General features: G+C 43.8%; 2 protein-coding genes across 2 annotated transcripts in view; one reads left to right on the top strand and one right to left on the bottom strand.

The window, feature by feature from the left end:
- LOC145416799 (glutaryl-CoA dehydrogenase, mitochondrial) overlaps positions 1 to 8,604 on the bottom strand; it is a 41,043-nt gene extending 32,439 nt beyond the window's left edge. The window contains exons 1-3 of the mRNA XM_080285724.1: positions 8,414 to 8,604; positions 5,154 to 5,180; positions 864 to 998 (exon numbers count right to left, since the gene is read on the bottom strand). Coding sequence (XP_080141850.1) covers positions 864 to 998; positions 5,154 to 5,180; positions 8,414 to 8,513 — 262 coding nt within the window. The 5' untranslated portion in view covers positions 8,514 to 8,604. The remainder of the gene's footprint in view (positions 1 to 863; positions 999 to 5,153; positions 5,181 to 8,413) is intronic.
- A 23,115-nt stretch (positions 8,605 to 31,719) lies between these two features.
- Positions 31,720 to 135,112, top strand: Dip-B (Dipeptidase B). Its single transcript, XM_080285536.1, has 11 exons — positions 31,720 to 31,807; positions 62,019 to 62,158; positions 77,985 to 78,126; positions 84,571 to 84,688; positions 87,056 to 87,156; positions 89,873 to 90,048; positions 104,530 to 104,753; positions 106,837 to 107,010; positions 110,314 to 110,472; positions 125,113 to 125,265; positions 132,833 to 135,112. The coding sequence occupies exons 1-11, from the start codon at positions 31,797 to 31,799 to the stop codon at positions 132,965 to 132,967; spliced, it is 1,533 nt and encodes a 510-aa protein (XP_080141662.1). The 5' UTR covers positions 31,720 to 31,796; the 3' UTR covers positions 132,968 to 135,112.
- Positions 135,113 to 144,179: the final 9,067 nt, after the last annotated feature.

The raw sequence follows: 144,179 nt of genomic DNA, 5'->3' as shown, positions 1-144,179 counted from the left end.
CCATCATCATCCAATCCTACGTTGTCCCATGAGAAGCGTAGGAGCTCAGGGCTCAGTGAGTTGGTCCTAACACTGAAGATGACAGTGACCAGCCTCACTCATCCCTGAGTGGCATTACATGAGCAATAAACCCCAACCACCCCTTGGATATAAACCTTCACCGGCTCAATCCGACTGGAGCTCTGTAAGTACCAACTAAACCACCAAGTGCCAAAATTTGGATATATGGTTACCACCCAGTGTCGTAAATGGTTTCCTGGTGTACAGGAAACCATTTGGCTTGTCACTCAGTGTAGAGTCACCCACAAGCAGAAGGAAGAGGAAAGAATGAAGAAAAGAAAGACAGAAGAGGGAGTAGCATACAATTAGGGAAATTCCTCCTAAGAAAACAACAGCAAACGTCCCCTGCAAAGGAAATGCATGAATAACCCCCTACATGCAAATCTGTTTATTCTTGTTAAATCCTGATGATTTTCCACCTCTGCAAAAATCATTAACAGTGAAGGGTCAGAAAGTCCTCATTAACCTCCCTCACAACCAGATTTCTCTCTCTCAGCTGCATACATCATCTGAAAATGCCAAAACTTTAATTAACTCATTCAATCCCATGATATGTTTTCCATCTTATTCTTGTGATCTCCACACAATTTTATTTCAACTTTAGAAAGACTATTTGAACTGGAGCTCAGATACTAGCTATATTCATTAACCCATTCATGATGAAAGAGCTTTCCTAAGCAGACTAAAATGGTTTGGAGATAGGAATAAACTGCAAAAATGCATCACTGCACTGATGACATTCAAAATAAATCACTGGAATGAAGGATGGTGCTAGAGTAAAATATACATCGAGCTGCACTTACCCTCATGCCTGTTGGCATCTCTGATGCGTGGCATAAGCTTCTCCTGGCAGTAGTCCCTGAAGGCATCACGGATCATAATCTCATCCTCAGTCAACTGGCTCTCCAGGTTCAGTGCATCACGGTAATCAAATTTCGCTGCAACAACAGGATACAAAACACATGTGTACAAGTCTGGCCAAAATTTGCACTGCAATGATTCTTAAACATCAGTATTTATACTGTTATTGTATCTAAACACTATCCTACTGCCTACAACAAAACTGCTGAACTTCATAATATAATGTAACAACTACTGTATCTGTATAATGAGGTGAATGTATCCACACAGCTTAAGTACTGGTACTGTAAATGATACAGTAATGTATCATCACTACTCAAACTCTAAGTATTTGGTACAGGAATACTGTACAATAAAATACAGGTGTTATATTAGGTTTGCTCTATCACATATTCTGACATAATTCCACTACTGTGCTCATTCTACTTTTTCTACCACTCTGAATCCCATCAGTATCACAAGTCTCCTTTAACCTAATTAAATATTCTAATGTTATTCAAAATAACATATAAAAGATGTCCTCTGGCTGAAGGGGTTCATTCTCACTGTACAGTTCAAATTATTCTCCTGACACCCAAAACTTCAAACTCTATTAGGCATTAAACCTTACTTTTACCAGCTTTAACCATCATCTTTCTCCGACACCCAATCAAATTAACTAGCCATCATCTGCACCTGCTTCTCAACGTCAATATTACATGATCAACACAACCACAGTACACTGTACTGTACATTGTTTTAGCAAATGCCAAGTGATTTTTTGCAACTGAGAGTGATTCACAGGAGACTGTGATTTTCTGCTGGATAGGGAGGTTCCTTAGCACATTTTCCTTAGTAATTAATTTGTCATTCTGCATCATTTTTTTTCTTTTTTATGTTATTTACTGAACTCTAACATTGATATGATTTGCATATATAACATACACGAGAATAGTGATGTGCCATTGTCCAAAAATAAGTTGGAAAGGAAGAGGTGTTTGGGAGCTTCCTTAGCCAACCAGAATATAGCCCTGAGTGTTAATACTGTCACCACTAACCCTTGACATTTAGCCTATGGTGAAGGTGATCTTCATCCCTTGACCCCTGAATAATATTAGTTATGTGTGCAGTAAATCCAACCACCCCTCAGATGTAAACTCTTAAGGGCCCCCATCCAGTTGGAAACCCTAACCCACACGACCACCAGGCACTTTTTTTTCTTTTCCATTTTTAAGGTTCCAACATACTTGCATGCGTTGCCTTGGTCCCCTCATGGTGGCTTTCCATGCTGCTCGATCTCCGGCAGCTTCCCTATTCAGTCCCTTATCCCTGAGGTCACAGTCAATGACCTCATCCCGGGTCTTTTTCAGTCTACCTCTCGAAACCCCTATCCCTAACATTAACACTTCTCACTTTCTGCACCCAATTATCATCCCCAATCCTCTCCACATGCCCAAACTATTTCATTATACCTCTCCTTATCACAACACCAATACACTCCAGTACCATTCTACCCCTCAATTCTTCCGTCGTACACCTAGCTCCCCCAGGACTCACACTCAGGGATGCACTGCACATCCACCTAATTATTGTCATTTCTGTACATTTGAGCCTGCAAATATCCTCTTCCTTTACTGCCCAGGTCTAACTACCATACACCATTACATTCCTAAAGCATGCTGAATACAAAGGTCCCTTAGCACAGAAGGAGAGCCCTCTCAAAGTCAGGAGAGGCAACAGCTCCCTGAACTTCTTCCAGCTCCCTGAACTTCTTCCAACCACTCCTCACTCTAGCCACAGCGCTACCTCCAACCCCATCTCCAGCATATAACATGTATTCCAAATAACAGAACTCTTCCACTCACTCAACAGACTCACCAGCGAGTTCAGTACCTTCACGTCTGCCAATCTTCACCGGCTCTCACCGACACACTGCACCCATGAAATTAGCATTGTCTCACAGTCTACTCTAATACCACTATATCTCTTATGCACCCACTTATCACAGACACTGCACAAGATGGAATTACTTCCCACACCCTTGTGGCAAATTCCAAATGGCCACTCTCCCTCTTCTTTGACAGTACCGCCACCAACCCTAGATACCATCGCTTTTGTTTTAGCTCCATTTCCTCTTAAGCTCTTGTGCCCCATACCATCTCTCCACTTCCTGAATTATTTCCTCCATCTCCCTTTCATTCTCCGCAATCAACACCAAATCATCAGCATACAACATCTCCCACGGATGTCCATTTCTGAAGTCACATAAGAGGGCTTCAAATACCATGACAAACAACTAGAGGCTTAAACCTAACCTCTGGTGCACACCAACATTCATGGAAAACTCACCACTCAAGTCTACATTCACCCTTACCTGGGTGTGGGAACCCACACACATGGCCATAACCACCCTAACCAGCTACTCCTCAATCTCATGATTTCTCATTATCCACTTCACCACCTCTCTGGGGACTCTGTCAAAGGCCTTCTCCTAATCAACAAAAACAAAGTACAGTTCCCTTTTCTTTCCTATACATTTTTCCTGAAGCTGTCGAACAATGAGCACAGCATCAGTGGTCCCTCTGCCTGGAACAAACCCAAACACCTCATCAATATTCACTCTCTCTTATCATACCTTCTAGAACTCTCTCCATTTCCTTCATTATCTGGTCTAAAAGCTTTATGCCTCTATAATTTCCTCTTCCCAGGGTATTATCCTTTCCCTTGTACACACTTACAATTACACTCTTCAGCCAATCCTCTGGGACAACAAACTCATATATAATCGAATTTATCAGGTCAGTGACTAACCTCACTCCTATATCTCCTAAGGCTTTCAACATTTCAGCAGTCAATCCAGACACACCTGCTACCTTTCCAACCTGCATCCTGCCTACTGCCCTGCTCAAAGTAGCAGCATCAATCAAAGGCCAAGGGCCAAACACTGGATCTGCAGGATCCAAACCTTCCATGTCCCAGTCAAACTCCTCATTCAACAACCAGCTGTAATGTTCTCTCCATGCGACGTTAATATCCCCACTGTTCACCACTAACCTTCCTTCATTCTTCACATGCTGCTCACCTACGAAATCCCTATTCTCCCTCTTCATCTGATTTGTCACCTTAAATATCATAATCTTCCTTTCCATAGAATTTAGGTTATCAAGTAAAAGTCTGATTCAGACTTCACCCCGTAAACCTCTTTTCTAGCCCTATGCTTGGCAGCCATGTATTCCTCTCTGTTACCACCCTTTTTCCATTCCAGGAAAAGCCTTCTTTTCTCCTTAACTGCAGCTTCTACACCCTCATCATTTGGTTATATCATAACCACCCAACAATGCAGGTGGTTTCCTAGGTTAATGCATATTGTTTGGCTTGTCACTTCACGTAGATTCACCTGACAGTAGCCTTACTGTACTGTAAGCAGATGGTGAGCACTCCCACCTACCGCCTTACTGGTACTAGCCTATACACTATAACAGGAATAAACAAATGGGACTGCAGACAACAAATTAACTTCATCAGACTGACTATAAACTCTAAACAACATCTAGTCAATGGCATGCTTTTCAGCAAGAATTTTCAACAACCTATTGTGCTTTCCTGACTTGTTTTATTTTTCAATTTTATGCAGTTTCCCATGGCAGCAAAGCATGCATTTATGTTTATTCAGTGACCAGCCATGAGGCAACATAAGCTTTGTCATGTGTGGTGGGTACTTCCCATCACCTGAGAAATACTGTACTATGCCCTGTATTGGAAGTTGGGCAAAACATGCTGTAATGGCCAAAAAAAGGCATCTTTAGCACAGGAACCCCTATGCCAGGCTTACTACCAGCTGCTGGATAGCTTGCAACTCCAGATCACACCAAATGGACCTCAAGAGTAGGGATACAGAATCAGATGGACCATCATGACTGAGGCATGAACCTCTTAACAACACCAAGTACTGTAATTGTCACTATGCATTAATGCTGGCACCTGAGTCTTCCAGTTTACTGTATTTAATTTGCAAGTTGAAAGATTAATTTACTTATGAAATGAATTTTTTAATGTATGGTATGGTTTATCATTAAAATTCTCAAAGTGGAAATGGTAATTTCTTCCTACCAGTAAATTTCCCACACCAGACACCCTCCGTGACAAGCACACCACAGGCCAGAGGTTAAAGGCTACTATAAATGAGCCCTATGCTACTGTGACAAATCACAACAGGAAGGGATCTAAAATGAAAAATGTTCCACATACTGTACCTTTAGGGGCTTTCTCCTTCTCAACATCTGATTCATTAGTGAAGGAAAATTATCAGAAAATAATAATAAATTACCACAATATGAAATAAGTTTATTAACAGCCTGCAACTTCATATATGTATCAGTGTACCTGCCATCACCATTTTTATTGCAATATTATACTTACAGGGTATAACGCAATGAAAAGTATCAACACCGAAACATGACAACCTGGAGGAACCTGATTACTCATGACCTACCGGTACCTTGTGATGAATATGAGTAAAACTACTGTATCTAAAACTCACTGTAAGTCAGCACAATATAAGCTACTGTATGCAAACTTACAACCATATCCTTAAAGCTACTGTAGGGTCTTTCCTAAGACCCCTGTATCAAAATGGCATGCTAAAAGTTTAAGCAGGATAAGATTTCCCGAAATTTTAAGGATTGTTCCAAAATTCTTAAGGGGATACATGCTAAGGCTTTTGCAAACCCTATAGAGTACTGTATTTAATTATACATAACAGAGTAGCCCTGTACCTGGTAAGAGCAAAGAATAATGTAAATCATTTATATAATAAGTACAAGTATTTTAACATGCTAAAAATACAAAGCAAGTTTACAATGCAACTGAACTGTTATCAAAACCAGCAGGCTGTACACTACAGAGTACTAGGTCAAGGGCAAGCTCAGGTCCTAATCCGTTCTGTGCCGTGTCCATATACAGATCCTCCCCCACTTACAAATGGGTTACGATCTGAGAAACTGCACGTAAGTTTATTTTTTTCTAAGTCGAAAATGCATTTAACCCGTACCATCCCAAGCATTTTTGCAATTTTTTCCCACCCAATCCTGGACAAAAAACGGAAAAAATTTTTATTGCACAAAACAATCCAGAAGGACATATAAATCAAGGAAAAGCAAAAAAAGGTACTCCTTATAGGAGAAACAAGAGCAGGATAGCTGTCCGTCATGTTTTTAGCCCAGTTTCCCAAGCTGTGAGCGGTGTTTTCCCACCCAGCTGGGCAGGATGAGAGAGAACTGGGGAGGAGAATAGGGGATTCCCCATTCTCAATATCCTTCTCCACTGGCTCATATTCCTCCCCAGAAGTCATCTAGGTCTTCCTTTTCTGAAGAATCATCAAATGAAGGGACAGAAAGGTCCATGTGACAATTTCAACGGCATCCTCCAGCCCAATGAGTAAGAAAAATGGTGTGATTTTCGCGACAATGACAATATGACAGACAGTGGCAAACTGATGTTATCCGGCCATGCAGAACCAAACTCAGTACTACAACTGTTAGGACACAGTGCAAGGACAAAATAACAAATTTGAGCAATATTAATATGAATATCAATGGTAATCCAGTTGATGTTGCTGACAGAGTTCATGATCTGGGTGTCTTACTAGATCATAACTTGTCCCTGAATGCTCAGGTAAATAATGTTGTTAGGATCTCTGGCCACCATTTAAAGAATATTGCTTTTGTTAAGAAATACATAGAAGAGAATTCTGTGAAGAAACTTGTGATAAATTGTGCACTTAAAGTGAATTATTGTAACTCAATTTACTGCAATCTGCCAAAGATACAGCTCAAAAAATTGCAGAATATCTTGAACAGGGCTGCAAGATTGATTAAAGGTGTTTCTCCTTGTGACAGAATTACTCCGGTGTTGACTGAGCTTCACTGGCTGCCTATCAAGGCTAGAATTAAATTTAAATTGTGTGTTTTGACTCATCAAGCACTCCATACTGGTTGCCCATCATATCTGAGAGACCTGTTGCATGTGGTTCAACCATCTGAAGATGGCATCAACACTCGTCAAGCTAGTGTTGGACTGACGCTGTTGGAGCCTAGAGTTTCATCCAATATTGGCTTTCGTGCCTTCAAGTTTGCTGCCCCAAGACTTTATAACAGTCTTCCACTTGATATAAGGCTGATCGAGGGCACAAAGAGTTTTAAAAACAAGTTAAAGACATTCTTGTTCTCAGAATGTTACGACCTGGAGGATTCAACAATCACAGAAGAATATGCACTGTGATTTTTGTATTGGGTTTGATCTAAATCATATGTGAAGGTCCTGCAGAGCACCTTTGGGGGAGTGGGACCAGATAAGTAACGACAACTTCAAATTCAACCCTTGTACCCATTATAAAAAAATTCATTCGGCCAGATAGCATCGTGAACAGTGACGGTTGGGCTGCCAATCGACAGTTGGCGGACGAGGGGTACACGAATCGTGTGATTAACCACAAGGAGGCATTTGTGGACCCAGACGACCCTACTATCAATACGCAGACCACTGAAAGACTGTGGCATGACGTAAAGGAGTTTGTCTATGCGTCCTGGACTACGGACTGAATATTTTGAACAGTACTTCTCTAGGTATCTGTTTCTTCATGCGAACCCTGAGCAAACGTTACACCACTTCCTTATTGCTGCAGCTGCACTGTTCCCGCCACAAGCAGATCAGCCACATGAATGACATGGTGCTGTTGCTGCTATTCCAACTGGCCTAGCCCCGGAAGACGACGACGACCCAGACGACCCTCGTCCTGGACCATCGTATCTTTAGGGTAAGCGTTCACCTAGGATAGGTTAGATATGTTGGGTTTAGTTTGGTTAGGTTTAGTGTGTTTGGTGAGGTTATGTTACATACACCCTTAGGATAGGTTAGGTTTGGTTAGTTTCATTTTCAGTGAGGTTACGTTAGGTCTGCTTCGTTTGATTTGATCAGTTCGGTTATGTTTATGGGTAGTGCAGTATATTTTTCTGGTGGTTTTTTGTGAGTTCAGTTGTTTTTTACTTCATTTTTTCCGGAAAATGCTTTTTTTCACCTACTTGTCCAAAGTTCATGATTGTAAAACACGGACAGTGAGGCATTTCCGACAAAATGAAGGTCACAAACATTCGAATCGCATAAAAAGCTGTCAGAAAATTATATTGCACTACCAGGGGTGGAGGGTATTGTGCACTTGTAAAATTTACCGAAAAAACTATGATCCTAACTGGATATCTGAGGCACATAACAAAAAGTGTCACTAAAGCAAACAACAAATCGCTAAATATATACCGTATACCATTACACCGCAGCTACTTGCACTCTAGTTATGTAACCTTTGCTGTTTAAGGTGCATTTGCCGTTATATCATCAAAATAGCATTTGTTTTATCTAGAATACTCAAACAACTCTCAAATTATTATTTCATCAAAACAAAATACAAGAGCTAAAATTAGTCGTAAATGACCATTTACGTAATGCAGTCAAAGGATACGCTGCTTGGCTGGTTGGAAGGCCGTGGACTGTGCTCGAGATATCAGGGCAGGCGATGTTCTTAATGCCACGGAGCGAAGGAGGGACACACTGAGGGCCATATTGAAAAAGAAAGACAAGGTTATAGAGCCTTGTCACACCTCCCAAAGACTGACGATGTAACGTAGCAGAGTTCGTGCGCCACTCACACTTCCCAGCAGTTTATACAACACTTAACTGCGGTTGCCAAATCCTAAGCAGCAAACCCCGCTAAATTTCTCAAACACCATTACTTCTACAAAGTTCTCCAGAAAACCGACAGGAAGGGGCCAATAATCACCGGAACATCACTAAAGCTCTGTAGAAATGTCTAGGATATAGCTAAATATCTTACCAGTAATAGTAAAATTGTCACTAAATGAATATTACTCTCTCGACCTAGCGTAAACACATTAAATTGGCAATATCATAACCAGTCTACTTATTAGCTTGTGTGTATTTTGTTCCAGTATTCATTCACGCTGTATGCTGCAACATTTAGGACAAGTGGATAGAATATCAAGGCTGAATATTATACAGTAACATCAACATATTGGAACACTGAGTCGTAGTCACTGACTGGCTAAATCCGGAGGTGTGTTTGTGACGTCATCAGCACCTCTGCCAATAGTCACGTAACGAACATAATGCATAAGGCTTTGACGCAATTACCCTTCCCTTTGCACTGGGACTGGAGGTTTTCGAGTAGTTAAGGGAAAAATATCAGGTCCGACATCTTGGCATGTGGGAATTGGGTGGTAAAATGCAGTATAGTATCACCGAGGGCAACCCAGCACCCCCAGAAGGAGCCCACAGAGGAGCATATACATCGCGACTGGACTCCGGACGACAGGGGCATAAGTCCGCCCGGGCCGCGCGCCCTTATGACTCGGAGCTCGCCCGTCGCCACCATAGAAGGAAAGCAAGATTACCTTCCGGGCGAGCCGACCACCGACACACACACACCACAAAGCCAGCCAGGAGACAGGACGTGTGTGCTGGGCAATCCCCAGGTCCTGTCATCCCCACATACTATTTTTTAACCAGCCCATACCCCACTGACCGGGGTAATGTATGGCCCAGCCTGCACTATATGTGCAGGAAATCTTTGAACGAACGAACGAACGACCACCGACAACCATGGGGTGGAGCTATTACCCTAGCTCCAGTCAGCATTCCTGAGACAGCAGGTAGCCGCTCAACCCTCCTACAGGAGACGGCCTGCAGCCACTCTGGAGGTAACAAGGAGACGGCCGGTAGCCACTCCCACCTTCATCAGGAGACGGCCAGAACCCGCTCCAAAGGTGCCCCAAACAAGACGGCCAGTAGCCACTCGACCCTTCTACAGGAGAAAGCCTGCAGCCACTCCGGAGGTAATGAGGAAACGGCCGGTAGCCACTCCTGCCTTTGTCAGGAGATGGCTGGTAGCCATTCTGAAGGTGCCCTAAACGAGACGGCCAGCAGCCGCTCGACCCTCCGACAGGAGACAGCCTGCAGCTGCTCCAGAGGTAATGAGGTGATGACCAGTAGCTGCTCTGAAGGTGCCCCTCAAGAGACAGCCGGTAGCCGCTCAATCCTCCTACAGGAGACGGCCTGTAGCCACTCCAGAGGTAACAAGGAGTCGGCCGGTAGCCACTCCTGCCTTCGTCAGGAGATGGCTGGTAGCTGCTCCGAAGGTGCCCTTGAGTTGGCCTGCAGCCACTCCCTTCCCCAGGCCACGGCCAGTAGCCGGGCCTTAGTGACAGCCGGTAGCCGCGCCTCTAGAAGGCCATGGCCAGTAGCCGGGCCTTAGTGACAGCCGGTAGCTGCGCCCCTAGAAGGCCATGGCCAGTAGCCGGGCCTTAGTGACAGCCGGTAGCTGAGCCCCTAGAAGGCCATGGCCAGTAGCCGGGCCCTACGGCAGGAGACGGCCGGTAGCCGCTCCTCCGTCAGGTGCTGACTCCTGTCCACGAAAATACGATCTGGAGGGAGACCTCAGCCTGGAGGAGTATTGGACAGGCCCTTTAACTACCACCGGGCTCTTCTCACTGCAGCCCGTTCCTGAGAGGACCCGCCTGACAGACCCTGACGGAGGCCGACGCCGCAGCTCACTCCTGACAGTGTCTCCAATAGCCAGAGACCGCAGCCCCTGGGACCTCCAGACCTCCCCCAAGATCCCTGGGCAGGACATCCCCTCACCCCGACGCCGGAGATCTTTGCCTGAGCGAGAGGTTCAGGCAGCTGTTCAGCCCCAGCCCTGAGGGCCAGACTCCTGCCCCAAGCCCTGAAAGTGTGGGACCCTTCGCCACCAGCAGCCCTGGATGAGAGAGGACGCCCTATGCAAGATCCCATGGCCCCTGAATATGGAGGCCCTTGGCGGAACTCAGCCCCGTCAGTAGTGAGGCTGAACCATCCCCGCCGCCCTTGTACTTGACTGCCAGTACGCCCAATCCCAACAGTAAGTGACGGTGAAAGCACAGTGTCCGTGACATAGTGAAGTGAGGGCAGAACAGTGAGTTATCAGAATATAGAAAGTCAGTGTGCAAAGCATCAGCAATAACATAAAAGAAGGTGGAATAAATAAGGTAAGAGTGAAACAGTGAACATGGCAAGGGAGTGAAATAAGGGTCTGTCTCAGTGAACACGCTACCATATAGTGACACAGCCTCCCATTAAGATCATACAGAGGCCCCAGTGCAAGAGCAATAACTAACGACCGGACCGACAAACCAGATAGCCTGCCAGTAGTGAAAATAGTGCCACAAACACCACCGGTATACAGAACCTTGACTTTCCCAGAATAATAGTGTTTAGCTTCCCTGTCCTAAGTGCTATTCACCTTACCCGATTGTGTCCTAAGTAGTATACTGTGTGATACTAACACCTGATATCTAAGCTTTAGAATTATAATTGTTCAGTATAATATGTTTGTGACATCTGCCCTTTCCACTGTAGAATTTAGCAATACATATGTAAGGTTGTTCCCTTGGGTTTTTGTGTCCTGCCTCTCTCTTATTTGTCTAAGCTCCGGTCTAGAAAGAGAACCCAGCTACACATTAGTCACAGTGCTGGACTCTGAGGTTGTTATTATCGTGCCCGGGCAACCTACCATTCAAAAGTACGTCTGATTTCGTGTATAATATGAGATGCATGTGATTCGTGTATAATATGTTCGTGTATAAAAAGTGTATAATATATTCGTGCATAATAATATGATTCTTGTATAATATGATACAAAATCGGATGCACTTTCGAATGGTAGGTTGCCAGGGTACGATAATGACAACTTCAGTGTCGTGTGCCTCGACTATAGGCATTAAACCCCTGTCACACATACGCAACTCAAGGCCTGACCGCGGCAGAACTCAAGGTCGTGTCTTAGTTGGCTCCCATGCCTCCCAACTGGCCCCAAATCTAATCTGCTCATGACTGACTCATGACTGGTCGTGACGTCCTCAAGAACGCGACCATATCACAAGGCGACAGCAAGGCGACCATGGGGTGACGGAGCAATGAGTCTTCAAATTTGAAATTTTAACGGATTTCTGTCAGCCATGACCGCCCAAGAATGCAACACGATTGTGTGGCGTGTTCGGGGAATGCACGACAACACCCCCGAGCCTCCCCCGACCCCCCGCTGACCCCCCCACGATGGCAAGCACAGGCCTCTCGCACTTTATATGCCGCTTGCTTGCCGGCATGCAGTTGCCATGTGTGACCGGTGTTGCCAGATTGCCGACCGCGCCCAGTTTCCCGCCAAGACTCTTGGCTCACTCTTTGCATGGTGTGGGATCAGTCCTAGCCCAGTTGTCGTGTGGTCTATTTGCAGTTGTCACGTGGTCGTGAGCCATGATTCCGAATTGCCGACTGGACTGTCAAAATGCGTTGCATGGTCGGCTCGGGGTCTGGTTGCAGTCTGATCATGGACTGGTCGTGGTCGGCGACTCGTTACACAGTCGTAACGGGTTTTTTGTCGGTGACTGCATGCTGACACGCAATGAACGCATCACGACGCATCCAATTGAGCTAAGACTGCTTCAGGACTGACCTACGACACTCCCGACTACGATGCAACTGTGACTCGACTTTTGGCAAGTCGTGGGGAGGCCATGATTTTTTAACGCGCGAGTTAAAAATTCGTGAGGCTCGAGGAGTCGTCCCAGCGGCTCACGACCCCCCTCCAGAGTCCGGGCTTTGTCAGAGAATCAAGGGATGACCGACGACAAAAGCCGTTACGACCTTGAGTTGCGCCGTGGTCGGGCCTTGAGTCACTTATGTGTGACAGGGGCTTTAGAGGGACGCGGGGCCGAACACCTAGCATTACGGGTGGCATGTTGGTTAGGTTTTTTATTTGATTTGCTATGAAATATATTTTGTTGTAAAAGTTAAAACTCTGGAAGGGTACGTTGTTAACAGCTAGTAATTATAGTGGTGTTAGAAATTAGGGGTGTAGTAACTAGTATCTGCCCATGAACCCCAGTCACGATTCGGCGTGTCATCCTGGCGCAGGGGCCATACTGTCACGTACCTCATTGTCTAGTACTAGGATTGTTTTGCCAGTACCTCTGCATATTAGCCAGTGTTTTCTGCCAATTTGGTATTGCTGATCAGCAGAAAATGTAGGTTTCCTGGTCAATGTTTTGAGTAACCTATCTGAGCCGTGGTGCTTAACAAAATTTTCTATAACAGCAACAAGACATTCATAGAAAGTGTTAACATCCAAAAATGACCCCCGTGTGGTCCGATACCATTTCTGAGCGTTTAGATAATTTTACACATGGAATGACTAACCTTTTCCTTGGGTTGTGAAGTGTTATTGTTATGCTAGGCTTCCCGTCCCCAGAACACCTAGAATGTAGCTGGGTTCTCTTTCTAGACCGGACCTTAGACATAGTATGAGAGGAACAGGACATAAAAACACGGGACAACAACCTTACACGTGTATTGACAAATTCTTTATTGTGGAACAGGGAGATGTGTACACAATATGCTAATCAAAATTAATACATACAGGTAGGCTGGTAGGTGGGTTTGGAGTATCGCACAAGATACTAGATAGACAGGAGTCTTAATTCGGGTCTGGGGGGCAATACACAGCTTAATTTTACAGTCTTTGCACAAGAGGCTCTTTTCCACTAGGGAGGCAAAACACAGGTTTTACTAGTTCAGAGGAATTTGCTTTGGTACTGACTCTGGTTCTAGTTTCACGATAGTAATAAGAGTCATGTCACCGTTCTCTGTTTCTTGATTTACACAGGGTGGCAGAACACTGACACTGAGTGTTTGCCTCTTGCCTTACACAGAATAGATATGCACTGTTTCAGGTGTTTTTCCTGACTTCACTGAATGGAGTCTTGGATCATCACTTAGTGATGGTCAAGATGAAGCTGCAAAAAATATGGTTGAGGAGACGAAGGGGAAGACAGGAGGAAACAGCTCCTATGAGAAGAGTAGAGAAATTGCAAGATAGTGAGAAAATGACAGAGTATAAGAGTATAGTGGAAGAAAGATTGGGAAGGTATGAGCTAGAGCAGATGGAAGGGGTGGAAGACGTATGTAAGATATTTACGGAAGAGATAGGCGCAGGGTGTGAGGTGGTTTGTGGAGTGAGAAGGAGATGCAAGGATGTGCAAGGGACAGCATGGTGGAATGATGATGTGAAACGAGCAGTGGAACAAAAGAAGAAGGCATATAGTGAATGGTTAGCTAGTAGAGGTAGGGGAGAAGATGAGAGAGAGAAGAGAGAGGTATATGTGAGCAGGAGAAGGGAGGTGAAGAGACTGGTGAAGGAGAGTAAGAAGAAAGTGGATGAAGAGTTTGGGAGGAATCTGAGTGTGAAATGGAGGGAGAGTAAGAAATTATTTTGGAAGGAGGTAAAGAAAGTAAGGCAGTGTGAAAGGGGAAATAGTAAGGGAGTGAAAGATAGGAATAATAGATTGTTGGTGGAGAAGAGAGAGAAATTGAGGAGATGGAAGGAGCACTTTGAGGATTTGTTGAATGTAGAGAGTGACAGCAGTGCGAGTATAAGTGGTTCGGGAATGGCTGGGAGAAGGAGAGATGAGAGGAGGGAGGAAGAGATCAGTAGGACGGAAGTAGTGGAAGCAATGAAGAAGATCAAGTTGGGAAGGCCCCAGGAATTGATGAAGTGTGTGGTGAAATGCTGAGGTATGGAGGTGAGATTGTTGTGGAATGGATATGGAAGTTGTGTAGATTGGCTTGGGAAGAAGGAAGGGTTCCAGAGGACTGGAAATCAGGTATAATTGTTCCTTTATATAAAGGAAAAGGGGAGAGAGAAGTATGTGGTAACCATAGGGGTATTTGCCTTCTTAGTGTGACTGGTAAAATATATGATAGAATACTCATTGATAGGGTTAGGCATATGACAGAGGAGCTAGTTGGAGAAGAACAAGGGGGATTTAGGAAGGGAAAAGGCTGTGTAGATCAGATATTTGTTCTAAGATGTTTAGTGGAGAAGTATCTAGAGAAGGGAAAGAAAGTGTATGCTGCCTTCATGGACTTGGAGAAAGCTTATGACAGAATGGATAGGCAAGGTATGTGGAAAGTATTAAGAATATATGGAGTGGATGGGAAATTGTTGAATGCTGTGAAGAGTATGTACGAAGGAGCTAGGGCTACGGTGCGAGTGGATGGTGAGCTGAGTGAATTTTTTTATCTCAATGTGGGACTGAAACAGGGTTGTGTGATGTCTCCATGGCTGTTTAATATATACATGGATGGGGTTGTAAAGGAGGTGCAAGGTAGGGCAGTGGATGTGTGGGTGGCTCTAATGAATGAGGGTGAGATTTGGAAGCTTCCGGTGTTGCTGTTTGCTGATGATACAGTATTGTTGAGTGAAGATGAATGGGAGTTGCAAGGTTTGGTGAATGAATTTGGGACAGTGTGTAGGAGGAGGAAGCTGAAAGTTAATGTAAACAAAAGTAAAGTTATGGTGTTTGAGAGGAATGAAGTCACAGAATGTACAGTGAGGTTGGATGGTGAGGATATGGAGAGTGTGAGTGCATTCAAGTACTTGGGTAATGTGATGAGTAAGGATGGAACTTTGGGGGATGAAGTTCGTGAAAGGGTACAGCAGGGAACGAAGGTTGTTGGTTCACTGAAAGCAGTGATGAGAAATAGTGAGGTGCGTGTGGAAGTTAAGAAGTCACTGCATGATAGCATTGTGATCCCTACCCTGACGTATGGAAGCGAGGCGTGGACCTTGCAAGAGGGGAACAAGTCAAGAGTGAGAGCAGTGGAAATGAGTTACTTCAGAGGAGCGTGTGGAGTGACATGAAGGGACAGGTTGACGAATGAAGAAGTGAAGGAACGTTGTGGGGTGGATGTGGATGTGGTTGAGAAGATTAGGAGAAATACACTGAGGTGGTTTGGACATGTGGAGAGAATGGAGAAAGAAAGACTGACTAAGAGGGTGTATGTAGGTAAGGTGGAGGGAGGGAGAGGGAGGGGTAGACCGAGGATGAGGTGGAGGGATGGAGTTGAGAGATATATGAGGGAGTGGGGAGCGAGCTGGGGGGAGGGTAGTCAAATGGTGGGTGACAGAGCGACTTGGAGGCGTTTTGTCTGCGGCCACCCTTTGCGGGATTATGGCGTCGGCCTATAGATAGATAGATAGACTGAATCACACTTTTCACTTATACTGCACAGTCCTGGCCCCTCATTGTCAGTCTGTAAGAGCCATATATCACTGTCACTGTGAGGGAATGTCGCTGATCGGGCAAAGGGGAAGGTGGCGGCCTGGGGGACTCACACTCGTCGGCCTGGAGTAGGCGGAGTCCCTTCAGGAGTCCCTTCGTCCCGTGGCCATGGAACCACTCTCAGGGGCGTCGTCTCTCGTCAAGGGTTTAAGCTGGGCATGGTAAAGGGCCCCTCACTGTCGGGGTTGGAGACTGGGGTCTGGCCTCTGGGGCTTGGGCCAAACAGATCCTGGAAGCGCTCCCTCAGGCACCTGGTGAAGGAAGGGCACCGCCTTTGTCGGGGAGGGGTGAGATCTTGCCCCGGGGTCCTGGGGGTGCCCTCAGAGGCCCATTGACTGTGGTCTCCTTCTCGTGGTGTCGCCATCAGGTTGGGGCTGCGGCATCGCTCCCAGCCAGAGTCCGTTAGGTGGAGGTCCTCCTCGGGAGTCGACTGGATGGAGAAGAACCCAAAGAGATAACACTGGGCCTCTCCACCAGTCCTTGGGGCAGAAGTCCTCCTCCTGGAAGTTGCCTCGGTCTTGGCAAACAGAGGGGTGGCCTGTGCTCCTGTCGGTAGGCAGGGCTGACCGCAGTTCACCCTTGCATCGTGGAGTCACAGGGGGCGAGGGGCTTTGGTGTCCCTCCCCGGCAAGGCTTTGGGCCATCGCTGGGTTCCCTTGGGCAACAGACGGAGGGCGGCTATGGGCCGTCCCTTCACTGTCAGTGCCACTTTGGGCTGTCACTGGGGCCCAACTCCCTAAGGGGAATGCAGATGAAGCTCAGCTATAGGCCATCACTTGCCTGTCGGTGCGGCAGTGGGCTGTCGCCGAAGTCCCATATGGAGGGTGACGTGTAGATGAAGAGCAGCTATGGGCCGTCTCCTGCCTATGGGCGCGGCTATAGGCCGTTGCCTGTGGCATGCCCTCCAAGGCAACTGCAGAAGGATGGGGCATACCTGCCTCTCCCCGGTGCAGCTATGGGCCGTTGCTGGTTCTGCAGGAGGCGTACGCAGCACCTGATGGAGCAGCTATGGGCCATTTCCTTATTGATGGCCCGGCAATAGGCCATGGCCTTTTTTTGTGTGCAGCTTTTGGCCATCACTGGGGCCCGGCTATAGGCCGTGGCCCTTTGGTCAGAGCAGTTATGGGCCATCTCATGGTTTGTGCGGCTTTGGGCCGTCACTGGGGTGCTGCCTGGAACTGTAGGGTCAGCTCCACCCTGATCCTGGTGAGGGCTAGCTCGCCTGAGAGGTAGTGCACTCGGACTTGGGTGGTTTTGTCATGTGCCTTCCGGGGAATAGGGGCGCACAGCCCGGGTGAACTTATGTCCATATAGACTGGACATGCCGAGCGTTCTGTCTACCCTTCCGTAGTCTCCTCCTGGGGATGTGGTGGTGACCTGGGTTGCCACGGCCAGTATTTCATTTATGCTACGTACTCAGAGCTCAGCTTCTTGCTCCCTGAGTATGAGCAACTAATCTGGGGTTCTCTTCAAGACTGAGTCCAGAGCATGCAACTAGAGGAATATGGCTCAGAAACACAGGTCAACTAACCTTACACATATATTGACACAACACATACAGTGCTGCAGCTGGACACAATACAGTGTAACAGATTAATTGCACTAGAATGGACACAGAGGACTCGGTTGGGATACAGGTGACTGGGTAGCTGCAGGTGTCGTCCAAGTGTGGGAGTGGTCCTGTCAGGCATGCGCTCTCTCAGGCAGCACGAGACCACCGTCAGGAGCCAGGTCGTCCAGTGTTGGCTGCTGTGCGATGTAGAGCGAGGCCTTTCCGTGGTGAGGCCTCGGTGGGTGCGTCGGCCCTCATGACTTGGGCCGAACGGGTCAAGCAGGCGTGCTTCTTTGTGCCTGCAGGAGGAGGACAGCTCATCGGCTGGGCAGGGAAGGTCTCAGGTGGGAGTCCTGGGGGCATCCCTGGATGGCTGGGGGCTGCGGCCTCACCTTGGTCGAGAGGCCATTGGGGGCTGCCTGCGGCGTCTCTTCCCCTGGGTGTCCGGCAGCGAGGGGTGATGTTGGGGTGCTGGCTGCAGTGAGCATATCCCCAGACTCAATATGGGGCCAGTCCAGATTCTCTCCAGCTACAACTCTGCTGGGGAGCTAGCTCTGTCCACTGGGGTGTGGGGAGAGCCAAAGGGACATCCCACTCAGCCTCTGGAAGGGTGAGGCAAACAAGGGGCATTAACCTTGAGGGGCGTCGCAGGGGTAGCGGACGAGGGAAGGACAGTGGTCGTTCCCTCCCCGACGGGTACAGTGGGCGCCGCTGCAGTTCTGCAGGACCCTGGGACTGCAGGTGAGAGAAGGACAGTGGCTGTCCTCTCCCCAGCGAGCACTGTGGGCATCGCCGCAGTCCTGCTCCCTGTGGGGACAGCAGATGAGGGAAAAACAGTGGCCGTTCCCTCTCCGAAGGGCACAGTGGACGCCGCTGCAGTTCTGCCTTGTCCTGGGACTGCAGGTGAGGGGAGTACAGTAGCTGTCCCCTCCCCAGCGAGCACAGTGGGCGTTGTCACGGTCCTACTCCCAGCGGAGCCTGCAGGTGAGGGAAGGACAGTGGCCGTTCCCTCCCCGGCGGGTACAGTGGATGCTGCCACAGTCCTGCAGGGGTAGTAGGTGAGAGGAGTACAGTGGTCGTCCTCCCCCCGACGAGTACAGTGGATGTCGTCATGGTTCTACTTGGGACTGCTGTGAAACAAGTCCCACCCAGATCCTGGCGAGTGCTGGTCTGGCCCGAGAGTAGTGCAGCAGGATGGTGTACTTCTTGTGGGCTCCATTGAGAGAAAGGGGGCGCCTGGTGACGGAGGATGTATGCCCATTTGATTCAGGCCCTTTCCGTGCTTCCCTGTGGTCTCGCTTTGGTGCTGGTATTTTACCACCATTGCAGTTGGGAAAGTCCACGAAGTTCGTGCCTTTCTTGGGCTCACGTCCTACTACCGGCGCTTCGTGAAAGGGTTCGCCAACATCGTGAAGCCCCTCTACAACATGACAAATATGGGAAAACCTTTCACCCGGACCAACGTTCATGTCACAACATTCCACACCTTCAAGACCTAGCTCATCACCACTCCGATCATCACATTCCCCAACTACACCCTGCTTTTTCACCTATACACCGACGTATCCCTAGTGGCGATCGGCGCCTTCCTAGCCCAGGTCCAAGAAGGGTGAGAGCACATAATCACCTGCCCCAGCCATACACTCAAGCAAGCCGAGAAAAACTACGCCACCACCAAACGAGAATGCCCAGGCATCATATGGGCATTGGAGCACTTCTGAGCCTACCTAATAGGCACACACATCACCATCATAACCGAACACCAGTCTCTGCAATGGCTATGCCAGTCCCAGACCCATAACGCCCAGCTGATCAGGTGGAGAGAAACTCTTGAGGAATTCGACTTCAAGATCGCGTACCGGCCTGGCAAGTTATACACCAATGCCGATGCCTTGTTTCGACTGCCCATCAACTCTATCACTGCTGCCTCCAGCCTCCTACATCAGTGGCAAAACAAAGAGCACCCCAGCTGGATACCACCCCAAGTATTTTCTAAGCCCCACCAGCATGGCGACCACCTGTTCACCCAGTCTGGACACATAGTGCTCTCCCCCAACACCACCCTTGACGCAATGACCCACTTACACTTGGATAACGGCTTTCATCTCAGCACCAAGAAGCTACTGCACGTGTTTAACGACATCTACTGGACACCCAGCCCCTCCAACCTGGCCAAATAAGTCATCCAGGCCTGCCAGGCCTGTGCACTAGGCAAGGACATCTCACAAACGCCTGGCCCTTCAGGGAACATTACCACCCACAAACCATGGGAACTGCTGTCCGTGGACATAATCGGCCCCCTACCACCTAAAACCACCTACAAGTACATCATTACCTTCGTAGACACTTACTCGAAATTCCTCATCACCTGCCCGGCCAAAGAACACCACGCTGTGGCTGTGGCCGACACCCTCGCCCGCCACGTCTTCCCCTACTTTGGCATCCCCAAGCCCTTCACTAAGACAACGCCCCGGAATTAACCAGCAAAGTATGGAAGGAACTCACCACCATCTTCGGCTGTCAAATTTCTAACTACTCTCTCTACTGGCCCCAAGGGAACAGGGTATGTGAGAGAAGCCACCGCACCCTCCTCAAGCAGGTGCGGGCTAGGATAGAAGAGACGAGAAGCGAGGACTGGCCAGTGCACGTAAAAATTGTACAGTGGGGGATGAACACCTGCCCCTGAGATGACGGCATTACTCTCCACAAACGAGTATCTGGAGAAACTCCCCTCCTCCTACCCCTCCAACACCACCTCCAGCCCCCCTCCACGTCCCCCACATCCGACCCCCTTCACCACAAGAGCCAACTGCATCACTTACAGAAACACCAACCTACAACCCGACATCACCCCATCCAATCCCCACAAGCCAGGGGGTTCAGTTGTAGTAGCACAATTACCAGTCCCAAACAAGATCTTACCACAGTTCTTAGGACCCTACACCGTTATCAACGTCTCCAACCCCTACCAAGTAACTAACCAGTATAAGACCCTGCATACCTACCGCAACCACCACGAGCTGCTATTCCGCCCCCCACCCAACACCTCCCAACCAGGCTGCTACCCACTCCCCCACCCACCACTCCACTCCACCACCAAACTCCACCCCCGACCACATGTCTGACTCATACGCCTGCTACATCACGCCCTCTCACTCCTCACCCTCACCCATACCCCCTTCCACAATCACGTCCCCCACCTCACCCTCCACACCCTCCCCACAGACCCCCGCCGCATCCCCAACGACCTCACCTCACACCTCACCTCCCGCCACCACACCATCACCGCAGGACACAAAGACCCTGCCACCCAACCAGGACACCTCCCACCCACCCACAGCCATCCCATCAGGTCACCGACTCTCCATGCCACCTACTGCCACCCCTACACTCACACATTCTTCTCCCCCATACACTCCTCGTTCCACAGCCAGAACCTACGCCAGACCACACACCAGCTCCTCATCCCCCAGCACCGCCACGACTCCATCCCCAACACCCGAACTCCACAACCCAAACGAACAACCACCCACCCACGCCCGGCTGCCTCACCATGTGACCTCAGCTTCTCACCACCCACACCTGTCCTCACCACCACCACAACCAGATCTGGCCTGCTCTCCTGCCCACCAGCTAGGTAAGGAGCCACACCCTCACCCACATCCCCAACACCACCAAAACCACCCACCTCCACTTCCCCCACACGCAATATATCCCTCAAAACACTAAAGATACACCAGACACACGGGAAATTGTGGCCAAGCCCACCTGGAAGGGGATTTGCACCTGCCCCTGGCAACTCCATAAAACCCAGGTCGCCTCACCCGCCTCCAGCATTCAACCAGGAGACATCGGCCACTCACCACCTCCAGAAATGAAAATATGCTGAGTGACCTGGACCCCTGCCTAGGGGAAACACCAACACATCTGGGGGACACCTCACCTCTTCTGCCTCCTCCTGAAGACCCCGCAGACCTCCACCCTCCACATAACCTATGCACTGCACCAGGAACCAATCCTACCCACCCATCACTGGACCTCCCTCCTTTGCCACCTCACGCCGACCCACCAGACCACCACCTTGGACTGCTACCACCTCCAGCCACGGGGACGTGACTTTTTTCCCCACGACGGTAGTGAAATACCCACCCCAACAGGAGACCACGGACAGGGTGGCGCAACACCGACCCCCAAGGAGGGACCACGGACAGGGTGTTGAAACACCAACTCCAAGGGGAGGCCATAGGGAGGCGCATAGAGCACACGAAGGGCCCAGGCCAGACGGGCCAATGTCCCCCACTACCTTGCTCCCCTCTTCCCCTCAACGGAGCCAGCCAGAGGAACGCCACCCCAGCATATTATTCTCCAGCCAAACCAGCACTCACCAGGATCGGGATGGGACTTGTACCTCTATAGTTGCAGGTAGAACCGTGACGACGGCCACCATCCGTGTTGGGGAGAAGTCGGCCACCTTACGTCTCTCTTCTACCACCTCCTGCAGCAATGTGGCGACGGCCACCATCCGTGCCGGGGAAGGGTCTGTCACCGTATGCCCTTCACCTGCAGCCTCCGCTGGGAGCAGAACCGCAGTGACAGCCACCATCCGTGTGGGGAAGAGATCGGCCACCATCCACCTCTCCTCTGTAATCCCAGAGAAGGGCAGAACTGCAGTGACGGCCACCGCCCACACCGGGGAAGGATCGGCCACTGTGTTTCCTTTGTCTGCCACCTCCACAGGGAGCAGGACCACGGCAACAGCCACCATCTGCGCCGGGGAGGGATTGGCCACCGTCCGTCCCTCATCTGCTACCCCTGTGACGCCCCTCACAGAGGATGTCTCTTGCTTGCCTCACCCTCCACAGGTCGAGTGGGAAACCCTTCTCGCTCTCTCCACAGAGCCAGCCCCTGGCAGAGTTGCAGCTGTAGATTTGGAGAGGCCCCATAGTGAGTCTGGGGATCTGCTCCCTACAGCCGGCACCCCTACGTTGCCCCTCGCTGTCGGACTCCCGAAGGAATGGACGCCCCAGGCAGCCCCTGACAGCAGTTCGACTTGAGTGAGACCGCAGCCCTCAGTCACCCAGGGGCGCCCCCAGGACTCCAGGGCGTGACCTCCCCAGTCCCACCAACGAGCAGTCCTCCTCCAGGAGTGGGCGCAGAGAATCGTGTCTGCTTGCCCTGTTCAGCCCCAGCCCCAAGGGCCCACCTACTCACTGAGGCCCCACCAGGGAAAGGCCTCCCTCTACACCATCCAGCAGCCCACCTCGGACGACCTGGCCCCTAGCAGTGGTCCCGTGCCTCCTGAGGGAAAGCACACCTGACGGTACCCCTCCCACACCTGTAACAGCCCAGTCACCAGCAGCCCAACCTGAGTCCTCCTGTCTTGTTTTATGTATTTAATCTGTACAGCGTATTGTGTAAAGCATGTGTTGTCTTTATAGCAATATACGTGTCAGGTTGGTTGACCTGAGTTTTTATGCCCTGTTCCTCTAGTTGCATGCTCTAGACCCAGTCTTAAGGGGAACCCCAGATCAGTCGCTCGTGTCCAGAGAACAAGAAGTTGGGCTCTGAACACATAGCATCGCTCATGTCCAGAGAACAAGAAATTGGGCTCTGAACATGTAACATAACAATACGAACATCCTCATCACCCAGGATGATGGAAAGGGAGAAGGGAACATCTGCTGCACCGAAGTAAAATTCATTCACGAATAAATCGCCAATGGAGCAGGATGATATGACTGATAGATAACACCGCACCACAGATGTCACAGTGCGGAGGAAATCATCTTTCAATATATGGTTTCATATGTATAAGAATTGTGCTATTTAACTGTAAACGCACCAACACTTTTTCTTCCAGGCGACTGAGTCGGTTGGCAGTGTGCCAGTCATCAAGGTATGGTTTGCAAGTTGGAATATTTAGTCAGGTCCATTAACCCTGCCAAAGAAGATTTAGCTATTGATTTCTTTCCGGGAGAGAGACTCGATCGTAGATCACGAGGAATGTCCCAAGTCTCCTGGAGCTCTACAGCTGACTTTGCAAGTAAGACAGATCGTGTTATTTGCAGCTTCGGTAAAAACCCAGCCACTGGGGGCACAAGCCAGTGCAACTCAGTGCCGGTCCCAAGCCAGGATAAATAGGGAGGGTTGCGTCATGGAAGGGTATCCGGCGTAAAAACCCTAGCCAACTCAATATGCGGAGCACAAAAGGAAACTTCATACCGGATCAGTCGTGGCCCAGGTCAACAACGACTGCCACCGGTGCTGTTGTCTAACAGGGGGCTGGTGGAAAGTATGCGACTGTTGGACAAAGAAAGAAGAGGAGGAAGATTGTTCAAGAGGAAGCGGGAGAGAAGGGAGAGTAGAAGAGTGGAGATGAGAGTGGGATCTTTGAATGTGGCCACGATGACGGGTAAAGGGAGAGAGCTGGCCGATACATTGGAGAGGAGAAAGTTGGATATACTGTGTGTGCAGGAAACAAAATGGCAAGGAACTAAAGCGAGAATGATTGGAGGAGGGTTCAAGTTGTTTTACCATGGCGTGGATGGGAGGAGAAATGGTGTAGGGGTGGTAGTGAAGGAAAAGTATATAGAGAGTGTATTGGAGGTGAAGAGAGTGTCGGATAGAGTAATGAGTTTGAGGACGGAAACTGAGGGGGTCCTGATTAATGTCATCAATGCATACGCCCCGCAAGTGGGGTGTGACTTGCAGGAAAAGGAAGAGTTCTGGAGTGAAGTAGAGGAAGTGATTCAGAGCATACCCAGGGAGGAAAGAGTGGTTATGGGAGAGGATTTGAATGGGTATGTTGGAAAAGGAAATAGTGGTGACGAGGAAGTGATAGGCAGGTACGGTGTCGGGGAGAGGAACGTCGAGGGTCAGATGGTTGTTGATTTTTCAAAACGGATGGAGATGGCTGTAGTAAACACTTATTTCAAGAAGGAGGAGCACAGGATTACGTATAAGAGTGGGGGAAGGAGGACGCAGATAGATTATATCCTATGTAGGAGATGCAATTTGAAAGAATTCAGTGATTTTAAGGTAGTGCCAGGGGAGAGTATAGTAAGACAGCATAGGGTGTTGGTTGGAGAGATGAGTTTGAAAGTGAGGATAAGGAGGAATGTGAGAGCTGAACCAAGGATTAGGTGGTGGAAGCTGAAGGAACAAGACTTCAGTAGTAAATTTAGGGATGAGGTGAGCCAGGCTTTCGGAGGCAGGGAAGACGAGGACGGCTAGGCAGTTATCTCAGAAGTGGTGAGGAAGAAAGCCAACTAGGTACCAGGGGTGACATCGGGACAGAGGAGGGAAGACAAGGAGACTTGGTGGTGGAATGAGGAAGTACAGGATAGCATAAATAGGAAGAAGCAGGCAAAGAAGCATATGGATAGACACAGGGACGAAGAAAGCATTCGGGAGTATAAGGAGACGAGGAACATAGCCAAGAAAGAGGTTGCAAAGGCAAAAGAAAAGGCATACCAGAAACTGTACGAGAAGCTGAATAGTAGAGAAGGGGACAGGCAGAGAGACAGAGCTGGGCGGGATGTGCAACATGTTAGAATGATAAAGGATGCAGATGGCAATGAACTGACAAGTGAGGAGATTGTATTAAGAAGGTAGAAGGAGTATTTCGAAGAGTTGATGAATATAGAGCATATGAGAGAGGGAAGGTTGGAAGAGTTGGAGGTAGTGAGTTAGGAAGTGCAAGAGATCAGCAGAGAGGAAGTGAGGCATGCCATGAAGAGGATGAAGGATGACAAGGCAGTGGGCGCAGATGGTATATCAGTGGAAGCATGGAGGAGCTTAGGAGAGATGGCTGTGACGTGGTTTACCAGACTTTTTAACAAAATCCTGGAGGGTGAGAGGATGCCGGAGGAATGGAGAAAAAGTATTCTAGTTCCGATTTTCAAGAACAAGGGTGATGTGCAGTGCTGCAGCAACTACAGAGGTATAAAGCTGATCAGCCATGCAATGAAGATATGGGAAGGAGTGGTGGAAGCTAGGCTGAGAAGAGATGTGAGGATCTGCGAGGAGCAATTTGGTTTCATGCCAGGGAGAGGTACTATAGACGCCATACTTGCTTTGAGAATGGTGATGGAGAAGTACAGAGAAGGCCAGAAGAAGTTGCATTGTGTGTTTATAGACTTGGAGAAGGTGTTATGTTGGATGTTTTTAGACCGACTTCTCGTTCTAAAGACACCAGCGACTGAGCGGGGTCCTCTTTCTAGACCGGAAATAGAACACTTACAAAAGAACAGGGCATAAAAACTCGGCGGTGTACCTTAACACATCTATTGTCTCAGTTCAATTCCCTTTCAGTATACATACAAAGATACACTGAATATGGATGGGGTAAAGTGACAAGTTAATCAATGCTAGCATAACATATCACATAGGCACGGTGTTTAAGTCTGAGTTAATACTATCTATCTATCTATCTATTGCTAGACGCCATAATCCCGTACGGGGTGGCCAGTTAATACACTGGAGAATATCACATAGCCGTGGTATTACTGTTCATACACTCGGTCTCGTTTCAGGTTAATTCCCTTTCAATATACATACAAGATAGGCTACACCGAATGTGAATGGGGTGGAGTGACAGGTTACTTAGTACTAGCATAACATATAACATGGGCACGGTGTTTACGTCTGAGTTAATACACGGGAGAATATCACAGCCGCGGTGTTACTGTTCATACACTCGGTCTCTTTGGACTATACGTGGCAGATTGGTCTCTTTGCCACACACTAAGATATTACTCCGGTTCTGGGATGTTCAGACATATCACAATACTCTGGATAAATTAGAATAGAGACCTTTATGGGTGGTGTTTCTGTCTCACTGCTTTATGTCAGTGATAGTCACTTCACCGTAAAGTCGTTTAGCATGACACTGGGATCTGGAGGCGTCGTCAATGGGCTGCGAGGCCTGGGCTTAACTGCGATGGCTCCCGGGAGTGGGAGGGAGCCCTTCTGGGGAGCCCTTCTGGAGAAGGCACGGGACAGCTCTCGGGGACGTCGCGGCCCGGGCGCGTGTCTGGTCTGGGGTGCAGGGATACCCGTTCCTGCTCTGGCCTCAACCTGGTAAGGGGCCCTCAGGACTAGGGCCAAAGAATGTCAGGAGTCGGGCCTGCCGCTTCTTGCTCCTGGCGGAGGGCTGATAGTGAGTGGGGCTAGAGCAGTCCCGCCCTGAGGTCCCTGGGCTGGCCCTGGGAGTCCTGGGACTACGGTTGCCTCTAGGTTGGGGCGCCGTCAGGGGTTGTCTGAAGCACCTCGTCTGCGGGGCATCTATCAGGATCTGGCGTCATCCAGAGGCAGACTGTAGGGCTCAAACCTTGCCCTCAACAACAGGACTTCACCACCACTCCTGGAACGGCAGCACCTCTGGGAACCACACCTGGAGGGAGAGAGAAAAGCGCGTCCCACGCAGGACAGGGGTGGAGGGTGGGCCGCGCAAGGGACCTTCCCCTCCAGGAGAACACTCGGGATTGTGGATGAAGGGAGTACAGTGGCAGTCCCTTCCCCGATGCATACAGTGGCCATTGTCGCAGTTCCACAGCCCCTTGGGGTAGCAGCAGAAGGACGTACTCTGGCCATTCCTTCCCCGTTACATACAATGGCCATTACTGCGTTGCTGCTCCCGAAGGAGGAAGAGGGAGATGAGGGACGTACAGTGGCCGTTCCTTCCCCGATGCGTACAGTGGCCGTCGTCACGGGGCTGCAGGGAAAAGCAGCTGAGGGATGTACAGTGGCCGTTCCCTCCCCAGTACGTACAGTGGCCAATACCGCGGTGCTGCCTGGGATTGTATCTGGAGCAGTCCCACCCCAATCCTGGTGAGGGCTGCTCCGGCAAGGGAGTAGTCTTGTTTCCCTGTGATGTTGTAGTTGAGCAGGTTGAGGGGAAGAGGGACATATGGCCGGGGTGCACCTGGGCCCGTTTTGCTCTCGGACCAGGCAACTGTCATCCGGCCCACCGTGGTGTCCTCCTGGGGTGGGGGTGGGAATGTGGCTCCATAGCGGGGTGGGGGGTCTGGCTGCGGGAGCGTGCATATTAAAAGGCTTATGATACGGTACCGAGAGAGGAGCTGTGGTACTGTATGAGAAAGTCAGGAGTGGCAGAGAAGTACGTGAGGATGGTGAAGGACATGTACGACGATAGTGTAACAGCAGTGAGATGTGCAGTAGGAGTGACTGAGGGTTTCAAGGTGGAGGTGGGATTGCATCAAGGATCGACTTTGAGCCCCTTCTTGTTTGCAATGGTGATGGACAGATTGACAGATGAGATTAGACAGGAGCCTCCGTGGTCAATGATGTTTGCGGACGACATTGTGATATGTAGTGAAAGCCGGGAGGAATCTGAGGCAGAGCTTGAGAGATGGAGATATGCACTGGAGAGATGGGGAATGAAAGTAAGCAGAAGCAAGGCTCAGTACATGTGTGTAAATGAGAGAGATGGTAGGGGAATCGTGAAACTGCAAGGTGTAGAGGTGGCAAAGGTAAATGAATTCAAACACTTGGAGTCAACTGTACAAAGTAACGGAAAGCAGGGCTGTTTCTAGCCTTTTGGGTTTGGGGGCCCCCTATCTTAGACCAGGGATGCCAGACGAAAAGGCGTGAACAAAAGCCAAGACAGCCAAGAAATAGCCAAGCACCACAACCTCGAGTCACTTTACACATATTTTAATTTCTTAAAAAGCTAATATTGGCAGCCTGGGGGCCCCCTAGTGGCATCGGGGGCCCTAGGCAACCGCATACTTCGCCTATAGCAAGAAACGGCCCTGACGGAAAGTGTGGTAGGGAAGTAAAACAGAGAGTGCAGGAGGGATGTAGTGGGTGGAGAAAGGTGACAGGAGTCATCTGTGACAGAAGGGTCTCTCCAGTGAGGGAGGACATGCTGGTGGTAGGTGTAAGAGAAGAAGATGCAGAAGACAGAGTAAGATGGAGACGGATGATCAGCTGTGGCGACCCCTAAGGGGAGAGCCGAAAGGAGAAGATTTGCAGCTTCGGTAATGGAACCCAGTTTATTTTAGTTCTACCCCTGGGGGAAAAAATTCTAAAAAATTCTACGGAGATCCTATGCCGGGCTCTGGGAGTAGCGTTTTTTTGGTCAAAATGTGATCGCTCATTTAATATAGTAAAGTTTTTCAATCGTGATGGGACCAAGTAGTTTTACATCAGCGATTTTTGTGCCAATTTTGGTGCGATTTGAATGTGTAGTTTTGGCTGCCCAAAATACACACACACACACACACACACACACACACAGACACACGGCTACTGCTATTAGAACATTAGATAACCAGGCACCCAGATCAGCGTGAAGGACTTGTTGCATGAATGCAGTTTATTAATGATGCGGCCCTGGATCTCGTGCGAGTCCATAGTGCAAGATGCAGTTGCCTGAAGGGCTGATTTTGAATCTGAAAATATGACAAATGGGTCATGTCCAGAATTTAGAGCATAGTCAGATGTATCAATCTGTAACCGATACCTGAGGGAACATTCAGTCGACCATACACTATAGTCGCGGTGCACGAGTCTGTTGTCATTATCATACCCTGGCAACCTGTCATTCAAAATGTGCGTCTGATTTCGCATCATATTATACATGAATCATATTATTATGCATGACTATATTATACACGAATATTATTATACACGAACATATTATACACGAATCACATGTGTCTCATATTATACACGAAATCAGTCACACTCTTGAATGGTAGGTTGCCAGGGCAAGATAACAGCAACAACCTCAGAGACGCGCACCACGACTATAGATCTCTTCCACGTGATGTCACAGGTCATGTGACTTGTTTACAATGCCAAACTGGACGGCAAATTGTTGGACATCTACAGAGAGAGCATTATAGATTCCACAATGGTATTCCACTATTGTGCCTTTGGCTGTAAGACAAGACAGAAAAGTGGAAGTGGGGTAAACTTCTGCTGGTTTCCAGCCAATGAAGAAAGGCAACAGAAGTGGATAGCTTCCGTGAAGATGGAGAATAGGCAGCTGACGGCCTGCACCCGACTCTGTAGCAGGCATTTCATATCAGGTGAGTCACCCCCCACCCTCTCCAACCCCACCCCCATCCCCCCACCATCACCCAACCACCTCACACACACTCCCACCCCACTTACACCCCCCATCACCCTCCTACCGCCACCCGAACTCCACCACCACCACCCCGACCCCCCCACTGCCACCCCCACCCCACCACCATCCCCCGCCACCCCTCACTCCCACTCCCAACAACCCCCAACCCCCCACTTTCGAACCCCCACACCCCACGCCCCCCAACTCCCCCCCACAAGCCCCCAGCCCCCCTACAATACCCCCCACCACCACTCAACCCCTTCCCCTCCACCCCCATACCCGTCCAATGCCTTACCACCCATCCCCAACCCTCCCCCACACCTTCATCCCTCACCCCCCCACCCCCTAAACCAACCCTAATCTCCCCCCACTGCCATTCAAACCCCCCACCCTCTCTCCACCTCCTTCCCACACTCCCACGTCCCCACCCTCCACTCATTTGTCAACTACTCATTCCCAGTCAGTGTATATAATCCCTCCCCCTTGGCCCCACACCAATAATTTACTGATTACCAAGACGATTTACGTGTACTGTATGCATGTCAATTCCAGCTAGATATATTACACATATTTACCTTGAGGGATGCTTCGGTGAACTTTCACGGGATGTTCACCAAATAGTGATAGAGATCGCCATATCTAAGATCTGGTTTCAGTCTCCCATACTTGAAATGGGTAAATTTCTCCCTAGATATGATATATATGGTATAAGCGTCTGGCCTCAAACACTTTATCTTGTTCCTGTACAGGTCTTGGTGTCGTTGATCAAGATTTCTGCACATATCAGATAGTTCAATCTCTGACAGCCCTACCTGGACAGCCACTACTGTGAGGAGTTTGCCATCCAATATGGAGTTGTAAACAAAACCACGTGATTTCTGTGACGTCACTGGAAAAGATCTATAGCACCCACACATTCACTCGACATCGGAGTACAGTTGACCTAGATCAAGGGTTCCCAACCTTTATTTACCCATTACCCCATTTTCCACACCTCTCTTCACTCATTACCCCTCATTGCTTATGTTTCCACAATTGCATTTTAGCTGCTTAACATTTTGATGCCTAGATTTTAGTTTGAATGTAGGACTTAATTAAAGTTTAGGCTAAAACCAAGAGAGTTATTGCAAGGAGTAATTTATTTTTATTATTAACACTGATACCAAATAAACATGACTTTAAACATTCATCTCTGAATTTTAGTATAGGTCCGAAGTCTATCATAACTGGTATGATTTTTAGATTTTTTTTTTTTTGTTACCTCCCCATTACCCTTCACAAAAGACCAAATTACCCCACTTGGGGTAATTTACCCCAGGTTGGGAACCCCTGACCTAGATATAATTAGCTGGGTCATAATTCACAAACATGGATTTAATATCGTCATTATTCACTTTTTTGCTGGGGAGCGGGATACTGTTCTAAGCAAATACAGTATTTTAGTATTGCCATGTGTGCAGTATATAGAACCCACCATCTGTTGTATATGTACTCAGCATACCTTTATAACTATAAATAAATAAATAAGTAAATCGTGTACTTCCCTTTGTATATCTTTTACAACTATAAATAATTCAGTTCAGTTTCTTTTATGGTTACCTATTCTTCAAAACCTCCTTCATATTCGCAGCCTTCCATTACGGATTTACTATAGATACGAAAAATTAGGCAATGAAGAGAAAAAATGTTGAGAACCCTCAAAACAAAATTCGCTGAGCATTCTGGGAAAGCGGGAATGACAATATGGCAGTAATGTGGCTTCATAAGTATAGGCTGCGATGGCTTTACATATCATTCCGTTATATAGATAAACGGAAGTGTATCTTCGGTGTTTAGAGTCTGAAGCAAACAATATACTTTTCCTATCCTGTGTGGCTGAATTTGAGGGGCAACGAGTGAAGACGGCAGGAAAGATGAGGTGAAAGTAGTGGCAACATGGACGTGGTGACTGGGCTGCCCCTCAAGCAGGGCGTGTTGACACGTATTTAAGAAGTACATCTGCTGACCCACAATATCCACGATGACTGACAGGTAGGTAATATCGTCGGGTTATACGCAGAGGTGGACATTTTCAGGTTTATTCGGTGCTCGTAGCTTGATACAGTAGTAGTAGCAGGAGGAGGAGGTAGCATTAGTAGTAACATCAGGTTCATTTGGCTTAACCCAGTTGACGCTAGGCAGTTGACCCCCCTGCAGTCCGCCACCCTTCTTTGAGGAGAAAGCTAGCAAGGTATTATTTTACAAGTTGCCAATATGCAGTTCAGGAATATTAGCACCATTAATGTATAGTATATTCCCTAAGGATGATAATGAACCCCCATAACCCCATTCGCAAATTGATATTTTCAGAGATAATGAATTTTTTAATTCAAAATTCCAAAAAATACATACCTCGGATCTTCACTCGGCCAGTCCGTGTAAAACGTGCATACGTGTGTTTCTCTTCCCTTCGACGACGCATGCGTCTGGTTGGTCTGTATCACCCACTCATAGGCCTACTTTAGGTCACATGATGGTATTCTGCCAGTCAGTTTGAAGCGCGGTCTTTGATTCCTTGTGGAAGGAAAATTCAAATCCTTCTTGGTATGGCCTCTGAAGAAGAAAGACGTGCTGTGTGTCCCGGGTGTAATATTGATTATTTACAGGTGATTAAGCGTTTCCACTTGGAACCTGAGGACATGAGACCACTGAATGACTGGCGTGATGTACGGTACAGAAAAGGAGTGGTCTAAGCATCCTGGACTACTGACTGAATACTTTGAACTGTACAGTACTTTTCTAGGTATCTGTTTCTTCACTTGAATGCTGAGCAGACGCTACACCACTTCCAGACGACCCCCGTCCTGGACCATTGTACACAACTTCCAGACAATGGTCGTCCTGGACCATCATATCTCTAGGGTAAGCATTCCCCAAGATTAGGTCAGGTTTGGTTAGTTTTGGTGTGTTTGTTGATGTCTGTTGGGTTGGGTTTGGTTAGGTCTGTTGGATTAGGTTTGGTCTGTTCGGTATTATTAACTGGTGGTGCAGTATATTTTTCTGGTGGTTTTTGATGCGATATGAGTTGTTTTTCTAATTCATTTTTTTCGGAAAATGCTTGATTTCTCCTATTTGTCCAGTCAAAGTTCATGATTGGAAAAGAGGGGAAATGAGGCATTTCCGACAAAAATGAAGGTCAGAAACATTCGAATCGCGTCAGAAACTACCAGAAAAATATATTGCACTGCCTGGGGGGTAAATTGGCAACTTGAAAAATTTACCGCTAGCAAGTTAAGGTTAGGCTAGTGATGGAGAGGAACACCTGCATAAGCTGGCACTGACATGGCCGGACGGATTTGCTGTGTATAAAGATACAAACCTTAACTCTATCTATCTATTGCCAGACGCCTCAATCCCGTTTAGGGTGGCCACAAACAAATCGCCTTCATGTCGCCCTGTCCCTCGCCATTTCACTGCCCTGCTCCCAACTCACACTCCCCTCTCTCAAATACCTCTCCACCCCATCCCTCCATCTCATCCTCGGCCTCCCCCTCCCTCTCCCCCCCTCCACCTCACTCACATACACTCTCTTCATCAGTCTTTCACCCTCCATCCTCTCCTCGTTGCCAAACCACCTCAGTGTATTCCTCCTAACACTTCCTATCACATCCACATCCACACCACAACGCTCCTTTATATCCTCATTCGTCAGCCTGTCTCTCCATGTGACTCCACAGGCTCCTCTCAAATAACTCATTTCCACGGATCTCACTCTTGACTTGTGTCCTTCCAACAACGTCCGAGCTTCACTTCCATCCGTTAGAGTTGGTATCACAATACTGTCATGTAGTAACTTTTTCACTTCTATCCCCACTTCCCAGTTTCTTATCACTGCTTTCAAGGAACCAGCAACCTTTCTACCCTGCTGTACCCTTTCAAACACTTCACCCTCCAAACCTCCATCCTTACTCATCACACTACCCAAGTACTTAAACGTGCTCACATTTTCCAATTCCTCACCATCCAACTTCGCTGTACATTCACTGACTTCACCTCTTTCAAAGACCATCACTTTATTCTTCCCTATATTCACCTTTAGATTCCATTTCTTACACACTCTCCCAAACTCATCCACCAAGCCCTGCAGCTCCCCTTCGTCTTCACTCAACAACACAGTATCATCTGCAAGCAACAGTACAGGGAGTTTCCAAACACTACTCTCTCTCATCAGGGCCACTCCAGCATCCACTACCCTACCTTGTACCTCTTTTATTACCCCATCCATGTACAGATTGAACAACCATGGAGACATGACAGATCCCTGTTTCAACCCAACCTTCAAAGAGAAAAATTCACGCAGCTCACCATCCACACGCACTGCAGCCTTAGCACCATCATACATACTCTTCACAGCATTCGGCAACTTCCCATCTACTCCAAATATTCTTAATACTTTCCACAATCCTTGTCTATCCACCCTGTCACATGCTTTCTCCAAATCCATGAAAGCCGCATACAACTTCTTTCCCTTCTCTAGAAACTTTTTCACTAAAGATCTAAGAATGAATATCTGATCTACACAACCTCTTCCCTTCCTAAAGCCTCCCTGTTCTTCTCCAACTAATTCCTCTGTTCTTTCTTTAACTCTGTCAATAAGTATTCTACCTTACACTTCTCTTATACTAAGAAGAAGTGCTTGAAAGGGTACAGCAGGGAAGAAAGGTTGCTGGTTCTTTGAAAGCAGTGATAAGAAACTGGGAAGTGAGCATGGAAGTGAAAAAGTTACTACATGACAGTATTGTGATACCAGCTCTAACGTGTGGAAGTGAAGCTTGGACGTTGTTGGAAGGACACAAGTCAAGAGTGAGAGCATTGGAAATGAGTTATTTAAGAGGAGCCTGTGGAGTCACATGGAGAGACAGGCTGACGAATGAAGATATAAAGGAGTGTTGTGGTGTGGATGTGGATGTGATAGGAAGCGTTATGAGGTAAACACTGAGGTGGTTTGGCCATGTGGAGAGGATGGAGGGTGAAAGACTGATGAAGAGAGTGTTTGTGAGTGAGGTGGAGGGGGAAGAGGGAGGGGGAGGCCAAGGATGAGATGGAGGGATGGGGTGGAGAGGTATATGAGAGAGGGGTGTGTGAGTTGGGAGCAGGGCAGTGAAATGGCGGGGGACAGGGCAATGTGGAGGCGATTTGTTTGTGGCCACCCCAAACGGGATTGAGGCATCTGACAATAGATAGAATAGACAAATGCCCCTATGATTACCACACACTTCTTTTTCCCCTTTTCCTTTCTACAAGGGAATAATTATACCTGACTTCCAATCCTCCGGGACTCTACCTTCCTCCCAGGCCAATCTGCACATCTTCCGCATCCATTCTACTACTATCCCCCATGCTTCAGCATTTCACCACACACACCATCAATTCCTGGGGCTTTCCCCAATTTAACTTTCTTCATTGTTTCCACAACTTCTATCCTACTGATTTCTTCCTGTCTTCTCACCTCCCTCCTTCACCTACCCATTCCCCAGCCACTTATACTCACATTACTTCCATCCTCTGTGTTCAACAATTCCTTAAAGTGTTCTCTCCATCTGCTCACTTTTTCTCCCTTCTCCACTAGTAATCTACCATTTTTATCTTTCACTCCCCTGCTAACTCCACTTCCACCCTGTCTTACTCTCCACCTATTTCTAGAACATTTTCTTACAGTCCCTCCACTTTACACTCAAATTCCCTCCAAATTCCTCATCCACTCGCTTCTTACTCTCTCTTACTTATCTTTTCACCTCTCTCTTTTCTTTCTACATATAAGTCTCTCTTCCACCTCTCAACTTCTTCCATGCCCCTATTTCTCATCCATTCATTGTATGCTTTCTTCTTTTGTGCCACAGCCTGTCTCACCTCTTCATTCCACCATGCTGTTCCTTGCACCCCCCTCTGTCTTCTCTTCATCCCACACACCACATCACATGCTGCACATATTTCTCCTGTGAATATCCTGCACACACCGTCCACGTCCCCCATCTGCCTCAATTCATATTTGCCCAATCATTCCTCCACTTCTCTCTTATATTCTTCCTTTTTCTCATCCTCTTGTAACCTTTCCACTCTCCTTGCAAATACACCTTCCTCCCATCCTTCCCTTCTACTATTTCTCAATCTTATTTGGATCTTGATTCTGGCTATCACCAAGTAGTGGTCAGAAAGTCCACTCCCCCAGCCTCTATAAGCTCTTGCATCCATTGCACATCTTCGCATCCTTTCATCCACACACACATAATCAATCATTGCCTTCCTTTCATTCAGTTTACCACCCACCCTTCTCATCACTCACCATGCATACCTGTGGATCATTTTATGCCCAAAGAAGGTATTGGCTATCACCCACCCTCTCCCAGCACAAATGTTCACTAACGCACTGCCATTCTCATCTATCTCAGCAGGCACACCCCACTCACCAACTATTCCATCCACCTTCACATTCCCTACTTTACCATTCATATCACCGATCAAAAACACTCTCTCATTCCTTCCAAACTTTTCCATGCACACTTCCACATTTGTCCTGAACTCTTCTCTCACTCTGCTTGCACGATCTTACATTGGCGCATACACGCACACAACCGCCCACATATGTATTCCAACTTTCAGTCTTACCCACACAATCCTTGACCCAAGTGATCCATACTGTCTTATGTTCTTTTTCCATCATTTACTCACAACTATACACACTCCTTTTTTTGCCCTCTCATTCTCACCTACTCCTGCACATATACCGCATCCATACTCCCATTCTCTCACACTCTCACCACTCCATTTAGTTTCAGTCACTCCACATACATCAACTTTCACACCCTGAAGCACCTGGACAATCTCTCTCTCTTTCACCTCATCATTCACATCTCTTAAATTCCATGTTGCAATTACCATGTCCTTTGTCCGGTCCATGGTCGTCATCTTTTGGTCAGTCCTTGTCCGAGGCTTCTTGTTCTTCATTTTAGTTAGTTGTTTTCCGGGGAGGGGCACTAACCCTCTGCCAACCCTTTTAGTCGCTTTGTACGTCAAGCAGGGATACTGGGGGAATATTCTTGAAAAAAAAACCCTACCCCCATGGGGTCATTCCATGAAAATGTCGACATTTAGTGTCAATCTCAAAATTGATCAAAAATATATAAATTATTAGCAGGAGTACCCAGTGTTGCCAGGCCAAAAAAGGCGAACACTCATATTGTATTTGTTCTAGTTCAGTCAGTCAGTTTTTGGTAAATCACATCAGCCAATCCAAGAAATCTGACACAACCACGTTGTAGACCAGCTTATTTTGAATGTGTACTACGATGAACTTGTTTTTGGAAGTGCGTATTTAGTGTGGAAATCCTATAATTAATTTCCTCCAATCTCTTCTCAATTTCAGACTTACATGGATTTCTTTCTCCTTGCCATGAGCCGTTCTTAAGCATGACGTCACGTGACTACTGTGCATGCTTGGACCTCATGGCCAATGAGATTAAAATCAGCCAAAATGCAAGCCAGTCAAATCATTGACACTGTTTGCACATTTTCAGATTTCAAATAACCTATCCCTTACTTCAGTCAGTTGCACAGTGGCTTCCTCTTGTAGTGGGTGTACGCTGATGGATTACGAGACCATTGCTTGTGTTTTTAGGAATAACATTTCAGTAGTTCACATCACTCGATTTTGAAACAGAAAATATTTTTTCTGGTGATTTTAGTGTGATTTGAATGAATTTGAGCTTCTTCTTTTTTTTTTTTGGAAATCACTCATTTTGGGGATAGGCTTACCCAAGGCTATCACCAAAACAAGTGAATTCTGACAAGAAATAAAGGAAAAAAAAATGCTCATATCACACTGAAACAACCAGAGAACCACATTTCTAATGTAACTATACCTTACCTTACCTTAAATGTTGTCGTCAGAGGATTCAGTACCCCCAATGGCCTCTTCCTGGTGTTGTGAGACTCCTGGTTGAGGGACTCGGACAACAACATTTAAGGTAAGGTTTGGTTAGAAATGTGATTTTCTGGTTGTTTTAGTGTGATTTCGTTTTTAAAGGCTCCAACATGCTTGCATGCGTTGGTCTTGGTCACCTAATGACGGCTTTCCATGCTGCATTTTTTTTTTTTTTTTTTTTTTTTTTTTTTTTTTTTTTTCTCCAACTCTGGGCAAAGGCTTCAGAGCCTATATCTCGGAGGCAGTAGCCTATCCCAAGGCCCAGTAGTCTTCCTACACCTCCACATGTCACCACTTCGGCACTAACACCCACCATCCATATTGAATACATGCTAGGGCTGTCTCATACAGGACTGGTGTATTGGTATTAGCGGGGGTATTTTCACGACATGTCGGCGGGTCTTGTGGTAGATTAGGAAAGTCTGCTTTTTATGAAATTCAAATCCTTAAACTGTTCCCTGCCCCAGCCGGGATTTGAACCTGGGTTTATCAGGACTGCTGGCCGCCTCTCTACCGATTCAGCCGCTGCCTCCCCCATGATCTATTGCAGCCTTCCTGTTCAGTCCCTTAACCCTGAGGTCACACTTAATGACCTCGTCCCATGTCTTTCTCGGTCTACCCCTCATAACCCCACCACCAATATTAACACTTCTCACCATCCTCACCCAATTATCATCCCCCATCCTCTCCACATGCCCAAAACATCTCAGTCTACCTCTCCTCATCACAACACCAATGCACTCCAGTCCCATCCTACCTCTCAGCACTTCCATCGTAAACCCAGCCCTCCCAGACCTTGCATGCATGGACGCACTGCACATCCACCTAATCATTGTCATTTCTGTATGTCTGAGCCTGTGAATATTCTCCTCCTTTACTGCCCATGTCTCACTATCTTACAGCATTACACTCCTAACACATGCTGCATACGAAGACCCCTTAGCATGTAGGGAGAGTTTTTTTTTTTTTTTTTTTTTTTTTCCATTCATTTTTAATTGGAATTCACTTGTTTTGGAGATACCCTTGGGTAGGCCTGTCTCCAAAATGAATGATTTCCAACAAAAATGAAGCTCAGTTTCATTGGAATCACTAGAATTGAACAGAAAAATTATTTTTTTGTTTAGTAATCGAATTATGTGATTTACTGAAAATTGACCGTTCGATCTTTCTTTCTACTCCAGAAAGACCATGTACGTCTTATGCTTTTGAAAAGGGATGATAAGAGGTCCAGGAACTACCTATTTCAGCTTTCGCAGACTAATGCACAGTACCGATATTTGTGCACACTAGTTTGCTATTACCAGTGACCTCAAATGAGCTTGGAAGTCAACCTCACATAGCCCATGTCTGAAGTGGAGGTCATGTGAGTCTCCATGCCAAAAATTGAGCTGCTGAGTCCAGTCATTCGAGTGTGTATTACTGGTGACCTCAAATGACTTCTGATTGGTGATGTTGAAGGTCAACCTCACATAGCCCATTTCCAACTTGGAGGTCATGTGAGTCTCCTTGCAAAAAATTGGGCTGCTGGGTCCAGTCATTCTAGCATGTATTACCAATGACCTCAAATGACCTCAGAGATCAACCTCACATAACCTGTGTCCGAACTGGAGGTCATGTGAGTCACCATGCTAAAAACTGGACTGCACGGATACCTGACGTTGCCTAGGCCAAAAATGTGAACACTCTACCAATGTCCTCAAATGACCCAGATCTGAATTTTGATCCCTCCCAAAACCATCCTTGGGCCACCCTGATTCAAAATACAGTACCAGTACAGTATATATATATATATATATATACTGTATATATATATATATATATATATATATATATATATATGGGTCTGGGTGTCTCTGGCCATTGGTTTTGGTGTGATTGAAGGACAAACAAACAAACAACGTGGCTCTTATGTTTGTACAGTAACCCCTTCTAAGACCCGGATGACCAAGACTCGGTCACCCCAAGTCCTGGACATTTTGGGCTTGAGTCCATTGGTCCAAGTCTCGGATATTCCCTAAGATATCCAGACAAAAGGCCATCTGGACAAACGTCCAAAATGATCTGGGACACCAAAAACGACCAAAAAACATCAAAATGCAAATAAAAAGCCGATTTGTGTTCATTCCTACTCTTTAAATTTGTCGCGCAGTGACAAACAGCTGTGTTTTGGCGCGAAGTTCCCGCAACGTCTGCTAGAGCGCCCCTGCATCCTCCCAACTTCCTGCCTGCAGTGCAAAGGATTAAGTGCAGTGCAAGTAAGAACAGACTGTGCAGTGTTAAAAAATTATAATTCACAGAGCAAAGGATTAAGTGAAGCACAACACTGGATTACTGTATGTGCTTGAAGTGCACCTTCATCACTGTCAGAGCCATAGAGGAGGCGGGTTAATCTTTGAGACGGCCATGAACGTGTTGTAAGTACCCTGTACACTGCTAAATATTTTCCATACTTGTAATTTCTCATTCTCTGGTTCCTTTTCATTTAATTTATGGTTTCTGTCCCTTATTTGTGTGGATAGGGTCTCAAATAGATGCTGTGCATGTCTGGTAGGGAGTTAGTTAGGTGTCTTTCAAAGTTAGGTTCAGTTGGGGTCTATAAGTACCTGTCCAGGGGCATTTTGCCCAAGTCCCGGACATTACTTGGGCTATATTACATCGGATATTGAACATGTTACTGTATATATATATATATGGATATATATATATATATATATATGTATATGGATATATATATATATATGTATATGGATATATATATATATATGTATATGGATATATATATATATATGTATATGGATATATATATATATATGTATATGGATATATATATATATATATATATATATATATATATATATATATATATATGTATAGATATGTGTATATGTATAGATATATATATATGTATATATATATATATATATATATATATATATATATATATATCGCCCTCTACCTACTCAGATCAAAAGCCCTCGGGAGCAGGGGGGTGGTTGCTTTCTCAGGCAGAGGAACTCCTTGAGAGTGAAATGGATGGGAAGCATGCCGGCACGTGACTGGCTACAGCATAGCTGGGTCTTTCGGGTGTGGGCAATCAGGCAAGTTAGCTGCCTACTGCGACTGCAACACAATGGCGAGGTGTTCAGGAAGTTAGCCAAAGAAACCTTGATGGACTCTGAAAGAACAATAATGGCCCCCAGTCCCGTGCAGCCCTTAAATGGGCAGGGGGTGCTAAGAATCTCACGGTTGCCTCAATTACAATCTAATTCCTTTGTTAATGCAAAAAATACAATTAAAATTGGTAACTGGAATGTGAGAACGCTAAATCATGACGGTAAAATCGATGAGTTAGTGAAGGTTTTTCAAAATTACGGACTTGATATTTGTGCTCTGACAGAAACTAGATTAACTGGAGTCGATAAGTTGGATTTGGAGGATGGTATACGTTTATTGATATCTGGCCGACAGGACGGAATGCATTATCAGGGAGTAGGATTGTTGCTGGGTTGTAAGGCAAATAAGGCTTTATGTGAGTGGGATCCTATAGATGAGCGATTGTTATACGCACGGTTTAAATCAAATCATGGCAACATCAGTCTGTTTGTGTGTTATGCACCTACTAATGATGCACTCGATGAAAGGAAAGACACATTTTATGAAAAGTTGCAAGAAGGAGTAGGAAAGGTACCTAGACATGATGTTTTGATCTCTGTTGGAGACTTTAATGCAGTAATGGGCTGTTCAAATGAGGGATTTGAGGCATGTATGGGTAAGATGGGAGTTGGTAGTAGGATGAGTGAAAATGTAGTGAGGTTTGGAAGCTTCTGTCTAGCAAATGACTTAGCCATCGGGAGCACACTCTTTCAGCATTGCAATATACACAAGACAACTTGGGTGTCGCCATGTGGAAAATATAAAAATCAGATTGATCACATCGCTATCAGTAGGAGTTATAGAAGTTCTCTGCTAGATGTTCATGTTCAACGGGGAGCGGATATTGGTAGTGACCATCAACTCAGCATTGCAAAAATAAGGTTTAAACTTAAAAATCAGAAGAAGGAAAAATCTGGTGTTGGTAGATACGATATTGTTAAGCTTAGAAGGGAAGGAGAAGAAAAGGAGGAATTCAGATTAGAATGCAGAAATAGGTTTTTGGTGTTGGAAACATTGGAAGAGGGGGAGAGAAGTGTAGATGAGATGTGGGAGGATGTGAACAAAGTTTTGCATGAGACTACTGAATGTACGATTGGAAGGAGACTTAGATTCAGAAGAAAGAAATGGATATCAGAGGAAACGTGGGATATGATAAAAAAGAGAGGTGAGGCTAAATTGAGGAGTGAGATGCAATGCGTTGATGAACGAGAGATTGAATTAGCAAGAGCTGCGTACTGGAGTTTGAATTCAGAAGTAAGAAGGTTAGCTAGGAGAGATAAAAGAAGATGTGTGGATGAAAAGGTTGCAGAGACTGAAATCTTAATAAACAAAAATGATGGACAGAGTCAAAGAATAGCATATGAATCGATTAGAGAACTGAGTGGTAATGCAGGTAAACGCAAGGAAATACCAGTTAGAGACAGGGAAGGAAATTTATTGACCAAAGATGGAGATATTAAAAATAGATGGAAAGAGCATTTTGAGACAGTTCTTAATAGACCAATACCACCAGAAGAGGATATACCTTCTGCTCAGGAAGATTTAAATATAGAAACAGGAGAGTTGAGGCTTGCAGAAGTGGAGAAAGCAGTAAAACAGTTAAAGAATAATAAGGCCCCAGGGGAGGATGGTTTATTTCCGGAAATGTTTAAAGTGGAGGGGGATAGATTAATAATGATCTTGACCAAGCTATTCAATAAGATATGGGTGACGGGGTTACTACCATCAGTTTGGAAGAATGGTGTAATTGTTAAAGTTCCGAAGAAGGGAGACCTGAGTGAATGTGGTAATTGGAGGGGAATCTCTTTGTCACCGATAGCTTTGAAAGTTTTCAGTAGAGTGTTGTTAAATAGGTTGGAGCCGGTGGTTGAGGGTATTCTGAGGGATGAACAGGCTGGTTTTAGAAAGGGATGTGGTTGCAATGATCAGATCTTTATAGTTAGGCATTTGATGCAGCAAGTTAATGAAATGAGAGTACCGTTAAGTCTTTGTTTTGTTGATTTTGAAAAGGCTTTTGATAGTGTTTCGAGAGAGACTATGGGGAAGATCGTGAGACATTATGGAATACCAGAGGAGTTTGTGAGGGTCATTATGAACATGCATGAGGACACATTTTGTAAAGTGATGGTTGATGGTAGTCTGAGTGATTCGTTTGAAGTCAAGTCCGGAGTAATTCAAGGTGGTGTTCTATCGCCTTTACTATTTATATTGGTCATTGATTACATTATGAAACGCGTTGGAACAGAAACTGGTGCAGGTATACTTTGGGGAGAGAACAGGAAACTTTTGGATTTAGATTATGCAGATGATATAGTTTTGATTTGTGATGGGCCAGAAGAGATGCAGAGAGTGTTGGACTGTTTGGTGAGTGAAGGTCGCAAGGTGGGTTTGGTTATTAATTGTGGAAAAACTGAAATAATCAATATGAATATGGAAAATGCGCAGGAATGTGTAATTGGAGGTATGGTTGTAAAGCAAGTTGATAGGTTTAAATATTTAGGTACTTATTTTGCCAAGGATGGTTCTTTGAACTTTGAATTCGAGGAAAGGTTAAAGAAGGCTAATCAGGCAATGGGAATGCTTAAAAATATTTGGAATAATAACAATTTTTCTGTGCATACAAAAATCAAAATTTATAAGGTAATGGTTAGGAGTATCTTAATTTATGGACACGAGTCTTGGTACAGCACAGTGACTATGGAAAATAAATTCTTGGTGTTTGAAAACAAAGCACTTAGAAGAATATTAGGAGTTAAGTGGTGGGAAAGGATACCAAATACTGTAGTAGAATTAGAGAAATAACAGGAGTGCAGCCGGTCGATGAATATGTTAGGTTCTCACGATGGAAGTGGCTACTACATGTGTATAGGAGACAGGGAATAGTACGAGGTACACCAGGGTGGGTGGCACTTGGTAGGAGAGGTAGAGGAAGGCCAAAAGAGACGTGGGTGAGGACAATGAGACGGGAAGCTGGAGATGAGTGTTGGGGAGATCTTGAGGGGTTAGCACAAGATAGGATGTGGTGATGTGAGTTCATCGAGGCCCTATGCATCCCCGAGGGTGCCACAGGAAATGATTGATTGATTGATTGATATATATATATATATATATATATATATATATATATATATATATATGTATATATAAATACTGTATTTCAAATTTCGATGGGCATATGTACCTAAAAATCACCGCGAAATTCAAATCATCAAAATTTAAACTGAACTTCTTATGGGAAAAATTAGTTTGGGTCTGGGGCCTCCAAACCTAACTACCTAAAATCATGATTTTTTGCCCACACCCCATGTAAACTTTATGAACTATAATTGTGGTTAAGTAACTGTAGTTCTGCATTGTATTGCCATACTGTTAGCAAGTGTATACTTGGTGTATTTCTGCCCTTTCCTGTATTGCCATTTCTCCTTTGGCTGCGAAGATTTAGAGGTGCCAGGCTGCTCTCGTCCATTACCACTGCTACCCGAAGAACCACTCTTGCTTGCCATCTTAAAACAGGTAAGTTGCGACAAAAGTACAAAGAAAATACATACTACTAAATTGCAGTTAATGCATGTCCACATGTGGAAGGTACAGGCTGAAAGTGCAGCACTTGGCTGTAGAGGGCTGGTTGCTGGCAGGACAGTCGCAAGATGGCCGCCGACAACAGAGCATTGCCTTGCACATGGCTTGTTGTTGTTGGTGCCTACTCCCATCCAGGAGCTCTTGTCCCGAAACAACATGACTGTTTTTTTTTCTCAGTCTCTCTTGTTCATTTCTATGTTGCTCCTTATATTCATAATTACCGTACTTCTCTTCGTTTCGGTATTCTGCCTACTTTATTTGCTACCACCTGTACTTCATTTTATTTTAGTATTTATACTATTGATTCGCTTCCTTTAATTTTTCTTGTTATATCTTTGAGTTATTAAAGTGTTGATTAATTAATAATAAGTACATATATAGAATGACGAGGAATTGTCCAGGGTGCAAATTGTCCTGATGGTAAATCGTCCATGTTTTGACGGGGAATTATCTGACGGCGAATGACGGTGAATTGTCTCGGAACCATATCATCGTAGGCTTCATATACTGTATGAATAAATGATGTTGATTTTCATTCTCTTCTTGACATTTCACATACGATATTAGGTTAGGCTCATACTTTTTCTTATAATTTTCCTTCACTTCTAGCATTTTGGCTCACATCAAAAATACTGTCTTTGCTTGTTTTGGTTGGAGTCTGGTCCTGAGAGCATGTCACATACGATATTAGGTTAGGTTCATACTTTTTTCTTATTATTCTCCTTCACTTCTAGCATTTTGGTTCGCATAAAAAATATTATCTTTGCTTGTTTTGGTTGGAGTCTGGCCCTGAGAGCATCGAAATACGCGACTTTGCATCGAAAAGTAAGGTAGGCAGTCCACACCAAAATGCATCGAAATTTGATTAATCAAATTCTAAATTGTCGAAATTTGATATTCCACTATATATATATATATATATATACAGTAGAAGTCCGATTTTTCGGCATCTATGGGACCAGGCAAGTGCCGAAAAATCAAAATTGCCGAATTATCAAAAACCCTACCCACTCAGTACCGTATATGTTTTGGTGAACACTATCATCACTACTCATATCATTACAAATGTGTTTGGAGAGAGTACTGTATACTGTTTGATACTGTAGAATACTGTAATGAATACAGTACTATACATGAATATGAAAAATAAAGAAATTAGTGAACATACTGTATATAAATGTAATGGTACAGTAGGCCTACAAGTTCACATGCACTTACCTAAACTTATAGTAGGTTCCTTATTTACATACAGTATGTACAATAGAAGGGGTTGATTGGAGTCTGCTACTGCTGGAAGAAGTTCCCAGCAGTAGAAGGTCCTGCAACAGGCTCTAAGGACTCATGGAGAATTTCAAGACTGATGAAAAAATCGGAAAATCTTCCGAACGATCAGAGATTTTCGTAAATGGGACTATTTCTCAAAACTTCCGAAATGTCAGATTTGCCGGGGAATTGGATGCCGAAGAATTGGACTTTTACTGTGTATAAATATATACTGTATATATATATATATATATATATATATATATATATATATATATATATAATTTTAAAGCTCAAACGTTGAATTTTATGAATCTGGACAGGCGAAGTTTATAAGCTGCCTGCTGAGATCGAGGCATTAAAGAATGTCATACCATGCCAATGGAGAAAAATTCATGCTGAAATCAGTGGTTTTCTTATCATCATTGACCCAAGTACTTTACTGGTAGGTATTTGTTTGGAATGCTGTCATTGGCTTTTATAGAAATAGCATCCATATAAGTTTTAATTGTCAGTACATATAGTTTGTGGTCAGACTGTGGCTCATCCTTGAAGTGGAAGTGTTTCAGGAGTAACGTGTGTGACGCTTTCTTTAATATTTTTCTCATACACAGCTTACGAATTGGAGAAAACTAACATAACTTTATGTATATTAAATATACTAGGCATCCTAGCACCATACTAATGCAGCCTTGTGATATCTTGTAAGAGACTGGTAAGCCATATGCTCCATTATGTATGTTACATGCATAGTGTGAGGAAAGTTACTGGAAAAAGATGTAACATTTCCTACTCACATCTTTAAACAGGAAATCACTGCAGTTACACTGAATTCAGGGAGAGATGGGTGGGTACGGTGGGAGGGCTGGATGGGTTGATGTGATAAATGACATTATTGGGTGAGCAGGGTGGGTGACATTCATGGGTGGCCGGTGGGTGACCGTGGTTGGTGGGCAAGATGGGTCATTGGAATGTGTGTATCACCAGGGTGTGAGGTAATTAAGATGGGTCGCCAGGGTGGCTGAGAAAAGTGTGTGGACAGGGTGCGCTGCATGGGTGGTTTGGTTGATGGGTTGGGTGTGTTCAGGGTGGGTAGGTGAGTGGGTAGATGTTTTGAGTGGCATTGTTAGATGAGCTTGGTGGTTGGCATTCGTGAGTGGGCAGGGTGAATGGCCGAGATTGGTGTGGTTGGTGGGTCACACAGGTGGCTGGGAAGGATGAGTGTTGGATGGGCTGAGTGAGTAGATGAGTGGATGGGTGGATATGTGGCTCTTCACATGACAAGTCAGGAGTGGGGCTTTTAGGGCTTGTACTCATATAACTTGTTACTGTTACTTAGGTTTTAGAATATTGTTTAGAAGACGAATAAGTATTTGGAAAAAAAATCTATACAGCGGGGTCATTCTATTGAAATCTGCTAATGCTTCAATATAATTACTTCTCACTGAACTGAAGGTGGATGTATATGGGTAATAATACACCAAACAGTAGAATAAGTTACACTAATATTACTTGCAGTAACACGTGAGAGAGAGCAAAGCTTCAGATCTCCGATCCATCTGCCTAACAAATCGGTGGTTTTGTGGGTGTAAGGAGGGGGAGTTGGAGGGGTGGACATGTGCCATTAACCTGCCCTCTGGTGGCAGAGTACCCAGTCCCCTGTGCTGTGTTGCATTCTGGACAGGCATCGGTGATGCAGTCATCCAGCCTCTTCTGATAACTCAAGAGGGCTGGATGATGCCCACATCTCAGCCTGAGGGAGGTAGGATTCAGAAGGGTGGATATCAGGAGGCCGTGCTTGCAGCTGTGTGTTGTCTTTGAGTGACTGAATGGAACGGCAGAGTACCCTGTCCCCTGTGCTGTGTTGCATTGTGGACAGGCATTGGCGATGCAGTCATCCAGCCTCATCTGATGACTCAAGAGGGCTGGATGATGCCCACATCTCAGCCTGAGGGAGGTAGGATTCAGAAGGGTGGATATCAGGAGGCCGTGCATGCAGCTGTGTGTTGTCTTTGAGTGACTGAATGGAACGGCAAGTGATTTGAGAATGGTTACACTTTTGGAAGCTGGTTTGAGGCAGGTGAGGGGGGGAGAGATGACAGTACAGTATTTGCTTATGATATCATGTGCTGGGAGTTGTTTTGATGTTCCTTGCTGTGTGTGAATGTGGTGCCATGTAGTGTAGTGGATGGTGTGGGTTTGTGAAGGCTGCAGCAAGAATTTATGTGCCCTTCATATCTAGATGATCCTCGACTTTGAGGACTTTGGTTTCTTGGTGCAGCTGGTATGTAGGTGAGGTAGCTGTGCAGCCTGTGATTATTTTTAGGGCCTTGTTCTGTATGATCTGTAGGGTGTTGTAGTATGTTTCAGTGAGGTTAGAAGCCCAAACAGGGCTTGCTGTATGAATACTGTGGTGGTGGTTTCTTTTTTGTGTCTGAATGTTGTATGAGCAAGTGACCTTAAGGCATTGAATCCTGGTGTTGATTTATTTTTAATGTATTTGTGGTAGGTGGTGGCGCTCACCATCCACTCACTCGATGTAGGTGGTGGCGCTCACCATCCACTCACTCGATGTAGTGTCTGCCCTTTCCTCTCCATCCTTCTTTCCTTCCATTCTCGTCTGTCTTTCTTTCCTTCATTCTTTCCTTGTCCTTCTGCCTATGGGTGACTTTACACTCCCTCATCTGTCTTTCATTCCTTCATTCTTTCCTCTTCCTTCAGCCTCTGGGTGACTCTACACTGAGTGACAAGCCAATTGGTTTCCTGTACACCAGGAAAGCATTTACTACGCTGGGTGGTAACCATGTAACCAGATTTTGGTGCCTGGTGGTTTTAGTGGGTAATTATTGTGCTCCAGTCGGATTGAGCCGGTGAAGGTTTATATCCAAGGGGTGTTTGGGGTTGATTGCTCATGTAATACCACTCAGGGATGAGTGAGGCTGGTCACTTTCATCTTAAATGTCGGGACCAACTGCCTAGCCCCGGGCTACTGCGCTCTTCATGGGGCAATGTAGGATTGGATGGATGGATGTTTGTGATGTATTGTTTAAATGTCTTTGATGTATTGTATATTACACCAAGGATTTTGTGTGTGTGTGTGTGTGTGTGTGTGTGTGTGTGTGTGTGTGTGTGTGTGTGTGTGGTAGGGGAGTGTTGTTTATGGTGATGTGTGGAATGTGACTATGTTCTGCTGTCCAGTTTCTGAGAAGGGTGACTGTAGAGTTGGCTGGAGCTATTTTGAGTCTGTTTGTGGTGAACTATTCGTGTAGTGTGTTGAGGTAAGGTTGGAGGATGTTTGCGGCTGTGTTTGCATTTTGGTGTGTACATGTAAGTGTTATGTCATATTCATAGGAAGCTATGTGTATTTGTGGTGTGTGGGGTGTGGGTATGTCGTATGTGTTTAGTAAGTAAAGGGAAGAAGTTTGACTCCTTCGTGGACACTGCAGCTGCTTCACCCCACCTAGGGCACACTGCACCACCATGTGTACACTTCACATCAGTGCTAATTATTTGGGTGGTTGGAGTGGAGTGTGGGTGTGGGAATAGTAGAGTAGAGGTCATACGGTATTTTATTCTCTTTGGCATTGAGATTTTCTTGTTCCTCATAACCAGTTCATTTTGGTACACTATATGGAACATAAATATTCACTTGGAGCTATGTAATCTTTGTAAAACTGTCATCATAGTCATCATCGTCATCATCATCATTATCAGTCATGTCTTGCCTCTTCCTGGTAATGCTTGAACAGGGGATAGCTGTGACAGAAATACCTCACTTTGCAAGAGGTGCTTGAAAGCCTCTTAGTGAGAATATTGAGTGAATATGCAGGAAGAGTGAGGGAAGGGAGGGGAGGGGATGACTGTGACAGAAATGCTTACATCACTTTGAAAGAGGTGCTTGAAAGCCTCCTGGTGAGAATATTGGGTGAATATGCAGGCAGATTGCGGGAGAGGAGACAAGGGTAGGGGATGGCTGTGGAATAAATGTACTTCATGACATTCAAGACAAAGCCAATCAAGTCTGAGAAAAAAAGACCTAGTGTGTGTATGTGTGCAAGTGCGTGCATGCATGCATGCTTGTGTGTGTGTATGTACGGTACAGAATAGAGAGAGGTAAGGATGATAGGAGAGATTGAGGAAGGGAGGAGAGTGAAAGCATGTTGCTGAATAATAAGATAGTCGTGCATTGCATAACGTGTGATCATTAGCCAAGGGCACAGAAAATACAAAAGCATCATCATGAGAAGGAGTTAACGAAATCACCAGGGGCCCTTAGAAATAAAGTAATCATAATATAGCCAGAGAAGAAAAAGATGTTCATCATACAATGGCAGCATTATAGCACATTTATTCTTACCTGGCAGGTGCTGACAAGGAACCTACAAGTGGTAAAGCTGTGCACCTTTGATGGAGCAGCTGTGGCATCCACCCAAGAGCCAAACCTCCTCATATTTCCCTTTAACTCACTGTGAAAAGGGCCCTGGTCCAACCTTGATCAAGTACTGCCCACCATAAAGGGGTACCAAATCCCTGCACAATGTATGTACTGTAATGTATATGTAGGATGGCCCCACAGAAGCTGTTGCCTACCTGTGGTCAACAGATCTGCTTGACCAGATACACCAGGGTTAAGTAAGAATAATAGCAACAACATATCTACCCTGACAAAGATCTGTAACCTCTTTCAACATGGTTGATGGTCAAGTGTAGTCAGATTGGGGGTTTGATTTGATTGTCAACCAAAGAGACTCATCCCTGCCTTATTACTAAAGCTAAATGAAGTTTATGCAACCGTGAGTTAGTATTCAAGTTGAGAGGTGTCAAGTTCTCTCAGATAAAAACAGACTTACTGCACAAACCAGTGGTACCGGATCATTATTATCCATGAAGCTACTGCCTTACAGAGTACATAAGTTAACCTCTTGCACCGGAGGATGGCATTTTATATTTTTGTATGGCTATTGCAGGATGATTCTCTTTAGCTTGGGAAACAGTCCTCAAGCTCAAGGACTTTGTGGAGTAACCCCAGATGTGCCAAAATCAGTCCTAAGATAAGAGGATACAATCCAGAATTTTGGATACATGACACCTTCTGAGTTCCTCCATGGAGTGCTTCATATTGTATTTATGGTGCTGCTCCATGGAAGAACTCCAAATGCCATATGTTAAAAAAAAAATCAAATCTCTATTTCCTTGGTTAGTTGAGTTTGACATTCAGTTACATCATGAAGCTCCCCATATTGTTGTCGCATCATACTGAAGTACGGTAGTACAGAAGTTTTGACAAGATTCATAGTAACTGCTGAATTAAACAGTAGAGATGAAGATATGTGTTGTACTGTGGGATGAAATTGTGAATTATATAAAGTAGTTTTTTTTTTTTTTTTTTTTTTTTTTTTTTTTTTACTCTGGGCATAGGCTTCACAGCCTGCTATCAAGGCCCAGCAGTCCTCCTACATACCATACACCTCACATGTCACAAGAGGTATGAATTTTAGACTTCAAAGGTTTCACAGCATCTGGTGTTATTGTGTCATTGATCATCCCAGTACACATGTAAGTACTGTACTTGACTATCAGATAATTTATCAGAGGAGGAGATGGAGCTTGTCACACTGACGTAGTGTGATAACCTTGTGATTGTGTTGGTATAGTTGGTTTGTTTTCTTTGGAAAAAGTTCCATAACCATTTTGAGCTCAGTTGATGGTCTTGTATAGTCAGATTGCTAGGTGAATTTGACCAATGACCAAAGAGACCCATTCATACCTCTTAATGAAGGCATGTTGAATTTTATGCAGCTGCAACATAGTAGTAGTAGTAGAGTAATTCTGGTCTGTGTAGCCAGATAAACCCATCAATTGCAGGCAAGCAATCACCCCGACAGGTCCATCCCATGCAGTGAACTGACATTCCCTTATAATGAACAGCACCTTGCCATCCCCAGGGAAGTCTATGGAGGTTTAGTTCCAGGATGGATGCTGCATTTGCATCACTCCACGCAGTTAATTGGGACTCCATAGTAGGCTCCACATCACCCCCATTATTGGTTTTGTGGTTACCACTCAGTGTAACCCAGAGAAACCATGAAACTTATCACTCAGTGTAGAGTCATTTTTGGAAGAAGCAGGCAACACTACCTTTTGTGTGGATGATGGTCGCCACCACCCATCACTAGGCACAATGCAGTAATCGGGGTATGGGAGTGGACCATTTCTCTCAGATGGAGATTGATTATAGTTACTGTACTTTAGGACAATGAAACAGCATATACCATGGTATTAGAGTTAGTAACCAGGAAGGTACCATCATGAAAGTAAAATGTGACTACAAGCTTGGTAACAAGCCACACAATCATCAATCAGAAGCAGGAAACATTCAGTCACAAGTACATAGAGTCAGTGCAAGCTAAGACTCCCACAGTGTTACCAATAGTATTGCACATCTCAGTGTTTTTTTCCCTGACAGTTATCTGCAACTACTGGGAAGTAACTAGAGGATTTTGGCACCTAGTTTAGCCTCTAACCCATAGAAAATATCAGCTGTACCATGGCCAACCCCAATATGGAGGTTTTGTAGAGGAAAGCAGGGCATCATTTTTATGTATGTATATAATTACTAAATATTATCAGGTGAAAATAAACCTTTGTATGTATGATTAGCATTCTCTCTCTCTCTCTCTCTCTCTCTCATGTAGAATTAGTCATTTTGTTCTGCCCTTGAACTTGTTTCTAATCAACACTGTGAATATTATCTTCTTATCATGATTTAGTTGGTGGTCTCACTTGCAAGGTAAAAGTGAGGTTTTATCTTTCTATCTAAACCCAGACATCTTAATTACCTAAGGAGTGGCCACAAATAAATCACCTCCATGTCACCCTGTCCTTAGCCATTAGGCTCTTTCCAGCTCACACCCGCTCTCATATATCTCCACCCCATTCCTTCATCATATCCTTGGCTACCAGTGAATCATGTTTAATCAGGGGAAATGCAACCCCTTCAGACTTTTTTTTTATTTTTTTTTTTTATTACAGTTGGTTTGTTTTGTATGACTGAACTGAGCTGACTTTGTCGTATCTCAGCCTAGATATACTTTTGGCCGGGCAGACTACCTGCTGCAGTATCCTTTCCTCACAGTAGAATTAACCATTCTGTCCGTGTTTGATCATGTATTTTAGAATACTGTAGTTACAATCATCGGCATGTCAGATGAGGAAGTTAATTTTGGAAGGTAAAATAAAAGTAGTTTCAAATATTATTTACATAGTGGTAGCTGGGGGTGCTTACCATTCGCTCAATGTAGCGCTGCTCTTGAGTGGGTGCCCTTTACTCTCTTCCTTCCTTCTTTCTTTCCTCTCCCTTCTGTCTACGGATGACTTTTTTTTTTTTTTTTTTTTTTTTTTTTTTTTACGTGTCCGACTCTGGGCAAAGGCTCAGGGCCTATTTCTTGGGGACGGTCACCTATCCCAAGGCCCAGTATTCCTCCTACATCTCCACATGTCGCCACTTCGACGCTAACACCCACCGTCCATATTGAATACATGCTAGGGCTGTCTCATGCAGGACTGGTGTATTGGTATTAGCGGGGGTACTTTTATGACATGTCGGCGGGTCATCTGGTAGATCAGGAAAGTCCGCTTTTAGGAAATTCAAATCCTTAAACTGTTCCCTGCCCCAGCCGGGATTCGATCCTGGGTCCATTAGGACTGCAGGCCGCCTCTTTACCGATTCAGACTGTACACTGAATGACAAACCAAATGGTTTCCTGTACACCAGGAAACCATTTACTACACTGGGTGGTAACCATATAACCAAACTATGGTGTCTGGTGGTTTAACCTCTATAGACCGCAATTGTTTCTGGCAGGGTACCTCCCACAACTGCAATTCAGGGGTGTTTTGGCGACTTTCACCAAGTGCAAATTGACTATTCTGGTTAAAGAGGAAGAATTTACACACCTGACAACGCACTCCCTACCCCCATAGGCCTAATGGTTACTGCACAATTGTGCGTCAAAGTTGAAAAAAAAGTTTATGATAGTTACCCCTTGAAAACAATTGAAAACATGAAAATTTTGATAACTACCTAACTTTCTCATCGAAACAGGTAATTTCAAAGTGTTTTGTCACACCAACCATGAAAACAGGTGTATGTAGGTGTGGGGAGATTACTAGACTGTGGGGAGATAAAGTAGACTGTGGAGAGTAGGCCTATAGGTACGAGGATTGGAAATAACCAGCTTTTCGCATGAAAAGAAAGCACTTCATTGTGTTCTGTAACATGTACCATGAAAACAGGTGTATATGTAGGTGTGAGGAGGTAACTAATGTGGGGAGTAGGCCTACAAGGCCTTGGTGGTACTTGGGGAGAAAAATTTTGGCAACAACCAAATTCTCTTGTGGAAATCCTCCATTTCAATGGGAATTATCAGAGAAATTACCAATATGCCGGGAATCGAACCCGGGACTCTCAGGTGAGAGCCAGGCAGCATACCACTACACCACGACCAGGTAAAAGTTAACACGTTGTCACAATCTTGTAACCAACGTCCCTCCGCCCCCACTGTGGGCATCAAGAGGATGAGTTAACCCCCTGGCACTCGGGCAAGTAGATGCTTTTAATCTATCCCAAACACTTACGGCAAGTCAGAATGAAGAGAGAACCTGTACTTTTTACACAGGAAAAATCATCAGAGAAATTACCAATATGCCGGGAATCGAACCCGGGACTCTCAGGTGAGAGCCAGGCAGCATACCACTACACCACGACCAGGTAAAAGTTAACTCACGTTGTCACAATCTTGTAACCAACGTCCCTCCGCCCCCACTGTGGGCATCAAGAGGTCGTGGTGTAGTGGTATGCTGCCTGGCTCTCACCTGAGAGTCCCGGGTTCGATTCCCGGCATATTGGTAATTTCTCTGATGATTTTTCCTGTGTAAAAAGTACAGGTTCTCTCTTCATTCTGACTTGCCGTAAGTGTTTGGGATAGATTAAAAGCATCTACATGCCCGAGTGCCAGGGGGTTAACTCATCCTCTTGATGCCCACAGTGGGGGCAGAGGGACGTTGGTTACAAGATTGTGACAACGTGAGTTAACTTTTACCTGGTCGTGGTGTAGTGGTATGCTGCCTGGCTCTCACCTGAGAGTCCCGGGTTCGATTCCCGGCATATTGGTAATTTCTCTGATGATTTTTCCTGTGTAAAAAGTACAGGTTCTCTCTTCACTCAATGGGAATTGTCGTACCAGCCATAAAATCAGGTGCGTATGTAGGTGTGGGGAGATATAACATGTGTGGGGAGTAGCCGTACAAGGCCACATAGTCATTCAAAAACTAACACAGACATATATACATGTTTATAACCATCAAGGACATCAAAATAAAGTTGAATAATGCTATAAATGCATGCATAAGAAAGAAAAAAAAAAAGCAATAATTTGTTTCCAATTTATCTTTTTACTGGCCCAACTTCTCGTTACACATTTATCACATCATTACAATTATCACATTATCATTACACTTCATTACACTTATCATTACAGTTTCATCAGCAACCAAATTCTCTTGTGGAAACTCTCCATTTCATTGGAATTTATCACACCAGCCATGAAAACAGGTGTGTTTGTATGTGTGGGGAGGTGAAGCAGGAGCAGGGGGTAGCCCTACAAGGCCTCATAGTCTTTTGAAAACTAACACAGATGGACACTACTCAGAGGTGCTAATCCGGGCAGGTAGGGAGAATGAAAAAAAAAAAAATATTAAGATGCGTCGTATGTGGTACAACATACAGCATTCTCCAACTACGTACATACAGAAACTGGTAGGTACGAAGTGAGAAATGAACAGAGTGAGGTGTAAAAGTTTGGGATGAAGTAGAAATACAGTAATATGAAACAGGAGCGTACATCAGGCCTGACACTTGGGGGCCTGTTGGGGGTTGGAAGGGTAGTCAGGGACAAGGAGGGAGAGATGGGGTGAGGTTTGGGGGGGGGATGAGGCTAGCAGGGAGGGAGGAGGGGCAAGAGAGGGTGGGAAGGGACACAGGTTGTTGTGGGAGGAGAGATGCAATTGTCTGCAGGGGTGGGAGAGTGATGGAGGGCAAGGAGGGCGTGCAGGAGTGGAATAGAAGGTGGCATGTAGGCAACTGAGAAAGAGGTGCTCCCCCCACTGCCCGGGTTGGTCCGATCCCCCCTCACGCCACATCAGGGGTGAGTTCTCATTGGCCTGAAGCCATGTACTTCATAATTGGGGTGGAGCAAGTGCTCTGCAGTTTTTTACAGGCTGCGTTCAATTGATGCGATTAGGCATTTTGACATAAAACTCAAATCGCATCAATTGATGTGATTAGGACTTAAGGGGTTAATGGGTAATTAAGGCGCTCCGACCGGATTGAGTCTGTGTTGGTTTATATTCAAGGAGTGGTTGGGGTTTATTGCTCACATAATGCTACACAAGTATGGGTTAGGTTAGTCACCCTCATCTTAAATGTCGGGACCAACTTGCCTAGCCCTAGGCTGCTATGCACCTCATAGGGCAACACAGGATGAGGTAATGATGTTGATGATGATGATGATGATGATGATGAACTTTAGATGTATAGGAGCCTTTTGAATACAAATTTTTGAGGTTACACTCAGTAGTTTTGTTACACTACGCAGTCTCATCTGTCTTCACTACACATTTTTAACCTAACATAATTTATTATGGTAAGAAGTTTTCTTCTCACTGCTAACTTTAGAGATATTAATTGATAATGAATCAAATGGTCTTTAGTCCTTTTACCTTAACTTGGCCTAAAATTGCCATCTCTCCGTCTCGCATGCTGACCCGTAACAAGTGATTAACACTAGAATATGGTACTGATCTTGATGAAGTGCTATGAAAAGAATGTCAAGCCATGATACTGTTTTGTCTTTTTCTGTCACTGAGATATATTAAATAAGCCATAAAAGAACAAAAACCTGGGCCAAGTTAAGATGAGAGAACTATAGATTAGTTGTTGTAGATGCCTGTGGCTTATTGTTCTTGTTCATGCTGTACTATGTTCTGAATATGATATGGTACTGCACTGTATGTACATTTAGTAGTTCACAGAATACTGTATGTGAATTCTAAATTGATGTATGTAGAAGAGTGAGTTTGTTGTGAAGTGCGTGTGTAGAAAAGTATGTGGTATCGTGTGTGTGTGTGAAAGAGTGAGTGAGTGGTGGTGAGTGTGTTGAAGAGTGAGTGTGTGGTGGTGTGTATGTGTGGTAGAGTGAGTGTGTGTGTGTGTGTGTGTGTGTGTGTGTGGTAGAGTGGTGGTGTGTGTGGTGGAGTGAGTGTGTGGTAGAGCGAATGTGTGGTGCAGTGAGTGAGTGTGTGGTGGTGTGTATGTGTGGTAGAGTGAGTGTGCATGGAGGTGTGAGTGTGTGTTGGTGTGGTAGAGTGGTGGTGTGTGTGGTGGAGTGAGTGTGTGGTAGACGAATGTGTGGTGGAATGAGTGTGTGGAAGAGTGAGTGAGTGGTGGTGTGAGTGTGTGGTAAAGTGAATATGTGTTGGAGTGAGTGTGTGTTGGTGTGAATATGCAGGAGTGATTGTGTGTTGGTTTGAGTGTGTGGAAGATTACGTGGTGATGTGAGTGGGTGGTAGAATGTTTGAGTGTGTGGAAGAGTGAATGGGTGGTTGTGTGAGTGTGTGGTGGAATAAGTATGTGAAAGTGAGTGTGTGGTGGTGTGAATATGTGGGAAGATTGAGCGGTGGAATGTGTGTGTGTGTGTGTGTGTGTGTGTGTGTGTGTGTGTGTGTGTGTGTGTGTGTAGTGAAGTGAATTTGTGGAAAAATGAGTTTGTTGTAGTATGGGTGTGTGGAGGAGTGAGTGCATGGAAAAGTGTGTGGAAGAATGAGTGTGTGGTGGAGTAAGTGGCCTAATGAGTTAGGGGTAGCTGTGATGGTGGTGGTGGTGGTGGTGATGTGTTGTGGAGTTAATGGCAAATGTAGCCTAATGAGTAACTGGCAACTCTGGTGGTGGTGGTGAAGATAGTGTGTGGTGGGGTGAATGGCTGGTGTAACCTAATGAGTAAATGGCAACTGTGGTGGTGGTGGTGGTGATGGTGGTGAGGGAGGTATCATGTTATCTGGTGCTCTCATTCACACCCACCCTGCACTGATGGCTGCCCACAGGTCATTTACTCTCTTGGTATTGTTGATATTGTTACTACTGAGGGTTGTGTTCTGTACCCTGGTCACTTTAACTAGGCACAAAAATTGCCATCTCCCCATCTTAAATGTTGTGCTACAACAAAATATTTATTCTGGAACATGAAAGCAGTACACTAAACCAGAATATGATGCTAGTGATAAAGTAGTGCCATGAAATGATATTGGGCCATAGCATTGTCTTATTCTGCCACTGAGCCATAGGAAATAAGCTTCAAAAAGACAAAAATCTCTGCCTAGTTAAAATGAGTGAAATATAGTTGGTATTGGCAACTTTGTAGCATCACATCCATAGTGATTTGTTCTACACATTACACCTGAACATTCTTATGTGTCTTATTTATATCTGGTTTTTATCAGCATGGTTTGCAGCAATGACATACAGTGTAATGTTATGACTAAATTATTAAGGAAGAGGTGTTAAGAAATCTCCAAAGCCACTTGGAATATGACTCTTAATGCCCTCATTACATGTCATTTTTTTTTTTACATTTGTTTATGTCATTAAGTTTTGTACCCTGGAGATGTCTTGTTCATTTTATATATGCCATTTCTTGATGATTTTGTTCGGCTTAGGTAAAAGACTCGGAATGGATTAGATACTGTACAACCTTATTTAAGCCCCTCATAATAGGTAGCCTTTCCTAAGTTGATTATCTAATCTCATAGCACCAGGATTGTAGTTGTTGTTGCTTAACTCCAGTCTGTCAAGGTGAGTAAACCCATTGAAAAACACAGTAAGCAGGTGCTTTTATGGGGCCATCCTACTGACACAGTATAGAACACAATAGTTCCTCGTGGTAGACAGTACAGTTTCTCGCCGGGGTCGGGTTAAGGTCTATGTCACAGCAAAGTGCTGGGAAATATTATGTTTGGTTCCCAGATGAACTTTGCAACTGCTTTGCTCTTCCGAGGGTGCATATTGCCACTGTGTGTTGGCTCAGCATTAGCGCCATGTTATAGTACATACAGTAGTATTGCATCCTGACTCTTTCTGTATAATTTTTTTTTTTCCTCTCCCAACAATTATCTGATTTGACATTTGCTGTTTATAGAGGTAATAAACAAGGTGGTTTTAAGCCAATCTGATACAGTACAGTCACTATTTTTGTGCCTAATTGGTACCGCAATTTTGGTGCGAAACTTAAACTTGCGAAATCCGTGCATATACTTTGCACGTTATAAGTGGTAATTGGTTCCGGTGTCATAAATGACGATGTCCGTAGATTCGCTGGTTTGTCGTAGAAGTTGCAAGATCGTATCAATATTTTGTTAAACTACTTGCAAGGCGTCGTGTGATCTCTTGACCTCTGCATCAGCATGATGATCGGGGAGACGGAGGGGGCTGGTTGGAGAGAAGTGTCAGGAGCTGGTTGTAAGTTGTTGGTTGTGAGAGGTATTCTTTTTGTTTTCAATCTTGATATTTTGTAAGAATTCAATGTTGATTCGTAGACGAGGTTCGTATACGTTCGCTGCTACCAAATGTCATAAATGACTTTGTGTCATAAAAGACTGTGTGGTTCCTTTGTGGTTGAGTTATATATATATATATTTTAGACTTGTGGACGAGCGGTTTTTATATCTTGGAGTAGCTTCCCATTTGTCATGTAGTGACAGGAGAGGTAAAGAATAGTATGGGACTATTTTTATTTGTCTTGGAAATATTAACAAGTCTCTCACACAGAGCGGAATATAGAGTCCAGTCCCGCTAGCTATATCCCTGTCTCTCTCTCTCTGTCTCTCTCTCTTTCAAGTTGCCAAGCCCTTCTCCCTGTGACCTGTCTCTTCTAAGGCCTGTCTCATTCTGACCTCTCTGTTCTATGGCTAACCTCCGTCTGAGCTCTCTTTCCTAAATTCTGGTGTAGCAGGGGTGTGTCACGTGTGTTCCTCGTGGATGGAAAGTTCTAGCAGCCTGTGTGTGAGTATGTGTGTATGTGTGTGTATGGCCACTAGGCACTGTCGTGTGCCTATCAAGCATTCCTTGCATTAAGAGTGTGTAAGCATGTTTAGCATTGCTCGATTCTCGCAGACACAATACCTTCTCATCATCTGACTCCCTGCTTCTATCTGTCTCTCCATCTATCTATTTACCTATCCCGTAAGGGGTGGCCATTATGACTTTGAGTTACAGTATTTGTCCTGACACCGGGGTCAGCCACCTCAGTCTCCCTTAGCTACCCATTAATGACACAATACCGCTACTATAAATTACATACAGTTAATCAGACATATATTACTGAAAAAAGAATTTACTAACATTGACACTTAGGCTGAACTGCTTGATGGGGCTTGAAGTTGAGTTCCGAGGCTGAGAGCAGTGGTTAGTTACCACCTGCCCCGTCACTGTTCCCCGCCACCACTGTTGAGTCTCCCACACCACCACTTCCCAATGCTTCAACATCAAGGCCCTCAAAATCCAGTGGGAGCTCATCAGGCTCCAGTGTCATCAATGTCCTCGTCCACAGCATCTTCATCCTCACCAGCCTGTGTATGGTCTTCAAAGCCTGGACTTGTTGAATACAGGACAGGAATGATGTTATCAGAGTCTGATGACATGCATGAACTCTGGCGTCGAAAAGGTCCTTGTAACTAGCCAGAAGTCCATCCACCATCGGGAGAAAGGTGTCCCTGATCTCTGTCCTCCCATCACATTCCTCAATTTGCTCTTTCAAATGAGCAGTGGTTTCCAGCAAGTCCGTGATTTGGTAAGATGTTGGCTCACCTGGTGGGACAGGTAAAGGTTCCTGAACTTCGTTGTCATTGACTCGTTCGTCTGTTTCCAACATCTCAATGGTCGGTTCAAAACAAATGACCGCGGAGATGCAGGGGCTCGTGAAATTCGTAGGAAAATTGTGAGACTCCTAGGAAAAAAACATTCCCTTGCCATCACAAAACGAAATTTCGCAAGAGTATATATCGTGAAAATGGTGACTGTACTGTACTTTTTTTTTTTTTTTTTTTTTTAACACAAAAGATATGTATTCGGTAGGGGAAAATAATTCACTGTTAGTAATCTAAATGAAGTTATGAATTTTAGCTCTGTATTAAATGAGGGATGATAACTAATTTAAGCTGTTTATTTGTTTGTTCATTCGTTTTTGAAGGCTCCAGCATGCTTGCATGGATCGCTCTTGGTCACCTAATGGAGGCTGTCCATGCTGCTCAATCTCTGGCAGCATCCCTATTTAGTCCCTTATCCCTGACCTCACACTCAGTGACCTCGTCCCAGGTCTTTTTCGGTCTACCTCTTGCAACCCTACCCCTAACATTAACACTTCTCATTTTCTGCACCCAATTATCATCCTCCATCCTCCCCATATGCCCAAACATCTCAATCTACCCCATCCTTATCACAACACCAATACACTCCAGTCCCATCCTACCCTTCAACTCTTCCATTGTAAGCCTAGCTCCCTCAGGCCTCACACTCAAGGATGCACTGCACATCCACCTAATGACTGTCATTTCTGTATTTTTGAGCCTGTGAATATCCTCTTCCTTGTTTACTGCCCAAATCTCACTACCATACATCATTACACTCCTAACACATGCTGCATACAATGATCCCATAGTATGGAGGGAAAGCACTCTTAGTGTCAGGAGAGGTGACAGCTCTCTGAACTTCTTCCAACCATTCCTCACTCTAGCCACAGAGCTAGCTCCAGCTTCACCTGCAGCACATAACATGTCTCCCAAATAACATAAATCTTCCACACACTTGAGAGAATCACCAGCAAGTTCACTCTTTTCATGCCTGACAGTCTCCATCCATTCTACCCTACACACCACACATGAAGTCAGCATTATCTCGCTGTTTACCTCTAATACCACTACATCTCTTATGCACCCACAAACCACAGACACTGCACGAGGTGGAATTACTTCCCATGCCCTTGTGGCAGTCACACACAGCCACACTCCCTCTTCTTTGACAGTACTGCCAACAGCCCTAGATACCATCACTTTTATTTTATCTGCATTTACTCTTAAGCTCTTGTGCCCCATACCATCCCTCCACTTCCTAAATCTTTCCTCTGCCTCCCTTTCATTCTCTATAGGCCTATGTATCTGTAAAATATAATGCACTTACAGGACCCCGTGTGAAGTGAAGGCGGAGACCTCAGTGTCAGCCATTGGTTATGATGGCATTGTCCTTGTTGCATCTTCATTGGAAAAGTTGACACAGCCACTGCAAGACCTCAGAGCCCCACTCGTGGCACAGAATGCTATAGGTAAGTGCCATGTTGTTCTGGTTATTGTTATTGTTGCTTGTCCTATAAACCTAGTGGACTGCAGGAAATCAATGACTTCAACTGATAACTCCCACAGATCATTAATTGAGGATGTTGAAGGACTGTGTGTGATAGTGTGATGCTTTTAGTGAGTTAGTGTGATGTGGTGTGGGGAGGTTAGATTGCGCCTTTGACAAAGTGAATTGTTCACAAGTTTTATTGCTGCTAGAAAGGTCAGTCATGTATGGAACTTCGTACGATGAATTTGTATAAATGGGAATATTTTTTCATAAAGTAAACATGGGCATTAACCTGCTCCTTGCCATGTCCATATATGTACGGACAAACCTGTGGTGGCCCAAAATGCCGAGTCCATATATATGTGGATTAACTCCTAGTATCCCAAAATGCTGAGTCCATGCTTAGACGGACACAGTTTTGTGCTTGTTTGCACAAAAGTGTTTGAGTCTGCCCTTAGTGCATGACAGAAAATGGGAAGAAGGACACTCCTCTTCCCCTCCCAAGAGCGGGAGTGTAGTAGAGGTCATATAATGTATAAAAAGTGAAGGTGAAATTACGTACAATTGACACGGAACTCGAACTTCCCATCATCATACTTTCACTTGTGGCCATATTACGTACACCAGGTTACTTTCCATGATACAAGTACTCCATGCATCCACCCACTCCACACCAAAATGGATTATCTATCCACATCAGCCGCTGACAGTATGTGAAAGTAGCCATCTGATACTAATCTGGGTATGCTGGACCAAAACACATGTTTTTGAGTGGAAAACAGCAGAGGTGAGCACTTTTACTATCACAAGGTTTATTTTAACCACTTTTCCGGTCTGTTCATGGGGGGGCGGGAGAATCGAACATGGCCGACACCGGGGGTCACACAGCCTCCCAAACCCTCGGCACTAGGGGCGAAAAAGCCGACAAAGGCTCTGGCACAGAATAGGTTAAATAATAGTTTATTAAAGTGAATTTTTGGACATCCGTCACTTGGATAAAGGAGTGGTAGTAGTAGTAGTAGTAGTAGTAGTAGTAGTTCCCTAGGCAGTCTGGCCGAACAGCCCCGAGGCCCTTAGGATGGCCATGGCCGAGACTGGGCTTTCCCACAGAGCTCTCAAAGAGTGTATGTTGTGTTGTTGGCATAGGTGATTGTGTGCAGTGCAGTCTTCCATAATGTGCTTAATAGTATGGGGTGCTGTGTTGCATCCTGGGCAGGTATCAGTGACGGAGTCATCCAGCCTCTTTTGGTAGCTTAAGCGGGCTGGACGGTGCCCACATCCTAGCCTGGCCAGGTGGACCCAGTCCTCATGAGGGAGATAGGATTCAGAAGGGTGGATGTCAGGAGGCCATGCATGCAGCTGTGTGTTGTCTTTAAGTGACTGAATGGAGCAGCGAGTGATATGAGTGTGACTATGCTTCTGGAAGCTGGTCTGAGGTGGGCGAGGGGGGAGAGGTGACAGTATTTGTGTATGGTATCGTTGGAGAAGAACAGGGAGGCTTTAGGAAGGGATGAGGTTGTGTAGATCAGATATTCATTCTTAGATCTTTAGTGGAAAAATTTCTAGAGAAGGGAAAGAAGTTGTATGCGGCTTTCATTGATTTGGAGAAAGCATATGACAGGGTGGATAGACAAGGATTGTGGAAAGTATTAAGAATATATGGAATAGATGGGAAGTTGTTGAATGCTGTGAAGAGTATGTATGATGGTGCTAAGGCTGCAGAGAGTGTGGATGGTGAACTGAGTGAATTTTTCTCTTTGAAGGTTGGGTTGAAACAGGGATGTGTCATGTCTCCATGGTAGTTCAATCTGTATATGGATGGGGTAATAAAAGAGGTACAAGGTAGGGTAGTGGATGTTGGAGTGGCCCTGGTGAGAGAGGGTAGAGTTTGGAAACTCCCTGTCTGTTGTTTACAGATGATACTGTGTTGTTGAGTGAAGACGAAGGGGAGCTGCAAGGCTTGGTGGATGAGTTTGGGAGAGTGTTTAAGAAATGGAATCTAAAGGTGAATGTAGGGAAGAGTAAAGTGATGGTCTTTGAGAGAGGTGAAGTCAGTGAATGTACAGTGAGCCTAGATGGTTAGGAATTGGAAAATGAGTACATTTAAGTACTGTACTTGGGTAGTCCTGTACTTGGTTATCGGAACGTGGAATGTAAGGGGAGCGAATGATGAGGTGAAAGAGAGAGAGATTGTCCAGGTGCTTGAGGGTGTGAAAGTGGATGTATGTGGAATAACTGAAACAAAATGGAGAGGAGAAAGTGTGAGAGAATGGGAGTATGGATGGGGTATATGTGCAGGAGTAGGTGAGAATGAGAGGGCAAAGGAAGGAGTATGTACAGTATAGTTGTGAGTAAAAGATGGAAGAAGAGCATAAGACAGTATGGATTAGTTGGGTCAAGGATTGTGTGGGTAAAGTTGAAAGTTGGAATACAAATGTGGGCGGTTGTGTGTTTGTATGCGCCAACGCAAGATCGTGCTAGAAGAGTGAGAGAAGAGTTCTGGACAAATGTAGAAGTGTGCATGGAAAAGTTTGGAAGGAATGAGAGAGTGTTTTTGATTGGTGATATGAATGGTAAAGTTGGGAATGTGAAGGTGGATGGAATAGTTGGTGAGTGGGGTGTGCCTGCTGAGAGAGATGAGAATGGGAGTGCATTAGTGGACATTTGTGCTGGGAGGGGGTTGGTGATAGCCAATACCCTCTTCAGGCATAAAATGATCCACAGGTATACATGGCGAGTGATGAGAAGGGTGGGTGGTGAACTGAAGGAAAGGAAGGCAATGATTGATTATTTGTGTGTGGATGAAAGGATGCGAAGATGTGTAATGGATGCAAGAGTTTATAGAAGTTGGGGGGGTGGACTTTCTGAGCACTACTGGTGGTGGCCAGAATTAGAATTCAAGTAAGATGGAGGAATAGAAGAAAGGAAAGACAAGAGGAAGGAGTAGTTACAAGGAGAGTGGAAAGGTTACAAGAGGATGAGAAAAAGGCAGAGTATAAGAGAGAAGTGGAGGAACGATTGGGCAAATATGAATTGGAGCAGATGGGAGACGTGGAAGGTGTGTGTAGGATATTTACAGAAGAAATATGTGCAGCATGTGATGTGGTGTGTGGAAGGAAGAGAAGACGGAGGGGGGTGCTAGGAACAGCGTGGTGGACTGAAGAGGTGAAACAGGCTGTGGCACAAAAGAAGAAAGCATACAACGAATGGATGAGAAATAGGGGCGTGGAAGAAGTTGAGAGGCAGAAGAGAGAGTTATATGTAGAAAGAAAGAGAGAGGTGAAAAGATTAGTAAGAGAAAGTGAGAAGAGAGTGGATGAGGAATTTGGAAGGAATTTGAGTGTAAAGTGGAGGGACTGTAAGAAAATGTTCTGGAAAGAGGTGAAAAGAGTAAGACAGGGTGGAAGTGAAGTTAGCAGGGGAGTGAAAGATAAAAATGGTAGATTACTAGTGGAGAAGGGAGAAAAAGTGAGCAGGTGGAGAGAACACTTTAAGGAATTGTTGAACATAGAGGATGGAAGTTATGCGAGTATAAGTGGCTGGGGAATGGCTGGGAGAAGGAGGGAGGTGAGAAGACAGGAAGAAATCAGTAGGATAGAAGTTGTGGAAGTAATGAAGAAAGTTAAATCGGGGAAAGCCCCAGGAATTAATGGAGTTTGTGGTGAAATGCTGAAGCATGGGGGAGAGATAGTAGTAGAATGGATGTGGAAGATGTGCAGATTGGCCTGGGAGGAAGGTAGAGTCCCGGAGGATTTGAAGTCAGGTATAATTATTCCCTTGTACAAAGGAAAAGGGGAAAAAGAAGTGTGTGGTAATCATAGGGGCATTTGTCTTCTTAGTATAATAGGAAAAGTGTATGGTAGGATACTTATTGACAGAGTTAGAGAAAGAACAGAGAAATTAGTTGGAGAAGAACAGGGAGGCTTTAGGAAGGGAAGAGGTTGTGTAGATCAGATATTCATTCTTAGATCTTTAGTGGAAAAGTTTCTAGAGAAGGGAAAGAAGTTGTATGCGGCTTTCATGGATTTGGAGAAAGCATATGACCGGGTTGATAGACAAGGATTGTGGAAAGTGTTAAGAATATATGGAGTAGATGGAAGTTGTTGAATGCTGTGAAGAGTATGTACGATGGTGCGAAGGCTGCAGTGCGTGTGGATGGTGAACTAAGTGAATTTTTCTCTTTGAAAGTTGGTTTGAAACAGGGATGTGTCATGTCTCCATGGTTGTTCAATCTGTACATGGATGGGGTAATAAAAGAGATACAAGGTAGGGTAGTGGATGTTGGAGTAGCCCTGATGAGAGAGGATAGTGTTTGGAAACTCCCTGTACTGTTGTTTGCAGATGATACTGTGTTGTTGAGTGAAGACGAAGGGGAGCTGCAAGGCTTGGTGGATGAGTTTGAGAGAGTGTGTAAGAAACGGAACCTAAAGGTGAATGTAGGGAAGAGTAAAGTGATGGTCTTTGAGAGAGGTGAAGTTAGTGAATGTACAGCGAGGTTGGATGGTTAGGAATTGGAAAATGTGAGTACGTTTAAGTATTTGGGTAGTGTGATGAGTAAGGATGGAGGTTTGGAGGGTGAAGTGCTTGAAAGGGTACAGCAGGGAAGAAAGGTTGCTGATTCCTTGAAAGCAGTGATAAGAAACAGGGAAGTGAGCATGGAAGTGAAAAAGTTACTACATGACAGTATTGTGATACCAACTCTAACGTACGGAAGTGAAGCTTGGACATTGTTGGAAGGACACAAGTCAAGAGTGAGAGCAGTGGAAATGAGTTATTTAAGAGGAGCCTGTGGAGTCGCGTGGAGAGACAGGCTGACGAATGAGGATATAAAGGAACGTTGTGGTGTGGATGTGGATGTGATAGGAAGCGTTATGAGGAATACACTGAGGTGGTTTGGCCATGTGGAGAGGATGGAGGGTGAAAGACTGACGAAGAGAGTGTATATGAGTGAGGTGGAGGGGGAGAGAGGGAGGGGGAGGCCGAGGATGAGATGGAGGGATGGGGTGGAGAGGTATATGAGAGAGGGGGGTGTGAGTTGGGAGCAGGGCAGTGAAATGGCAGGGGACAGGGCGACTTGGAGGCGATTTGTTTGTGGCCACCCCAAACGGGATTGAGGCGTCTAGCAATAGATAGGTAGATAGATAGAGTACGTTTAAGTACTTGGGTAGTGTGATGAGTAAGGATGGAGGTTTGGAGGGTGAAGTGCTTGAAAGGGTACAGCAGGGAAGAAAGGTTGCTGGTTCTTTGAAAGCAGTGATAAGAAACAGGGAAGTGAGCATGGAAGTGAAAAAGTTACTACATGACAGTATTGTGATACCAACTCTAACGTATGGAAGTGAAGCTTGGTCGTTGTTGGAAGGACACAAGTCAAGAGTGAGAGCAGTGGAAATGAGTTATTTGAGAGGAGCCTGTGGAGTCACATGGAGAGACAGGCTGACGAATGAGGATATAAAGGAGCGTTGTGGTGTGGAAGTGGATGTGATAGGAAACGTTATGAGGAACACACTGAGGTGGTTTGGCCATGTGGAGAGGATGGAGGGTGAAAGACTGACGAAGAGAGTGTATGTGAGTGAGGTCGAGGGGGGAAGAGGGAGGGGGAGGCCGAGGATGAGATGGAGGGATGGGATGGAGAGATATATGAGAGAGGGGGGTGTGAGTTGGGAGCAGGGCAGTGAGATGGCGAGGGACAGGGCGACTTGGAGGTGATTTGTTTGTGGCCACCCCAAACGGGATTGAGGCGTCTGGCAATAGATAGATAGATAGACTTGGGTAGTGTGATGAGTAAGGATGGAGGTTTGGAGGGTGAAGTGCTTGAAAGGGTACAGCAGGGAAGAAAGGTTGCTGGTTCCTTGAAAGCAGTGATAAGAAACAGGGAAGTGAACATGGAAGTGAAAAAGTTACTACATGACAGTATTATGATACCGACTCTAACGTATGGAAGTGAAGCTTGGACTTGTTGAAAGGACATAAGTCAAGAGTGAGAGCAGTGGAAGTGAGTTATTTAAGAGGAGCCTGTGGAGTCACATGGAGAGACAGGCTGACAGATGAGGATATAATGGAGCGTTGTGGTGTGGATGTGGATGTGATAGGAAGCGTTATGAGGAACACACTGAGGTGGTTTGGCCATGTGGAGAGGATGGAGGGTGAAAAACTGACGACGAGAGTGTATGTGAGTGAAGTGGAGGGGGAAAGAGGGAGGGGGAAGCTGAGGATGAGATGGAGGGATGGGGATGGAGAGGTATATGAGGGGGGGGGATGAGTTGGGAGCAGGGCAGTGAAATGGTGGGGGACAGGGCGACGTGGAGGCGATTTGTTTGTGGCCACCTCGAATGGGATTGAGGCATCTGGCATTAGATAGATAGATAGATAGATCGTGTGCTGGGTGTTGTTTTGATGTTCCTTGGTGTGGGTGGATGTGCTGCCATGTAATATAGTGAATGTTGTGGGTTTGTGGAGACTGCAGCAAGAAACTGGGTGCCTCTCATATCTAGGTGATCCTTGACTGAGGACTTTGGTTTCTTGATGTAGGTGGTCTGTGGGTGTAGTAGCTGTGCAGCCTGTGATTATTTTTAAGGCCTTGATCTGTATGGTCTGTAAAGTGTTGTAGTGTGTATAATTCTTTCCGATTTCTCTTCTATTTTATGTAGTAATGCTCTTAAACTCTGAATTGTACTCTCTGCCAGGTCCCTCATATTCGTCTCTTTCCCATGTGTTTGATCTGGGTGGCATGTACAAATTGGCTACAGTTACTTTCCCTTCAGATGTATTAATCTCTGCTGCAATCAGTTCTGCTTGTGAGGGTATATCTAGTTCTATTTCTTTGACTTTTAGATTTTTCTTAGTTAATATTATAATTCCTCCTCCTTTTTTTAAGTTCCATATATTATATTCCTCTAAGTTTAGTATGTCATTTGATATCCTTGGTGTTAATTTTGTTTCAGTTAGGCATATTACTGTATATGTGGTTCATTTTGTCTGACATAATCATCTATCTATCTATCTATTGCCAGACGCCTCAATCCCGTTTGGGGTGGCCACAAACAAATCGCCTCCACATCGTCCTGTCCCCCGCCATTTCAATGCCCTGCTCCCAACTCACACCCCCCTCTCTCATAAACCTCTCCACCCCATCCCTCCACCTCATCCTCGGCCTCCCCCTCCCTCTTCCCCCCTCCACCTCACTTACATACACTCTTTTTGTCAGTCTTTCACCCTCCATCTCTAATAATTTAGTTACCATTCCATCCACATTTGAGTACATCAACTTATTCATCTTGTTTATATTCTTGTCATGACATGGTTCTGCTACCTTCCTCCTTTTTATTCCCTCCTGTTTATGTATCACTTTCATACCAGCAATCCTATTACTTTGTAAAAAAATCTCTTCTTCTCCTCTTCTGATCTTCCCTCATTTTTTGTTTTTGCTTCCTCCCTCTTCTCTTTTAGTAATTCCAGTTCCTCTTGTGTTAGGCATCTTTTTATCCATACATTTTTGAACTCCTCTTTTTCCATAAGATTCTTTGCATTTTTTAGTATCTCCTCCACGGTGTTTACGCTCTGGAAGGTTACCTTTAGAGGTCTAGACTTGCTTCTCTCATATTTCCCTAACCTTTTGTGTTCCTGTATGTCTTTACTACAGATTTCCTCAGATACTTCTTTCAATAAGCTCATTACATTTGCCAACTCCTTTTTGTCTCATGCGATCTTGTTTTTTACTTCCTCTTCTATACCAGTGATTACTATAGATTTGTTTATATCTACTGAATCTCTGACTAACTTTGGATTGTTTTGGATTATTCTTTTCACTTCCTTTTTAATGCTTTTTTCTTCCACCCTTGTTTCTAAGTCTTTCCTTACTTTCACCATTTCAGCATACGTGGTTTCCACATCATTTTTGTAGCTTTGCACAGCTTCATTCACCTGTGTTATCTTCTCCTCAATATCACTGCTCTGGTCTGTCAGACTGCTTACTTGCCTAATTGTCTCTGTATCATTTTTGAATTTTTCCATAATACTTTCGTGGTTGACTACTGTACTTGCCATTTCACTCATTTTCCTCCTAAGTGTACTCACTTCCACTGTTAGTTCATCTATGGTTGTGTCTTTCTCGTTGACCTCCCTTCCTAGTTTTTCAATTTCTTCCTTTTGCAAGTCCATCTGCTTCTTAATTTCATCAATCTCATTCTGAAAACCCATCTCCAGACTGTGTACATGCTCCACCAGTTTATTGTGAGTCTCCATTTCAACCAGTTCTTGGTAGAAATCATCATCCTGCTTTCTACCTTTCCCTTTTCTTTTCCAAATTTGCTTCACTAAAGTATGTGGCCATTTTGCAGTACTAAAAGCACATAGAGTGCCTACATTCCCTGGGGCAGTTATAGTCTAAACAAACAATCAGCTGATTGAGCGCATTCTTTCGCTACTTTGTTCTCTTTTCTGTTTGAACAAGTCTTGCTTAAACTTCTTCTTCTTTTTTTTTTTTTTTGAATAATAGAAAACCATTTAGTCTAACCTGGTACAGAGCTTGACTCATATAAAGATACTAATTTAGGTAATGCCACTGGCCAAGCTGGGCCGGTATGGAGCGTTATCGGCCTGCTTCCGCTTTCCTTGGTGTGTGTGTGTGTGTGTGTGTGTGTGTGTGTGTGTGTGTGTGTGTGTGTGTGTGTGTGTGTGTGTGTGTGGTAGGGGAGTGTTGTTTATGATGAGGTGTGGGATGTGACTGTGTTCTGCCATCCAGCTTTTGAGAAGGGTTACTGTAGATTTGGTTGGGGCTATTTTGAGCCTTTTTGTGGTGAACCATTCGTGTAGTGTGTTGAGGTAAGGTTGGATGATGTGTGCAGCTGTGTTTGTGTTTTGTTGTGTACATGTAAGTGTTATATCATCTGCATAGGAAGCTATGTGTATCTGTGGTGTGTGGGGTGTGGGTATGTCATGCATGTATAGGTTAAAGAGTGTAGAGGACAAAACAGATCCTTGGGGGACGCCGTTTATGAAGTTTCTGATATTAGAAGACTGACCGGCAAATATTATGTGTGCACATCTGCCTGCTGAGTAGTTTGCCAGCCATCTTTTTGTGTTATTGTGCATGTTTGTGTTGAGTATTATGTTTGTGAGGTTGTGGCGGGGGATGGCATCAAAAGCTTTGCTGATGTCTAGTGTGATTAGGAGTGTTTTGTGTGGTGGCCTAGCTGAATTCATGCCATCGAAAACTCTCTGTGTAAAGTCTGTAAGAAGGTGTTTGTGGAGTGTTGTGGTCTAAAGCCATGTTGTGACTGGGCTAGGGGAATATGAGGTGTGACTAGTTGTAGTACCAGTCATTCAGTGACTTTAGAGAGGGTGCAGAGGAGTGTGATGGGGCAGTGTGAGGAGGGTAACGTCGGGTCTTTGTTGGGTTTAGGGATAGTGATGATAATGCCATGCTTCCAGATGTTGGGTATTATGTTGTGTGAGTAGCTGTAGTTTGATGTTGGTGAGTGCTTGTATGCCTTGTGGGTCAAGGTGTTTTAAGGTGAATGTTGCTTATGTTGTCTGGTCCACAGGCAGATGAGTGCTTAAGGTTGTTAATGATGTGCTTCGTCTGGTTGTAAGTGAAAGGTCGGATGATACGTCGGTCTTTGGGATGGGGGTTTAGATGGCTGATTTGTGAAAAGTGATTGATGAGAGTATTTGCTTGTTGTTTGTTTGAGGGTATGGTGTCTGTTGTTGTGATGGCAGCATGTGATTGTGTGGTGTTGCTGTTGGAAAGTGTGATGCTATTTAGTGTTTTGTAGAGTTTGCTGATCTTTGTTTTGTGGTCAGGTGTTTGGATGTAATTTTTCCAGTTTAGTGTTTGTTGTTCTGATGTTTTATTGTTTATTTGAGTGCTGAGTTCTTGTATTTGTTGTATGGTGTCTTGTGTATGGGGTTTTGGGGAGTGTCGCAGTGTGTCCCGTTGTCTGATGAGGCCTTGAATTTCTTGTGTGAAGTTGGGGTTGTGTCTCTTTCTGTTGCCTCTAGGGATGTGTCTTTTGTATGTGTTTTGTATAATTGTATTCAAAGTGTACACAGCGGTGTTGATGATTGTGATGGGTGTACTGTTTAGTGTTTCGAAATGCTGTTCTGTTTCAGTTACAAAGGCCTTCCAGTTTGCTTTCTTATAATTAGTGTATGTGTGTTTGTGGCCACCTGGGGTGAATCTGGTTTTGGTAGTGATGATGATTGGGAGGTGATCAGAACCTAGGGTTTTGACCACTCTCTAGGATGTAGTGGGGGCAAGGTTTGGGGAGCAGAAGGTGATGTCTGGGGATGATGGGAGGAAGAGGGCTTAGTGTGGACATGGATATGTTGGTCTACTGTAGATTGTTCAGTATGAAAAGATGATCTGTCTGGGATTGTAGTAACAGCCCTCTGGCTGTGCCAGGGTTGTTGACATGCCAGGCCAACGACTTGGCGTTGAAATCACCACCGAGGATGATGTTGGGTATGTTAGTGTGTGTGTGTGTATGTGTATGTAATTCACCGGGTCGGTCAGGATCACTTGATGGTCGTGATCGTCAGCTTTTACCCTCCCGGAAGGGAGCTGAGAGCTCATATAGTCCGATCTGAGGGCAAGGCTGTGACCTTCACACATGCACACACCCGTCCCCTTGCTCAAGGGGGACAGTAACCACCCACTTTGTCAGTGAAACTTTTCACAACCTGAGCGAGGCGCGAACTCCCGTCCACCAGTTGGCAAGCGGGAACGTTACCACTGCACCAGCGAGCGGTGCGTGTGTGTGTGTGTGTGTGTGTGTGTGTGTGTGGTTTTTTTTATGTGAGGAAGAAGGAACCAAAGGCAACGAGCCCGCAAAGCTGTTCCCTCCAAGAGAAAAACAAAATACAAGAGAGAGCCAAATTCAAGATGCGATTATTTCAAGATGCCTGGACACACTGTGTTTGAAAAATTGGAGATCATAGGAAGCAGGAAATACAGACAGAGGGAGACAGTTCCAGAGTTGACCTAAATGAAGGACTGGGAGTAACGGTTAACTCTTGCATTAGAGAGTTGGACAGAAAAGGGATAAGAGTTTACTGCTAGACGGGTGCTACGCGCACGTCGTAGAGGTGGAGGAATGCATGCAGACAATTCAGAGAAGCAGTGACCATTGAAGTAGCGATAGAAAAGAGGTAAGGATGCAGCAGTGCGGCAAAGAGACAGAGGTTGAAGGGAGTTAGTAAGAGGAGGAGAGTTAATGAGGCAAAAAGCATTTGACTCCACTCTATTGAGAAGAGCTGTATGTGGGGAGCCTCCCCACACATGAGAGTTGTACTCCACACAGGGGCAGATAAAACCCCTGTATAGAGTCAACAATTGTGCAGGGTTAAAGAAGGAACGGAGTCGGCTTAGCACACCCAATATCTTGGAAGCATATTTTACAAGAGATGTAATGTGATCTTTCCAAGATAAGTCCCAAGTAAATGAAACCCCAAGCATGTTCAAGGATGATGCAGGATTAAGCTGAATATTATTAAACATTAGTGGGTATAACTGTTGAAGATTTTGCTGGGTTCATAGGTGCAAAAACTGAGTCTTTGATGCATTAAAAACAACCAGATTATTTTACCCCAGTCAGAGATACGAGCCAAGTCAGACATTAGGTGTGCCATTGCCTCATCCCTTGTTTGTTAAAGTAACTGCTGAGATGGACGTTGCAGGAATCGAATGGAAAGGTGAAGGGTGAAGTCATCAGCGTATGAATGGATAGGGTTAGATGTACAGCTTAGAAGGTTATTGATGAATAAAAGGAAGAGGGTTGGTGATAGGACAGAGCCCTGAGGAACACCACTGTTAATAGATCTAGGAGAACAATGGCCGTCTACAACAGCGGCTATAGAACGACCAGAAAGGAAGCTAGAGATGAAGGCACAGATATAAGGATAGAAACCGTAATAGGGCAGTTTGGAAATTAAAGACTTATGCCAGACTCAATCGAAAGCCTTTGAGATGTCAAGTGCAATGGCAAAGCTTTCGCCAAAGTCCCAAAAGGAGGATGACCAGGAGTCTGAAAGGTAGGTATTAAGATTGCCTGTGGAGCGTCCCTGACGGAACCCATACTGACGATCAGAAAGAAGGTTGTGATAGGAAAGATGCTTTAAAATTTTTCTATTAAGAATAGACTCGATAACTTTTGAGATACAGGATGTTAAAGCAATTGGGCGATAGTTAGAGGGTAATTGTGTGGTACTGTGGGGGACAACTGGGGGAGAATATACAGTATGTGTTAGCAATTGTTATGTGTGATTTGTTGCCAGTGTGTATTTTAATTGATTGTATTTCTGTTGTGGTGTCATGTTGGGGGAGAAGTGACTTTGTGTGTGCACTGGTATCAGCAAAGTTGATGGATTTGTGTACCAGGGTGATGAGTCCACCACCACCGCCGTCAGCCCAGTCTTGTCGAATGGTGGTGACGTTATGAAATGTTGGTGTTTTCTGTGCTCTGTGTAGTTTTGTTTCTTGTAAGATGGCAGTGTGTATGTTCTGTTGTTTGATGAATTGTGTGAGTTCTTGTTTTTTGGTGTTTATGCCATGTATGTGTAACTGAAGGATGTTTATGTTGTGTGTGCGATGTGTGTTGGCTGGAGGGGAAGGGGTAGGAGGAGGTTGTGATGGAGGTAAGGGTTGAGGTGGATTAGGATGGGTTGGAATGGGAGGAGTTGGGGACTGGATGGTTTGGGAAGGATCGGTGGGTTTGGCTGTGGAGGTGTGAAGGAAGTAGGAGTAGGATTGTTGGAGGGGTTAGTGGGTGGGGGGAAGGAGCATAAGGAGCAGATCCAGGTGTTTGTGTAATGTTTTTTGGATGCAAGTGTTGTGCAGGTGTAATGGGTCCAGTTCTTGCAGGAATTGCACTGAACTGAACCTTTTGTCTGTCAGCTTGACATGATAGGTTTTGAGCATGTTGGACATATATATTTGTTGGTGGTTCCTGGATTGCTGTCAATGTCCCTGGCTGGATGAAGTCATCGATAAATGACAGCCAGGGAGTCATTTCTCGGTGTAGAAAAAACTGTTGTTGTGCGTGTTGTGTTGGGAGATGTGGTACTTGCCTGGGCGACCGAAGCCACTCCCAGGTACTCGGGCCCCATGAGGGGCTGGGGGGGTTTGCAGTGGTTTGGTCGGCATGCTGTCCTCCTCTTCTCTTCGACAGCCTCTGAGGGGTAGATCCACGATGAAGACGCCACCACTCCAGGTCCTGGATAAAGGGGTAATCATCTGCGGCACTTGTATTGGTGTGTTAAGTATATACAGTGGCCTCACGTCTAGTGCAGTACAGTAATTAGATCAGAGTTCACTGCCATATTGGACAAATTATAAACCTTATGGGTAAAAATAACTTAAATCACACATCCATCCATCCATCCATCATCCAATCCTACATTGCTCCATGAGGAGCGTAGGAGCCTGAGGCTAGGCAGTTGGTCCTAACATTTAAGATGAGAGTGACCAGCCTCACTCATCCCTGAGTGGCATTACATGAGCAGTCAACCCCAACCACCCCTTGGATATAAACCTTCACCGGCTCAATCCGATTGGAGTGCAATAATTACCCACTAAACCACCAGGCACCAAAATTTGGTTATATGGTTACCACCCAGAGTAGTAAATGGTTTCCTGGTGTTCAGGAAACCATTTGGTTTGTCACCCAGTGTAGAGTCACCCACAGGCAGAAGGAAGAGGAAAGAATGAAGGAAAGAAAGACAGAAGAGGAGTGTAAAGTCACCCATAGGCAGAAGGACAAGGAAAGAATGAAGGAAAGAAAGACAAAAGAGGATGGAAAGAAAGAAGGATGGAGGACAGGAAAGGGCAGACACCCAACAGCAGCACTACATCGTGTGAGTGGATGGTGAGCGCCCTCACCCACCACTTTTAAATCATACAAGACTTTAAATTCAAGGCACAAGAATCCTTAGAATGATACAAACAGTTATTGGATTCAGTCTTGCATGATGAGTAAGGGCAAGTTGCGTAAGAAAAACCCATAGTGGTTGTGTCCAACATGCTACTGTATTATGGTGTTAGTATACCAGTGAGCACAAGGAGACTGCTGTTCGGTGATGCCGCCTCTCCTGGTCAGTGCATGTTTTCATTGGCTGTGGCACTTCTCAACTTCCCAAAATAATGGATTCCCCTTCCCCCCCAAAAAAAAAATCCTCAGATTTCACACGCATCTGTGGAAGCACTGTACTTAAGTAAGTTTTCCATACTAACCTGATTTTTTTTTTTCTTCTGAATATTTTGAGTGTCTGCCATATGAAAGGGGATTAATACTGAAAAAATGCATGTTGAGTGTAAGGCCACTGTACATGAAGTAGTATTGATGATGACTATAGACCCTGTTGTGTTGGTTTCGCATTAGTTGCCATGGAAGGCTGCCATGGTAGGTGTGTGAAGGCTCATAGGTGATGTGTTTGTTACTCATGTACTTTATCAGTGGTTATGAGAACTATTGACAATGCTTGTGATGTACAGTATTTGTTAAGTTAGTTAAATATATTTACTGTACAGTACTTGTATTGGGGTGATGATGAGGGTTGCCTTCAAGTGGTGGAAATAGTATGACCAGGTAGTGGAGCTGACTGGTTATACAAATGTCCCTCAATCTCCTCCCCATCCTCGAAAAGGATGATGGAATGAAGAAGAGCAACTTCATTCTGCAGTCGACTGGGTTTGCTTTTGTGTTGAACCTGGGATTACAACTACTGTACCTCTACTACTGCTAGTAATACTGCTACCATTTGCATTGGCAAGTTAGTTATATGCCAGTAAATGTACGCTATTACCAGTTTGTTTATTCATTTATAAAGGCTCTGACATACTTGCATGTGTCAGCCTTGGTTACCTAATAGTGGCTATCCACACTGCTCGATCTCTAGCAGTCTCTCTTTTCAGTCTCTGAACCCAGAGATTACACTCTGTGACCTCATCCCAAGTCATTTTCAGTCTGCCTTTCCCAACTCCACCTCCAGCATTTGCATCTCACTCACCACACCCAGCTGTCATCCTTCATCCTCCACATATCCAAACCACCTCAGTCTACTCCTTATCACAACACTAATACATTCAAGTTCCATCATTCCTCTCAACTCTTCATTTGCAGCCCTAACCTTCCCAGGCCTCTCATTCAAGGATACACTACACAGCCATCTAATCATTCTCATCTCTCAGCATTTGACCCTAAGAGTATCCTCTTCCTTGCCTGACCAAATCTCACTACCGTATATTTTTACAATGTACTGATGTTGGTTTCAAAGTAGTTATGGAAGGATAATGGGTGTATAAAGATGTGTTGGTGATGTGTTTGCAGTAGGGACAACTCTGTTGTTTTTAATGCATATGTTCCATGAATATATGCGCATTACTTCTTTTATTGGTATGATGATAATTGAGCCTGTTGTTGATGGTTTCAACTTAGTCGTTATGGAAGAATAGTGGGTGTGTGAAGGTGTGCTGGTAATGTGTTTGTAATGATAATGGCTTGTTAGGTGAATACATGCACAGTACTTGTTTTGATGTGTTCGGTTCATACATGTATACTTCGTTCACTTTAACTAGATGTAAAATTGTCATCTTTCCATCTTGAATGGAGAGCTATAGCAGAGATTAACAGTGTACGTGCAGTGGTAGTCACAGAGAGGTGCTATGGAAAGGATATTAAACCACATTACAGTACTGTCTTTTTCTGCTGTTTAGCTTTGGGAAATAAGTTGCAAAAGTATAAAGCAGAGTGAAAGAACTACAGTGGTGATGGTGATGAATACTGTATTGAGCTTATTGTTGTTGGTTTCAGATGAGTCGTTATGGAAGGATGGTGGATGTGTGAAGGTGGGTGTGCCAGCTGGCCGCATGGTGCTGGCCCCCACTGGCCCCCTCAACCGTGACCAAGATGACGTACGCAGGATGGCTGATGCAGCTGCCGCTGGCATCAAGAGGTAGGACTTTACCATACATCCTATAGTTGGTTTCACGGAGTCTGATGCACTGATTTTGCCAGCTGAGGACTCGTGGATTTGGTAAAACTGCGAGATGCTTTCGTGCACTGATTGGTCAACTTCCGTTGTGTTTGACTGTGCACCAAATTGATTTTGTATTCCATCCAAGGCCCTCATTTATTTGTAAAATGCCGGATTATACAGATACATATTAACCCTTACACCGCGGGCTTGTTTTGCATTGACTTGCGGCTCCTGCGGTCATATTCGCACTCCGACAGACTCTCTAAAAATATTTGCCAAAAATCAGTTATTAGTCGTAGAATATTAAAATCACATATACTTATGGCACATACTTTCAGCTTTCTTCTTGGGTGTTTGTTGAGCCTTCGTCGAGTACCGTAGGACTTGTGGAGGCCTCTGAAGTTGGGTAACGAAGTCTCCACTTTACACTTCCCGACAACTCGTAATATGTTTACCACAGCCTGATATTATCACTAGAAACACTAATCTATGATTCTCAAATAGTTTGGAATCCATACTCCCCAAAAAAAAACACTGTGAAAGCAATGAAAATTACGAGGGCGTATGACCATCCCACTTCCGATTGTTCGCCGCTAGTGTTGTCTGTTATTCATAAAAACACTCACAGTTTATATTTCTGTTACTATATAACACATATCTACAGTCTTTATCCATAAGTTTTCTTCAGTAATAGTAGTTTATTGTCACTGTAGGGATTCAATTTCTTTCAGTAAAATACAGTGGAACCTCGGTCCTCGAACGTCTCACATGTCGAACAAATCGGACTTTGACCAAAAAATTCCAGAAATTTTTGCTCCAGAGGTCGACCAAAATATCGGACCTCGACCAACCTGAACGTAGCCAAACGAAGGGAAGCTGGCCGACCAACAGTCACGCGTCCACCTTTGTTGTTCGTCAACGTGGTCGTCCTGCTGTGCTTCACATTTTTCTTGATTCAGTGCAGTATTAGCCCCTAATAATGGCTCCAAAGAAAGCAAGTTCATCCAGTACGGCTACTGGCAGTGAAAAGAGGAAAGTAGTGCGGAAAATAATTGAAAAAGTGGAAAAATTATTGCTTATCTTCATCAATGAGAAACAGTTAGCAGGAGACAGTGTTAGTGAGTATATAATTTATGAAAAGGCAAGAGAAATATACAGCCACCTCGTAAAGGAAAGCACTGGTACCAGTGCTGAAACTTAAATAGGTAAGCATCTGGGGTCTTGGAACGGATTAAAATGATTTACATTATTTCTTATGGGGAAAATTAGTTCGGTCCTCGACCAATTCGGTCCTGGAACAGCCTTCCAGAACGGATTGTGTTCGAGGACCGAGGTTCTACTGTACATAGCATTTCTCGTCCTGTATACTAGCATTGAGAGTGAATGTCACTTTCACCTTCACTCTCATAACTCATAGTATTCATACATGCTAGAGTGAAACTTTCACTTTCATTACTCCTAGTATATATATACTCGGGATTATGGCGTCTGGCAGTAGATAGATAGATAGATAGATATATATCATATTCTTATAATACCACTCATTTACATTTCTGTTTACGTTCTCTACTTTATTTACATTATTTACATTTCTATTTTATTTACACTGTGTTATCCACTGTCACTTGAAGTAACTTATAAAACTATTTTCCACTGTTCACTTATATTTACATTCATTGCTTTCACTTGGTGTTTACACATTATTTACACTTTATTTACAGTTCCACTTGCACTGTTTTACTCAATAAAAAGATCATAGTCACTCTCTATCAATTGTCAGCCCTTTACCTCTTTCCACACGAGGTTTAGTAGGGGGTAAAGGTCACAGGGCCCTTTGCATGGGCCTATAAAGCGGCAGAAGTTAGCAGGAGCAAATCAGACATACTCCCACTTTCAAAGACGACAGTGAACTGATAGTGGTGGCCTCCTGCTGCCTGGCTAGGGTAGGTGCAATACTACCAACTTCAGCCCTGTGAGACCTGCTAATATATAGCAATGAAATAATTGGCAGGAAACCAAGACAATACATAATAAATTAGGTAGTTCCAGGTGAATGTAAATATCACTTAGGCTTCTCCCTTCCCTCCTTATACAGTAAACCCTCATTATACGATGCCATGGAGACATGACACATTCTTGTTTCAACCCAACCTTCAAATAGAAAAACTCACTTAATTCACTATCCACACACACTGCAGCCCTAGCACCCTCATACATACTCTTCACAGCATTCAACAACTTCCCATCTACTCCATATATTCTTAATACTTTCCACAATCCTTGTCTATCCACCCTGTCATATGCTTTCTCCAAAGCCATGAAGGCCGCATACAACCTCTTTTCCTTCTCTAGACACTTTTCCACTAAAGATCTAAGAATGAATATCTGATCTACACAGCCTCTTCCCTTCCTAAAGCCTCCCTGTTCTTCTCCAACTAATTCCTCTGTTATTTCCCAAACTCCGTCAATAAGTATCTACCGTATACTTTTCCTATTACGCTAAGAGGACAAAAGCCCCTATGATTACCACACACTTCTTTTTCCCCTTTTCCTTTGTATAAGGGAATAATTAAACCTGACTTTCAATCATCCAGGACTTTACCTTCCTATCTCCCCCATGCTTCAGCATTTCACCACACACTCCATCAATTCCTGTGGCTTTCCCCATTTTGACTTTCTTCAATGCTTCCACAACTTCTATCCTACTGATTTCTTCCTGTCTTATCACCTTCCTCCTTCTCCCAGCCATTCCCCAGCCACTTACACTCGCATTACTTTCATTCTCTATGTTCAACAATTCATTAAAGTGTTCTCTCCATCTGCTCAATTTTTCTCCCTTCTCAACTAGTAATCTACCATTTATATCTTTCACTCCCCTACTAACTTCATTGCCACCCTGTCTGACTCATCTTACCTTGCCTATAACTTAATTCATTTGCAACTTATGTTGGAGGTGGGTGGATGTGGAGTGTTTGCAGGAAGTCCGGTACAAGGGTGGATCAGCCAGAAAGATTGTTGGGAAGGACTGTTGCTATAAGTTGTTTTGGCAAGGGGGGACAGACGGATATGGTGTTGGTGTGATGGTTGCAGAGAAATGGGTGGAATATGTTATGAATGTTTTGAGAGAAAGCGATAGGATATTGGTAGTGAAAATTCTGTTGGGCAGAAAGATAGCTGCGATTATATCGGCATATGCTCCACAGGCAGGATTGGATGAAGCAGAGAAAAAGATAGATTTTGGGATGATTTAATACGTGTAGTGGGTGGTATGCGGGATGATGAGATAGTGATTTTGGGAGAGGACTTAAATGGTCATGTAGGTGAAGCAGCACAAGGTTATGAAGGAGTGCATGGGGGATGTGCGTATGGTCTGAGGAATGCAGAAGGGGAAAGGATATTCGAGTTTGGGGAGGCAATGGACATGATTGTGTGCAACACATATATCAGGAAAAGAGACAGTAGGTTAATTACGTGTAAGTCTGGGGGAAATAGCTGTCAGATAGATTATTTTCTGGTTGGGAGGGCCGATAGGAGGTTAGTGAGGGATGTTAAAGTTATAGGAAGTGAGGAGTGTGTGCAGCAGCACAAACTATTGATTTGTGATATGGTGCTTAAAGAACAAGTGATGAAAAAGAGGACCTATGTACCTAGGAGGAAAATATGGAAGCTGAAAAACCAAGTTTGTGTTGGTTTGTATCCAAGGAGTGGTTGGGGTTTATTGCTCACGTAATGCCACTCAGGGATGAGTGAGGCTGGTCACTCTCATCCTAAATGTCAGAACCAATTTGTCCAGCCCCGGGCTTCTATGCTCCTCATGGGGCAGCAGAGGATTGGATGATGAATGGATGGATGGGCTTAGTTTTTATGTTAAGTGCTTTCATCCATCCATCATCCAAAATCTTTCTTGCCCCATCAAGAGCATAGGGGCCCAGTGCTAGGCTACTTTGTCTATCCACCTGTCTATCTGTTGCCAGACACCTTAATCCCATAGAGAGTGGCCACAAACAAATCCTCCATGTCGCCCTTTCCCTCACCATTTCACTGCCCTGCTCCCAGCTCACACTCCCCTCTTTCATGTACCTCTCCACTCCATCCCTCCATCTCATCCTTGGCCTCCCCCTTCCTCTCCCTCCCTCCCCCTCACTCACATACACTCTCCTTGTCAGTCTCTCACATTTCATCCGCTCCACATGGTCAAACCACCTCAGCTTATTTCTCCTACCGCCTCCTGTCACATCCACATCCACACCACAATGCTCCTTCACTTCCTCATTTGTCAGTCTGTCTCTCCATGTGATTCCACATGATCCTTTCAAGTAACTCATTTCCACTGCTCTCATTCTTGACTTGTGTCCCTCCAACAACGTCCAAGCTTCACTTCCATACGTTAGAGTTGGTATCACAATACTGTCATGTTGTAGCTATTTCACCTCCATGCTCACTTCCTTGTTTCTTATCACTGCTTTCAAAGAACCAGCAACCTTTCTTCCTTGTTGTACCCTTTCAAGCACTTCACCCTCTAAACTTCCTTCTTTACCCAACACACTACCCAAGTACTGTACTTAAATGCACTCACATTTTCCATTTTCTCCTCATCCAACCTCACTGTACATTTAATGACTTCATTTCACTCGAAGACCATAACTTTACTCTTCCATACATTCACCTTTAGATTACATTTCTTACACACTCTCCCAAACACATTCACCAAGCCTTGCAGCTCTCCTTGGTCTTCACTTAACAACAGTATCATCGGCAAACAACAGTACAGGGAGTTTCCACACACTGCCCTCTCTCATTAGGCCCACTTCAACATCTACTGCCCTACCGTGTATCTCTTTTATAACCCCATCCATATACAGATTGAACCACCATGGAGACATGACACATCCCTGTTTCAATCCAACCGTCAAATAGAAAAATTCACTCGGTTCACCATCCACACGCACTGCAGCCTTAGCACCCTCATACATACTCTTCACAGCATTCAACAACTTCCCATTTACTACCCATATTCTTAATACTTTCCACTAGGCTGCTTTGTCCTGACATTTATTGCATGATTGACCAACCTCACTAACCCCTGTGTGACATTATATGAACAGTAGTCCCTAGCCACTCCTCAGATAAAAGCCCTCACAGGTTCCATCTGGTTAGAGCATGTGAAGTTCATCTGGAAGGAATAATACCAGAAGAATGTGTGTAGGTTGTTAGGCCTGTGAGGTAAAGCCAGGATTGCAGAGGCTTGAATGATATGCGAATGACTGTATGGTCCTGTAATGGCCATGTTATTGATTGTTCTCCCATATGTACTTTCTCCAACCTTGTTTCTGGCTCCTACCTTACCCCATCCGTAGGTGGGAAAAAAGGTCAGGATGATTAGATAACTGATATTATTCCGTTGGTAAATTTTTTCGCTTGCATTCTTTTCTTCTTATTTATGGATGCTCCCTCACCTCATCCTTTGGTGGGAAAAAGGGTCAGATCCTGTGGTCTTGTTATTCAGACTTCTCAAAAACTTTATGGGCAGTTTATATTAAGTATTGATCATAGTCGAGTGAAAGAAACTCTCTCCAAGACTAGAAGAATTGAGATGTTAGAGATGAAATATTATCATCAAGTTTTAGAGGAGTGAAATTGCTAATTTTCCTGTCAGAATCTCTGGTTGCTCTGTAATGGAGAAAAATTCTTCAACAAAGTAAGTACCAGGTATTCCATAGGTGATTAGTTTGAAAATGCTTTTGTTTTTTGCACTGTACAAAAGTTTTGCTTGGAGTTGAAATTTCTCTTTTTCCTAGAAGAATTACCTGTGTGCCATGTAGAGCAACTGATCACTCTTGCCTTAAAATTGGACAAAGTCGCCTAGCTGAGGGCCCCAAGACTCCTTATGGGACAGTATTGGGTATGATGATGGATGGTTGGATGGATGGATGGATCAAAATGTTTATTGGGAAGATGCTGCAGCTTGATGTACATGGATCTTCATCAGGTATTAGTAGAGACAGATCATATGTATATACACCAGTACAGTATTTATACAGTACAAATATCGCAAATTCAGAAATCTGATTTTTGAAAACCTCCACTTTCCAAAATACTTGTATTGTTTCATGCAGTAGGGAGTTGTTCATAATACCTGTTTTCATACATTCAGCACATCCTTAAATACCCCCCCCCCCTTTTTTTTAAAATACATATAAGGACAGATAATGAATTACTAAGGCAAAGTATAGGTAATACTGTATTAACAGTTTTTGGTACTGTAGGCTGTTTATCACAGTACAGTATTTTCACATATTTTATCATAACAGTTCTGAATGATAAAATTTTCCATTTCCTTTAAAGCCATTTGACATGAACCATTTGTATTTGAGAGTTTGTACAGTACAACAATCAAGACACTTTTCTTTTATTTCCCAGGGCCCTGAAAGTTGGAATGAAGCGGCCACTGCTGGTGCATACAGTAGAAGACAGTTTTCCTGAGGCCAGCCTTGTCACTCTGCTGGGGGCCCTTCATGCCCTTTATGTTCCCCTGGAGGTGTGTCGTCCCCACTGATGTCCCTGGACTATTTTCTGTCTACCTTTTTTATGGATGCTTAAGTGCGAAGACATGGTAACCTGTTCTCTAAGGCCCAGCAGCCCACCACTATGTACTGCACACCACATATCAGCACTATTTGACAATTTTACCCACCATTCTGAATAGGGAGGCTGCCAGAAATTGAGCAGCATGGAGAGTCACTATTAAGTGACCAAGGCTGATGCATGCAGGCATGTTGGAACCTTTATAAACAGTATGGTTCTGTATTAAATACTGTACATGCTTAGGCTGTCTCATTCAGGACTGGTGTGATGATTAGTGGGAGTGTTTTATGAAATTATTGAGTCTTGCACAAGCTGAGTATGTAAAGAATGTTTTCACTAAATTCAAATAATCAAACTGCACCCTGCTCAGCCTGTGATTGAACTTGCATCCTTTTAGACAACAGATTACTAGTTTAACCACCTACCTTCCACTTTCCGTATAGGATGGGCACTAAAAGACTATGTGAGTGAGATGAAAGAGAGAAGAGGGAGAATGGGTATGAGATGGAAGGATGGGATGGAGAGGTATATGAGAGAAGAGGGTCAGTGGAAGGGAGGGCAGCCTAATGATGGAGGACAGGGTGACATGGAGGCAATTTATTCATGGCAGCCCCTTACAGGATTAAGGTATGTAGCTGTAGGTAGACAGCCATAGTTATCTGTCTTTATCTTAGCCCTGTCAGGCCAGTGACAGCTTATACACTGTACTTTAATCTTGGTACTGTTAGATGATTCTGTTTCGCTTAGAAAGATTCTTAAGTAGTGAAGAGGTTACTGAAGACTGTATACAACCCCTACAGTTTGAGGGTGTCTCGTGAGTTGAACAACATTATCTGCAGTAGTAGTAGTAGTAGTTGTAGTAGCAGTAGTAGTCATAGCAGTAGCAGCAGCAGCAGCGGCAGCAGGCTTACCTGAATGTAAACTCAGCAAACTGCAGGCCCTCCACCTGCGGTCTACCATCCTTCTCTCAGGGGAATAGGGAGAGAGTGTTGAGGGATATTTGAATAACCAGACAGTGAACCTGGTTGTATTGGTGTCACCATTTGAAAGTGTTCCTCTCCAACACTAAAATTGTCCGCAAGTAGCAAGAATAAAATGGAAAAAGACCTCAGATTCATGTCCAGATGAGCTTGGGGCTGCAACAACAACAACAACTAAACAGCAACTTTACATTTTCCTTTAATGTCCAAGGATAAGGATACCCTAATGAAGGGAACTTTGGGACAATAAAATTAAGAACTGGCTGCAGTAGTAGTAGTACTACCAAGTAGTAGAAGTAGAACAACCCCAGTCTGTCTGGTCAAGCAGTCCCATGAACTGCAGGCAAGCATTCACCTCTGCAGGGTTGCCCCATGTAATGAACTGATGTTCCTTTGCAGTGGAGAGTGCCTTGCTGTGGCAAGGCATAGGTAAGTGTGTGGAGGTTTGGATCCCAGATGGATGCCACATTTGTCTCTCACCCACTTAACCCTTTCCTGTGAAGGGAGGAGCGTAAATTCTGGCTCTGCGCGTAACTCTCACTTGAGAGCTTTCAGAACAGTTGTGTAGAGACATTTTACTTCTAATGCTCATAGGAAAGTTACTGTTCATCATAGAAAGGCCACTTTGGTCTCATTTTGAAGATGAAGAGTTTTGCTGTCATACATTGTCCAAAAAGACAATACAGTATATACAAAATAAAATGCAAAAAAAGTGAGTAGAAGTTAGCTGACATGCTCAAGTTTTACACTGTCCTTTAAAAAGATATTTGCCAAAAAAAATTATTCAAGAAGTAATAATATTTTTTGCTTCAATATGTAGCAGAGTAAGTTTCCTTTCCGGTAATGCATTATTTGTTGTAATTTCTTAAATAATAACGCCACATATACACATGAGAAAAAGGAGCATAAGTGTTCGGCTGGGAGGTCAAGAGGTGTACATCCTAGCTGTGAGGAACCTCACACCACACTGAGCGAGCAAACCGAGTGAGCACTCACGCACGCACGCACCAGCTGTGGCAGGCTTAGCTCTGCCCACTTTAGCCCGTCATCCAACAGAAATGACGACTCCCTAAATATTTCTTTAGAGATTACATCGGATGACGGGCAAAGTCGTCATTCTGACGTCAGAGGTTGACATACGCATGACAACCCAGGACGTCATTGGTAAGTCTAAGGGTTAACAGGGGTACCATAGTAGGCCCTACATCACCTCACTTAAAGGATATAATAATAATAATAAATATAAAAGTTGTCATTACATAGATCTGGTTAAGAGAAAGCTTGAGGGCTGAAAAGGTGATATGTAGTGAAGAATTAATAGTACTGCATTTTTGCTTCAGGTACGGGAGGAAGTGCCGGACAAAGCAACCAAAGCGTCTGTGTTGGGGTTTGTGGGTGATAGCAAGACTGTGCAACTGGCTTTGGCCCTGGAGAGTGGAAGGTTAGTGTTGAGATATACACTAGTCCCATGATTATCACAAATAATTGGTTTTGGACATGGTGCATGATAATGGAATTGTGTGATAAAAGCACAGAACCTATGGGATTTATCCTAATTGGTACCAGGCATCCCAGGTACAAGCCCAACTTTTCCCTCTTACAACAATTTAGACCCATTAATTGCATACGTAACAATATGGTCAGTATCAGAAACACACATTGGCTTGTTTCGGTCAATAGAAAGTGATGAAAAGGGCTCAGTAAGGAAGAAACAAACACATACTATAGAGAGACCTGAGATGGGCTTGAGGTAAGGGGCGCTGAAGCAAAGGGGTGAAGAGTTAGTGGTTTCCACCACCTGAAATTAACTCCTTGAGTAGGGCCTCATTTTTGAATCCCTTAAAACCATCAGAAACCAGAGACACTGCACCATCATTATTGGCAGAAACCAGCTCAGTTTCTCAGCAGTGATGCTTTATTATGTATTGTATTATTTGTAAAGGCTCCAACATGCTTGCTTGTCGGTCTTGGTCACCTAATGGCAGCTCTCGACGCTGCTTGATCTCTGGCAGCCTCCCCATTCAGTCCCTTATCCCGGAGGTCACACTCTGTGACTTCGTCCAAGGTCTTTTTCAGTCTGCCATTTGGCACTCAACATCCATTGGTCACACTTCTCACCTGCATCCAGATGTCAGTGCAGGCATCCGTCATCCACCTCACTCAGTGTAGTGGTACTCTATTCTAGGGTAGCTCTTCATTGAGTGGCAAGCCAAATGATTTCCTGTAAACCAGGAAATCATTTAATACACTGGGTGGTAGTAACCTTATAACCAACCAGCATGTGTTCCCTACCTGTCAGCAGGTGGGTTGGTGGAGGGTTAGTGCCCCTTCCTGGAAAACAACTAGTAAAATAAACAAGAAGCCTCTGACCAGGACTGACAAACAGGTGATGACCAAGGACTAAACAGAGGACATGGTACGGATTGCAACATGCAATGTAAGGGGTGTGAATGATGAGATGAAAAAGAGAGAGAGAGATTGTCCAGGTGCTTGAGGGTGCAAAAGTGGACATATGTGGATCAACCGAGACTAAATGGAGAGGTGAGAAAGTGGAAGTATGGATGGAGTATATTATGTACAGAAGTAGGTGAGAATGGGACGGCAAAAGAGGGTGTATGTATTGTTGTGTGCAAGAGATGGAAGGAGAATATAAGAGAGCATGGATCAGTTGGTTCAGGGATTGTATGGGTAAGATTGAAAATGTGATTACAAATGTGGGCGATTGTGTGTGTGTATGCGCCAATGCAAGATCATGCAAACAGAGTGCAAGAAGAGTTCTGGGCAAATATGGAAGCATGCATGGAAAAGTTTGAGAGGAATGGGAGAATGTTTTTGACTGGAGATATGAGTGGGAAAGTAGGAAATGTGATGGTGGGTGGAGTAGTTGGTGAGTGGGGTGTGCCTGCAGAAGTGTATGAGAATGGCAGTGCTCTAGTGGACATTTGTGCAGGGAGGGGGTTGGTGATAGGCAGTTTCTTCTTTGGGCACAAAGTGATCCACAGGTATACGTGGCGAGTGATAAGAAGGGTGAGTGGGTGACATGAATGAACGGAAGACAATGATTGCTTATGTGTGTGTGGATGAGAGAATGAAAAGGTATGTAATGGATGCAAGAGCATACAGTGGTGGGGGGAGTGGACTTTTGGACCACTGCTTGGTGGTTGTGAAAGTCAAAGTTCAAGTGCAATGGAGGAATAGAAGGAGGGAAGGATAGGAGGCCTTTCTTTGGTTTGATCTGTAAGTGATGACTGATGTGTTTTGGTCATGTAATGCCATCAGTGAAGCAGGCTGGCCATCTACTCTTAAGTGTACAGGACTTTGGTAGGCTAGCCTTGAACCCATACATCCTGACGGGGGGTAATATGTTCATTGCTGTAGTAGTAATTGTAACCCCAGCCTCATTTTTTTTTTTTATTATTATTATTATTATTTTTTTTAATGTGACCGACTCTGGGCATAGGCTTCACAGCCTGCTTGCAAGGCCCAGTGGTCCTCCTACGTACCGTACACCTCTACATGTCACCACTTCGGCGCTAACACCCACCGTCCATACTGAATACATGCTAGGGCTGTCTCATACAGGACTGGTGTATTGGTATCAGCATGGGTATTTTTACGACTATGTTGGCGGTTCTTCTGGTAGATCAGTAAAGTCTGATATTTATGAAAGTCAAATCCTTAAACTGTTCCCTGCCCCAACGGGATTTGAACCCGGGTCCGTTAGGACTGCAGGCCAACTCTCTGAAATGTGAACCCAGTGGACAGCGAACCTAAGTTACCCATCTCCTTCAATACACCGTCCTCCTTTTCAGGGACTTGGGACATAGCCGAGGGACATTTGTATAACCAGTCAGTGGAGTAGTCTGGCTATATCAGTGCCACCTTATGAAGGCATCCCTCTCCAGCACTAAGTAATGTGGTAGAGCATTGGCTATTATCATACAGCATTACTATAACAGTATGATGACCTGCCATTTGCGTCACTTTGCTTCAGCTCTCTCCATCCCACTACCAGCACCTCTCTTCCCCTTCCCACTGCTTTATATACAGGAAGTGTTGTATATACTCTGCGTTTGTATTCTGAAGAAACTGTAAGGTGAGACATCCATATGCAGCAGTCCCATATCAGTGTTTCATTTCTCCCATTACTTTGACAGGTTTGTTGCTCGTGATATTGGAGGGTCAGATCCTGAGCGAATGGCAGCACCCCGAGTGGAGGAATATGTGAGGGGTGTCTTCCAGGGCACCAGTGTGAAGGTGGAAGTGATTGCTGATGAAGCCACACTCAATAAGGACTACCCACTCTTTGCTGCAGTCAATAGGTGTGCCAAAGGTAGGACTACAGTGCCTGAAAAATTTTAATTATTTACGATTATTTACTATTGCCCACTGTTTACTGCCAGTAGGTGTGCCAGAGGTAGGAAGCCTTATCACTTCATACTTTTCTACCATGCCTTGTCCCACCTTCAGACTCATGCAGATATTCCGTTTCCACCACTCTTTTCACACCCATTCTCTCCACTTGCCCATACCATCGAAGCACAGTCTTTTCAGCTCATGCCCACTGACTTCCTTACTCCGTATGTTTCACGAATTGTATTTTTCCGTATCCTATCTGCTCTCCATACCCCACACACACTCCTCAACAGTCCCATTGCCATTTTTCTTACTTTTGAATTTTTATTTTCATTCCACACCATAGTCCCACTCTTGTATTTTATAGACACTAAAACTCCTTCATGCAAACCTCACACAGCCAGCAGTTATACCTCTGTTTCTTATCAAAACTTTCATAGTACCAGCCACTCTCCTTCCCTGTGCTACTGTGCTTTCCACTTTTTTTGTTCATTTGCCTCTCTTTTCTATCAATACACCCAGGTACTTAAAGCTCTCACTAGTTTAAGTATTTCTCCATTGTCTGTAACATCCCACTAGGAGTCATTTCTCTAAACAACCATCATTTTACTCTTCTGTTTTTACTTTCAAGGCATGACACTGACAGACCCCCATGAACTCCATACAGTCTACCAAGCTATCTATCTATCTATTGCCAGACGCCTCAATCCCATTTGGGGTGGCCACAAACAAATCGCCTCCAAGTCGCCCTGTCCCCCGCCATTTCACTGCCCTGCTCCCAGCTCACACCCCCCTCTCTCATATACCTCTCCACACCATCCCTCCAACTCATCCTCAGCCTCCCCCTCCCTCTTCTCCCATCCACCTCACTCACATACACTCTCTTCATCAGTCTTTCACCCTCCATCCTCTCCACATGGCCAAACCACCTCAGTGTGTTCCTCATTACGCTTCCTATCACATCCACATCAACACCACAACGCTCCTTTATATCCACATTCGTCAGCCTGTCTCTCCATGTGACTCCACAGGTTCCTCTTAAATAACTCATTTCCACTGCTCTCACTCTTGACTTGTGTCCTTCCAACAACGTCCAAGCTTCACTTCCGTACGTTAGAGTTGGTATCACAATACTGTCATGTAGTAACTTTTTCACTTCCAAGCTCACTTCCCTGTTTCTTATCACTGCTTTCAAGGAACCAGCACTTCCCTGCTGTACCCTTTCAAGCACTTCACCCTCCAAACCTCCATCCTTACTCATCATACTACCGAAGTACTTTAACGTACTCACATTTTCCAATTCCTCACCATCCAACCTCGCTGTACATTCACTGACTTCACCTCTCTCAAAGACCATCACTTTACTCTTCCCTACATTCACCTTTAGATTCTGTTTCTTACACACTCTCCCAAACTCATCCACCAAGCCTTGCAGCTCTCCTTCGTCTTCACTCAACAACACAGTATCATCTGCAAACAACAGTACAGGGAGTTTCCAGACACTATCCTCTCTCACCAGGGCCACTCCAGCATCCACTACCCTACCTTGTACCTCTTTTATTACCCCATCCATGTACAGATTGAACAACCATGGAGACATGACACATCCCTGTTTCAACCCAACTTTTAAAGAGAAAAATTCACTTAGTTCACCATCCACACGCACTGCAGCCTTCGCACCATCGTACATACTCTTCACAGCATTCAACAACTTCCCATCTGCTCCATATATTCTCAACACTTTCCACAATCCTTGTCTATCCACCCTGTCATATGCTTTCTCCAAATCCATGAAAGCCGCATACAACTTCTTTCCCTTCTCTAGAAACTTTTCCACTAAAGATCTAAGAATGAATATCTGATCTACACAACCTCTTCCCTTCCTAAAGCCTCCCTGTTCTTCTCCAACTAATTTTCCTGTTCTTTCTCTAACTCTGTCAATAAGTATCCTACCATACACTTTTCCTGTTATACTAAGAAGACAAATGCCCCTATGATTACCACACACTTCTTTTTCCCCTTTTCCTTTGTACAGGGGAATAATTATACCTGACTTCCAATCCTCCGGGACTCTACCTTCCTCCCATGCCAATCTGCACATCTTCCACATCCATTCTACTACTATCTCTCCCCCATGCTTCAGCATTTCACCACACACTCCATCAATTCCTGGGGCTTTCCCCAGTTTAACTTTCTTCATTGCTTCCACAACTTCTATCCTACTGATTTCTTCCTGTCTTCTCACCTCCCTCTTTCTCCCAGCCATTCCCCAGCCACTTATACTCGCATTACTTCCATCCTCTACGTTCAACAATTCCTTAAAGTGTTCTCTCCACCTGCTCACTTTTTCTCCCTTCTCCACTAGTAATCTACCATTTTTATCTTTCACTCCCCTGCTAACTTCACTTCCACCCTGTCTTACTCTTTTCACCTCTTTCCAGAACATTTTCTTACAGTCCCTCCACTTTACACTCAAATTCCTTCCAAATTCCTCATCCACTCTCTTCTCACTTTCTCTTACTAATCTTTTCACCTCTCTCTTTCTTTCTACATATAACTCTCTCTTCTGCCTCTCAACTTCTTCCACGCCCCTATTTCTCATCCATTCATTGTATGCTTTCTTCTTTTGTGCCACAGCCTGTTTCACCTCTTCAGTCCACCACGCTGTTCCTAGCACCCCCCTCCGTCTTCTCTTCCTTCCACACACCACATCACATGCTGCACATATTTCTTCTGTAAATATCCTACACACACCTTCCACGTCTCCCATCTGCTCCAATTCATATTTGCCCAATCGTTCCTCCACTTTTCTCTTATACTCTGCCTTTTTCTCATCCTCTTGTAACCTTTCCACTCTCCTTGTAACTACTCCTTCCTCTCGTCTTTCCTTTCTTCTATTCCTCCATCTTACATGAATTCTAATTCTGGCCACCACCAGTAGTGCTCAGAAAGTCCACCCCCCCCAACTTCTATAAACTCTTGCATCCATTACACATCTTCGCATCCTTTCATCCACACACAAATAATCAATCATTGCCTTCCTTTCCTTCAGTTCACCACCCACCCTTCTCATCACTCGCCATGTATACCTGTGGATCATTTTATGCCTGAAGAGGGTATTGGCTATCACCAACCCCCTCCCAGCACAAATGTCCACTAATGCACTCCCATTCTCATCTCTCTCAGCAGGCACACCCCACTCACCAACTATTCCATCCACCTTCACATTCCCAACTTTACCATTCATATCACCAATCAAAAACACTCTCTCATTCCTTCCAAACTTTTCCATGCACACTTCTACATTTGTCCAGAACTCTTCTCTCACTCTTCTAGCATGATCTTGCGTTGGCGCAAACACACACACAATCGCCCACATTTGTATTCTAACTTTCAACTTTACCCACACAATCCTTGACCCAACTGATCCATACTGTCTTATGCTCCTCTTCCATCTTTTACTCACAACTATCCATACTCCTTCCTTTGCCCTCTCATTCTCACCTACTCCTGCACATATACCCCATCCATACTCCCATTCTCTCACACTTTCTCCTCTCCATTTTGTTTCAGTTATTCCACATACATCCACTTTCACACCCTCAAGCACCTGGACAATCTCTCTCTCTCTCTTTCACCTCATCATTCGCTCCCCTTACATTCCATGTTCCGATAATCATGTCCTTTGTCCGGTCCTTGGTCGTCATCGTTTGGTCAGTCCTTGTCCGAGGCTTATTGTTTCTTTTTTTAGTTAGTTGTTTTCCGGGGAGAGGCACTAACCCTCCACCAACCCTTTTAGTCACCTTTTACGACAAGCAGGGATACTGGGGGAGTATTCTTGAAAAAAAACCCTACCCCCAGGGGTAATATATATATATATATTCCCCCTGTATCAGGGGGGACACAATCTGGCCGCACTGCGGGGTGGTACTACTACTCTGCGGCCAGGTTGTGTTAGGAAGAATACTGCCACCGTATTCCCTGCATGTCATAAAAGATGACTAAAAGGGGTGGGGTGAGGGACTAGGGACCCCCTCCTCTGTTTGTTAGTTCCTAAATAGAGACAGGCCAGAGAAAGGGATGGGGGATGGAGTTATCCCCGTTCCCTGAAGATTGGGTCTATGAATGTGCGTGGATGTAGTACGATTGAGGCTAAAAGGGAGGAGATTGGGAGAATGTTTGTGGGAAGAAAGTTGGATGTGTTAGCTTTGAGTGAAACAAAGATGAAAGGAAAGGGTGAGTCTGTGTTTGGAAGTGTGAATGGAAGATTGTCAGGTGTTGATAGAGGAAGGGCAAGAGAAGGTGTGGCCTTGTTAGTGAGCCCGGAAGTACAGCAGTGTGTGATTGAATGGAAGGAGGTGTCATTGAGACTGATGCGGGTGAAAGCGAATTTTGAATGTGAGGTGTGGGTGTTTGTGAGTGCATATGGGCCTGGTAGTGAAAGGGATGAAGAAGAGAGGGAGTCTTTCTGGAATGATTTGATGAGTGTCTGCAGAGTTTTGGAGCGAATGTGAATGTGGTAATGATGGGAGATCTGAATGCTAGATTGGGAAATGTAGCAGTTGAAGGTGTAGTTGGTATGCATGGTGTGCCTGGAAGAAATGAAAATGGGGAACGAATGATAGGGATGTGCGTTAAGCGAGAGGTGGTGATTGGAAATACTCTGTTTGAAAAGAAAGATATTTATAAGTATACATGGGTGAGACAGGAGGGTGGAAGGGTTGTTGATAGAGGATTTATGGACTATGTGGTTGTGTCCAGGAATGTAATAGGAAGATTGTTGGATGTGAGAGTTCTGAGAGGGGAGGGTGGAGGTATGTCTGACCACTACCTGGTGGAGGGAAAGTTAAGAGTACGTAAGAGATGGGTGAGAACTAGGAGGGTTAGGTGTGGCAGGGAGGTTTTGAAAGTGAGTGAGCTGGATAGAAGAGAGAAAATGATAGAGTATCAGGAGAAATTGAAAGATGAGTGGAATGCAGTGAAAGATCAGGAAAATGGCAGTGTGGAGGAGGAATGGCAGATGTTTAAGAGGGCTGTGGTGGGGCATGTGGAAAAGGTGTGTGGTGTGAGGCGAGTGGGCGGTGGTGTAAGAAAAGGAAGTGAATGGTGGTGCGAGGACGTAAGTATGGCTGTGGCTGAGAAGAGATGTGCATATGAAGTGTGGTTGCAGAGGAAGGATGAGGAGTCATATGAGAGATATAAGGAAAAGAGGAATAGGGCGAGAAGGGCTGTGCGTGATGCTAAAGTGGCAGCAGATGAGAGGTGGGGTAGGCGGCTGACTGAGAATTTTCAACAGAATAAGAAGATGTTCTGGAAGGAGGTGAAAAGGGTGCGATAGGGAGAGTCTGGAAAGGAAGAGCGAGTAAAAGCAGAGGATGGAAGGATGTTAATTGAGATGGATGCAGTAAGGAAGAGATGGGCTGAGTATTTTGAAAGAATGTTAAATGTAGAGGAGGAAAGGGTGGCTGAGATTATGGCGGATGGAAGGGTGCAAGGAATAAATGTGTTGGGAGAGTTGAATGATTCTTTGATCACAAAGGAGGAAGTGCAGGAGGCAGTAAAGGAGATGAAAAAAGGGAAAGCTGCAGGTATGGATGGGTGTGCTGTGGAATGCCTGAAGGGTGGTGGAGCAACTAGTGTTGACTGGTTAGTAAGATTGTTGAATGTGTGCTTTGTGAAAGGTATGATGCCAGTTGACTGGGCAAGTGCTTGTGTGGTCCCATTGTATAAAGGCAAGGGTGATAAGTATGAATGTACTAGCTTTAGAGGTATAAGTCTATTGAGTGTTTTAGGTAAGGTGTATGGTGGAGTGTTAAGAGAGTTAGAGAGGGTACAGAGGGAATGATTGGTGATGAGCAGTGTGGCTTTAGGAGAGGGAGAGGATGCATGCATCAGGTGTTTGCTGTGAGACAAGTGTGTGAAAAATATTTAGCAAAAGGCAAGGATGTGCTTTGGGCATTCATGGATTTAGAGAAAGCGTACGATAGAATTGATAGGGAGGCTTTGTGGACTGTTTTAAGATTGTATGGACTTGATGGTAGGTTACTAAAAGAGGTGAAAAGTTTTTATGTAAATAGTAGAATGTGTGTAAGAGTGGGAAATACTGTGAGTGATTGGTTTCCTGTGAGAGTGGGGCTGCAGCAGGGATGTGTGATGTCGCCTTGGTTGTTTAATATTTATATGGATGGTGTTGTAAGGAAGGTGAATGCAAGAGTTTTAGGTGGAGGTCTGAGTCTGGTGAATGTTGATGGTAAAGAGTGGAATTTGAAGCAGCTGCTGTTTGTAGATGATACTGCAGTGGTGGTTGATTCAGAGGAGAGATTGAGACAGTTGGCAGGGGAGTTGGAAGGATGTGTGAAAGGAGGAAATTGAAAGTAAATGAGAATAAGAGGAAAGTGATGAAGTGTACGAGGTCGGTAGATGGTAGGGGGATGAATATAGTTTTGAATGGTGAGTTGCTTGAGGTGGTAGAGTGTTTTAAGTATTTAGGGTCACATGTTGCTGTGGATGGAAGAATAGATGCAGAAGTGAAGTTTAGAATATAATGAAGTAGGAAAGGTGCTGGGAGGAATGAAAAAAGTGTTTAGATGTCGTTCGCTTAGAATGTACGTAAAGAGAAGGCTGTATGAGGGTGTTGTGGTACCAACTGCATTATATGGGGCAGCAACATGGAATATGGGTGTAGCAGATAGGAAAAATTTGAATGTAATGGAGATGAGGTGTCTGAGGAGTATGTGTGGAGTGATGTGTATGGATCAAGTGAGAAATGATGAAATGCAAAGGAAAACTGGAGTTGTTCTGGAGATGGCTGATCGAGTTGAGCAGAGGGTGTTGCGATGGTTTAGGCACATGGAGAGAATGGATAATGAGCGATTGGTGAAAAAGATTACTGATGTAAGAGGTGTAATGCTGAAAGGAAGACACGAATAGGATGGATGGACAGTGCGGAGAGAGCGTTGGATGGGAGAGGGATGTCTGTTGAGCAGGGAAGAGTGGCTGTGCATTACAGAAATAAATGGAGAGAAATTGTGAATGAATAAATGATGACGCAGCCCTGGGGGAATATTCTCCAGCATTTGGTCTGATCAGCTATTCAGGTCAGGTAATTGGATGGGTCTATTATGATGTGGCAGGGGTAAACCAGCTCTGCTGTCGGGCCCTGCTGTGGATGTCACTGATTGCACTGCACAGTTGACCCTCGTGTGGTTTAGTGTGGTGAGGATCTGTCCCTTCTCCCCTTTGGGGCTAAGATGCAAATGAATGTGTTTGAATGGATAAGTAAATTGGGAGTGTGTCGTCCTGTCTCTGCTACCTCCCTTTCCATGAGGGATGCAGCCTAGGTATATCTATCTATCTATCTATCTATATATGTATATATGTATATATATATATATATATATATATATATATATATATATATATATATATATATTTTCAACTGTGGAAAAAATGTAAATAATGCATTATAATTACCTTTAATGCTTGGTAGGGTTTCCTTTGCGCCTCTTCATGGACCTGAGACATCGTGGAAGTGAAAGGTCCAGGTTCCTCAGGTGCTGGGGTGATATACTTGCCCAGGACTCACGAATGGCTGCATCCAGCTTATGCAGAGAGCTCACGTCCTTCCCTTGGAGATTCTTCTTTACAAGGTACCAGAGGTTTTCTATCGGGTTGAAGTCTGGGCTATTGCCTGGCCAGTCTTTCATGAAGGAAACCTTGCAATCACGAAGCCAGTTGGTGACAGATTTGGCTGTATGAGCAGGTCCACTGTCCTGCTGAAACACTGATGCACCTGTGAGCTCGAAGAACTCAGGTAAATGATCACAAAGCAGCTCCAGGTAAACGTCCTGATTCACTCTGCAGTTCCTGGGAAGCACAACAAGCATCCTCAACTCCTTACCAGAGAAACAACCCCATACCATTAGTGAATCAGGGTGTTTAACTCTGCTTTCCACATAACGAGGGTCAAGTGGGTCACTTCCTCTGCTCCGGTACACTCGCGCTCCTCGATTACAGGTAACGGTAAACGTTGCCTCGTCAGACCACAACACTGACGACCATTGGACATCACCCCAGTTAGGGTACTTGTTAGCAAAGGCAAGCCTACGAAGTTGCTGATAACGAGTGAGAAGAGGCTTTCTCACAGGCCTGTGTTTTGTGTAACCAAGTTTATGGACTCTTCGAGAAACTGCGCACTGGAACCTCGCCAAACACTTCCAGGTTGCTCTCCTTAATTCTCCTTGCAGTCACATGAGGATTAGACTCCACTGCACATCTGAGCACATTAACAGACCTTGGGGAAGTTTTCCTGGGCCTACCAGACCGTGGTTTCTTTGTAGGAATGTCACCACTGTTTTCCACTCTGTAACGGGCACACCATCTCCGCACTGTCGACCGAGCCACACCAACCAAATCACTAATTTCCATCGTGGGGTGGCCTGCCTCCTTTAGAGCAATGCTCTGTGATATTATTTCACTAGACAATTCATGGGTAGGGGCCATATTAAAGTAGCAAAAGCCAAAACACTGCGGTTCACTAGGTAAAAAATGGCGCAACAAGAGAGGGAGGAGCGGCCAGGTTCCCCTCTCTCTCGCAGCCCACAGGCAACTGAGGGACCAGCCAACCAGCGCGCAGTAAGGCCTCAGGCTGCTGTGATGTCGTGTTAGTGCCCAAAACCTTGGGCTAAATTTTTTCTCCCAAATATGGGTGCATAAGAGATGTAGTGGTATCAGAGGTAGACTGCGAGATAATGCTGATTTTATGTGTACGGTGTGCCGGGGTGAGCAGGTGGAGATTGTCAGACATGAAAGGATTGAACTTGCTAGTGAATCTCTTGAGTGTGTGGAAGAGTTTTGTTATTTGGGAGACATGTTGTGTGCTGGAGGTGGGGCTGGAGCTAGCTCTGTGGCTAGGGTGAGAAGTGGTTGGAAGAAGTTCAGGGAGCTCTTGCCTCTCCTGACATTGAGAGGGCTCTCCCTACGTGCTAAGGGGTCTTTGTATGCAGCATGTGTTAGGAGTGTACTGCTGTATGGCAGTGAGACCTGGGCAGTGAAGGAGGAAGATATTCGCCGGCTCAGACGTACAGAAATGACAATGATTAGGTGGATGTGCAGTGCGTCCCTGCGTCTAAGGCCGGGAGGGGCTGGGTTTACAATGGAAGAGTTGAGAGGTAGGATGGGACTGGAGTGTATTAGTGTTGTGATGAGGAAGGGTAGATTGAGGTGGTTTGGACATGTGGAGAGGTTGGGGGATGATAATTGGGTGAGGAAGGTGAGAAGTGTTAATATTGGGGGTGGGGTTATGAGGGGTAGACCGAGAAAGACATGGGATGAGGTCATTAAGTGTGATATTAGGGTTAGGGGACTGAACAGGGAGGCTGCAATGGATCGTGCAGCGTGGAGAGCCGCCATTAGGTGATCAAGGCCGACACATGCAAGCATGTTGGAGCCTTTAAAAACGAAAATGAAAAAAGGGTGATTCTTTTTTCGCCAAAAGTATTGTGCGCCTTGACATAGGCATGCAATACTTTTATCGAGCACCATATATATATATATATATATATATATATATATATAAGTATATATATGTATATAGTGTGTATATATATATATATATATATATATATATATATATATAGTGTGTATATATATATATATATATATATATATATATATATATATATATATATACACCCACCCACCGCAAATTGACTTAGGACCTACACACAGAATTGCTGTGGGAGAGTTGTCTGTCTTTGCTTTGTGTTTCCACCTCTACCAAGTGAATTTTGGGGGCAAGAAGTAACTGGCAACTCCTCTGGTGTTGGTGGGAGGTGGTGAAACACTCAGCACGTCAGTGCCTGCCCAGAAGCGAGAGTGGGAGTATATGTTCCCGTTGCTCCGAGCTTGCACCTCCCTCTTTTTTCGTATGCATTACTGTTTGCCCTGTTATTTTCCTAGAGTCAAGTTGTCATGCCTGGAAAATACTGCTCAAGGGATGAGAGGGTCCGTATCATTGCATGAAGGCAGGATAATGTCCTTATCAACACAAAATATTGGACATACAAAGTCGACCGTCATGAAGATTCTTGCTGCAGCGTGCGGCCTACCACCTGATGTGGTACCAGAGCACAAGCATGGCGATGGAAAGAAGAAGAGGACAACTTCCAGGTGTACAGATACGCGTCTGAAGAGGGAAGTAATCAAGAATCCTCGACTGACAACAGAAGAATTGAAGAGAATGTATCCCCAGCTGTTACAAGACGTCTCAGTTCGAACTATCCAACACCGCATGCAGAGGAGCTGGGTTTGCCAAGCCGCACTGCAGCCAAGAAACCGCTTCTCACTGACTGCATAAAGAAGCAGCACATTCAGTTTGCCAAGAAGTATGCACACTGGACATCGAATGAGTGGAGAAAAGTTATGTTTTCTGATGAAAGCACATTTCAAGTGTTCCAGGTGCATTCTGCCAAAGTTCGTCTTCCTGCCTCCCGTAGTCGATATGACGCTGCTTACACAGTGCCAACTGTTAATGGTAATGGTATGGGGGTGTTTCTCAGGTGAAATGGGAAGGGGGGGCCTTTACTTCCTTCTTAAGAACTTGATGATGAATGGTGGCTGGTACATTCAAGTTCTGAAAGATCATTTGTTAAACTTTTTTGCTATTCATGGATGCAACTTTTTCATGCACGATTCAGCTCCATGTCACATGTCAAGAAAGGTGACAAAATGGCTTAAGGATAATCGGATTGAGGTTCTCGACTGGCCTGGCAACAGTCTGGATCTATATCCAGTAGAAAACTGCTGGACAAAGATGAAGAAGATCATGGCAGAGAGGAAGACACCCAATCTGGACAACCTAAGGACTGAACTGACAAATATTAGGTGCAAAGAAATGTCCCTAGATTACTTTAGAGATCTAAGTGATTCCATGCCAAAACTCATCCAACTGGTCCTGAAAAACAAGGGAAACATGATATCATATTAATGAATGGCATTTCATGAACAAACATTGTGATATACTGTACTGTGATTTCTGTGTTTTTTAATACCTCATGGGGGGAGGTCCTAAGTCAGTTTGCGATAGCTGTTTATGTGTATATGTATATATATATATTTCTTTTAAATAACAGAACGGAGGAAGGAAAAACAAATGGGGAAAAAAAAAAAATCCATACACCAGATTACTGGTGTCCTCTGTTCATAAAATATCTGTAACAGTTAGACTTGAACAGTTGTAGGTTGAAATTTGGAGGAAAACAACTCTGGGGAAGCGAGTTCCAGAGAGATGCAGTTCGGGGAATGAAAGAATTCTGATAGGCAGAAGTTCTGCAATATGATTGAGTGACATTCCAGTCATGAGCGCTACCAGATGCCCATGTAGCACGAGGGAAGGCATGGAGAGGTGGCATCATGGACGCAACTTCGTCTGAGCATTTGCCAAAAAAATATCTGTAAAATAATGCAAGGGAGGCAACATTCCTTCTTACTTGCAGGGGAGGTAGTTTATATGTAATGGCAGGGTTGTTAATGATTCTAACAGCTTTATTCTGAATTTTGTCTAGTTGTCTTAATGCAACCTCTCCACAACCATTCCACAAGGGTGAGCAATATTCAAGCTGAGAGCGTACATGACTCTTATAAATTATAGCTAACTGCTCATCGGCGAAGAAGTTACGGACTCTGTACAATAATCCAAGTTTCTCTGAGGCAGTTTTAGCAAGTGATCTGACATGAGAGGTCCAGCTGAGAGCACTGTTAAGTGAGACACCAAGAATTTCAATATTTTTGGAGATGGGAATATTAGTAGCACTGAAGGTAATGTACGAATCTGGTAATATCTGTCAACTAGTAAACTGTATATATTTAGTTTTACTAGCATTAAAAGAGACAAGGTTGTTTTGTCCCCATTCACTGATTGTATATAAATCTTGATTTATGGAGATGGCTGTACTGAGCTGAGAGGTAGAGATATTAGACTTTGTAAATGGATGTCTGAGTGTGAATGAACTATGTAGTGTTGAGTCATCTGCATATGAGTGAATGGGATTGTGAGTGACAGATAAGAGATCATTAATATGAACCAGAAATAGGGTTGGCGCCAGAACTGATCCCTGCGGCACGCCGGCGTTAATTGAGTGGAAATTCGAATATACATCATCTACTTTTACTCTTATTTTCCTGTCACTAAGATAAGAAGAAATCAAAGGAACAAAAGACGTTAGTCCATAGCAAGGGAGTTTGGACAGCAGGGAACGGTGCCATACTCTGTTGAAAGCTTTAGAGATATCAAGAGCTACTGCATGAGTTTCTCCAAAAAGATCAATTGATTGATGGATGGTATGAGTTAAGAGATTGAGTATGTCAATGGTGGATCTTTCGTGGCGAAAACCGTATTGTCTATCACTAATTAAGTCCACTTACTGGACATTGTGGGCCTGGACCTTCGGAACCCAAAAATGGCCAGAAAAAGAAAAAAATCCCAAAAAAATCCAAATTTTTCTCACCCGTAATTTGAAATTGCCGCCTGGTGCCAAACAGCTGTTACACCATGGACCCTTCACCCCTTCCTTCCTTCCTTCCCCCTCCTCCTTCCCCTGTCAGGGTTGCCATTTGGTATTTTTCATAACCAAATATGGGCCAATTTGGTAATGAAAAATCATTTGGTAATTAATCAGAATAATGCAATACCAAACGGATTTTTCACATGTATGAGGATACACAGGATGGAGATGGTGGATTGTTTGCTCTCACTGATTAATCTTCTAGCCTATATAGCGTGAAAATAAACAACATGCTGTTAATTATAAGAAGAGTGATTACATGTATTTCCACGTGTATATGATTAGTGAAGAATAAATGCTATCTTTACAAATTTGGTAATGAAAAGTTAAATTTGGTAATGAAAATTGAAGAGTTTGGTAATGTGGCCATTGCGATCTGGCTACTCTGTTACCCCATCATCAACAGTCACAACCTAACTCCAATCGAGAGCAGAAGTTTAGTGTAATGGAAGCCACATGTGCTCATTTTTTGTGAATAAACTGCAATACCTCACCACTAGACCACACGGGAATTTACAGTGTTGTGCAGTGTTACGAAATTAGAATTTAGAATGCAAAGGATTAACTGTGGAGTGCAAACTGGCGGTTGAAACTGACGATTGAAACTGGTGTGTGGTGCATTTAACAATGTGCAGTGTTAAACAATTATTACTCAGTGCAAAGAATTACTGCAAGTGCAGCACAACACTGGATTACTGCACATGCTTCAAGAGCATTTTCACCACTGCCAAAGCCAGAGAAGGCAGCCACAAATATGCTGTAAGTACCCTGGCTGAGGTACAGCCACTTCTAATTCCTCATTCTTTGGTTCCTTTTAATTTATTTCATGCTTTATGTCCATTATTGGTGTGAATAGGGTCTTAAATAGGTTTATATATGCGCTATGCATGTCCGGTAGGGAGTTATTTAGGTGGCATTCAAAGTTAGGCTGGGTTAGGGTCCTTAAGTACCAGTCCAGGAGCCAGGGCTTTGTTGTAAGTACCCAGAATGTTTAATATTGTATAAACTTGCCTTTAAAACCTCATTCTCTGGTTCTTTTGCATTTATTTCAGTCTTTTATGTCCCGTATTGGTGTGATTTGGGTCTTAAATAGGTGCTATGCATGTCCAGTAGGGAGTTGTATAGGTGTTTTTCTGAGTCAGGGTAGGTTAGGGTCCATAAATACAAGTCCAGGAGGCTGGGGCCCACTTTCTGGACGGGACCACTTTCCGGACATGCTTTTGGCTCTATTACATCGTAAAGTGGAGGGATTACTGTATATCTGAGCGACTTTGAAGGAGGGAGGAGGCGAGGTAGGCGAAGAAGGTGGAGGGATGTGATGAATGAGTGTGTGAGGAAGAGAGGTGTGGAAGATGGTGAGGCTAAGGGACTGACAAGAAACCGAGCTGGCTGGACAAATTTTGTGCAGAGAAGCGCATACCTAGGGATTTGGCACCCCTTTTTAACGTGATAGCGCTCGGATTGACTGTCGGATACGTTAATGTGAAGCTACAGAACGTTGTGAAAGTTTTTTGGCCTATCTGATGGAGCCAGGATTCTGTGGACTTGAATGATGAGTGAATGGAGGCATGGCCCATTGAAATGGGCAAACTTAGGCTGTCTAGACGTTGCTACTTCTCAACATGCCCTAGGGTGGGAAAGGAGGTTTGGATGATGATGATGAATCTAACAGTTAAATAGTGGCAGGAGAGGTGAGCAAACTTTAGTATTTGACTACCCTTAGTGTGGTCTAATTGTACCTGTTAAGTGGCAGGTGTTGAGTATCATCTAGGGCATGTGATTTACCTAGCATGCAGGGATTCAGGTCTGGTGAGGAAGACCTTTATGCTGGTGAGTTATAAATGATGAAACAGTAGAAAAATTATTATCCAGTACTTGTGTCATGTTCTTGTCAGGTGTTGAGCGGCACCGAGGGCGTGTGATCTACTTGACATACGAGGGGTCAGGTCCAGTGGAGAAGACCCTGATGTTGGTTGGCAAGGGTGTCACGTACGACACTGGTGGTGCTGACATAAAAGCCGGTGGGGTGATGGCTGGCATGCACAGGGACAAGTGTGGGTCAGCAGCTGTGGCTGGATTCATGCAGGTCCTCGCCAAACTACGCCCAAAGAATCTGAAGGTGTGGCCTTATTGTTTATTGCGTTTTCTTACTCCTCAGTCAGGTAATTTCAGAGTGCAGTTTTACTACCCTCCCATCATGCATAGTCAAGTGCACTTCTTTTTTTTTTCCCCCCTATCATGCACAGGAACAAATATGGATCCACTGCTGTGGCCAGATTCATGCAGGTTCTCACTAAACTGCATTCAGAGGATTTCAAGTTTCATTCATACCTTTTTTTTTTTGTTTTGTTTTTTGTCTGTCATTGTACTAAACTGTAGCCAAAGCATTTCAAGGCTGGGTCTTACTTTTTTTTTTTTCCCTGCCATTCCAGTACTCTATAGCCAAAGATTTCAAAGTTGGGTCTTGTTTTCTTTCGTTTGTGTATCATTGTAGTACTCAATAGTCAGAGAATCTCATAGTGTGAGTATATATTTTTGTTTTTTCCATTAAGTTTGGATCTGCTGATTTAGCAAGAATCATGGAGGACCTAACCAAACTACAGCCAGAGAATCATGAGGGATCCTTATCTCTGTAGCTCTGTTCTGTCATCATTATCATCATCATAAACAAGATCTTCAGATATTGATGTGATGTTGCTCTCGGGTGCCTGCCCTTTCCTCTCTTCCTTCCTTTTTTCCTTCCTTCCTCTTCTGTGTATCTTTCTTTCATTCCTCTTCCTTTTGTTTGTGGTGACTTTACACGGAGTGACAAGCCAAATAGTTTCCTATACACCAGAAAACCATTTACTATGCCAGGTAGTAACCATATAACCAGATTATGGCACGTGGTGGTTTAGTGAGTAATTAAGGTGCTCCAGTCAGTTTGAGCCTGAGTAGGTTTATATCCATGGGATGGCTGGGGTTTATTGCTCACATAATGCCACTCAGGGATGAGTGAGGCTGGTCACTCTCATCTTTAATGTTAGGACCAACTCACCTAGCCCCGGGTTCCTACGCTCCTCATGGGGTGACATAGGATTGGATGATGGATGGGTGAATGGGACCGCAGACCTCTCCAACCCTCTCTCATTTTACTCTCAGGTCTGCCAGGAATATGGGGACTATTCATTCTCCACTACCCCAGGATAAGTTACCTTATGTAGTTACCATCCTTTGTAGTAGATGGTTTCTTGGGTTACAGTAAATCATTTGATTTGTTAGTCAGTCACCTGAAGGCAGCACCACATTGAGTGGGTGGGTGGTGGACCCCTTCCCTACCTCACCCCACCTGCATATGGGGGAAAAGAGACAAGATGATGACTATGATGATAGTGATGATGATGATGATGATGATGATGATGCAGACCAGCAGATAGAGATGGTTTGGAGATGTTGAGAGGAAGAGGGAAAGTGAAATGCTGTGTTGAGTCACAGGAGTGAGTGTAGAGGGTAGAATGTTCGGATCCAGCTCATTGTAGATATGGCATGAAGTCCTGCCTGGAGACCAGGGATAGTAGTAGTTGCAACCTCAAATTCATTTTGTTAACCCAGTGGACTGCAGACTGAATTTGAACACCTGTCGTAGTCCACGATCTTCCTTTTGGGGGATAGGGAGGGACTTGAGGGATGTTTGCATAGCTGGGGAGCCACATAGTTATACTGGTGCCACCTCATGAAAACATCCCTCTCCCGCACTGGGATAAAGGGACTAAGTATAGAAATGGTTCAAGATCATAACACATGCAGAGTTTGCCATCAAGTGAAAAGACATACACATGTACTGTCAGCAATCCTTAATTGTAAACTCTAATGTAAATCAACTGCAGTGAAAGACTTAATAGGCCTTTTCTTCTCGTCTCATACTCCTATATTGCAACCTTTATTGTATGCACACTAGCTCCAAAAAGTCGTATCCTAATTGATCAGCGTAGCTTCTAATGTTCCAAGATGAATCGGTTATCATCAGATTATTTATATGATAAAAGTATTGAATTGATATGTCACAAGCAAGCAATATAATGCATCCTCATGAAAGTAGATTTACCTGTGTGGGGTGAAATCATTGGGTATTATGTGATAGCCATCGCTTGTGGTATATTGTCTGTGAACTGTGCACTGGTACTTTTGGAGCAATTGTACATACCTGTGTATTATTTCTATAGGTAATTGGGTGTATGGCAATGGTGCGCAACAGTGTGGGTTCTGACTGTTATGTATCTGATGAGATCATTACATCGCATGCTGGTGTACGTGTCAGAGTGGGCAACACTGATGCTGAAGGCAGGATGGCCATGGCAGATGCCCTCTGTCACATGAAGGAGATGGCTACCAAGGAGGTACAGTACATTATCTCTCTCTCTCTCTCTCTCTCTCTCTCTCTCTCTCTCTCTCATGCTGAAGGTATAGGAGTGGGAATGGTGCAACATCGAAAAAGGGTTGTCTGATAGCATCAGATGCAGGTGGAGGTGATTTTTTGTGGCCAAAATTCCAGGACTAAGGCATCTGCCTATACATACATACATACATACATAAGAATAATGCCATGCTAACTCTTACAAAATTCCCATATGAAGGTTGGCCATGGTACAGCTGATTTCTTTTATGGGATGGAAACTAAACCAAGTTTCCAAACCAACTTGTTATTTCACAACAGTTGCAGAAAGTTGTGAGGAAAGAAGAAATAAATGATGTGTATCATATTAAGATTTGTAGAAATGTGAAGAGTTGCAGCTTAATTTTAGACTTTTGGCTGAATGTTTCCCACCTGAGAGTGATTTGATAATGTTAGCAGGGAAGTAAATAGTATTGATTTGGCAGTTGTAGTTAGGGATGTGTTTCAAACTATCACAATTTTTTTGTACATATAGTACTTTTAACTTCTTGAATCTGATAATTTATTAATTACTGTATATTTTATTTGTGCTTCCTCTAGACCGTTGTGTTAAACTTTAGGGAGATTTGTAGCAGTAATAATAATTTGTGTTTGGGGATTTGAAAGTCTTCATGAATATCTTCTTTACCTGATTTTTCTCCATAAGCTGAATGAAATCCTCTAAAGGCAGTAAGAATGTGACATCATCAGAGTGAAGGGGTTAAAGTGGGAGAGTAGCAAATCAACTTTATAGGTAACAATGCAACTTTAAGAGGCAATTTATCTGTATATTACTGTTGACTTAAATAAAAATAATATTAGAAAGGTGACAAGTAATGGAGACTTCATGTACTGTATATGGGCTTCTGTAAATAAGATGTGAAGTTTTCTACAGCCATTGTAGAAGAGGGAGAGTGGCCATGTGCAATTTGCCACAAGGGCTTGGGAAGTAATCCCATCTTTTGCAGTGTTTGTGATAAGTGGGTGCATAAGAGATGTAGTGGTATTAGAGGTAGGTTGCAAAATAATGCAGATTTTATGTGTGCAGTGTGTCGGGGAGAACAGGTGGAGATTGTCAGGCATGAAAAGATTGAACTTGTTGGTGAGTCTCTTGAGTGTGTGGAAGAGTTTTGTTATTTGGGAGACATGTTATGTGCTGGAGGTGGGGCTGGAGCTAGCTGTGTGGCTAGGGTGAGGAGTGGTTGGAAGAAGTTCAGGAAGCTGTTTCTTTTCCTGACATTGAGAGGGCTTTCCCTCCATGCTAAGGGATCTTTGTATGCAACATGTGTTAGGAGTGTAATGTTGTATGGTGGTGAGACGTGGGCAGTAGTGGAAGAGGATATTCGCTGGCTCATATGTATAGAAATGACAATGATTAGGTGGATGTGCAATGCATCCATGAGTCAAGGCATGCGGAGGCTAGGTTTACGATGGAAGAATTGGGAGTAAGGACGGGACTGGAGTGTATTGGTGATGTGGTGAGGAAGGGTAGATTGAGGTGGTTTGGGCATGTGGAGAGGATGGGGATGATAATTGAGTGCAAAAAATGAGAAGCATTGATATTAGGGATGGGGTTGCAAGTGGTAGACCAATAAAGACCTGGGACTAGGTCATTAAGTGTGACCTCAGGGTTAAGAGACTGAACAGGGAGGCTGCCAGAGATCAAGCGGCATGGAGAGCCCCCATTAGGTGACCAAGGCCAATGTATGCATGCATGTTGGAGCCTTCAAAAACGAACGAAAAACGAACGTTTGTGCTTTGAAGAAAGTACTTCATGCATGCTAATTTGCAGATACATAGTAGATGGTAATTTTCAGATACAAAGAGGACAGTAAGTCTTAAGAAACAGGGTGGTTAGACAAGTTGTAAGTCCTAAGAAACAGGTGGAAGGACAAGGATTGTGGAAAGGATTAAGAATATATGGAGTAGATGGAAAGTTGTTGAATGATGTGAAGAGTAGGTATGAGGGTGCCAAGGCTGTAGTGCGTGTGGATAGTGAACTGCGTGAATTTTTCTGTTTGAAGGTTGGGTTGAAACAGGGATGTGTCATGTCTCCATGGTTGTTCAATCTGTACATGGATGGGGGTTATAAAAGAGATACGAGGTAGGGTAGTGGATGTTGGAGTGGCCCTAATGAGAGAGGGCAGTGTTTGAAAACTCCCTGTACTGTTGTTTGCAGATGATACTGTGTTGTTAAGTGAAGACGAAGGGGAGCTGCAAGGCTTGGTGGATGAGTTTGGGAGAGTGTGTAAGAAGTGGAATCTACAGGTGAATGTAGGGAAGAGTAAAGTTATGGTTTTCGAGAGAAGTGAAGTCAGTGAATGTACAGTGAGGCTGGATGAGGAGGAAATGGAAAACGTGAGTACATTTAAGTACTTAGGTAGTGTAATGAGTAAAAGATGGAAGTTTGGAGGGTGAAGTGCTTGAAATGGTATAGCAAGGAAGAAAGGTTACTGGTTCCTTAAAAGCAGTGATAAGAAACAGGGAAGCGAGCATGGAAGTGAAAAAGTTAGTAACTACATGACAGTATGATGATACCAGCTCTAATGTATGAAAGTGAAGCTTGGACGTTGTTGGAGGGACACAAGGCAACAGTGAGAGCAGTGGAAATGAGTTATTTGAGAGGAGCCTTTGGAGTCACATGGAGAGAGAGAGAGATTAACAAATGAGGGTGTGAAGGAACGTTGTGGCATGGATGTGGATGTGATAGGAAGCTTTAGGAGAAACAATTTGAGGTGGTTTGGCTATGAGGAGAGGATGGAGAGAGAGAGACTGATGAGGATAGTGTATGTGAGGGAGCTGGAGGGGGAGGCCAAGGATGAGATGGAGGGATGGAGTGGAGAGGTATGCAAGAGGGGGGGGGGGATGAATTGGGAGCAGGGTAGTGAAATGGCGGGGGACAGGGCGACATGGAGGCGATTTGTTTGTGGCCATCCCATATGGGATTAAGGCGTCTGACAATAGACAGATAGAATTAGGCTCTTGTGTTGGAATGATCTTGATAAAATACCGGTACTGTAATGCAGTAGGGTGCATGACTTCCAGAAGTTTTATATAAAATGTAGCATTTACCTTGCATCTCTTTAGACAGCAGATCATTTGTCTAGCCACCACCGACCTCTCTTTGCTGGTTGATCCCCAATCCATTGTAGCAGTATATAATTCCAGTAGGCTAATCACCATAACCACCACCTCTTTACAGGTTGATTTACAGTGCTTTAAAGCAAGATATCACTCTTCTAACCACTGTACCACCACCTCTTTCCAGATTGACCCATACTTGATGACAATAGCCACCCTGACTGGCCATGTCGTGCTGGCATATGGCGAATCCTATTCAGCCATCATGGAAAATGGTCCCGCCCGCCTGGCTGGGGTGGCAAACAAGCTGCAGGCTGCTGGGGATCTTGTGGCTGATCCATTTGAGGTTGGTAGAATGCTGCAATTGCCTTGGCCACAAACTCCCAAGAGTTGCCAGTACTAACCTGATAACTCAGTTGAAGTCAGTCTCCTCTTCCTGGCTCACGCAGTTGGATGCTTTCTAAAATCTCTTCCATGATAATTGTTAGTGAACAGTACATAATAATTATCAGTGAACAGTTATTAAGAGGCCAGTACCACAGCCACTGGTTAGCTGGTGGGTCAGGGGTCCCAGATCCATTGCTTGGACCTGGGACTGTGCAGTGAGTGGGGCCTGTGGTTTGTCTACTCCCTTTATTAATACTGACTATGACTAAATGCAAGAACAACTTTCAAAGCAAGCCTGAGGACAGTAAATTGCCCAGGGGGATGAGGGTGGGTTCATGGAATGTGGGAAGTTTGAAGGGAAGACTGTGGGAAGTCGTTGAGGCATTCAGTAGGAGGTGGGTGGATGTGACGTTTGCAGGAAGTCCAGTACGAGGGTGGATCAGCCAGAAAGATTGTTGGGAAGAATTGTTACTATAAGTTGTTTTGGCAGGGGGGTACAGATGGATATGGGGGTGTTGGTGTGATGGTTGTGGAGAAATGGGTGGAATATGTTATGAGTGTAAACGATAGGATATTGGTAGTGAAAATTCTGTTTCGTGGAAAGATAACTGCAATTATATCAACATATGCTCCACAGGCAGGCTTAGATGAAGTAGAGAAAGTTAGATTTTGGGATGATTAAATACGTGTATAGGTGGTATGTGGGGTGATGAGATAGCGGATTTGGGAGGGGACTTAAATGGTCATTAGGTGAAGCAGCTCAAGGTTATGAAGGAATACATGGGGGATGTGCGCATGGTATAAGGAACGCAGAAGGGGAAAGAATACTCAAGTTTGGGGAGGCAATGAACATGATTGTGTGCAACACATATTTTAGGAAAACAGAGAGTAGGTTAATTACGTATGAGTCTGGGGGAAATAGCAGTCAGATAGATTATTTTCTGGTTAGGAGGGCTGATAGGAGGTTAGTGAGGGATGTTAAAGTTATAGGAAGCGAGCTGTGTGCAGCAGTACAGACTATTGGTTCGTGATATGGTGCTTCAAGAACGAGTGATGAAAAAGAGGACTTATGTACCTAGGAGGAAAATATGGAAGCTGGAAAACCAAGTAGTAAGGGATGCCTTCTATAGCGAGATGAGGAGAGTAGTGGCTGAATAGGGAGCTGTAGACAGAGGCATTAATGAACAGTACAGAGCCCTCAGGAACAACCTCTTGAGAGTTACTGATGTAACATGCGGTTGGACAAGAAGCCCACCAAGACATAAAGTAACTTGGTGGTGGGATGAGGGTGTAGAAGCTGCAGTAAAGGGGAAAAGAAGGCTTTTCCAGGAGTGGAAGAAGGGTGGTAACAAGGAGGAATACTTGGCTGCCAAGCATAGGGCTAGAAGAGAGGTATACAGGTCGAAGTCTGAGTCACAGATACTTTTACATGATAACTCAAATTATGGGGAAAGGAAAAATATGATATTTAAGGTGGCAAATCAAATGAAGAGGGATAATTGGGATATTATAGGTGAGCAGTGTGTGTAGAATGATGAAGGAAGGGTAGTTAGTGGTGAACAGTGGGGATATTAAAGATGCATGGAGAGAGCATTATAGTCAGTTGTTAAATGAGGAGTTTGACTGGGGCAGGGAAGGTTTGGAGCCAGCAGATCCAGTGTTTGGCCTTTGGTCTTTGATTGATGCTGCTTCCGTGAGTGAGGCAATAGGCAGGATGCAGGTGGGAAGGGCAGCAGGTGTGTTTGGGTTGCAGGCGGGGAGGGCAGCAGGTGTGTCTGGGTTGACTACCGAATGTTGAAGGCCTCAGCAGATATAGGGGTGAAGTTAGTCACTGACATGATAAATATGATTATATATGAGTGTGTTGTCCCAGTTGATTGGTTGAAGAGTGTAATTGTAAATGTGTATAATGGGAAGGATGATGCCCTGGAAAGAGGAAATTATAGAGGTATAAAGCTTTTAGATCAGATAATGAAGGTAATGGAGAGAGTTCTAGAAGGTATGATTAGAGAAAGCATGAATATTGATGAGATGCAGTTAGGGTTTATGCCAGGCAGGGGGACCACTGATGCCATATTCATTGCTTGACAGCTTCAGGAAAAATATATTGGGAAGAAAAGGAATCTGTATTTTGTTTATGTTGATTTGGAAAAGGCCTTTGACACAGTCCCTAGAGAGGTGGTGAAGTGGGCAGTGAGAAAGCTTGGCTTGGAGGAGTGGGTGGTTATGGCTATGTATGTGGGTGCTCGCACCCAGGTAAGAATGAGAGGAGATTTGAGTGATGAGTTTTCCGTGAACATTGGTGTGCATCTGGGATCTGTTTTGAGTCCCATGTTATTTATCATGGTACTTGAAGCCCTCTCACGTGACTTCAGAAACGGACTCCCATGAGAGATGTTGTATGCTGATGATTTGGTGTTGATTGCAGAGAGCGAAAGGGAGCCGGAGAAAAGATTTAGGAAGTGGAGAGATGGTATGGGACACAAGGGCTTAAGGGTAAATGCAGATAAAACAAAAATAATGATATTTAGGGTTGGTGGTGGTACTGTCAAAGAAGAGGGAGAGTGGCCATGTGCAGTTTGCCACAAGGGCATGGGAAGTAATTCTATCTTGTGCAGTGTTTGTGATAATTGGGTGCACAAGAAATGTAGTAATATCAGAGGTAGACTGCGAAATGTGAGATTGTGCTGATTTTATGTGTACGGTGTGTCGGGGAGAACAGGTGGAGATTGTCAGGTGTGAAAGGATTGAACTTGCTGGTGAGTCTCTTGAGTGTGTGGAAGTGTTTTGTTATTTGGGAGACATGTTGTGTGCTGGAGGTGGGGCTGGAGCTAGCTCTGTGGCTAGAGTGAGAAGTAGTTGGAAGAAGTTCAGGGAACTGTTGCCTCTCGTGACACTGAGAGGACTCTCCCTACGTACTATGGTGTCTCTTTATGCAGGATGTGTTAGGAGTGTAATGCTGTATGGTAGTGAGACCTGGGCAGTAAAGGAGGAGGATATTCACAGGCCCTGACAAACAGAAATGACAGTGATTAGGTGGATGTGCTGTGCATCCCTGGGTGCAAGGTCTGGGGGGGCTGGGTTTACGATGGAATAGTTGAGAGGTAGGATGGGACTGGAGTGTATTGGTGTTGTGATGAGGAGGGGTAGATTGAGATGGTTTAGGGATGTGGAGAAGATGGGGGATGATAATTGGGTGCAGAAGGTGAGAAGTGTTAATATTGGGGGTGGGTTTATGAGAGGTAGACCGAGAAAGACATGGGACGAGGTTATTAAGTGTGACCTCAGGGTTAAGGGACTGAACAGGGAGCCTGCAGTAGATCGTGCAGCATGGAAAACCACCGTTAGGTGACCAAGGCCGACGCATCCAAGCATGTTGGAGCCTTCAAAAACAAAAACAAAAATTAAAACAAAGGTGACTCCCAGTGCGGTTACAGTGAATGGAGAGAGAGAGACTGGAATTGGTGAGAGAGTTCAAGTACCTGGGTACATTGATAGAAAAGAGAGGAAAATGTGCAAAAGAAGTTGAAAGTAGAGTGACACAAGGAAGAAAGGTAGCTGGTGCAGTTAAGACCTTGATAAGAAACAGAGACATGAGTGTTGCAGCTGCACGAGGCTTACATGAAGGTGTGTTAGTGCCATCTTTAACATATGGATGTGAGACTATGGTGTGGCATGAAAATGAAAAGTCAAAAGTAAGAGCAGTGGAGATGGAAGTGCTGAGGAGTGTATGTGGAGTACAGAGGGTGGATAGGATACGAAATAATGTGATTCGTAAAAGATGTGGAGTGAGGAATTCAGTGGACACCAGAATCGAAGAGAGTGTACTGAGATGGTATGGTCATGTGGAGAGAATGGATAACAATAGAGTGGTGAAAAAGGTATAGCTGAGCAAATTTGAAGGAGGGAGGAGGCGAGGTAGGCCAAGGAGAAGGTGGAGAGATATGGTGGATGAGTGTGGGAGGAAGTGAGGTTTGGAAGTCGGTGAGGCTAGGGAACTGACAAGAGATCAAGCTGGCTGGATGAATGTTGTGAGGAGAAGTGCATGATCGGGGATTTGGCTCCCTTTTTTAACGTGGCAGCATCCAGATTGACTCAGTTGGATACGTTTATGAGAAGCTACAGAACATGGTGAATGTTTTTGGCGTATCTGAAGGAGCCAGGATTCCAGGGGCTTGAATGATGAGTGAGTGGAGGCGTGGCCTGTTGGATTGGGCAAATTTGGTCTGTCTGGACATTGCTAATCTTCACCCTCCCCTGGGGTGGGAAGGGAGGTCCAGATGATGATGATGATGAAGGAGCCAGGATTCCAGGGGCTTGAATGATGAGTGAGTGGAGGCGTGGCCTGTTGGATTGGGCAAATTTGGTCTGTCTGGACATTGCTACTCCTCACCCTGCCCTGGGGTGGGAAGGGAGGTCCAGATGATGATGATGATACATAAATTCTGCAATAATGTAATCATTAGTTATTTTACCATTTTTTTTTAGACATGATTCACTAAGGAAAATATTGCAGAACAATTACTAGAGTACCTAAAACGACAATTGGTGCAATAGCATACATCATACAATATTACAAGTCTCGCTGCATGTTTATTTTGAAACACCTATCACTTAGTTTTTGAAACAGATTATTGCTGCATCTGGTAATTGCTGAAGTGAATGTATCGAATGTTACTTATGAAAAAAGTAAAATGAACTCCCACTTGAATGCTGTGAAGAGTATGTACGATGGTGCAAAGGCTGCAGTGCGTGTGGATGGTGAACTAAGTGAATTTTTCTCTTTAAAAGTTGGGTTGAAACAGGGATGTGCCATGTCTTCATGGTTGTTCAATCTGTACATGGATGGGGTAATAAAAGAGGTACAAGGTAGGGTAGTGGATGTTGGAGTGCCCCTGGTGAGAGAGGATAGTGTTTGGAAACTCCCTGTACTGTTGTTTGCAGATGATACTGTGTTGTTGAGTGAAGACGAAGGGGAGCTGCAAGGCTTGGTGGATGAGTTTGAGAGAGTGTGTAAGAAACGGAATCTAAAGGTGAATGTAGGGAAGAGTAAAGTGATGGTCTTTGAGAGAGGTGAAGTCAGTGAATGTACAGTGAGGTTGGATGGTGAGGAATTGGAAAATGTGAGTACGTTTAAGTACTTGGGTAGTGTGATGAGTAAGGATGGAGGTTTGGAGGGTGGAGTGCTTGAAAGGGTACAGCAGGGAAGAAAGGTTGCTGGTTCTTTGAAAGCAGTGATAAGAAACAGGGAAGTGAGTATGGAAGTGAAAAAGTTACTACATGACAGTATTGTGATACCAACTCTAACGTACGGAAGTGAAGCTTGGACTTTGTTGGAAGGACACAAGTCAAGAGTGAGAGCAGTGGAAATGAGTTATTTAAGAGGAGCCTGTGGAGTCACATGGAGAGACAGGCTGACGAATGAGGATATAAAGGAGTGCTGTGGTGTTGATGTGGATGTGATAGGAAGCGTTATGAGGAACACACTGAGGTGGTTTGGCCATGTGGAGAGGATGGAGGGTGAAAGACTGACGAAGAGAGTGTATGTGAGTGAGGTGGAGGGGGGAAGAGGGAGGGGGAGGCCGAGGATGAGATGGAGGGATGGGGTGGAGAGGTTTATGAGAGAGGGGGGTGTGAGTTGGGAGCAGGGCAGTGAAATGGCAGGGGACAGGGCGACTTGGAAGCGATTTGTTTTTGGCCATCCCAAATGGGATTGAGGCATCTGGCAATAGATAGATAGATAGATAGAACTCCCACTTATCTAGCATAATCGAGACAAAAGGTCTGCCGGATACTATCAAAATGCCAGGTTATGCAAAAATCCACCCTAGGGGCCCCAAACCCCAGCCCTGTAACACATATCCACCATCTAACCCCCTACAGTGAAACACTTTAAAACATCAAAAAACTGCTAGTAGATGTTCTTAACAATAAAATACTGTAATATACTGATAAGTACACTGTAATTTTATGTACAAAAGTAGTTTCATGTTGTTGTTGAGGACAATATTAAAGCCCCCCAAGCCGGGAGACCCATTTTCTTTCACTCGGCTGTAATGTATAAACACATTCATTGTAATTACTATAAATAATTGAAAAACAGCTAAAAGACATTTCTAATATTGTAATACTGTATGTACTGTGATGTATACTGTAATTTTCTATACAGAATCACATTTCATGTTGATGGTGGTGATGATGATAGTGGTCAGTATTTGAGAATACTGCACAATAATGCCGCCGCCGCCCCCCCCCCCCCCCCCCCCCCAAAAAAAAAAAAAAAAAAAAAAAAAAGTAAAATGAAGCATGTATCACTGTGCTGTACTGTGTACACCATACTGTACTTTCATCGATTAGTATTCTAGCAGATGACTCTGCGATACAGAACAAAACAAAACTTTCGTCTCATAGCAGCAAGGACAAACTTCACTAGGGAAGAAACATTTATCTAAATGATTTTATATTTGAATTTAATGGTTCCTTTGTAACATGATAATTTTGCTTAGTAAAATAAACACATTTTCTTCAACTATTCTTGTTTAGTAACACATTTTAATCAACTTTTCTTTCCAATACACTTTCATCTGTACCTTAGCGAATGCAATAGTCGCTTGTACGGTATAGTAATGCATTCTTCAGAACGCAGTAAGTTGTACTTAGAAGCCCATGCATGAGGAGAGGAATGGCAAAGGTGAAGAATTCCGTGGCAAGAGGGGGGCGGGGGGAGCAGTACATGTCAGAGAGCCACAGCAGCACTAGAAGGCCAGCCTGGTTATGGAGGGAAACCCATTGCAACATTGTCATTTAATAATAATAATAACAGGAGTGAGAGAGAGAATGACAGGTTTTGGGATGAGCTGGGTGAAGTAGTAAGAGAAATGCCCAGGAGCTATAAAGTGATTGTAATGGGGGATATGAATGGAGGAGTAGGCACTGGTCATGAGGATGACATAATGGGTTGTTATGGAGTACCAGGAGAAAATGATAATGGGAAGAGACTAAAGGATATGTGTCAGGAGAGGAGGTTGTGCATTTGTAACTCATATTTCAAACACAGAGATGCACATAAATATACATGATATAGAGGGAATGGGGATCGTGTTGAAAGAAGCCTGATTGATTATGTGCTCATAGAGAGGTTGATGATGGGAATGGTTGCTTATAAGAGGGCCGTGAGAGGACGATGTGGAGGTCTGTTAGATCATATGATTGTGGTATGCAAGATCAAGCTGAGAGGAGTGAGGTGGATCAGGAGAGAGAGGAGCAGTCAGGGAGAAAGACAAAGTTGAGAAGCTGAGGATTAAAGAAATGGCAGATGATTACAGGACCAAAGTAGAGGAGGTGTTAGAATTACTGAATTGGGATGAAATAGATCTGGACAGCCTGTGGAATGCATACAGGGATTGCGTAGTAAGGAATGCTAAAGCGGTGTGTGGTGTGGCAAGAGTAACAACGAAGAAGAAAGGTACGGCATGGTGGGATGAGAAGGTAAAGAGAACAGTGGAGGTAAAGAGGGAGAAGTTGGCTAAAGTGGTTACAGGATAAGGGGTCAGTTGAATTAAGAACAGAGTATACTGAGAGCAAGTAGCATGTAAAGAGACTTGTGAAGAGGAAAAGGAAGAGGGTAAATGATGATCTAGGAAGAAAAATGAATGCGAACTACTCTGAAAATAGAAAGTTATGCTGGAAAGTGGTGCGGAAATGTAGAAGTGAAAGCAGAAAGAAATGTGATGGTGTGAAGGATGTAGGTGGTAGATTATTAACCCATGGAGATGAAGTAAGGACCAGATGGAAAGAATATTTTGAAAGCCTGATGAATGAGAATAGAGAGAGCAGAGCAGCTGTAAACATGATTGGTTTTGGGGGTGTGCAGAGAAGGAGTGGAGTACCAGGAAACATGACACTCACACAGGTGAAGAGTGCTGTGAAGTGGCTGAAAAATGGGAAAGCAGCTGGGGTTGATGAGGTGTATGCAGAGATTCTTAAGTGTACAGTAATGGAGAGAGTGGAATGAAGTGCTTGTTGGAGATATGTAAGAAGGCATGGAGGAGTGAAACTGTGCCTGCAGAGTGGAAGAAGGCTGTGATTGTACCCCTGTACAAAAATAAAGGTGAGCGAAGTGAGTGCAAGAATTATCATGGCATAAGTTTATTGAGTGTGGTAGGGAAGGTATATGGAAGACTTATTATAGAGAAAGTAAGAGAGATATCAGAAGTCCTAGTGAGTGATGAACAGGGTGGCTTTAGGAGTGGCAGGGGATGTGTGGACCAAATATTTGCAGTGAGACAGATAGTAGAGAAGGCTTGTGAGAAGGACCATAAGGTGTTTATGGCATTCATGGATCTGGAAAAAGCATATGACAAAGTGGACAGAGAAGGATTGTGGAAAGTTTTGTGCATGTACGATGTAGAGGGTAAGCTGCTAGATGCCCTCAAGAGTTTTTATGATGGTAGTGAAGCATGCGTAAAGGTTAATGGGCATCAAAGTGAATGGTTCACGATTGGTGTGGGTGTGTGACAAGGTTGTGTGATGTCCCCATGGTTGTCCAGTATATATATGAATGGGGTGATGAGAGAAGTAAATACACAAGTAATGGAGAGAGGGATGGCATTGGTAATGAATGGTGATGGATGGAATATCTCAAATTTGTTGTATGCTGATGATGCAGTACTGCTTGCAAGTACCGGACAAGAACTTGGTAGGCTTGTGCAGAGTTTTGCTGATGTCTGTAAGTGCCTTGAGAGTAAATGTAGAAGAGAGTAAAGTGATGGTTATTGAGATAGAAGGTGACTCCCAGTGCGATGTTACAGTGAATGGAGAGAGACTGGAATTGGTGAGAGAGTTCAAATATCTGGGTACAGTGATAGAAAAGCGAGGAAAATGTGCAAAAGAAGTTGAAAATAGAGTGACACAAGGAAGAAAAGGAGCTGGTACTATGAAGGCCTTGATAAGAATCAGAGGCTTGAGTGTTGCAGCTGCACGAGACTTACATGAAGGAGTGTTAGTGCCAGCTTTAACACATGGATGTGAGACTATGGTGTGGCATGAAAACGAAAAGTCAAGAGTAAGAGCAGTGGAGACTGCTGAGGAATGTATGTGGAGTACAGAGGGTGGATAGGATACAAAATGGTGTGATTCGTGAATGATGCAGAGCGAGGAAGTCGGTGGACATCAGAATCGAAGAGAATGTCCTGAGACGGTGTGGTCATGTGGAGAGAATGGATAACAATAGAGTGGTGAAAAAGGTATATCTGAGCGAATTCGAAGGAGGGAGGAGGCGAGGTAGGCCAAGGAGAAGGTGGGGAGATATGGTGGATGAATGTGTGAGGAAGAGAGGTTTGGAAGTCGGTGAGGCTAGGGAACTGACAGGAGATTGAGCTGACTGAATGAATGTTGTGAGGAGAAGTGCATGGTCAGGGATTTTGGCACCCCTTTTTAACATGGCAACATCTGGATTGACTCTATTGGATATGATTATGAGAAGCTACAGAACATGGTGAATGTTTTTTGGCGTATCCGATAGAGCCAGGATTCGGGGGGCTTGAGTGATGAGTGAATGGAAGCATGGTCCATTGGATTGGGCAAATTTGGGTTGTCTGGACATTGCTACTGCTCACCCTGCCCTAGGGTGGCAGGAAAGGAGGTCCGAATGATGATGATGATGAATAATGTTTTGGAAGAAACATAGAGTGCAATGCTCATTTGTATATGGGCACCATAGTGACGGGGCAGTGAAATGGAGAGTGAGAGAACATCCACCTTCCTGCTGCCAGAAAACCCTGCATTAGAATTCTCCCTCTCCTGCCTTAGCCAATCAAAACTCCTGTACTCCCTACCACTGCATCTCTCTATCAACACCCTGTGAGCTACTAGACCAACCAGCTGTCAACCCTCCCTCACTTTCATATTACAGTACAGTATAACCCCATTCATTTAGGACACTGTATTTCTTTATTTTCTCTTTCTGTGATTATGGCTGGATGTTTGATGACAACACCTGTCTCTTGCAGGATAATACAGTAATGTACTTTTAGCCAGAAGAAAGGGTTCTTCATGCCGGATAGTATCAAAGATTTTATGCTTACTGCTGGGTACCATTTTAATTCAGTCATTGCCTATGCTGGATAATGTCGTATGCTGGGTAGTGCTGAGATGGATAATTGGGAGTTTACTGTATAATTTTCAAAACTGGGAACATAGGATGACGAAACTACCAGCTGAAATTATGAACGCCGAATAGGCTTAATTCGTGATGCATGGGGTTGGTGCAGATGATCTTAAATTGATCTGTATTAATATTTTGCATTCAGACAACTTTATATTACCTTTGTTTATAGAAATATGAATGTAAATTTTTTACATATTGAAATAGTAAGGAAAGAGTATGAGTCTGAGTGAGTAGTTGGCAACTGAGCTAAGAAAAATATTCATTCCGAAAATGAAACGGTACGCTAATGTTTCCATACCATCCTCACCAGCTAGGTAGCAGATGACACTCTGAAAGTCCCTCAGTCATGAGACGAACGTGTTATTGCATACTGTCTTCACCTGAGGTCTACTAACATCGTTCAATCACATTACAGTACTTTATATTAGTCTCTTATATACTGTAGATATATGGATATGATTGTTTCATTTAATTCAGATATTGAGAGCATGAACATCTATGAACTGAGCTAAGAACAAGGTTGGTCGTGGAAATTAAACTGAATGCTAACGTAGATCAACTTCAGTGATTTTCTTTTACTTATTATAGCGGAGCGTCTTTTCCTCACTGTAGTGAGTAAATACTGTGTGTGTGTGTGTGTGTGTATATATATATATATATATATATTTTGATGTAGTGCTGCCTACTTCTTCCTTAGCCTTTATCATTCTTTTTCTGTGCCTGCCCTCCTCTCTTCCTATTTCTCCCATCTTTCCTGTCACTACTTAATGCTTTTCTTTCCGTTACAGGTGGCTTTACATTGAGTAACAAGCCAAATGGTTTCCTGTAAGCCATAAAACCATTTACAACGCTGGGTGGTAACCATATAACCAAACCATACGTGCTCCCTACATGTCAAGTGGGGTGGAGGTTTAGTGCCCCTCCCTGTAAAACAAATAACTCAGAGTCAAATGGCCACCCCGTACGGGATTATGGCGTCTGGCAATAGATAGATAGATAGATATTGTGTGGTAGGTGGGGGCGCTCACCATCCACTCACTCGATGTAGTGCTGCTCTCGGGTGTCTGCCCTTTCCTCTCCATCCTTCTTTCCTTCCATTCTCCTCTGTCTTTCTTTCCTTCATTCTTTCCACTTCCTTCAGCCTGTGTGTGACTCTACACTGAGTGACAAGCCAAATGGTTTCCTGTGCACCAGGAAACCATTTACTACGCGGGGTGGTAACCATATATCCAAGTTTTGGCGTCTGGTGGTTTAGTGGGTAATTATTGCGCTCCAATCAGATTGAGCCGGTGAACGTTTTTATCTAAGGGGTGTTTGGGGTTGATTGCTCTTGTAATGCCACTTAGGGATGAGTGAGGCTGGTCACTCTCATCTTAAATGTCGGGACCAACTGCCTAGCCCCGGGCTCCTACGCTTCTCATGGGGCAGTGTAGGATTGGATGATGGATGGATGGATATACATATATAAATATATATATATATATATATATATATATATATATATATATATATATATATATATATATAGTAAACCCTTTAAGACCTGGACACCCTAGGTCCTGGACATTTTGAACTTGGGATTTGGGACACCAAAAATGGACACCCCCCCCCCACACACACACCAAAAAAAAAAAAAAGGAAAAAAAAAAAGAAAGAAAGAAAGAAAAAAAAAAAGGTATGTGTTCATCCCTACTCTAAATTTGCCGCGCAGTGACAAACAGCTGTGTTTTGGTGCATAGATCTGGCGACGTCCACTATAGCGTCCCTGCATCCTCTCCGTTTTCTGCTTACCTACCGTCATGACTGCACACTCGTTGCCATGGCTGCCCACATGCTCGCTTTTGTGAATAAACAGTGAATAAACTGCAGTACCTCGCCACTAGACCACATGGGAATGTACAGTGTTGTGCAGTGTTAAGAAATTAGAATTCAGAGTGCAAAGGATTAAGTGCAGAGTGCAACACTGGCATGTTGCAACCGGTGTGGCGCAAGTAAGAACAGAATATGCAGTGTTAAACAATTATAATTCACAGTGCAAAGGATTAAGTGCAGCGCAACACTGGATTACTGTACGTGCTTCAAGTGCACTTCAACACTCGTGACGGCCACGGACGTGTGGTAAGTACCCAGTACACTGCTAAATATTTTCCTTACACACCTCTAATTTCTCATTCTCTAGTTCCTTTTCATTTATTTTATGGTGTTTATCCCTTATTTATGTGACTAAGGTCTTAAATAGGTGCTGTGCACGTCCAGTAAGGAGTTACTTAATTGGCTTTCAAAGGTAGGTTGGGTTGGGGCCTATAAGTACCTGTCCAGGAGCATTTTTCCCAAGTCTTGGACAAGACCAAATCATGGACGTTGCTTGGGCTCTGTTACGTTGGATCATGGAGGGATTACTGTATATATATCATCATCATCATCATCAGCCGTTTGACTATCCACTGCAGGACCGACCTATCCCGACTGAAGTCGGGACGATACAGCCAATGTATCTCTACCAAGTGGCTTAGGCTGTCTAGTAGAGATTGTATGTAGGGTGAGAAGTGCTTGTTAGTGTAGTTGTAGTGTTGGAGTGGCTTTGGATGTGTGTGTAGTCTGTGAACCAAGTGTAATTGGCCCGCGCAAGCCAACTGGGTGCAAGCATACTTTACAGTAAGTGACACTGGTTCAACCACAGCACCCCTGTTGTCCGCCAATGCAGTACGTGGCCGGGTGAACACTCCCAAAGTTTATTACCCTGGCGGGGCACGAACCCTGGTCCACCCGTGTACGAAACGCACACTCTACCACTGTACCACAGAGGCTCCAATATATATATATATATATATATATATATATATATATATATATATATATATATATATATCCATCCATCCATCATCCAGTCCTACATTGCCCCATGAGGAGTGTAGGAGCCCGGGTCTAGGCAGTTGGTCCCGACATTTAAGATGAGAGTGACCAGCCTCACTCATCCCTGAGTGGCATTACATGAGCAATCAACCCCAATCACCCCTTAGATATAAACCTTCACCGGCTCAATCTGATTGGAGTGCAATAATTACCCACTAAACCACCAGGCGCCAAAATTTGGTGATATGGTTACCACCCAGCGTAGTAAATGGTTTCCTGGTGTTCAGGAAACCATTTGGCTTGTCACTCAGTGTAGAGTCACCCACAAGCAGAAGGAAGAGGAAAGAATGAAGGAAAGAAAGACAGAAGAGGGAGTGTAAAGTCACCCGTAGGCAGAAGAACAAGGAAAGAATGAAGGAAAGAAAGACAGAAGAGGATGGAGAGGAAAGGACAGACACCCAACAGCAGCACTACATCAAGTGAGTGGATGGTGGGTGCCCCCATCCACCACTAAAGGTATATATATATATATATATGTATGTATATATATATATACTGTATATATATATATATATATATATATATATATATATATATATATGTATGTATATAAATTTTGCTATTATTATTATTACTCTATTGTTAGAAAATTAATTCTGTATATTATTTTGGTTCCCCCAGCTGGGCCCGAAGAAACATGTAGCATTCCTCCCCCCCCCCCTCCAATGCCTAGATTCTGCTCAATACCACAGCAACTCCTTCGTAAGGTGTATTATCTGGAGATGGCAAGAATTTATTGAAAAATGTGTTGCCTCTATTCAAGGGGTTAAGGATTTTATTCTGATGACAGGTGCTGAAGAGCCTACATGTGGTGGTGCTGTGTACCCTGAGGAGAGCAGAGGACCTATGGAGTTCACCCAGGAGCCAAACCTCCTTACATTTCCCTGCAGTCCACTGTGGGAAAGGACCCTGATGTGACCCTGATAAGGTGCTGTATACTGGAAGGGGACACCAAATCTTTACATCGTGTATATTCTATACTGTACTTGTAGGATGGCCCCACAGAAACAGTTACAGTACTTTCCGTGGTTGATGGCTCTGCTTGGCTGGACAGACTTGGGTTAAATAATAATGATAACAACTCTGATAACTTGTTAACTTCAGACAATTTTTATTCAGCTTTTGGGGAGACTGCTTGTAGTGAGGGGATAAATGAAAGTTAAATCAAACCTCATTGGTAAAAAAAAAAAAAAAAATCTTACCAGGTGTAAATAAGATTTCCTGGAGATTGTAAGAATAAAATAAATAATACAGGTTGGTCCAGGTATAATGCTCCTCTTCTTCTCTGACAGACACATTCTTGTGTGCTGCAGGGATGAATGATTCACTGTTATCAGTGTTTGTCTTCCATTATTAATTTTCTACTCTCACTGACATACCCATACCCACATCAGCAGACTGAGCCATCCCTGCAATACGTAAGCTATCCCCAGGTGAGTTTCTGTTCCAGTGTTGTTTATGGATCACCCTATATGTCACCAAGAGTCATGTAGTTAACTGATAATAACCTTACTGCAGATTTCGTCCATCCGGCGTGAAGACTATGAGTTCCATGCTGGTAAGAGTGAATATGAGGATGTGCGTCAGTGCAACAATGCCCCATCCTCCCGCACACCTCGCGGACACCAGACACCATCGGCTTTCCTCATTCTTGCCTCAGGGCTTGATAAGGTATTTGGGGTTAGACTAGATAAAACTGGTTTGAGTTAGGGGCTGGGTAGGTTAGATTGGATTAGATTATACTACTATAGGTTAGGTTGTTAGTTTGGTTTGGTTAGTTGGATTAGGTAAGGTTAGTTTTGGCTAGGCTAGGCCAAACTAGAGTAGACCTAGGCACGTCTAGACTATGTTAGGCTAGGCTAGACTAGACTTAGGCTAGGCTAGACTAGGCCAGACTATATTAGACTAGACTAGACTAGGCTAGGCTAGGTTAGGCTAGGCTAGGCTAGACAAGGTTAGGTTAGGACAGGCTTGGCTAGACAAGGTTAGATTAGACTAGGCTAGGCTAGGCTAGGGTAGACTAGACTTGACTAGACTAGGCTTGGTTTGGTTAGTTAGATTAGGTTAGTCTGCTTTGCTTTGGTTAGTTAAAGTAAGTTTAGTTTAGTTTGGTTGGGTTGGGTTAGGTTAGGTTAGGTATTTTGTGCGCCTTATAAACTTTTAAGTATGTTCTATGAAATACAGTGGCATTGTCATTAATCCATATGCAGACGAATAACACTCAGGTTCATTGTACTCACTCAGTTGAGTACATGAGCTGACATTAGCTGAAATGACAAGAGTTGTCTTGATCATGAGAGAGGTCTTTATGTGACAGGTAGATAGTGACACATAAAGTATATCTTGCCAACTTGGTGGTGACAAGAGACTATATGGTGGCACTGCAGTGGCAAGAATATCCTTATAAACAGTGTTGATATGTGAAAGCAGTGATAAGAAACAGGGAAGTGAGCATGGAAGTAAAAAAGTTACTACATGACAGTATTGTGATACAAACTCTAACGTACGGAAGTGAAGCTTGGACATTGTTGGAAGGACACAAGTCAAGAGTGAAAGCAGTGGAAATGAGTTATTTAAGAGGAGCCTGTGGAGTCACGTGGAGAGACAGGCTGACGAATGAGGATATAAAGGAGCGTTGTGGTGTGGATGTGGATGTGATAGGAAGCGTTATGAGGAACACACTGAGGTGGTTTGGCCATGTGGAGAGGATGGAGGGTGAAAGACTGACGAAGAGAGTGTATGTGAGTGAGGTGGAGGGGGGAAGAGGGAGGGGGAGACCGAGGATGAGATGGAGGGATGGGGTGGAGAGGTATATGAGAGAGGGGGGTGTGAGTTGGGGGCAGGGTAGTGAAATGGCGGGGGACAGGGCGACTTGGAGGCGATTTGTTTGTGGCCACCCCAAACGGGATTGAGGCGTCTGGCAATAGATAGATAGATAGATACGTGACTGTAGGGTGGTCATAGGAGGAATGAATGAAAATTAAACCAGCCAGCCTTTTTTTTGAGGAAGATTCCAGATTTTTTTTTTCTCAGGCATTTCTGATGGGAATCAAGCTTTTATCATTTTATGTTGTTAAGTGATGGGAGATAAATTGATGAAGTGGTTTAAATACCTTGGCACCTTGTTTAAAAAAAAAAAAAAAAAAAAAAAGAGGTACAGTAATCACTTGTGTATCCGAACCTGCCTTATATAAACGTCAACATTTTCCGAACCTCCATGTTGACTAATTAACAAAATTAATAAATGTTGACAAATCCATCCATCCATCATCCAGTCCTACTTCGCCCCATGAGGAGCGTAGGAGCCCAGGGCTAGGCAAGATGGTCCTTACATTTAAAATGAGAGTGAATGATAACAAATACATGAAGAAATTTTAATTTTGCATACATGGCAAAGTTCGCATGGTGACCAGTAGGTGGCAGAGCGAATCGAAACAGTAACAAACACCCGTGTCACGTTGCCACCATACACATGCCTTGTGTGTTCTCCTCTTTTAATCAGAGCTCAATTAATTGTGCATCATGCCTCCCACCAAATTCAAATGCCCAAGAAAATGATGATAATGGCAAACCTGCCACCCGTATGCATAAGGCTGGGAAAGTCAAGTAAGCCTTTTTGATTACTGTGAACACCCAAATGCAATTCCACCCTTCCAAAAGGCCTCAAGCTCCTTCCAAGAACTTCCTAACTTGTTCATCAGAAATCAGACCAAATGGGCATTCCTTCATCAAACTGACCACTCCTGTAACATTGCCTGTACTATCGCCCACACCATCATGCAGCCAACCATCCACCTCAACAGCACCTCATCCAACCACAATACTCATGAGTGACTGTAGCGCCAGTCAAGCAGGGTGGTATTCCCAAGATGAGTAGATAGCTGATGACAGGGAGAGCTGGAGCTCATGTTTCATCAGCCGTTTGAACTACCTTCTGACATCCCTCTTCGCCGAACCTTTTCATTGTTTCAGTTACATAGAGAGTAGGCCAACATGCTCTCAAATACAGGTTCCTCTAACTGTCTACACCAAACTACATGCATATTACATACTTCACTTCCTCTTCAAAATTTTCCCCCCAAAACATGGTTTCTACTAACCAAGCCTTGGAGTCTTCAGGTGGAGGAACTATAAATGTCCCCACCATCTGACCCTCTCCCAGTGACGACCCAGCGACATGCCTGGAACCACTGTCTGACTCATTTTTTCTTCATTTCTGCAACATTCATGGCCTTTCCTCAAACTTACTCTGTGTTAAGCACCATCCCTCCTCCTCTAAAGCTCACCTGTTCCTAACTGAGACTCAGCTATCTGAGGCAACTGATAGCAAACCCTCTTCTGTGTTCTACTTGCTCTCGTGTACCTGAACCTGAATCTTTTGAATTCTCAACTCTCTGCACTTTGGCTTTCCTGTCATTCTCTGACTAAATCTGTCTGTGCTGTATACTTATCCCCTAATTCAACAGACTATGAAAAATTCTTTGACTGTCTTACTCTAAGATGGAACACATCCTATCCACTTCTCCATTCTCTGAAATCTCCATTTTAGGAGATTTCAATGTTCACCACCATCTTTGGCTCTCCTTTCCTTTCACTGATCCACCTGGTGAACAAGCTACATCTTTTTAATTCTTAATGACCTAGAGCAGCTTGTACCTGTATCCCTGATCACCTTGGAGAGAGTTCCAACATATTTGGCCTCTACTTTACAACTAATCCTTCTGCTGATGCTGCTAATCTTTCCTTTCCGTTGGGCTACGATCACAACCTTATCACCTTAACCTATCCTATTGTTCCAGTAAGGCTTGTGGACCTCCAAAGAAACGTTGGTTGTGGCACTTTGGAGCTGCTGATTAGGAGGCCCTTAGGCAGTACTTGTTTGATTTTCCCTGGAATGAGTATTGCATCCATGGCCAAGAGCCGTCCAAGTGTGCCATGTGCATGGCAGCATATTCCTTTCTCATATCCTCGACTAGTGCAGAAAAAAACTTGTTTTAATCATGCTTGTTCTACTGCTGTCCACAACAAGGAGAAGGCCTACCAAAGGTACTGGAGCCAACCCACTCCTGAGTCTCACCTCTTTCATACTTCTGTCTGAAATTGTGCTAAGCCTGTTCTTTGCTCTGCTAAAAATAATTTTGTTTATACTAACATCCTTTATTTCAAATGTTTTCAAGTCTGTTCTTAACAAAAAAAATTTAAAGCTTTCCTGTCACAACCATCTTTCTGATTGTTAGTATGGGTTCCACCAGGGACTCTCCATTCGCGATCTTCTCACATACCTTTCAGACCCCTGGTCATCCTCCTTTTGGGACTCTGGCAAAAGCTTTAGCACTTGGCATCTTTAAGGCTTTTGATTGAGTCTGGCATAAATTTTTAATTTCCAAACTGCCGTCTTATGTTTTCTATCCTTCTGTCTGTGCCTTCATCTCTAGCTTCCTTTCTGATCATTCTATAGCTGCTGTTGTAGACTGCCACTGTTCATCTCCTAGAGCTATCAGTAGCAGTGTTCCTCAGGGCTCTGTCCTATCACCAGCTCTCTTCCTCATATGCATTAATGAACTTCTTAGATGTACTTCTAACCCTATCCACTCATACATTGATGGCTCTACCCTTCACCTTGCCATTTGCTTCCTGCAGCGTCCATCTCAGCAGTTACGTAAATAGTAAAGGGAGAGGCTATGGCACATCTAATGTCTGACTTGGCTCATATCTCTGACCAGTGTAATAATAATCTTACTGTTTTTAATGCATCAAAAATGAAGTTCTTACATCTATCAACCTGACAAAATCTTTCACAGGAGTACCTTCTAATCGTTAACAATATTAAGCTCAATCCTGCATCATCTTGAAACATGCTTGGGGTGTCATTTTCTTGGGATTTATCTTGGAAAGAACATTTTACCTCTCTTGTGATATGTAACAGTGAATGGAGAGAGACTGGAATTGGTGAGAGAGTTCAAATACCTGGGTACTGTGATAGAAAAGAGAGGAAAATGTGCAAAAGAAGTTGAAAGTAGAGTGACACAAGGAAGAAAAGTAGCTGATACTATGAAGGCCTTGATAAGAATCAGAGGCTTGAGTGTTGCAACTGCACGAGGCGTACATGAAGGAGTGTTAGTGCCAACTTTAACATATGGATGTGAGACTATGGTGTGGCATGAAAATGAAAAGTCAAGAGTAAGAGCAGTGCAGATAGGACTGCTGAGGAATGTATGTGGAGTACAGAGGGTGGACAGGATACGAAATAATGTGATTCATGAAAGATGCGGGGTGAGGAAGTCGGTGGACACCAGAATTGAAGAGTGTGTACTGAGATGGTATGGTCATGTGGAGAGAATGGATAACAATAGAGTGGCGAAGAAGGTATAGCTGAGCGAATTCGAAGGAGGGAGGAGGCGAGGTAGGCCAAGGAGAAGGTGGGGAGATATGGTGGATGAACGTGTGAGGAAGAGAGGTTTGGAAGTCGGTGAGGCTAGGGAACTGACAAGAGATCGAGCTGGCTGGATGAATTTGGTGAGGAGAAGTGCATGATCAGGGATCTTGGGCACCCCTTTTTAACGTGGCAACGTCTGGATTGACTCTGTCGGATACGATTATGTGAAGCTTCAGAACGTGGTGAATGTTTTTGGCTTATCTGATAGAGCCAGGAATCCGGGGAATTGAATAATGAGTGAATGGAAGCTTGGCCCATTGGATTGGGCAATTTTGGGCTGTCTGGACATTGTTACTCCTCACCCTACCCTTGGGTGGGAAAGGAGGTCCGGATGGTGATGGTGATGATGTGATATGCTTCCAAGAGATTCAGTGTGCTAAGTCAACTCCGTGCTTTCTTTACCCCTGCACAGTTGTTGACTCTATACACAGGTTTTAGTTGCCCCTGTGTGGAGTACAACTCTCATGTGTGGGGAGGCTCCACACATACAGCTCGTCTCAACAGGGTGGAGTCATAGGTTTTTTGTCTCACTAACCCTCCTTCTCTTACTGGCTCCCTTCAACCTGTTTCTTCACCGCACTGTTGCATCTTTATCTCTTTTTTTATCACTGCTTCAGTGGTCACTGCTCCTCTGAACTGTGTGTTTGCATCTATCCACCAGTACGGCAGGCACATAGCACCTTTCTAGCAACAAAATCTCATTCTTTTTCTGTCCAGCTGTCTAATGCAAGAGTTAACCATTACTCCCAGTCCTTCATGTATGCAACAGGTCAGCTCTGGAACTGTCTCCCTCTTTTTGTGATCTCCAGTCTTTCAAACGCTGTGTGTCCAGGCATAGAAATGAACGGATCTTGAATTTGGCTCTCCGTTATCTTTTTGTTTTTGTTTTTTCTTGGAGGGAACAATTTGCATGTTCCTGGCCTTTCGTTCCTTCTTATTTGTATCGATGAAAAAAAAAAATTGTATGGCTAAAATAGTGTATTTGTCATTATCCAAATTATTTTTGTATAATCCGACCCTCCTTTGGCCCAGTTAGTTTGGATATGTGAGTGATTACTGTAAATGTACAAAGGAAGTGGAAAATACAGTGATTCAAGGATGAAAAGTGGCTAGTGCTGTGAATACCTTGATAAGAAACAAGAGTTCTGAGTGTGAAGACTGAAAGAGGAATGCATTAAGGTATTTTGGTGCCCATATTAACTTGTGGTTGTGACTTTGATTTAGCTTAGGTGTGTAAAATTCAGAGTGAGAGTGTAGATGTGATTGTCAAGGAGTGTGTATTGTGTGCATAGAGTGGGTAGGATAATAAACTGTAATTCTGGGAGATGTGGAGTATGGAAGTCTTTTTAATAGTGTAGATGAGTGTGTGCTTAGATGGTAGATAGGGTCTTGGAGAGAATGGGTGTAAGTTTGTAACTAGGGTGGTGGCTGTTGTGTGGCTCCAGGTTCATCAGAAAAGTGAACCCAGTGGACTGCAGGCTGAAGTCTTCCTTCTTTTGGAGCCAACCACCCTCCTTTCAGGGGATAGGGAGTTGAGGGATGCTTGTATACCTAGGCAGTGGAGTCACCTGGTTATATTGGTACCACCACATAAAAACATCCCTTTCCAGTACCCATATCAGGTGGAGAAACTGGTACAGCATAATTATGAGTGAGACTGAAAGTAGAAGGAGGCACGATAGGCCAGAAAGAAGCCAGAAAGGATATGACAGATGAATGTGTGAGTAAGCAAGGTATGGAAACACACAAGCTAAGGGAATCAATAGTGGTGTGTTGGTTAGATGAAATATGTAGAGGAGTACATTCCAAGGGTTTGCCACCCCTTTTTTAACTTGCTAGTCAATTGATTGACTGGCTGTTGAATATGAAGTGCATCTGTATCCATTCATCCATCATCCAATCCTATGTAACCCCATGAGGAGCGTAGGAACCTGGGTCTAGGCAAGTTGGTCTTGACATTTAAGATGAGAGTGACCAGCCTAACTCATCCCTGAGTGGCATTATGTGAGTAGTAAACCCCAACCATCCCTTGGATATAAACCTACACAGGCTCAATCCAATTGGAGCACCATAATTACCGACTGAACCACCAGGCGCCATGATTTGATTATATGGTTACCATTCAGTGTAGTAAATGGTTCCCTGGTGTACAGGAAACCATTTGGCTTGTCACTCAGTGTAGAGTCACCCATAGGCAGAAGGAAGAGGAAAGAATGAAGGAAAGAAAGACAGAAGAGAAAGTGTAATAAGAAATGTGTTTTTATAGTATTTACTCCATTTTGCAGTGATGCCTTGTGTTTTATGTGCATGGTTTCTAGGAGCTCATGATCCTGTGGCCATGAATTCATGTCATGGGGACTCATGGCTATTTAGGCACTAACTCCTGGGAGGCCATTAAACTGGCAGATTTGAAATAAAACTGTCCATTTGCTGGCCCAAAGGATGTAGTGCATTTTTACAGCTGTCCCACCTGTTTAGGTGCTCACCTTCATGTCCACCCATTCTCTTTCTAGAGGGAAATTGGGGATAAAGGACTGGAGTTTGAGACAGTGGACATGTGGATTGCACATGGAAATCTCGTGTACAAAAGTATTGTTGTGTAGAAAGGTTCACTCAAAGAGTGTGCAAGTCCCTGGCTGATGTTATCACACAGCATTGATGTTATTTTCTTGTCCATGGGAGCAATCAAGAGCTAAGGGAGCTGAATCTAGGAATGGCATGGATACATAATTTATCATCCTATAATACAGGTATAGTGAATGATTTTTTTTTTTTTTTCTAAAATTTACCATTTATCCATAGCATGGAAAGGACAGCAGCCAGCCACTCAAGTACTCCCACCTGGACATAGCTGGTTCTGCTGGCCCCTTCCCCGGCATACCGTCAGGCTCTCCAGTGCTTGCCCTTGCTAAGGCATTCATTCCAGCGGCCTTCTGATATGCTTGCACTCATCATTTAGTTTGTTTTTTAGTCATGGTTTTGTATTATCTTTACATTCGTCATGTGCTTGCACTCATCATTTTGCTTGTTTTTTAGTCATGGCTTTGTGTTATCTTTACATTTGTCACATCTCCATAGATTGCAAGAGGACAGGGATAAGCTTTTATTCTGCATATGCAGTACCATTTTGAAGTTAAGGATCATATTCTTGGCAGTGAAGGACGCCTCGACCACCTCATCCTTACTAGTTTATTTTGTATATACCTCTTTAATATCTCTTCCACATAATAATTCCATTTTATGTTTATATTGGAAATACATATAGAACAAGTAAATATTAGTGTAATATGCAAATAATTTACAGAAGAAGAGGTTCTGGAAAACCTCATAAGCTAATAAGAATTTGGTCCTACGAGTTGTTTGTTTTTCATTTAAATTGTTAGTGGTGTGGAATGGTATTTGTAGTAGCCAAATGAATTTGTATCTTCTTGATTGTGTGGCTTTAGAGTTGGGATGGGAAAAGTCAGAGAAGAGTGTAGATCAGTGTAGTGGGAAGAGCAGAGGTACACTGTTTTAATGTGATCAAAAGTTTGCTAACACTTTCTTGCTGGTTGTGGCAGTGAAAAATATTATACAAAGTATTGCTATGTTACAGCAGTATGGAGCACAGAGTGGAAGAGTATAAGAAGAAAGGATACTTTCTGATGTTCAGTGAAAAAATATGAAAGACAACAGCAGTAAGGAGCACAGAGTGGAAGATTATAAGAAGAAAGGATACTTTCTCATGTTCAGGCAGGAATAAAAAATATGAAAGACAGGCAGTGGTGTAACCATGGTATGGCCTGGGCCCCCTTAATGGCCCCTCCACTTAAAATGTTAAATTATTTAATGTGTACACACTGTGCAGTGGTGAGCCTCCCAAAAAAAGACTTGGCTCCTCCTTGGCCTACCCCCCCCCCCCTCCCAATTTGTTGAGGCCTGGCTATGCTCCTGAAGGCAGGACAAAATGCTGGCAGAGGATTGTCAGTGAACTTTTGTTCTTGATAATACGACCAGTGTAGTTTTTTGAAACAGCAGCAGCATGCCAGGGTTTTATCTGAGGTTGTATTAGGTGCCAGTTGTATTTTAAGGCTTTCTTAAGATATCATTTTAAAGATCATATAAGGCAGTCATATTGTGTCTTAAAGGTAATCTTGACAACATACTGAATATTTTTACTATGTAGTTTTAATTGTTATGGTTTTCCTTCAGTCAGCCTGGTGGTACATCCTGCAAGACTGTAATAAGGTTGATCCAACAGAAAGATCTCCCACCAATATTATTCTGGGTTGACAGTGAAACCAGTCAGTGAGAAATTTTTTGTGTTTATAGTCAGAATGTGTGTCCAGCCAGCCATAGCGTATACCTTGATGAAAGCTTCAGAGAACTGAGATTCAGGTTATTAAAGTTTTACTGCAAATTTATTTTTTATGTTATAATCACCTTGCATCCATTTTTCTTCCTGTCATAGTTAAGCTGTAACAGGTTAAACAAAATATGCCATTTAGTGGTACAAGGGAGACACTGAATACTGTAATCTCTGCAGTGTGTTGCGGAGGCACCAACGGTATATTACTCAGGGAGGCTTGAGCTATTGTTTCATTAAGTTTTAATGCAAACCACTGTTGTCATCAGTAGTATAGATATAAATGTATTTCAGAAGCTGCATACAGTGTCCCAACCTACACTGGGATGTCGTCCTAAGAAGTTACCTGCCATACATCAAATTTTAGGCCTGTAATTGTTATAGTGGATTCCATTGTCAGATCTAGTGATATAATTTTGGGGGCAGTAAAAATACATGCTGAAAAAACTGTATTTATTTGAAATTTCTAGAATATTTTAAAGCATGATCATTATCACCTTTTCCTTTGTGTGGATTTGATATAATTTTATTTCTAATTCTGTACTCTGAGTACCAGTTAATTTCATTTTCCTAAAGTGTAATACATGCAAAGACTTTAGTTCTGTACACTGGTATAAGCAAGTCATTAGATAATGGCTAAATAATATTTTTCATTGCTAGTTTCATGGATAGTGAAAGGCAGTTTGTCCCATACTGTACTCTTCAGTTAGACTAGTATAATACTCTGTTCAAAAGGTTGTATACTGTTCAGTTGTACCATGATAAAAGTGTCTACTGTGCAGTCCAAGTTACTGTACTTAAAATATTCTACCCAATAACACTTCAACTGTTGGTACTGTATTTTTTCTTTTGCCATTTTCACTATGTCATACCATGTTGTTGATGTAGCCTGGGGCTCAGCTGGAAATGAACCTGATGGACTAAAGAAATGAGGCCACTTCAGCTGGGTGCTCCCAGATATTGTATGTTGAGAGTATGTTGAAGGTTGGTTTTGTCATCAAATCAGGTTATGATTTGAGGGGACCATCATCATCATCATCCCAACCTTTTTCCCAACTAAAGATAGGGTGAGCTAGGACTGAGATGAAAGCCCAGCTGAGGCACAGTGAGCACTGCCTGGTCCACAGCCTCTAAGGTAACCCCCCTTGGCTAAAAATTGCTTTGGGTCAAGACAGAACTGGCAACAATGGAGAAGTTATCAGTGCCAGTGGATTGCAGCAACTGTAGTCTCACCTGAATAGCAGTGTCAATGGTTTTGCTAGAAGTCTTATGTAGGTTGACCACTGTCCATTTAACCTGGCATGCAAAATCCCACGAGCCAAAAACTCACCTGCATATTGCATTTCTCCTGGTGGAAGAAGGTCCAGGGCCATATCCCCGAGGAGGAGCTGTAGGACCAAAAGTGCCAGAAAGTGAGGTTTATGAGCAAAGTCATCCTCCGGTAATTCAGCATCTTGCTTCGGGATTAACAAAGGAAAAGCTGGGAATGTCAAAAGCATGGGTCCTTCTAAGGACTTAAGAGGTTATCAGGGAAGGGTCAGTTGTTGAGATCGTCTGATGTATTAAAATTAGTTGGCACATACAGTATTGAGTTTACAAGGCTATGGGATAAAAGTTTTGGGGGCCATTGCAACAGATCGCCATAGATCTTGCAAACCTTCACATTACTCCTTGCAGTCTAAGATAAAATATTAATACCTGTATTGCTGGTCCCTGGCATCTGAAGTGTAGTTTGTCGTGTCATGCACACCGAGAACTTGAAAAGACAATGGCCTTCCATATAATTCATCCACAGGGATATCAGTGATACACTTCCATAATGGCTGAGAACTGGATCTATGTTGAGGCAGCATTTTTCTTACTAAAAATCAGCCAAAGAATACCCTCCTGAAGTTTTATCACAAGACAGCCTGTAATTTCAGAGTGTGGGAAATACATCTCTAGGCAATTCCAGTTTTTATGAAGTATGAAATCCTTACATTCTACTCACTCTAAAAGAACAAAACAGCAGTTGACAAAGAGTAGGGTAAAGTTCTATCCATGTACAGGCATCCCCCACTCAACAATGTTCCAGTTACTACTGTTTTTGCAGAATTTTGCAACTTTTACCAGGTATGATACCAAATTTCTGCTTTTGTGATAATCTGCAACCAAAAAAAGGGAAAATAAATGAGCAATATGTGTATGAACCAGCAGCACTGCTGGGAGCGTGAGAGCAGCTCTGCATGGTAAGTCTTTAGGTCACATTACCTGAACTGTCTTATTATGTGTTACAAGTCAAAAGATTGACCCTGGCTGACAGGTGGCATCAAGTGTATAAGTGCGGATATTTATGACTGAAGTGTGCCACGACTCTGGAGGTTTGAATCTGGGTAGATTTTTATTGGTTTCTCCTATCTTTTTTTTTTTTTTTTTTTTCCCCTGCTATCTATACCCACCTCACTCCATCCTTAGATGGGAAAAGAAGTCTGGATGATGATGATGATGATATAGCTAATATTAATCCATAGCAGTTTATTGTGGCAGTACATGGTGTTTTAGGTGATCATGAACCTTACTTGGTTCATTTTGGACTTGTGTTGTGTAAAAGTATCCCACACAGGGCCAACCTAGGGTCTTTCAGCAATTGATTCCCACTGAACCCAAGTTATAACATGTTTCCCTAACAATATTTCAGATAACAATATGACTTGGTAATTAATCACTGTTAAAAGGGGGTTGCCTGTATACAGTAATGAAAAAACTTGTAAACTTAGAAGACTTCACACACACACACACACACACACACACACACACACACACACACACACACACACACACATACACCACACACACACACACACACACATACACCACACACACACACACACACACACACACATATCATCATCATCATCATCCAGACTTCTTTTCCCATCTAAGGATGGAGTGAGGTGGGTATAGATAGCAGGGAAAAAAAAAAAAAAAAAAAAAGATAGGAGAAACCAATAAAAATCTACCCAGATTCAAACCTCCAGAGTCGTGGCACACTTCAGTCATAAATATCCGCACACACACGAGCAGCCGGAGAGAGAGGTCGTCCCAGGCATCGCTCCTAACCTTGAGTAGTTTCAGGAATTTTGTCTGTCCTGTCTCCTAGGGTCTTTCTATAAATTTAAAATAATGAAAGTTGGTAGACTACCAAAAATGTAAAGATTTGTTGGCAATAGTATACATGAATGTTTGTGGCTTATTCGGTAACAGCTGTTTAGGTACTTTACCGGTAGGTTAAAGATGGCCGAAAATGTAAACAATGAGGGAATGGAATTTCAAGGATTTGATGCTAATACTAATGTCATGGACCTGGTGAAAACATTAATTATGAGGATTAGTGAACTCGAAAAAAAAGTAGAGAATCTAGTGATAAAGGATGTGTCAGGAAATACGGAAACCGCCATACAGAGTCTAATCCAGTCCAACGAAACAGCCAATGAAGAGATTAAGAATTTGAAGAGGGAGAATGCTGAACTGAGGAGGAAACTTGAAGAGAGTACTAATAAAACGGAGAAGGTGAGTAATGTACTAGAAGAACACAAGGCAAAGTGGGCACACGTAGAAGAAGAACAGAAAGAAGTGGTCAGCTTAAGAGAGATCATCCAGGAAGAAAGGGAAATGAACAAGAAAGAAATGGAAGAAAATGTAGTGAAAATACTGAAGAAAAAAGAGAAAATAGTGAGAGAAACTGTAGAAAGGAACAGATGTGTGGTAGTATTTGGAAACAGGGAAGAGGAAGAAAAGGTTAGGTTCGCAAGACTCGAGAAAGACACGAACATGGTGAGAGGAATATTAGGCAAGATTGACCCCGAAGGAGACAAGTGGGTAAAAGAAATTGAGGAAGTAAGGAGGATAGGGCCTTATAAGAAAGGGGAAACAAGACCAATGAGAGTCAAGTTTACATCAGAAAGTGTAATAAATGAGATACTTAAAGTGACCTGGAAATTAAGCAAAGAGGCGGGGATGGAAAATATTATAATAAGAAAAGATCTGAATGAAGAAGAAAGAGAAGTTTTAAAATCATTAAAGGAAGAAGTAAAGGAAAAAAATGATAAGAGGACAGAGGAAGAACGTAATACTTTTTTTTGGAGAGTATTGGATATGAAAGTAAGGAAATGGTATTTAAGGAAATAGAAGTGAAGGAAACTAGGGGGGATGGTTGTGAAAGATCAGAAGTTGAAGAAGTGATACGGACAGAGAGTAGGAGAGAAGAGGGTATTAATAATGTCAAAAATAATTTGAAGGTGATATATACTAATGTTGATGGTTTCATATCGACAAGGATCGAAATTAATGATTTCTTGAGAGAACATGAACCTGATGTCATGTGCCTTGTAGAGACCAAATTAAGAGAAGATATTGATGTTCATTTGGGAGATGGTAAATACAAACTGTGGAGAAAAGACAGGAAAGAAAAAAAGGGAGGAGTGATGATAGCAGTGAAGAACAACATAAATGTAGATACTGTGGAAATGGGAGAAGGCAGGGCTGAAGTGATATATATGAAATTAGAAACTGGAGAGAATGTTAAGCGAGATATGGCGGTAGTGTATGTTCCCCCAAAGACGAGAGCATGGAAGGATGACGAATACCATGAGATGTTGTCAGATATGGCTAGCTACTTGCAAAAAATAATTGAGAAAAGCAATAATATAATTTTGGTGGGTGACTTTAATTGTAAAGAGGTGAACTGGAAGGAATGGTACTCAGGAGGCGGCGAGGATTCGTGGGGTACTATGTTATTAAATATAATAATGAATAATGTGATGACGCAGTGGGTCAAAGAAGAGACACGGTTTCGAGGTGAGGACATACCAACAAGGTTAGATTTACTGTTCACCAAAGAACCCGATGTAATAGAATCATTGGAATATCTCTGTCCTTTGGGAAAAAGTGATCACGTGGTCATTGAGTTCCAGATGTTAATAGGAAACGTCGAGCCAAGAGACGAGCTTCATAGACAGGGAAGATACAACTTTGGCAAAGCAAATTTTACAGGATTGAGAAACTTTTTTGAAAATGCGGATTGGAGAAAATTCAGAGAAACAAGAGAGATACAGAGGAAGTGAGATATGTTTCTAGACCTCTATAATTTGGGAGTGGAAAAATTTGTACCAAGAGTAAGAGGGAAAGAAAACAGGAAAAAGGAGTGGTTTAATAGAAGGTGTATGATAGCCAAAAAAGAGAGAGATAAGGCGTGGAACAATTGGAGAAAGAGAGGTAACGACAGAACAAAGGAAGAATATAAAAGAACAAGAAACGAATACACAAGAATACGTAGGGAAGAAGAAAGGAATTTTGAAAAAGGTATAATTGACAAATGCAAGGATGAACCCAAACTGTTTTATAGATTTGTTAATGGCAAACTGAAACAAAAGGAAGGAATCACCAAGCTGAAAGTAGATGGAGAGGTCTTTAAGGATCCGGCAATGCAAGCAGAAATAATGAACAAACGTTTCCAGTCAGTTTTCACTAAAGAAAAGGAGCTTGTGGAAGGGGAGGGAGTGATTAGAAATGTTCCGGTGATGAAAGATATAAAAGTGGAGGTGCAGGAAGTGTATAAATTACTGGAAACTCAAGATGTAAGGAAAGCCCCAGGACCTGATGGAATTTCTAATTGGGTACTGAAGGAATGCAGAGAACAGCTGGCGGATAAAATTCACAGCTTAATTGTATGCTCACTGGAAGAGGGGAAAGTGCCAAAAGAATGGAAGAGGGCAAATGTGGTACCAATTTACAAGGGAGGAAACAGGGAAGAACCCCTGAATTATAGACCAGTGTCTCTAACCAGCATGGTCGCAAAATTGTGTGAGAGAATCCTGAAAGACAGATGGATAAAATATCTGGAAGAGATGAATATTTTGGCTGAATGTCAGTTTGGATTCAGAAGTGGAAGGTCATGTGTTTCAAACTTGTTGAGCTTTTACTCAAGAGCGATTGATGTGGTACAGGAGAGAGATGGTTGGGTGGATTGTGTGTACTTAGACTTAGAGAAGGCCTTTGACAAGGTACCTCATAAGAGACTAATGTGGAAACTAGAATATATAGGAGGACTAAAGGGGAAACTTCTGGAATGGATGAGAGACTTTTTGAGAGACAGACAAATGAGGACAGTAATAAAGGAAAAGATGTCTGGATGGAGGGAAGTAACAAGTGGAGTCCCTCAAGGCTCAGTGTTGGCGCCAGTAATGTTCCTGATTTACGTAAATGATATGGTAGATGAAGTGAACAGTTATGCGAGTCTGTTTCCTGATGATGTAAAGATCTTGAGGAAGATAGAGGTTGAGGAGGATTGTAAAATACTGCAGGAGGATTTGGATAGGATACACAATTGGAGCCGGACGTGGGAAATGAAATTTAATGTAAAGAAATGTAAAATATTGGAAATGGGTAAAAGTACCAGGAGACCATCACTGAATTATTTTTTGGGTAATGAATTAATCACAAAAAGGAGAGAAGAGAAAGATTTGGGAGTGCTGGTCCAAGATAGTTTGTCACCAGAAAAGCACATTAACAAGATAGTTGGAGAGACTTATAAGCTCTTGACTAACATAAGAGTAGCATTTCATTATATGGATGAGGAAATGATGAAAAAATTGATAGTGGCCATGATCCGCCCCAGGTTAGAATATGCAGCGGTAGTGTGGTCCCCACACAAAAAGAAAGATATAAACAAGATTGAGAGAATACAAAGAACAGCAACCAAGATGGTCCCCAGTCTGACAGACCTGTCATACAGAGAGAGGCTGGAAAAACTGGATTTGCCTTCGTTAGAGGAAAGGAGAAAGAGGGGAGACATGATTGCGGTGTTCAGGACCATGGTGGGAGTAGATAAAATTGACAAAGAAGATCTGTTTGTATGGGATAAGAGAGCAACAAGAGGACATGGAATGAAATTGAAAAAGTCAAGCTGCTTGAAGGATATCAAGAAATATAGCTTTCCTTACAGAAGTATAGACTTATGGAATAGCCTGGACAAAGCGATCGTCCAGTCTAAAAACTTAAACGAGTTTAAAGTTAAATTCGACTTATTGGGAAACAGCGACGGAAACCCACGAGCATAGTACATTCCGTGTATATCACAATTAGGTATATTCTTAAATATTTGAAACGACTTAGACAAAGAGGTGGTGCATGAGAAAAACATTCATGTGTGTAAAGGTAGACTTGATAAATGTGGATATGGAGACAGGACAACACGAGCATTGCTCAATTCCTGTATACTACAAATAGGTAAATACAAATAGGTAAATACACACACACACACACACGTACAGGGATTCAACCGAGTAGGACATGCAACATCGGCGCTCCGTACCAAACCAACACGGCCAGGGGCATTACCTAAATTAGTATCTTTGCATGAGTCAAGCTCTGTACTAGGTTAGACTAAATGATTTTTCATTATTAAAAGGAAAAAAAATAGTTAATTTAAACAAGACTTGTTCAAACAGGAAAGAAAAACAAGACGAAAGAATAATGCTGAGTCATCTGAAGTTTGTTTAGACTACAACAACACGGGGATTGTAAGTATATACTTTGCACTTTTAGTATTGCAAAATGGATACATACTTTGGTAAAGCAAATCTGGAAAAGAAAAGGGATAAAAGTAAAAAGCAAAATGATGATTTCTACCAAGAACTGGCTGAAGTGGAGACTCACAATAGACTGGTTGAACGTGTAAACAAACTAGAAATGGCTTTCAAAAATGAAATTGATGAAATAAAGAAGCAAATGCACTTGCAAAAGGAAAAAATAGAAAAACTAGGAAGGGAGGCCAATAAGAAAGACACAACCATCAGTGAACTAACAGTGGAATTGAGTGCACTTAGGAAGAAAATGAGTGAAATGGCAAGTACAGTAGTCAATCACGAGAGTGTTATGGAAGATTTAAAAAATGACAGAGAGACAATTAGGCAAGTAAGCAGTCTTACTGACCAGAGCAGTGATATTGAGGAGAAAACACAGGTGAATGAAGCTGTGCAAAGCTACAAAAATGATGTGGAAACCATGTATGCTGAAATGGTGAAAGTAAAGAAAGACTTAGAAACAAGGGTGGAGGAAAAAAGCATTAAAAAGGAAGTGAAAAGAATAATCCAAAACAATCCAAAGTTAGTCAGAGATTCAGTAGATATAAACAAATCTATAGTAATCACTGGTATAGAAGAGGAAGAGCTAAAAAACAAGATCACAAGAGACAAAAAGGAGATGGCAAATGTAATGAGCTTACTGAAAGAAGTATCAGAGGAAATCTGTAGTACAGACATAGAGGAACACAAAAGGTTAGGGAAATATGAGAAAAGCAAGGTAAGACCTCTAAAGGTGACTTTCCAGAGTGTAAACACTAGAAGAGATACTAAAAAATGCAAAGAATCTTATGGAAAAAGAGGAGTTCAAAAATGTATGGATAAAAAGATGCCTAACACAAAAGGAACTGGAATTACTGAAAGAGAAAAGGGAGGAAGCAAAAACAAAAAACGAGGGAAGATCGGAAGAGGAGAAGTTTTTGTACAAAGTAATAGGATTGCAGGTATGAAAGTGGTACACAAACAGGATGGAAGAAAAAGGAGGAAGGTAGAACCATGTCATGACAAGTATATAAACAAGAAGATAAAGTTGATGTACTCAAATGTGGATGGAATGGTATCTAAATTACTAGAGATGAATGATTATGTCAGAGAAAATGAACCACAAATAATATGCCTAACTGAAACAAAATTAACACCAAGGATATCCAATGACATACTAAACTTAGAGGAATACAATATATGGAGAAGAGACAGAAATTTAAAAAAAGGAGGAGGAATTATAATATTAACTAAGAAAAATCTAAAAGTCAATGAAATAAAACTAGATATACCATCACAAGTAGAACTGATTGCAGTAGAGATCAACACATCTGAAGGTAAAGTAATTGTAGCCAATTAGTACATGCCACCCAGATCAAACACATGGGAAAGAGATGAATATGAGGACCTGGCAGAGAGTACAATTCAGAGTTTAAGCTCATTACTACATAAAATGGAAGAGAAATCAGAAAGAATTATACTAACTGGGGATTTCAATACAAATATAAATTGGAATACTCTAGATATAATTAGCCAAGAAAGCTGTTGGGACCGAAAAGCTCCTGGATCTCGTACAAGAGTTCTTCCTAACGCAACATGTGAGGGAAACCACCAGAAAAAGAGGACTTGATGTACCTTCAGTGCTAGATCTAATATTTACTAGGCAAGAAAATGATTTTGACAGTTTAATATATCACCCTCCACTCAGCAAAAGCGATCATGCAGTACTAAATTATAACTTCAGGATAGCATATGACATAGTAAACAGCAATGACAGTTACAAAAAGAGCCCAAACTATAAAAAGGGAAATTATCAAGACCTAAAGAAGTATTTCTTAGAAGCTGATTGGGAAAATGAGCTTAGAGGACAAGACTTAAATGCTGTATATAAAAAATTCTGTGAATTTTATGAAATAGGAGTCCAGAAGTACATCCCACAGCACAAAGAAGCAGATAAGAAAATACAGAAATGGTTCAATACAGAATGTAAAAAATCAAAAGAAAGAAGAGATTTGTTGTGGAATAGATACAGAAGACATAATAGTGAAAGGGCGTATAATAATTACAAACAGGCAAGAAACGATTATACAAAAAAAAGGACAGAAGCCCAAAAACAGTTTGAGGAGGATATAATAAATAAAAGTAGTGATCAACCAAAGCTGTTTTACAGCTATATCAGAAGCAAAACCAAAGTAAAAGATAT

The sequence above is a fragment of the Coenobita brevimanus genome, chromosome 107 (assembly GCF_032717465.1).
Source record: "Coenobita brevimanus isolate Jiangsu-jjx chromosome 107, ASM3271746v2, whole genome shotgun sequence".
Lineage (NCBI taxonomy): Eukaryota > Metazoa > Arthropoda > Malacostraca > Decapoda > Coenobitidae > Coenobita > Coenobita brevimanus.
This window is presented reverse-complemented; position numbering and strand designations above follow the sequence as displayed.

What these genes read in the sequence shown, in the direction of transcription:
- Dip-B (XM_080285536.1), top strand. An exon ending in AGGAGATGGCTACCAAGGAG is followed by an intron (nt 107,011 to 110,313) that starts GTACAGTACATT and finishes ACCTCTTTCCAG; the next exon opens with ATTGACCCATACTTGATGAC. An exon ending in TTGCCTCAGGGCTTGATAAG is followed by an intron (nt 125,266 to 132,832) that starts GTATTTGGGGTT and finishes ATTTATCCATAG; the next exon opens with CATGGAAAGGACAGCAGCCA.